This window comes from Muntiacus reevesi, chromosome 7, assembly GCF_963930625.1.
Source record: "Muntiacus reevesi chromosome 7, mMunRee1.1, whole genome shotgun sequence".
NCBI lineage: Eukaryota > Metazoa > Chordata > Mammalia > Artiodactyla > Cervidae > Muntiacus > Muntiacus reevesi.
Genome location: NC_089255.1, coordinates 25,204,264 through 25,326,857, shown reverse-complemented (window position 1 = coordinate 25,326,857; position 122,594 = coordinate 25,204,264). Strand labels below are relative to the sequence as shown.

Genomic DNA, 122,594 nt, shown 5'->3' with positions numbered 1-122,594 from the left:
ATAAATAGCATGTATAATATATATTTTAGAAAACTTATTAATTTTTGCCTAAAAAATTTATGCCATTTTGATTCCACTTGTTTGACTTAGTATGAATAGAATACTAGATCTCTAGTTAAAAGAAATAGATACACATCAAGCAACAACGTTTCACTGTATAGCGCAGAGAGCTATAGTCAGTATCTTGTAATAGCCTATAGTAGAAAATAATCTGAAAATAATGTATGTGTATATGTATAACTGAATCACCTTACTGTGTACCTAAAACATTGTAAGCCAACTGTACTTCAATAAAATATACTGAAGGAGGAAAAAAAGCAAGATAGTTGCAGCCTCAAAGCTTAAAAAAAAAAAAAAAAAAAAGAGGGAGTGGGGAGAATTATGAAAGGCATGTTTGAGGAAAGAAAAAAAACCAACCTGGCTGAGACTGAGGCACTCAGTGGGAGAAAAGTCAAGAGACAAAGTTAGAAAGGTAGGTTTGCCAGAATGTGGCAGACCTTGAGTATCAAGCTAAGGAATTTCTAACTTACTCCATAGACAAATGAGGAACTGGCAGGGGCTGCAGGACAGAGTGATCTGGTGAGGCCTCTCAAGCCCAGACCAGGTTCCCCACGCCTACATCCTGGCTGGTCTAAAGGCACTGGTCTAGGAGCCAAGGATTCCAACCTTCTGTCACTGCTGCCTCCTACAGATCCCAGCTGTTCCAGGAGAGGTCATGAGAATTCAAAGACCCAAAGCAAATCCCACATCTGACCCCAACTTGCTATTTGTTTCACTTTCCTCGTCTGCAAAAATGAGTCCATTACCTTTATTTATCCTAGGAGCAACACAGATTAACAGAACCTGGATCTGCTCCTGCTTGGAGGGAAAGGCTCATGGGCTTTCCGTGGGTCTCCAGAGGCTGTGTAGAGCTCCAGAAGAGAGGGAGCCTGGGCTCTGAAGGGTGGGCACCAATCCAGGTTTGGCCTCCTCTCTCCCAGCCCCCCTCAACCCCTCCCAATGAGGGCTAGAGGAAGTAGCAGCTGTTGTCCTGTGGGGAAGACAGGCAGAGGTCCACCTGGCACTGTTGGGATTTTCACAACACCCACCCCCAACAACTTTAAACACACACACACATACACCATACACCACACACCACACACACACAGCAGTGGCCTGGGGAGAGGTTAGGCCAAGAGCAGAGACTATGGCACTAGAAGGAGAAGGAGGCTACCTTACATCCTTGCAAAGAGGCTTGCTTCCCTCTCATCTTCTCTCCCACCGTTTTGTCTTCTTCTCTCCCCTCTTTAATTTTTCTGTTCTCCCTTCTGCCAGACTTCCCGACCAGTCCTTGGCCTGACGCCTGACTCCTTTTGTTCTCCCTAACCTTATTCCCCTTCCTCCATCCTTCCTCGCCCTGTGAATGCAGTGACAGAAACGTGGCAAAATTATCCACGAGTGCAAAGTGAAGCAGATCTTGGAAACTGTATAGTTTCAGTGAATAAATAAACGAAATCACCTGCCTTATCCAAATAATGGACACAAAGTAAGGGTTTCAGCCCGAACTGTGTAAACAGTCGGTTTAACTGTTCAGTTCTCACGTGCAAATCTAAACGTTGACTCCCTCTTCCCTTTGACCTGAGACAGCGTGGCCGTGTTTACTTTCACAGAGCGCTCAGGTAGACTTTTTTTAGAACCCCACACGATGAAGTTGAAGAGCAAACTGGATAATTATGTTAACAGGAAAACACAAGAGCGGAGGGCAGTGTAAGCTGTGGTGTGGAATCATCTCACTCTAGAATAATAAGAAGTGAGGAGGAGTCCAGCAGGCAAGGAATCCAAATGAGCTCTTGGCCTTTCCACCCCCTCTCTGACCCCAGCCTCCAGTCCAGGGCAGGACTGGCCTGGGCTGATCTGCATTCTGTCCACATTCTGCTTTAACCCTTGGATTTTATCTCCAAACATTTGCATTCCTACAGCAGCAGAGGCATAATTCTCTACCCAGAAGTTCAAACTACAAAGAATCAGGCACCTGAACAAAGCAGTGAAAGCTGTTACCACCGCCAAGTCCTCACCAAGGGGGAACCAGGGGAATCAAGGCCTGTGTCAACCTGCTCCTGGTTCTCTGTTGCCATCTAGTGGTGTTTCTCACTCCGACATCATTTTTTCTTCCAAAGATTCTCCATCCCGACCCACAGCTGTGCTCTCTAGCTACTAAAATGACGTCCCCAACCTCAAAACAAACACCCCACTTCCCTGACTCAAAATCCTAACTTCTGGACCAGAACACAAACTGTATGACTCAGGTTTGTATGACCTGGATGGTTCGTGGGACTTCTCTGCAGTCACATCCACACAACAGCCAGGGGATCTTTAAACAGATAGATCTTCTATTCCTCTGCTTTTTTTTCTTTTTTTGCTATGCAGCTTGCAGAATCTGCTTCCTGACCAGGGATTGAACTCAGGCCATGGCAATGAAAGTCTGGACTCCTAGTCACTAGGCCACCATGGAACTGTCTCTTTTCTTCTGCTTAGAACCCTCCTCGGCTCCCTGCTGTGTACACAGCAAAATGTGTTTGCATGCTCAGCTTCTCAGTCATGTTAGACTCTTTGCAACCCCATGGACTGTAACCTGCCAGGCTCTTCTGTTCATGGAAACTTCCAAGCAAGAATACTGGAGCAGGTTGCCATTTCTGGGGGATCTTCACAGCACAGGAATCGAACCTATGCTTTCTGTGTCTCCTGCATTGGCAGACGACTCTACCACTGAGCCACCACAGTCCTTTCTTTTTTTTCTTTTTTCAGCCCTCCACCACAGTGCTTCCAATGGTCTCTGAGGCTTCCATGATCTGGCCTCTGGACCCCTCTGACCTTATCACTCACCCACTCCAGCCACAAGACTCTTTACTGTTCCTCCAACCCCTCAGACATCCATCTGCTTTAGGGCCTTTGCAGTGCTGTCCCCTCTGCTTTTTCATACTGGAGAGGGGATGGCATCACTATGAACAAGGCTAGTGGAGGTGATGGAATTCCAGTTGAGCTATTTCAAATCCTAAAAGATAATGCTGTTAAAGGGCTGCGCTCAATATGCCAGCAAATTTGGAAAACTCAGCAGTGGCCACAGGACTGGAAAAGGTCAGTTTGCATTCCAATGCCAAAGAAAGGCAATCCCAAAGAATGCTCAAACTACCACACCTTTGTACTCATCTTACAAGCTAGCAAAGTAATGTTCAGAATTCTCCAAGCCAGGCTTCAACAGTATGTGAACCATGAACTTCCAGGTGTTCAAGCTGGTTTAAGAAAAGGTAGAGGAACCAGAGATCAAATTGCCAACATCCTTTGGATCACAGAAAAAGCAAGAGAATTCCAGAAAAACATTTACTTCTGCTTTATTGATTATGCCAAAGCCTTTGTGTGGATCACAACAAACTGTGGAAAATTCTTTAAGAGACGGGAGTACCAGACCACCTGACCTGTCTCCTGAAAAATCTGTATGCAGGTCAAGAAGCAACAGTTAGAACTGGATATGGAATAACAGTTGGGGAAGGGGTACATCAAGCTGTATATTGTCACCCTGCTTATTTAACTTAAATGCAGACTATATCATGCAAAATGCTGGGCTGGAGGAAGCACAAGCTGGAATCAAGATTGCTGGGAGAAATACCAATAACCTCAGATATGCAGATGACACCACCCTTATGGCAGAAAATGAAGAGGAACTAAAGAGAAAGTGAAAGAAGAGAGTGAAAAAGCTGTCTTAAAGGTCGACATTAAAAAAACTAAGATCATGGCATCCAGTCCTATCACTTCATGGCAAATAGATGGGGAAACAATGGAAACAGTGACAGACTTTATTTTGGGGGGCTCCCAAATTGCTGGTGACTGCAGCCATGAAATTAGAAGATGCTTGCTCCTTGGAAGAAAAGCTATGACAAACCTAGACAGCATATTAAAAAGCAGAGACATAATTTTGCCGACAAAGGTCCATCTAGTCAAAGCTATGGTTTTTCCAGTAGTCATGTATGGATGTGAGAGTTGGACTACAAAGAAAGCTGAGCACTGAAGAATTGATGCTTTTGAACTGTGGTGTTGGAGAAGACTCTTGAGAGTCCCTTGGACAGCAAGGAGATCCAACCAGTCTATCCTAAAGGAAATCAGTCCTAAATATTCATTGGAAGGACTCATTCTGAAGCTGAAACTCCAATACTTTGGCCACCTGATGCAAAGAAGTGACTCACTGGGAAAGACCCTGATGCTGGGAAAGATTGAAGGCAGGAGAAGGGGGTGACAGAGGATGAGATGGTTGGATGGCATCACCAACTCAATGGACCTGAGTTTCAACAATGGACAGGGAAGCCTGGCATGCTGCAGTTCATGGGATCGCAAAAAGTTGGATACACTGAGTGACTGAATTGAACTGAATCCCTCTGCTTGGATCCTTCTTCCCCAAACAAGCATAAGTTCACTTTCTCACCTTCAGGTGTTTTTCCAGTCACCTACTTCAATGACCCTGTTTAAAAATCTACCAATCTCCATTTGTTCTTTTTTCCTTAGTAATGATCACTTTGAGCAAAATATGTTTTTTTTTTTTTACTGTTGTTCCTCCAATGTAATATAAAGATTCTATTCCCTCAATGAAATGTAAGCATTCCAAAGGTAAGGATTTTGACTCATTATTCACTGGTATATCCCAAGCTCCTTGGCCCATGTAGATGCTCAATAAATACTGACTGTGTAAATGAACCTGAATCCACTTTTCTGAGATCACTTACTGCTTACAAGTAAATCCTGGAAAGAACACTGTTCATGTCAGTTTTTTAGGCTTTCCCATCCACCTGTAGTGATGCTTCTTTTCCTTGGTATCTCTGTTCTTCTGACTCTCACATACCAAGCTCACTGGAGCCACAGGAGCAGCATTGACTCCAGCCTTCCACACAGCTGTAACTGCCACAAGGAACAGGGAACACAGGTGGAGGAAGGTCTAGTTAGCTGTGGAGCAGCATCACCACCAGCAGCATTCTCAACTTTGGACACTAAGTGCTGAAAATTTTAATAAAGCAGTAAGGAAAAGAGTGAAGGATGAGAGGTGTTGGGCATCATCTCCAGGTAAAGCCAGGTGACCTTGCTTGACCCTGGAACAGGAGGAACCCAGAAAGATGAATCACTGTAGAATGGTTGAGTTGGAATGGTGCTGGGAATAGTGGCTGTGATGATTGGTCCATTTCCCTGTCTCCTCCAAAAGATTAGTAATAAGTCCTGATGACAGGAAGTCTTGCAAAGTAACCTTCTAGGCTATTCCATCTGCATCTCAGATCAGAAAAAAGCAACCCTTACCACCACAGCCATGGGCTCTTCCCAGAATCAGAACCAGAGGTGTATATAGGAGAGGATAAATAACAGCTCTCATTTGGGGTAGACACCTGGGTCAAGTGTTTTATCAGAGTCATCACAATCTTGTGGCTAGAGGCCAGATCTACTCTTTGAGTATGCCGATTCAGACTTCCTCATTGCTAAAGATGTTTAGGCAGGTGTACTAGCTCCACTTAATACACTTGGAATATGTAAGTGGAAAGACATGACCCTGATTCATTTCCTGATCCAGGGCCGCTTCCCAGCCCACACCCAAATAAAGTCACCACAGGCCAGGCCAGCTCTTAAGGAGTTCGTGGTGGGAGAGGAGGCCCTCAGAGATCTGAAGACCAGTGGAGGGAAGGTGTGTCCACTGAGCCGGCGTTGCAACAGGAAGACTCCTTGACAAGGTGAGGCCACAGTAGGACGTGGGTGAGGAGAGAGGACAGGGAAGGGATGGGTTCTGGTCAGATAAGAGTATCCTCAGGTGAGTGACAAGGTGGGCAAAGGAGGGACTCAGTGTGGAGGGATGAGGACACCCAGTGGGGAGAAGAGAGAGATGCTGGGAGCTGGGGGCACAAAATGGGACTTTGGAGGAGATGGGGATGGAGTCGTGGAGGGTACAAAACAGAGAAAAGGATAGAAACAGGGACACAGAAGGAGGGAGGTGAGGGAGAGGAGACGGAGCAAGGAGTAGGAGACATGTGGGATAGAATGAATGAAAGAAGATAGGGACACAAGATGAAGGGGACAGAGCCCTAGGATTATGGGAAGGGGTCATAGCAGCTGTGGGCACACAGAGAAGACAGGAGGAGAAAGACACAGACAGAGGGAGGAGGGAGACAGAGGGGGAGGGAGATGGTGATCCGCTGGAAGGAGCAGGTTCAGGAGGGCTAATTTCCACCTCCTGCTCTCCATCCCCAGAGACCCCAGTCCTCCCTTCCAACTGTGCCCCCTAAGAGAGATGGCACCAGCCAGAGCAGGATTCTGCCCTCTGCTGCTGCTCCTGCTACTGGGGCTGTGGGTGGCTGAGGACCCAGTCAGTGCCAGGCCCGGGAACATGACCCCAGCTCAGTGGTTTGAAATTCAGCATGTGCAGCCCAGGCCTCAAGGCTGCAACGCCGCGATGCGCAAAATCAACAAGTTTTCCAAACGCTGCAAAGACCTCAACACCTTCCTACATGAGTCCTTCTCCAGCGTGGCCACCACTTGTCAGACTCCCAACAAAGCCTGCAAGAATCATAAGAAGAACTGCCACCAGAGCCAGAAGCCTGTATCCCTGACTGACTGTAAACTCACCTCAAAGACATACCCAGACTGCAAGTACAAGGAGAAGAAACGCGTCGCTTCTTACATCGTGGCCTGTGACCCTCCTAAGAAAGGGGACTCTGGGAAATTCAAGCTGGTTCCTGTCCACTTGGAAAAAGTCCTTTAGGTTTCCAGCCTTCCTTGTGCTTGAGCTAATTCCCTCTCCAGGCCTCTGAACCACTCCTCCACCCAGAAGGTTCTCTTCTGACATCTCTTGGGACCCTTCCTGGCTCAAGCTCCTCTGAAAAGATAGAGGCCTGGAGGGCTGAGGTGATGATACCTTAGCAGGCTAAGCTCTGGAAGAGATGGTGATCTCTCTACTTTTTATTGCTGATTTTTCAGAAGTTTATCCCCAATCAGCTTAGGGGTGTGGGTTCCTTGGTCTGTGCCTCACACTTCTCTCCCGTGCCCTATCTTCTTATGGCAGCGTGGCGTGAGGAAGAAAGGACTGGAAAAAGCGTATATGTGATTTACGAAAGAGTTACTCCCGTTCCTAAACTAGGCCTCTTCCCCAGCCCTGATGTGGTGGTGAGGTGGCCTGTGTGCAGGGAGGCGGCCAGAAGGGAAGAGAAGGAAGCCATAGCACATCACAATGATCCGGCATTTCAGGCTCTTTATGGCGTGTCCACGGGCGTCCCTTGTGAGACAGACTTGACAGAGATTACTTACTTCTTTAGGGATGAGGAAATTGAGGTTTCAGACGGCTTTATTAATTAAAGATCTTGTCAGGGAGGTTCGTAGCAGAATTTGGACTTGAAACCGGGTCTCCTGACTCTGCCTGCTGTGCACTTTCTAGTTTATCACCGGGCCCGAAATGGAGAGCTCTGCAGGGACCAGGGGGGTACTAGGTGAGAGTTCACCCGTGAGGCAATGTCGGGGAGCTCCGAAGAGCCAGTTACGCCATGCTGGCTGCAGGAAAGGTCATCACCTCTCTAGCCAAGGGACTGCTGCTGAGGTGTTCCAAGGATCGTAATCCTCTCTCTTCCCTGCACCCCACCCCCGCCCCGCCGCTCTGCCCTCCCGCTTCTCCAGCCCACTACTCTTCTGTCCTGGGCCCTGGGCCTGGCTCTGGATAGCTGGATCGCTTAGCCCTGAAGGCACATTGTGTCAGGGAAGTGTCCCAGCTTCATCCCACTGTTCCAGGATCACATTTCCCTTGACCTCAAGGGACTTCCGTGGCCCAGTGCCTGCTTGTCACAAACAAGCTCGTGGGAGCTGCCAGAGCTTCCTTCCTCCCGATAATGATCTCTCCTGCTTGGTGCTTCCCTGGCTCTCCGCTCTGGCTGTCCGCCCAGGCCAGAGGGGTTGAGATGTGGAAATGCCACCTCCCTGTCCCCCAAGGGCTGCAGACACCAGTTCTCCCTTCCTGGTGAGCAGAACTGGAACAGAAACTATTGGTTTCTGTCGGCTCAGTGCTGATAGCCTCCCACTCATAGCCCCCACCCAGCATTGCCTGCAGCCCTGACCATCACCAGCCCCTTCTCTCTCTCTTAATCTCAGACCCAAACTTCACTATGCCCATGCCCACCCTAGCTGAGCACCTAAAGACTACCTTGTTAGACCTTCCCTTCCCAGCTGCGGAGTCTACTGCCTACCTGTCCCTTCCCAACACTCCAGCGTTCCTTTATGCCTTACCAGAGTCAGGTAAGCTTTGGAGCCAGATACAATTGGGTATAAATCTTGGTTCAGTCCTTTGTGACTACATGTCCTCAAGAAAACCAGCACCTCTTTGCAACTATGTTTCCATGTATATTGGAATAATACCACCTACCCAATAGGATTTCAAGAAGACTTAGAAATGACACTTTTGAAGTCTCAGTCAACCCCTGGCACTGGTAGGCAGTCAAAAATAATAGCTAGTAGCAGGTAATAGTAGCAATAACCCTATCACATCCACTTTTGGCTAGACAGACTGGGTGGTTTGAGATGGTGAGGGAAGGGATGGGAAAACAATGGGGAACAAAACATTGAACACTTCAAGCCAAGTGTGGGGCCAATACATTGATGAGCCTTAAAAGTAGAGGGGCAGTAAGTATATTTTATAGCCAAATGACTGAATGTAAAGTCTACATATCTATGGTCACTGTGCTATACATTTATCACTCTAAATAGATGATTTTCAACTGAGGTATATGGATAACCATGACTGATGGGTAGCTGATTTTTTGCTTTTCACTTTTTTCTTCTTTAACAACTCTTTTTATACTCTTTATTGATGATTTTCCTTATGGATATTATGGTTTTGGAAGACATCCTCCTCATAAACTTCTTAAGTGGCTAAAATTAATGTATTCTCTCAAAATAAAAAGAATTTCCAAATATAATTTTTTTTCTTGAAGGACTCATAATCTCAAGAGTAGCTAAAAATTAAACATAACTCTAAAGCAATCTATGATGATAGTGGTCAGAATAGTGGTAGCCTTAGGGAGTACTAACTGGGAAGGTATAGGAAGTAAGTTGGAAGTGTTTGATTCCTGCTCTGGATATGCTTGCTTTGTGAAAATTTACTGCATTGCACATTTATGATCTGTGTACTTTACTGCATGGAAATTATGCCTCAATTTTAAACTCTTCCCAAAAAGTATAGTTTTTAAAGATTAGTCTATTTAACATGAGAAATGCTAATACATAGATTCACAAATATTATAATAAAATAAAATCACAGAATCATGATCTAATCCATTTCTATCATCCTACTTTGTACTATTTGTTAAATTAAACAGTAGTTGTACTATTTACCCACACCAGGGTATGGCATAATCTCTCTTGGAGGAGATCATCATTAGCCCCATAGAGCCACCAGAACTTACACAGGACTGGGGAAACAGACTCTTGGAGGGCACAAACAAGACCCTGTGTGCATTAGGACCCAGGAGAAAAGAGCACAGACCCCACAAGAGACTGACTCAGACTTGCCTGTGAGTGTCCAGGAGTCTCCGGCAGAAGTGTGGGTCAGCCGTGGCCTGCTGCAGGGTCAGGGGCACTGAGTGTGGCAGTGCATACACGGGACCTTTTGAAGGAGGTCACCATTATCACCAGGTCAGTAGGTGCCCAACATGCTACTGGAGAAGAGTGGAGAAATAACTCCAGAAAGAATGAAGAGACAAAGCCAAAGCAAAAACAATGCCCAGTTGTGGATGTGACTGGTGATGGAAGTAAAGTCCAGTGCTGTAAAGAACAATATTGCATAGGAACCTGGAATGTTAGGTCCATGAATCAAAGCATATGGAAGTGGTCAAACAGGATGGCAAGAGTGAACATCGATATTTTAGGAGTCAGTGAGCTAAAATGGACAGGAATGAGCAAATTTAACTCAGATGACCATTATATCTACTACTGTGGGCAAGAATCCCTTAGAAGAAAGGGAGTAGCCCTCACAGTCAACAGAAGAGTCCAAACTGCAGTACTTGGGTGCAATCTCAAAAATGACAGAATGATCTCTGTTCATTTCCAAGGCAAACCATTCAATATCACGGTAATCCAAGTCTATGCCCCAACCAGTAACACTGAAGAAGCTGAAGTTGAACAGTTCCATGAAGACCTACAAGACCTTCTAGAACTAACACCCTTATCATTTAAGGGGACTGGAAGGCAAAAGTAGGAAGTCAAGAGATACTTGGAGTAACAGGTAAGTTTGGCCTTGGAGTACAAAATGAAGCAGGGCAAACCTGACAGAGTTTTGCCGAGAGAACGCACTGGTCATAGTAAACACCCTCTTCCAACAATACAAGAGAAGACTCTACACATGAACATCACCAAATAGTCAATACCAAAATCGGATTGACTATATTCTTTGCAGCCAAAGATGGAAAAGCTCTATACAGTCAGCAAAAACAAGACCAGGAGCTGACTGTGGCTCAGATCATGAACTCCTTATTCCCAAACTCACACTTAAATTGAAGAAACTAGGGAAAACCACTAGACCATTCAGGTATGACCTAAATCAAATCCCCTACAATTATACAGTGAAAGTGACAAATAGATTCAAGGGATTAGATCTGATAGACAGAGTGCCTGAAGAACTATGGACGGAGATTCATGACATTGTACAGGAGGCAGTGATCAAGACTATCCCCAAGAGAAAGAAATGCAAAAAACCAAAATGGCTGTCTGAGGAAGCCTTACAAATAGCTGAGAATAGAAGAGAAGTAAAAAGCAAAGGAGAAAAAGAAAGATATACCCATTTGAATGCAGAGTTCCAAAGAATAGCAAGGAGAGATAAGAAAGCCTTCCTCAAAGATCAATGCAAAGAAATAGAGAAAAACAGTAGAATGGGAAAGACTAGAGACTGCTTCAAGAAAATTAGAGATACCAAAGGAACATTTCATGCAAAGATGGGCACAATAAAGGACAGAAATGGCATGCACCTAACAGAAGCAGAAGATATTAAGAGGTGGCAAGAATACACAGAAGAACTGTACAAAAAAAGATTTTCACTACCCAGATAACCACAATGGTGTGATTACTCACCTAGAGTCAGACATCCTGGAATGCGAAGTCAAGTGGACCTTAGGAAACTTTGCTACAAATGAAGCAAGTGGAGGAGATGGAATTCCAGTTGAGCTATTTCAAATCCTAAAAGATAATGCTATCAAAGCACTGCACTCAGTATGCCAGCAAAGTTGGAAAACGCAGCAGTGGGCATTGGACTGGAAAAGATTAGTTTTCATTCCAATGCCAAAGAAAGGCAATGCCAAAGAGTGTTCAAACTACCTCATAATTGCACTCATCTCACATGCTACCAAAGTAATGCTTAAAATTATCCAAGCAGGCTTCAACATTACATGAACTGTGAACTTCCAGATGTTCAAGCTGTTAGAAGAGCCAGTGGAACCAGGGATCAAATTCCCAACATCTGTTGGATCATCAAAAAAGCAAAAGAGTTCCAGAAAAACATTTTCTTCCACTTTATTGATTATGCCAATGCCTTTGACCAAGTGGATCACAACAAACTGTGGAAAATTCTTAAAGAGATGGGAATACCAGATCACCTGACCTGCCTCCTGACAACTCTGTATGCAGGTCAAGAAGCAACAGTTAGAACTGGACATGGAACAACTGACTGGCTCCAAATTGGGAAAGGAGTATGTCAAGGCTATATATTGTCACCCTGCTTATTTAACTTATATGCAGAGTACATCATGTGAAATGCCGGGCTGGATGAAGCACAAACTGGAATCAAGATTTCCAGGAGAAATATCAATAACCTCATATATGCAGATGACACCACCGTTATGGCCTAAAATGAAGAACTAAAGAGCCTCTTGATGAACGTGAACAAGGAGAATGGAAAAAGTAGGCTTAAAATTCAACATCCCGAAAACTAAGATCATGGCATCCAGTCTCATCACTTCAAGGCAGATAGATGGGGAAACAATGGAAATGTGACAGACTTTATTTGGAGGGGCTCCAAAATCACTGCAGATGGTGACTGCAGCCATGAAATTAAAAGATGCTCCTAGGAAGAAAAGCTATGACCAACCTAGACAGCATATTAAAAAAGCAGAGACATTACTTTGCCAACAAAGGTCCATCTAGTCAAAGCTATGGTTTTTCCAGTAGTCATGTATGGATGTGGCAGTTGGACTATAAAGAAAGCTAAGCGCCAAAGAATTGATGCTTTTGAACTGTGGTGCTGGAGAAGACTCTTGAGAGTCCCTTGGACTACAAGGAGATCAAACCAATCCATCCTAAAGGAAATCAGACCTGAATGTTCATTGGATGGACTGATTCTGAAGCTGAAACTCCAACACTTTGGCCACCTGATGAGAACTGACTCATTTGAAAAGACCTTGATGTTGGGAAAGATTGAAAGGGGGAGGAGAAGGGGATGAGGATGAGATGGTTGGATGGCATCACTGACTCAATGGACATGAGTTTGAGCAAGTTCTGGGATTTGGTGATGGACAGGGAAGCCTGGCGTACTGCAGTCCATGGGATCACAAAGAGTTGGACATGACTGAGCAACTGAACTGAACTGTACTGTTTATTGAAATATTGTAAATATTTTTGGCTCAAAAAGTATATAAAGTTTTTTTCTAAAGTTATCCTGATAATCTATACTCTTCTACTCTTTATATAACTGTCAACTAATGAAAATAGAAAAATAAAATATAAATAAAAATAAGAAACTATTTTTAAACTGAGAATTCTTAATGAATTTTATATGTAGTATAAGCTTTTGTGCTTGTGCTCGTTCTCAGCTGCTCAGTTGTGTTCAACTCTTTGTGATCCTTTGGACTGTAGCCCGCCAGGCTCCTCTGTGCACACGATTCTTCAGGCAAGAATACTGGAGTGGGTTGCCTGCCTTCTTCAGGGGGTCATCCCTACCCAGGAATCAAACCAACGTCTCCTGCATCTCCTGCACTATAGGCAGATTCTTTACCTCTGAGCTACAGGGGAAGCCAAGTATAAGCTTTTACAATCAATAATTACATTTTCCTTAAAATAATAATCATGTATTTCCACAGACTGATAGAATTTCAACTTTTAAAGTTCAGAAGGAAAATTTCACTTCCAGTTACATTCAGAGTGCTCACCAATATTTGAAAGAGCTTATTCCGATATTAACAACGAACCCAGATGACCTGACTTGTTTTCATACTAATGCATTAACTGATTAGATTTGACAGTCACCCATTCCTTCACATGATCTTGATCACAGCCAAGTTCAGGGATGCCAGGAATTATGTTGAAATAAGCATTGGGCTATTCAGACTTTCAAAGGCCAAAGCTGAGGTCCAAAACGAATAAGAGGTTTGCGCCAATTACCAAGGTTGCGTCTTGACACATTCTTACTTGAAGGCTGAAAAATGGGAAAAGAAGACTGATTAGATGTGAGATTTCTGTTCCTGGGGGTGGCAGCTTGAAGGGAGGAGGGTGTCCAGGGAGGTATTGCCCAGTCTTGGGTAGATGGCTCTAAAGGAAATTGTTTCGCCCTGGATCTATCTAAGGAGCAGAAATGGCATCTCATAAAGAACATAACCCAAAACTGGAGCTAGTGTGAGCTAACTTTCTAGGCATGAGACTATCTGAGGTAGACTAGGTAGGGGAATTTTGACATGACTTTAGTTGCTCCAAAGTCACCAGGCTCTGAAGAAAATGACCCACAGACACTATGAAGAGGGCCAGTTGAGTCAAAGCAGAGAGAAGGGTCCTGATCTCAAGGGCATGTTGTAGGAAGAGGAAATGCCCTTGAGACTGGAAACTTTTTCCTCACATCCACTCGGATGGCCCTCTTCATAGTATCTGTGGCCCTAAGGGGTGACCTCAGAGCTACAGCAGCAGAAAACAAACCAATAACAATATTCAGGGAAGAGCCTTCTTGACAAGAACCTTGCCCGATTTCACATTTCTCCTGTGCTACTGCACAACTGGGCCTCCAAGACTGCTTTGAAAACTTCAGATCCTCATTCTAAAGTCCTCCTTCTACCCTCTATTCCACCTGGAGAGAGAAACAGCAGTCACAGCTCTTACCAGGATGTTTTCCTGTGCAGGATTTCAAAGCCAGTAAGCATGGGAACATCCATGAAGCCATGGGGACATGAGAAAACATTGCTAGTGAGGCTTCATAGGAAGTTCACGAAAGGAGAGGCAAAGAAAGATGTCTACCCGTAATGGAAATGTGCCCATGAAGGAAAGTCCTCTTGACTTAGAGAAACTGGAATTTCCTCATCTGTGTAAAGGTCATCTACTTCAGAGTATTATGCACATTAAATGTGATAACATACACAAAGCACTTAGTACAGTGGCTGGTGTTCAGGAAAAGTTTGAGAAAAGTAATCATATTTATTACTCTGATGTCAAATGTTGAGTGGCCAAATCTCTGATGGAGCAAGCCTGACTTCCGTAACAGAAGAACAGAGGACTCAAACAAAGAAGGCCGAGCTCCTCCTCAGCCTCCTCTTGTCCAAAACAATTCCTAGCAAAGAGGAGATAAGGTAAGGTTCAAGATTAGACAAAAAGGACAATATGCATTAATTGCTCTCTCTGGAGTGAAGTGGGAGCAATGTTTTCAATTAGAGGGGAAAGAAAGCTATTGAACATTTCTATTAAAACTATGTAATGGGTTTTTCTCATCTCTACCATCCATGAATCCAAAGATGTGGAAAGAAGACAAAGGAATTAAGGTCACTAACTTTTGAGAGTATCCTCCTTACCAGCTCCTCTCCAAAGGTTCAATTATCACAGCAGTTGATGGAGAGAAGTTCCTAGTTACATTTCTGCTTCCCTTTCTGAGTCATTTAAACTAGTCCTTAGGTAAGCTTACTGTCTCTTCATTCCATCATGGAAGACCTCTTGTATTTTTCCCAACCTCTGATTCAGCTTCATTTGTTAGTCTGTCTTCCATTACATAAAACTACCACCAAGGGTGGTCCACTGCTTTCCCATGGATTGTTTACAATAGTAAAATAATCACCATTGTTACTTTCTATGATCTTCACCTTGGAAACTTAGTTGAAGTTACACATTTAAAACATAAACTGTACACTTGAAACTAATACAATATTGTAAACCAACCATATTTTCATTATAAATAAATAAACTAGCAAACAAACTGACCTGGTGTGAATCAGTACAAATTCCTGCTTGGGCCATGGCATTCACGTCTGCATAGCTTTAGACTCTTTCAGTAGATATTCACAGAATGATCTCATAAGATGCTGTATCCAGTGACCTCAGAGATCATCTAGTACCGCCCTCCCTATTTTGCAAATGAGAAAAATGAAACCCAGGGAACCTAAGCCCCTGTGATTAGTTTAAGTAAGAACTCATGTTTCTTGAACCAGTACAATGACATTTCTTTCAAAGTGTTATTCCAGTTAAAGCTCCCAAATGGATCTCAGACATCTTCCAAGGTCAAACTCACGATACATGACTGGCAAATCAATCAGCAAATGGGCAGGTTCCCAGGTTGAGACAAAAGCATGTTCATCGAAAACAGAGTGTTCAGTGTCCATGATCCTGAGGTGTTTACCTTTCTGCTGCTCACCTGTGGACTACACCCACTTCACCTGAATGCTTACATTGTATCAATGAGATGGAAAAAACAAAATAGCACCCAAGAACTTGATGGTAAACTCGTCAAGCATATCCCTGGGCCATGCCTGTTGGAGACATAAACAAGGGCACAGAGCAAGAACAAAGGTCTTTACTCTCCATCCGCTGTTTGGGGCCAAGGTGAAAGCATTGCAGAGATCCCGTTGGGTGGATCTACAGATGGGCCTGAAACATCCGACATCTTTTATCTTTGGTAAGGGTTATCACGCTTTACCCTCAAGGTTGGCACGTCCAGGGCTGGGTGTTCATGGTCAACTAGAGCCCCCCAGGACAATGCTTCTCAGACTTTTCCCTGAAGGGCTAGTAATGGCAGAGGAGAATTAATTAAACACTAAGTCATGTCCAGCAGGCGTGAGCTTTCTCTGAAGCCTTTTTCTTTCACTTAATTAATATTTACAAAATAGCCACATGCACAGTTGTTTTATATCTTAGACTTTAATTTGTGGTCATAATGAATCAATGTTAATTTCCGGGTTTTGATGCCTATGATGTGGTCATGCAGGCAGGCACACTTGTAGTTAGGAAATGTTCATTTTGGTATGAAGGGGCAATGAAGCACTTGGTCTGGAACTTAGTCCCAAACAGTTCAGAAATGTTAATAAAAATTAGGAAATATGGGTGAAGTATATAGGGGAGCTCGGTGTCCTATTCTAAACAATTGATTTCAATGTTTCAATAAACCCTATCATAGTTTTATTTTGGGTAAAACAATGCTTCAAATTACTTCCTTTCCCCTCCAAAATACATGTTTTGGTAAAATTGGAAAAAAAGACATTTATCTTATGGCTTTGTGTGCACTTTGTGCATATCTGCATTCAACCTAGACTAGGAATACACTCGCCTTGATGAGGTTTTCTTTAATTCGCTCTCTGTGGACTGTGCCTCTGACCGATACTTCTCTTAAAGAACTGGATAAGGGTTCAGCACACATTTTTCATTTTGGCTTGTTCTTTAACTGCATAATGCAGTTCCGTATTATTTAGAGTGTTACTAATTTATGCCTTTTTTTCCTTAATTTTGTAAATAGAATTGAAAAAAAAAAAACAATTTGTGCTGCTATTTTAAAACTACAAGCCAAAATCCAGAACTTTTTTGAGTAATAGGGAGTGAATGCCCACCTTTCAACTCTTTGCAGCCCCATGGACTGTACAGTCCATGGAATTCTCTAGGCCGGAATACTGGAGTGGGTAGCCTTTCCCTTCTCCAAGGGATCTTCCCAACCCAGGGATCGAACCCAGGTCTCCCGCATTCCGGGCAGATTCTTTACCAGCTGAGCCACCAGGGAAGCCCACCTTTCACTCATTCTCTAAAAGTTTCACTTTAAAAATTTTAAATATAGCCCAAATATAATTTACCAATGTTTATTCATACCTTAAAGGGGAATCATATTTGGTTCTGGTTTGTTTTGCATTCTTCCCCTCAAGGCTTACAATTTTTAGAAATTTCTTTACGTGTGAATCACTATGAAAATGAAAAACAGAAGTCTTATCAGGGAAAAAATAAGAACTGGATGAGGAAGTTATGAGGAAGGTATGAGGAAGAGCTGGCGCAGTAGAAAGGTTCTTCACATCTAAAAATGAGAAAAGAAACATGGAGAACTTGAAACTGTGACCTAGAACCCCCTCAGTAAGTGTTCACTCAGACTGTTTTTATCACTGTCATCATCACCCCTGTGAGGTCTGAATACTGAACACAGGCTTGAAGTAAGTCAAAAGCCACAAAACACATGCAAGGGGAGACACAGACCCCCAGGCTTATTGGATTGAGGACCAACATCCTCTCCTGTTTGAGGACAGATCCTATAAAGAGGAACAAAGGGAGGCAATCCACCCACTGAAGCACAATCATGGTGGACTGGATGCCCTGAAAAGGACCCAGAGAGCTTCACAGTAGAGAAAAATGGAGCTGGTAAGAGAGAGGGTCAGCCACTGGGAACGGAGATTTCCTGTGATTGCACTCTGAGGCTCAAAACTTAAAAACCAGAATCCAGGACATCTTACGGCCATTGGTCTTCCCCTCCAATTCTCTTGGAGGAGAATCCTTCTTAGAGAGATTCCTTGTCAAAGTTTCTGGCAAGCTCCTGCCTCAGCCTGAGACCAATCCAGCTCCTCTATCTAGCCTGGCTGTAGACTCAGTGCCAAGACCACGAGTCCCAGCAAGCAGATCAAGGAGGACGTTCAGAGAATCGCAGACGAGGTAGCCCTATGGTCCTTCAGAGATACCCTGGAGCAGGGCTCTGCCCTTCAGGCTGCTCATCCTTCCAGCGTCCCTCTGGGTTTTTCCAGCCTGAGCTTGTATCTACCCAGCTTCCTGGAGTTTCATTCTATTTGCATTTTTCTCTTTTCTCCCTCTTCCCTCTCTCCTGAGGATATCTTTATATATATTTACAAAGTAATTGAGGAGCTGAATATTCACAGTCTCAGTCTCCTTTCTGAATTAGAAGGGCAATAGTGTTTCACAGCAGAGCTGTGGGGCATCAGGGCATCCATCTTCAGGGCATCCAAGGTCAGGACTTCCATCATTAGGAGTAAGTGCAGCTTCCAGTCACCTGTCCTGGCCCCACGTGGTACTCACGGATGTGTGAGCTGTTTGGCAAAAAGTTAGCTGAGAATCTTCCATACTGTGCCCAGGGAACCTGATCACTATCAGCAGCCACCTGCCTCCTGAAGTTAACGTTATACCTTCATTCAGCTTGCCTCTTGGTGAATTTTACCTCAGGGCATCTGCACCCCAGCCTGCCTCATCCTTGGCACCTACGGAAAACACAGTCAGCAACAGCTCCTCTCATGCATAGTCAGGAGTAACTTAGCCAAGCAAGTGAAGCTTCCCGCTGGTTACTCAAGCTGAACCTGTCCTCGGAGACCTCTATGAACAGATCCCACCAAGGCCCTCTATTGAGGTGCCAAGAATCAGTTCTGGGCAATCTCACACAAGATCCAAGCAGAGGACCAGAAAACGTACATACCGCCCATTCTACACTTAGCCACTTGAGGCCATTTGTAGTGGTCGTGGCCACTCCTACACCAGTCTTGCTCTTCCAGAACCCCCTTCTTCCTGAAGAGGCTGCCCCTTGCCTCCAGGGTAAAGCCTGACAACCATTATGAAGGTGGCATTTGTAGCTCAAAGACTACCTCAGGCCAGCAACAGATAGACTTTTCTGGCCCCCTCCTCACACCTCCTCAGTTCAGTGTAGTTCAGTAGCTCAGTCATGGCCAACTCTTTGTGGCCACATGGACTGCAGTATGCCAAGCCTCCCTGTCCATCACCAACTCCCAACTCCCGGAGCTTACTCAAACTCATGTCCATTGAGCCAGTGATGTCATCCAACCATCTTATCCTCTGTCGTCCCCTTCTCCTCCCGCCTTCAATCATTCCCACCATCAGGATCTTTTCAAATGAGTCAGTTCTTCACACCTCCTAGGCTATCCTGGAAAAACTGGTCTCTACAGAATCAGTGCCTATTCTCCACTCACCCTCTTGGAGCTACCTTTGGGGTCTTCTTGCAGGATCTCTTTTCACATTCTAGTCTGGCCCCTAGCACTTTGATGCTTCCCCTTGTTTCACAGAGTCTTTTAGAAATTATTCTTTTTAGAAAATATTTAGAAATTATTATACTTTTTAGAAATTATTCAACTGAAACTCTTTAGGCTACAAATGATGAGGAGACTAAGAGGACAAGAGTGGTGATTCAGTTCAATACACAGTTACTGAGTATCCTTCTGAGCTATCCCAGCTATATGGAGATTGAGAAGCATGAAAGGACTTGATTTCTGCCCACGAGTTCACAATCTAGTTGGGAATCCTGAAAACACACATCAGAGTCAAATAATAGAACAAGGTAGTACCTGATTGAGCATCCAAGCGAGTGGTACCAGGAGTTCATGCTGAAGGAGGTATGTTCAGGAAAGGGTCACCCCAGGTAGAGTTGCACGGGAAGGTTCGAGTACAAGCTCGGGGGACCAAGCTGAGCTCTGAAGGATGGATGATAGTTGAGGGAGAACCTCTAGGGAAGAGGGGAAAAAAGCAGAAATAAAGTTGAAGAAAACAAAACATGTACAGGAGATGAAAAGAAGCCCAACCTATTAGTCATACGGTAACTGTCAGCCCATAAGCTAACTATCAGAAAGCAGTGCGGGGACTTCCCACACTGGGACAGGAATCTGCCTGCCAATGCAGGGGACAAGGGTTCCAGACCTGGTCCAGGAAGATCCCGAATGCCACAGAGAAGCTAAGTCCGGGTCCACAAGCGCTGCAACTACTGAAGTCCGTGGGCCTAGAGCCTGTGTTCTGCAACGGAAGAAGCCCACACGAAGCAATGAAGACTCAGTGCAACAAAAAATAAAATAAGGAAATAAGAGGAAATAAGTAGCCCTCTGAGCTAGCCACATGCCCAGCTCTGTGGAGACTGAGAAGCAGGAAAGGACCTGATTTCTGTCCCACAAGCTCACCATCTAGTCGGGAAGAATGAATACACATGTGAGAGTCACATAATAGAAAAGGTAGTACCTGATTGAGCATCCAAATGAGTGGTACCAGGAAATGCAGGAAATAATAAGGAAATAATAGATTCGAAAAGCACATTTACAAAATTTAAAAAAGCAGCGTGGTGAGGAGGAAACAACACAACACTGGAGCCAGCACTCCCTCCTTTTCTGTCCTAGGCCTGCCACTTAACACATCTGTGAACCTAGCCTCTCCAAGCCTCAGTTTCCTTTTCTAGAAAATGGAAAAAAATAACATGGAACACATAATACTGTTTTGCAAATTGAATTGTACATAAAGCACAAGGCCTTGGCACACACTGAGCACTTTTTAAAAAAAAATTTGGCCATACACTGCAGCATGCAGAATCTTAGTTCCCCAACCAGGGATCAAACCACCTGCAGTGGAAGTGCAGAGTCTTAACCACTGGACCACCAGGGAAGTCCCCAAGCACTTTTAAATGACAGCTCTAATCCTTAGCAGAGCACCTAGCACTGTGCCAAGCACCGTTAGCCTACACTTTCCTCCTGTTGCTGCAGCACAGCCCTGGGCTGACCTGCCTCTAAGGCAATGTAGTATGTATCATCCAGGCTGCCTTTAGGAAAACAGTAAACAATACACTCAAGGCAACCATCTCTAGAATGTCAAGGGCTCTGTTTAGTACCCCCATACCACACTAGGCATTTTAACATTTCGTCATGCCACATTGAATATATAAAATGTATGTTCCTCATTCAATATCATTCTTGCAGAAATATATCTGAAATGATTTTAAAAGTTTTACTTCTGAAATTCTTTGACTCCAAGTAACTTGGGATTGGCACTTCTCCTTCTCCAATCATGGTATTGAGAATTCCAGTAAAAGGATGGAAAAATAAAATCTAACCTAACACTGTTTTCCAAAGTAATAGACTTCTTATGGGTGCCAAATTCCAAAATAAGTGAAATCAACTTTATGTTACTGTGGTAGCAGGTAAGTAAATATTTTAACTTTGATTTTATAGTTAACTTTTCCTATATTGGAGCCAATATATTTTTTTCCTAGTCTCAAATATTGTAGGCCCTTGAAAACCTCCCAGACCCTGGGCACTGGGCTTTTAGTGCTTAATGGATAAAACAGCCCTGAGACTGTGACCACTGGGAAGACTTGTGATGAATAACTAGGATCAAATATACAATTAAAGGAACCCCTTCCTCAGACCTCCCTGAGTGGGACTGGCCAGTTGCACAGTCAGTACCTACTTGAGGAAAGCATGTTTGCAGCTTAACTGGATTCAGAGCTTGTGAAGTCCATGGTCAGTCACTGGGCTGGCATGAAATGTTCCTGCCAACCCTTGGCTCCTGCTGCCATCCCTACCCTCTCACACAAAAAGCCCAGAGGCTTGGGTCTGCAACAGGTAATGAATGATCACAATGCAATTCAACCATCCCAATGGGAAAGGCTCAGCTGACAACGTGCAAAAGGGAAATATACATATTGGGTTGGCCAAAAAATTAGTTTGAGATTTTCTGTAACATCTTATGGAAAAAACGAATGAAATGAACTTTTTGAACAACTCAATATATTTGCTCTCTGAGGCCCAGATCAACTATTTGCTGGATAATTTGCTTTTTTGATCTACTGGGATCAAAAAGCCGTGTTTCATTAGCTTTGTGGGGAGAAGTGCAGGAAAAGGGTGAGCTCGGTTGATGAACCAGGCTCCACCTTGGAGACAGAAAGGAAAACATCTCCAAAGTTTCCCATCTGGCAATGCAGATCATAGGAGTCTAAGTGTTTTTTGCCACTTTGCAGAGCATTTTATCTCAAAGGCAATGAAGTCACACAGAAGTCAAGGTAGGGCTCTACATGCCAGCACAGGCCTGAGAGGCTATAGCTAAAGCCAGATCCCCCACTTCAGTCATTTGGTCCCTCCCTTGATAATTGTTGTAATACTGCTGGTATTATCATTTACTAAATTTATATTTATATGCATTCAGTTCAAAGAGTTCTTTGAAAATGAAACTGTGTAACATCATATTTCAAAGAATACTAGAGTGTCACTGGATAAATAGAAGTAAAAATAAAGAATGTCATCAAATTGTTTAAAATTCTGGTGATCTTCCCTGGTGGTCCAGTGGTTGAGAATCTGCCTTCCAATGCAGAGAATGTGGGTTCAATCCCTGGTCAGGGAATTAAGATCCCACATGCTATGAGGCAACTAAGCCCACTGCTCCACAAAGAAGGGGCAAGCTGCAACAAACCCAATGCAGCCAAAAAAAAAAAAAAAAAGATTTTAAAGTTCTATCCAGATACTGTTTTCAACTGACGGCTCAGTCTGAGATCTGTTGTCTGTACTGAAAAGTGAGTGGAAACAAAGGCTTTACCTTCTTGTCCTATTGGAGACTTTCTCGTAAATGTCATCAGGAGGATTAGAAAAGAATTATCAAAGGCAATGGTCATGTTTCACTTAAACCACAAACAGACACACTCACTAGGCCCTGTCTCTATGGGAAACACGTTCTCCTTCCCTTTTCAGCCTGGCACTAGACCAAAGGGATGGGTTGAAAGTCAGGAAGCTCCAGTCCCAGCTCTGACACTCACCTGGTGGCCTTGGGAAGGGCACTTGCTCTTTCAGGCCCTCTAGCTCTTTCCTCTGGAAAGCAGAGTTGATTGAGATGATCTTTAAGAAGCTCTTCTGCTCTGATTCTGTCATTCCAAAACTTTCTCCACTTAGGGCGATATCTCAGTCCCAGAAAGAACCCAATTCACAGAATCCTGCCTGGTTGGTTGGAACACTGAGAGTGACTGTTTTTCTAGCTTCAGTGAGAAACTGGACCACAGAGCAAAGAGGAATTAGCCTGACACCACAACCTTAATATTGATTTTCAGGAATGTCTGAGCTAGCCTGGAAGAGCACCGTATGGACCCTTGGCCTACTTTCTTCCAAGACTGGTTTCCTTTTGTGGTCTGACTTCTCAGAGTTTCAAACCAGAAACATGGGGATGTGGAAAGAATAGGGGCTTTGGAAGCTGAGAAGCATCGATTCAAAGCCTGTGACACTCCCTAGCTGTGTGATGATGGGCAATTTCCTTAACTTCTCTGAGCTTCAGTTTGCTTGCCTATTAAAAAAAAAAGAAAGAAAGAGTTCATACCTCATAAAACTCTTATGAAGGAAAAACTGTATATGTATTTATTGGGGGGCATAAAATGTATCAATAAAATAAAATGTATCTGCTGGAACCAAACAATTAAATACCAATAGTATTTTTAAATGTATTTATTGGGGGGCATAAAATGTATCAATAAAATAAAATGTATCTGCTGGAACCAAACAATTAAATACCAATAGTATTTTTAAATACCTGAGGCTGTAGGAGCCCTGCAATAATTGACTTACAGTAGGAAATTTTTACAAGGGCTAGCAGGGCATCCCCATGGTGACCTAGTCACCCACCCCCGCCCCCTGTGCCCCCTGGGGGCAATAGCACCAGCCAGAGCAGGATTCTGCCCTCTGCTTCTGCTCCTGCTGCTGGGGCTGTGGGTGGCCGAGGACCCAGTCAGTGCCAGGCCCGGGAACATGACCCCAGCTCAGTGGTTTGAAACTCAGCATGTGCAGCCCAGACCTCAAGGATGCAACACTGCGATACCCAAAATCAACAAGTTCTCCAAACACTGCAAAGACCTCAACACCTTCCTGCATGAATCCATCTACTGCGTGGCCGCCACTTGTCAGACCCCCAACATAGCCTGCAAGAATGGTCATAAAAACTGCCACCAGAGTCAAAAGCCTACATCCCTGACTACGCGTGAGCTCATCTCAGGAAGATGTCCAGACTGCAGGTACAAGGAGAAGCAACTGGAGGCATTCTTCATCGTAGCCTGTGACCTTCCACAACAGAAGGATGACCTGAGGTACCAGCTGGTCCTATGCTTTTGGATAACGTTGTCTAAGGCCAAGTGTTCCCCTCACCCCAAGCTCTGCAGACTCCCGACACTGCGGCTGCCTTCTCTCCCTTGAGTTCTTCACTAATCCTCGCCCTTTTTGCAAATACCACTTCTCTCCCACGCAGCCAACTTCACATACTCTTAATTCCTTACAGGGTTTTGTGGATGCTCCAAATGATGAGGGAAGAGAGGTGATTCTCCTTAACCCTTCACTGCTGCTTACATTGTTTTCTGAGTGTGGATGCCCTGTGGCTCTTCAGGCACTAAGGCTCTTGGCATGGGTGGATCCAGGTTTTGTGGGGCTTATGGCACATGTGATTTTAGAGACCATCTTAAAGAAGAAGAACACAAAATTACAAATGCAAAGTAGAGTCAGGACCTTGGTAGAGCTGTGGTTGGACCCTCAGAGGGAACCCCAGGGGAGATCATCCAAGGAAGGAGGCCAGGAGAGTCTGTGCCCTGTTCACTGTACTGGGCAAAGGAACATGTCTGATTTTGCTACAATGAAAAACCCTTCTTTTCCTGATCGAGTGTGTGCATTACTATCCAGGGGAAGCATGGAGGTTTGGAAACCCCTCTTTAGCTCTGTGAAGCTTCAGCATCATGTACCCTGCAGGCAGAAGAGATGGCAGCACGCTGAGCAGGCTCAGGTTGGAAGTAGCAGTCAGTCTGAGGGGCTCTGCCTTCTGCCCCCTTAAAAACTGCCTGGTGGTCCCACGTCACATGAAGGGGAAGAAGGCAAGGAAGGGCAGGTTGAGCCCCAGGATGGCAGTCAGACCTAAGGTGGGACCCCTTGTTTATGCTCAAGACCTGACCTCATGCCTCACTGTTATGACCCAGAGCAGGAATCTCGGATTTTTGAAGTCAACTTCCCTCCCTTGGAAATTTCAGAACCAGGACCTTCTAAAAATCTTGATCTGGTTCTAATTAGCGCTTCTCCAACTAACTGCGGTGAAGGATCAGTTTTGTAGGCAAAATCTGCCACAGATCAGCACTTTCATAAAATACAATAAAATGAATTACTGGAAAAATGAAATCGAATATTCAGATATAGAAAACACAAGGTCGAATTTTTTTATAATCAAATTCAGTGAACATAAAAGTGGTGTATCAGATTGGGATAAAAGTTTCTCAGTGCTGCCTTTCAATTTCTATACTTATGATAGATACACAGAGGAAAACACTATATACATACACGTATAAATTAAACACCAGCATAAGACATACACGCCCGTACATATACACATGGGCACGTACTCACACATGTGCACGTCTGTACACAGCACCAACACACACTCAACAGTAAGGCGACACCATCCTTCCCTCTTCTGATTCTGCCTCGCCCATACCACTCCCTTTCCATATTTAGAAAGAGACATTTCTACACTGACTAGAGCTCATAATAAGGAAAGCATGACTGGCGAAACACGAAGTGGCAAGAAACGCAGAAAATCCAAAAATTCTGGCTCCCAGCCCCCTTCCCTGCTACCTAGAAAGAGATCTAAAGCAGAGCTCCTTGCTACCTACCACACCCACACTATCCTACCCAAATATAGCTTTCCCCACAGCACCCAGACAGCCTTCCCACATCACACTCTGCCCATCACTACCACTACTGTACCCACCCGGTGCTTCTGACCAAGGAAGATATACTGGAAACGAGAGGAAAACAACATCCTTCTACTCCTCTGTCTTTGCCTGGGTGTTGTGGGCAGGCTTCGCTTCCTCTGTCTGCACCTTAAATGATGGTGTTTCTCAGGCTCCTATTCTTAGCTCTCTTTTCCTCTCACACTGAACTCTCTTGAGTGACTTGATACAGTCCCATAGCTTCAACTGCCACTTATCTGCTCCCAAAAGCATCTCTCCGGCCCTGTCTCCCAAGTTCCAGGCACATATACTCATCTCAGGATCTTGCAGACATCATTAAAAAAAAACACTCAGAACTGGGCTCAGATCTGCCTGGCTGCCAAACTTGCCCCTCTTCCTGACATCTCTCAGTCTTGGTGAGGGGAAACATCAGGGTCAGTCATTCAAAGTCTTAATCTAAGAGACACCTATGTCTACCCATTCTTTTTCCATTTGCTGGCATCACCAGTAACTCCCCATCTATCCCATGCTTGCATGCTAACTTGTTTCAGTCGTGTCTGACTCTTTGCAACCCCAATGGACTTTAGCCCTCCAGGTTCCTCTGTCCATGGGATTTCCCAGGCAAGAATACTGGCGTGCGTTGCCATTTCCTTCTCCAGAATATCTTCCCCACCTAGGGATCAAACCCACATCTCTCTCTTACATCTCCTGCTTGGCAATTTGGTTCTTTACCACTAGCCACCTGAGACCACCCAGGTAATCCCAGGTATTACCTTAAGAGGTCGGACAAGTTCTTGGATTTTCTTTTTTCCAGATATCACTAAGTTCCTAACATGGGCCCAACAGACATTATGATTTTGCAGGCGGCTGTGATTTGAAGCTAAGCAGATACACCTAAGTGGTTGCAATCAAGGATTTATCTTCTAGCTACAGAGGGAAGAAAAAATAATACCTTTAGAACTCTATTGAACAATAACAGAATAAGGACTTCCCTGGTGGTCCAGTGGTTATGACTCCACCTACCAATGCAGGAGGTACAGGTTCAATCCCGGGTGGTGGAACCCTACACGCCGAGGGATGGGGCCAAAAGGTAAGAAAAAAAAAAAAAAAAGCAGCAATAGAAGAGCATAATGAATCATGTGGATTCTGTAACATTTCTCTCCCACTTCCCCCAGAGTTTCATTCACCCTAACCTACAGGTGAGGTTCTCTGTTCTCTGTTAAATGCTAATATTCCTGATAACATGTCTCTGACATAACATTAGGTCTGTAATTAGAGTCAGGCAACGCCAGGAGAAACCAAACCACTGAATATGTGTAAGAGTTGTGGTTCCAGAAGTTGGCAAGAGTGTGGAACGAACACAGAATAGAATGGATCCTTAAATAGACTAATTATATCCAAACAAGTAATGTAGCAGCTTGGGTAGGAGTGTCTGACTTCCGTGTGTAGGCTGAAGAATTAGATGGAGTGCAACTTGAATCCAGGGGCCTTGGATCATGAACCTGGTCCATTCAGAGACTAATGACACAGAATACAGGGCCCATTGGGGGCAGTTGGGGGCCTGAGAAGAGCCACTCAAAAGCCTTGGGACCAAATCTCTGTTGGTTATATTCTCTGAGAATGAATTTCCAAAAAGTCAACTCGGAAAGGCACTCCCCAGATATTTAGGATGACATAATTATTTCCTGGTAGGTAAGTTTGCTTTACTATCCAGAAAATGGTAAGAACAGAAATAGTTATGCAAATCAAGTACATGGCATTAGTGTGTTTGTATTAAAGACTTCCTGTGTAGTTTGTATTTTAGGTATTTACCGTGCTTATGAGAATTTAGCCTGTTACAGTAACAAATTGGTCTTGCTATTTTAAATGTGTAATTAGTTTAGATGTGTGGTTTGAAATAGAATTTTCCTTTATTTTTTTCTTCAAGTTAAAAAAACAATATTTATATTTATTTATTTATTTGGTTACATTGGGTATTTAGTTGTGGCGTGCAGGATCTTTGTTCCGGTGTGAAGGCTCCTCTAGGTGTGCGAGCTCCAGAGAGCGCAGGCTCAGTAGTTGTGGCACATGGGCTTCTGCATTGGAAAGCGAATTCTTAACCACTGGTCCACCAGAGAAGTCCCCAGTTTTCTTTTACTGAAGTAGTTGATTTACAATGTTGTGCTGATCTCCACTGTACAGCAAAGTAACTTCATTTTATATATGTGTGTGTGTGTGTGTGTGTGTATACACACACACATCCTTTTTATGTATAGAATTTCCCTTTAAAACTAGTTTGGGGACATTTTAAAAACTTAGGAATTTAATCACTATATTCATAAATTGTCAGATTTCTAAGAATTTTTTTAGGTATTCAGGAATGTGTGGTTGGTTAGTTCAGGTAACCAAATTACTCTGTAAGGACATAGAATATGTTAAACTTATAAAGTATACTATTAAGTGTTTAAAGGAGTCATTAATTACATATATAAATGGTACCAAACAGTTCATCGAGTACAATCATTTAAAGTGATTATTACAATATACTTGTTTTCAAGTTGAACATAAAAACTTAAGAACTGAGCTTCTGATTTGCATCTTTAGCATAGGGAACACAAATTTCAAAAAGCCAAAGTAGCCCTCTACATGTTCTTTTCTGGCATGAAAAGGACATTTAAAAAATTCACACTGATACTGCAAGTCCATTTTCTGGACTGCTTGCATCTACGCAGTACAGAGCAGATTGGGTAATTATATTTCCTGCTCTTCCCATGTTTGCTGGTTTTACTAAACCTTCAGAAGGGAGAATGGCTCTACTGATGGAATAGCAGAGGCCAGGCTCAAGGCACAGAGCTGGCAGGGACTGACTCTGAAATTGTCTCTCCTCAGCGCCTCCTTTCTCTCTATTGTGCCACCCCCCAGATGGGTCATCCTGCATTCTGGAGGAACTGCGGAAGGGGAGCAGGGCTTCCCTGAGGCCGCTGCGGTGGTGGAAGATGAATTCAGCTAAACACACTCCAAGAAAAAGTAAAACTCAGAGACTATATAGCTGAGTCTCCATCCTCAATAGGGACTTTTCCTCCCTGGCCAAATTTGGAATTTTGAGACTACATATTTCCAAGTAAGATGGCTTTTTAAAAACAACAGATTGTTAAGCAACTGTTTCCTTCAATAAATCAGGCTGCTTGCCTGGAAATGTGTGTGTGTGTGTGTGTAAACACATGTGTTCATGGTGAGGAGGAGAAGTTATGTTAGTGGGATTAGGAGTGCTGTATTCCATCAGTTACAGATTCTCTGGGGACCAGAATGCCTCGTGTGGAGTACAAATATTTTTTAGTAGAAATAAAAAACAAGATAATGTTGGGCCTTCCCTGGTGGTCCAGTGGTTAAGAATTCACCTTGCAATGCAGGGTATACAGGTTCTATCCCTAGTCTGGGAACTAAGATCCCACATGCCATGGAGTAACTAAGCCTGCTGCAAGCTGCAACTACTGATCCCATGCACCACGGCCGGAGAGCCCATGTGCTGCAACTAAGACCTGATGCAGCCAAATTAGTTAATTAATTAACCAACTAAAAACAGCAACAATATAATGTAACAATTAATTGGAATCAATCACTTAGGTACTGGGTGCATTTGGCTTGGGCTTTGGTTTGTTTATTTATTTTTTTAAATTTTATTGGAGTATAATTGATTTACAGCATTGTGTTAATTTCAGATGTACAGCAGAGTGATTCAGTAATACATATCCATATATTCATTCTTTTCCAGATTCTTTTCCCATATAAGTTATTGCACAGTATTGAGTAGAGTTTCCTGTGCTATTAAGTAGGTCCTTGGTTACTTTATTGATATGTATAGCAGTGTGTGTGTGTGTTAGTCCCATGGCTTGGGAGCTGTTGGATGCATGGCATAGTGTATTGAAAGGCTTGTAACAAAGATCTTAAGAATAGGTGGAATAGAGGCAGAGACGTGGAGGGAGAAAAGGAGCATAGAAAACGAGAAGTCAAGGAACTGGAGACAAATTTGTGCCCACCGGCTTAGCAGTTCTGTAGACTGAGGGGTTGGGAGATAGGATTTCATGGTGCTATAATTCCCAGGTTGCCTGCCCCTGGAGGCTCAGCTGGGAGTCTGCCAATGAGCTCTCCAGCTGCCACTGGATATACCTGGCACATTGAAGCCTTAATAAATGTTCATTGAACACAATTTGTTTTCAGAGCAAAGGAATGGGGCTAGGGAAATATACAGATCACAACTCTGGAAAGCTTATAAAACAATTTATTTTAAAACTCTCTTATTATGCTTCAAAATGTCCAGAGAGGGGGAATTTACTACCTATCGAGACAATCTGTCCCATTTTCTGGCAGCTCTAAATATTTAAAAATTTTCCTATAGAGAAACTAATCTATATCTCTGTCACTGCAGCAATTTGCTGATGCCCTATCACTTTGAGCCATTCAGAGTAAATCCAATTCCTCATCACACCCAACTTTGTAAATATTTTCAGTGTTTCGTGCCCCCTAACCTCCAAAATTGCCTCAACAGACAATAACACGAGCTATAAAGTGGCTTCTAAAGTTTGACCCAATAATTTTCAGTTGGCAAAATATGCTAAATGGAAATCAGTCAAAGTGAGAAGGAGTAAATTTGTGCAACCTGTTTATATTTGTCTTTGTGTGGCAAAAAAAAAAAATAGAAATTGTAGAAATAATACAAATTTCCCCAAATTGAGAATGACCATACAAATGATGGGGCAGCTATTTATAATGCATTAATTGAAGCATCAAGTTATCACTTTATGATAACTTGAAGACAAATTGAAGTTATGATAATTGAAGACAAATATACAAAAATTATATTGATACATAGAAATTTGTGTGGGGAATGATAAATGAAGAAAAGAGAACATTGAGACTTCCCTGCTGGTCCAGTGGTTAAGAATCTGCCTTCCAATGCAGGGGGCACGGGTTTGATCCTTTGTCAGAGAACTAAGATCCTGCATGCCATGTACCACCACCCCAACCAAAAAAACAAAACACCTGTATTTGCAAATGGACTACAGCTATGTAAAAGAGGACCTGCTTTTGGACACCAAAAAAGTCCACAAGTGAATTTGGAGCCTTTCCAGAACTCTGTCTCCAAACCAGTGCTTCCTTCAGATTCATCTAGTCCAGTGAACTTCGCCTGACTCAGAAGACATTCCACGTGTGTTGCTGTTTTTCAATTAAAGTATAATTGAATATAACATCATACCAGCTTCAGGTATAGGACACCATAGTTCAATATTTGTATGTGATGCAAAATGATGACCAGAATAAGTCTACATCTATCACCACACATAGTTACAAAAAACTTTTTCTTGTGATAAGAACTTTTAAGAACTACTCCCTAGGCAACTTTCAAATATGTAATACAGTATTATAAATTATTGTCATCAGTAATTACAATATTACTTCAGTTCAGTCACTCAGTCGTGTCGGACTCTCTGCAACCCCATGAACCACAGCACGCCAGGCCTCCCTGTCCATCACCAACTCCCGGAGTTTACTCAAACTCATGTCCATCGAGTCGGTGATGCCATCCAGCCATCTCATCCTCTGTCGTCCCCTTCTCTTCCTGCCTCCAATCCCTCCCAGTATCGGGGTCTTTTCCAATGAGTCAGCTCTTTGCATCAGGTGACCAAAGTATTGGAGTTTCAGTTTCAACACCAGTCCTTCCAATGAACACCCAGGACTGATCTCTTTTAGGATGGACTGGTTGGATCTCCTTGCAGACCAAGGGACTCTCAAGAGTCTTCTCCAACACTACAGTTCAAAAGTATCAGTTCTTCCGTGCTCAGTTTTCTTTATAGTTCACCTCTCACATCCATACATAACTACCGAAAAAACCATAGCCTTGACTAGATGGACCTTTGTGGACAAAGTAATGTCTCTGCTTTTTAATATGCTATCTAGGTTGGTCATAACTTTCCTTCCAAGGAGTAAGCGTCTTTTAATTTCATGGCTGCAATCACCATCTGCAGTGATTTTGGAGCCCCCAAAAATAAAGTCAGCCACTGTTTCCACTGTTTCCCCATCTATTTGCCATGAAGTGGTGGGACTGGATGCCATGATCTTAGTTTTCTGAATCTTGAGCTTTAAGCCAGTTTTTTCACTCTCCTCTTTCACTTTCAAGGGGCTTTTTAGTTCCTCTTCACTTTCTGCCATAAGGGTGGTGTTATCTGCATATCTGAGGTCATTGATATTTCTCCTGGCAATCTTGATTCCAGCTTGTGCTTCCTCCAGCCCAGCATTTCTCATGATGTCCTCTGCACATAAGTTAAATAAGCAGGATGACAATATACAGCTTTGACATACTCCTTTTCCTATTTGGAAACAGTCTGTTGCTCCATGTCCAGTTCTAACTCTTGCTTCCTGACCTGCATACAGGTTTCTCAAGAGGCAAGTCAGGTGGTCTGGTATTCCCATCTCTTTCAGAATTTTCCACAATTTATTGTGATCCACACAGTTAAAGGCTTCAGCATAGTCAATAAAGCAGAAATAGATGTTTTTCTGGAACTCTCTTGCTTTTTCGATGATGCAGCGCATGTTGGCAATTTGATCTCTGGTTCCTCTGCCTTTTCTAAAACCAGCTTGAACATCTGGAAGTTCACAGTTCACGTATTGCTGAAGCCTGGCTTGGAGAATGTTGAGCATTACTTTACTAGTGTGTGAGATGATGTCACCAATAATGTACATTGCATACTCATGACTTTTTTGTAAGTTTATATCTTTTGATCCCCCTCATCCATTTCACCCACCTACCAACCCACCTCTTGCAAGGCAACCAGCAATCTGTACTCTGTATCTATAAGATTTTTTAAGAAGTGAGATCACATAGTGTCTTTCTCGTACTTATTTTACTTAGCATAATGCCCTTTCCTGGTGGCTCAGATGATAAAGAATCCGCCTGCCCTGTGGGAAACCTGGTTCGATCCCTGGGTTGGGAAGATCCCCCGGAGAAGGGCAAGGCAACCCACTCCAGTATTCTTGCCTGGAGAATTCCCATGTACAAAGAAGCCTGGCAGACTACAGTCCATGGGGTTGCAAAGAGATGGACACAACTGAGCAACTAAGTACACATACACACACACACTCTCACACACACACACACACACACACACACACACACACTCACACACTTGCACACACTCACACACACACACACACATACCATATTTCCTTTGTCCATCTATCAACAGAAGGTTGGGCAGTTTCTATGTCTTGGCTATTGTAAGTACTACAGCAATGAACACAGACATTCACATATCTTTTCTTCAGGAAGAAACAAAAGCTAAGCAGTGGACTCCACGCCTTGGCCTACTCACTTGTTCCTGGTTTCTATCTCTCACCTGTTCCCACCGCCATTCCTATTATGTGGGGATTTTTGCTCTCTTTACAGTCTTCGGAGCTTCCCTGACAGCTCAGCTGGTAAAGTATCTGCCTGCAATTCAGGAGACCCTGGTTCGGTTCCTGGGTTGGGAAGATCTGTTGGAGAAGGGCTAGGCTACCCACTCCAGTATTCTTGGATTTCCTTGGTGTCTCAGCTGGTAAAGAATCTGCCTGCAACGCAGGAGACCTAGGTTCAGTCCCTGGGTTGGGAAGATCCCCTGGAGAAGGGAACAGCTACCCACTCCAATATTCTGGCCTGGAGAATTCCATAGACTGTATAGTCCATGGGGTTGCAAAGAGTTGGACACGACTGAATGACTTTCACTTTACAGTCTTCACCTAGTTTGGTGACATCTTTTGGACACTAGCTAGGATACGGCAGTGACAAAACAGACAAGATCCTTGACTTTCATGAAGCTTAATTTCAAATGATATGTGGTGGTAGAAGTGGGTTTATTGAGAAACAGGAAATAATCAAAGAAATAATCAAAGAAATAATCAGATAGAGACAAATGCTGGGAGGAGAACAAACAGAAAACATACATTATTTGGAGGGACAACAGATGAGAGACCAGTTTAGTCCACTTTAGCTTGGGGAAGACATTTGAGAATGCAACATTTTAGTTAGAATCGAAGGATGAGAGCCAGACCCTAGAACTGTGAAAAGAAGCCTCCAGGCAGAAGGAATATTCCAAATTAGGGATAAGCAAGGCCTGTGTGAAGAACTGAAAGGCTGCCATGACTGGAGGCCCACTAGTGGCTTCCAACATCAGTGGAGTGGTAAGAGATGAGGCTGGAGAGAGGAGAAAAGCAGTCATGATACAAAGGGGAGGCCATGAGAAGAGGCTGATGGGATCTGATTGGAGTATTATTTTTTAACTGAAAGATAACTGCTTTACAATGTGTTGATTTCTGCTGTACATCAGTGAGGATCAGCCATAATTATATATGTATATCCCCTCCTTCTTGAGCCTCTCTCCCTCCATCCTCCCATCCCACCTCTCTAGGTCACTACAGAGCACCAGGCTAGGCTCCCTGTGTTTACATCAGCTTCCCACTGTCTGTTTTACACATGATAGTGTATATATGTCAGGGCTACTTTCTCAGTTTGTCCTTCTCCACCTGGGTCCACAAGTCCATTCTCTACATGTGCAACCCCATTTCATCTGCACAAACAGGTTCATCAGTATTGCTTTTCTAGATTCCATACACATGCATTAATATACAATATGTGTTTTTCTCTTTCTGACCTTACTTCACTCTGTATAATAGGTTCTAGGTTCATCCACCTCGTACAACTGACTCAAATTTGTTCTTCTATGACTTAGTAATATTCTATTATATATTGTAGCACAATTTCTTTGATCCATGGTGGTGGCAGTTTAGTCTCTAAGTCGTGTCCAATTCTCGTGACCCTATGGTAGCCTTCCAATTGCCTCTGTCCACAGGATTTCCCAGGCAAGAATACTGGAGTGGGTTGCCATTTCCTTCTCCAGGGGATCTTCCTGACCCGGGGATCAAACCCAGGTCTCCTGCATTGTAGGCAGTCTCCTGCCTTACAAGTGGGTTCTTTACCAACTGAGCCACCAAGGAAGCTTCTTTATCCATATACCCCGAGAAAACCACAATTTAAAAAGACACATGTGCCCCAATGCTCATTGCAGCATTATTTACCATAGTCAGGACATGGAAGCAACCGAGATGTCCAGTGACAGATGACTGGATAATGATCAGGTTTTTTAAAAGATCACTCTGGTGAGGGTGCAGAGAACAGCCTTTTAGGTGGCGAGAGTGAAGCAGGTAGACCAGTATGGAAATGAACGCATTAGTACAGGCAAGATGGTGGCCGTGTGGGCTTTGGTGGCACCTAGTTCAAAGCAGACAAACAATAAATGTTTAAAGGAATATTACCAATAAAATAAAACCAAACCTAAGGGAAAATTAAACAAAAAATAGAATCAGCTCATATATACTACAGAGATTTCTTATCCTGAAATACCTAAGATTTGGCCCCCAGTTTCCTTGGAAAGCACGAGTAACAAGAATATGTTCTCTCAAGTCTGTCCCTTCCTGTCCCCCAAATTCCCCCTTGTGGTCCTTCACTAATTCCCCTTTACCTTGAGGATGCAGCTCAAGCAGAGCCCTAGTCTCTTCTAATCTCCAAGTGGACAAACCCTGAGCAGCCTAAAGTCCCAACCCTATGTAGAATGGCCATTAGGTCTCTTGGTGCACACAAGCCAGGTAATAAACACTACAGACACAAATGTTTCTTTCACCATCTCCCATGTTTGCATAACAGTACTTCCCAAAAGAACCATACTGTAAATTTCCTGGCAATTATTTTAACTATTATTTATTCTAGAACGAGACTAGTGGGGGAAATGGTTTCAATGCCTGACCACAGTGATATATTTATCACTTTTAGAAACTCTTTCCAGCACTGGTAACTACAAAAACAAAGTTAACACTTTTTAATATCCTTTTTTAAAAATGTACCTGTCTGTACCAGGTCTTAGTTGCAGCACATGGGATCTAGTTCCCTGATCAGGGATCAAACCCAGGCCCTCTTCATTGGCAGTGCGGAGTCTTAACCACTGGACCACCAGGGAAGTCCCAAAGTTAACCCTTTTTAACATGATGGTTCAGTTCAGTTCAGTTGCTCAGTCATATCTGACTTTGCAACCCCATAGACTGCAGCACACCACGCTTCCCTGTCCTAACCTAACATGTTAACCTAACATGATGGTTAGGTGGTAGAAAAGGTGATGTAGTGTTCAAAGCACTTTCTATATGGACTCATGCTTGACAGCTTGGATGAAACCCTATGACAGTGGTTGAGAATGAAGGCTCTGTTGTCAGGCTGCTGGGGTTCAAATTCTGCTTCTCCACTTACTGTATAGCTTACAGCTTGTTTTTTAATTTTAAATATGCCAGAATTTCATCTGTAAAATGCAAGTTTGTTACACTCCAAAGAATCTGAAATTGGTGAAATATAGTGAGAACTTTTAGTGAATGCTGGAGAGAGTTTCTAAGTCTGGCCTATTGCCAGTCTCTATTTCCTCCATTTTAATCTTTCTACTTCACCATCTCCCCAAAACGTTCACATCAACACACATACTATCGCACAGATGCACAGGTATTAGGTAAGAGCCTGCATCCTTGGAGAAAGTGGCATTTAACCACTACATGCATATCTGTCTCCTTATTTACTTAAATAAACCTTTCTAATTTAGCACGGATTAAAACTCCTGGAAAGGAATAACTTGATTTCAGAGCCTGCATCCAAAACCCCTCACCCATAGACTCAAACACTTTCAATAACTCCCTTTTTTCCATGGGTGGGGGGGGGGGAATATCCTCTCGTTTTTTTCCCCCAGGAGATCACAGACTAAAAGAGCCAGCTTTGTGGGAAACTCGGATTCTACCAACTGTTCCCCAAACAATTTGTTTGAGTATAAAGAATGTTAAGATCTAATGATGAAAACTTTAGACTCTGTCAACACTGGGAATGGGTGAGCTGGGTTTGAAACAAATGAATAAGGTTCATAATAAACCCCCTAAGAAATTCTCCTAAATTCTGGCTGTGTAATCAGCCACTGGGTCGCATTTACAGAGTGGACACCAGGGGGTAGCAAAATCTCACTCTCCCAGTTCTCAGCACTAATTATAAGGAGACCGGGGAGGCTAGATGTCTAGAGAACTCATAACCCATTGATGCACAAGAGCTCCAGCTCCCTGCCTCTGACTGTGCTGGAAAGATGGGCACTGAGGTTTGCTGCCCTAGATTTTTTTTTTTTTTTTTTTTTTTTGACTCTATGGAGCAGAGGGATCTTCTTGCCTCCAAAAGAATGAATATTTTCTCTCCTCTTTTTCAGACCCGGCGGAGAGGAGAAAAGGGCGGAGATTAGCGTTCAGAGGAGGTGAGAGAAGAGCCCATCACCTAAGCGACGCCCCCTCCATCCCCACCCTTCCGCCTGCCTCGGTTCCAAAGACTGGCCTCAGGCTCCAGCCTCCTGGCTTCGTCGGAGCTGCATCCCAGGCAGGATGTTTTCCAAACGTCACCCCCTCCCCAGTCGCAGTGGTACCTGCGTTCACGTCCGTCTCTGGGGTCTATTTGGCTCTCCTATCTTCTCAAATTCCCACTCTTTAGAAGTGCCCCTGCCCACCCCTGCACGGCTTCCAGGTGCCTGCTCAGAGGAGGGGCAGAGCATCTTCCTGCTTTGCCTAAGCCTCCTCTGGCCCTCCTGGGGGACCCTCGCCAGGGCTTCATTTGCCATCCAGACAAGGTGGAGGATGGGCGAGACTAGAACTTTCTTAACTAGCCTACCCCCTTTGTCTACTGCGTCAGATTACCATCCCGCCACCAAGAGCTCTAGCGACCCCAGGAGACTCTCTTTCGCCACCCCCCAAAGAAGGAAGGGTCTGGAATCCGGAGGTGGGGCTGCTGAACGGGGTCTGGTGCCTTCCCTCCGCTAGCTAAGGGAGAGGATGAGGTATTCAGAGGGGAAGGGGCAGCGAGGAAAGAACTCAGAAAACGTCCGCCTCGGCAGGAGGAGCCTGATCCCGGGACTCCGCGCATTCAGCCTCGACGTCCAACCCCCCTCCCCAAGCCTTCTCGGCTCCCTGATTCCCCCACGCCCCCGCCCTCCCCAGGCCGCACAGAGGAGCCCATTGTCGGAGCCCGAAGGCTCGAGGCCGGAGAAGATGGGAGGGGAAGGAGGAGGGCAGGCAAGCCCCTGGAGAGTGGGAGGAATCCCCCGATTTTCCTGTCCCCAGCAGGGGCTGTGTGTGTGTGTGTGTGTGTGTGTGTGTGTGTGTTGGGGGGGTCTCTGAGCTCCAGGTGCTGCTAGTGCAGGGGCTGTGTGTGTGTGTGTGTGTGTGTGTGTGTGTGTGTGTGTGTGTGTGTGTGTGTGTGTTGGGGGGGGGGGGTCTCTTCTGAGCTCCAGGTGCTGTTAGTGCTGCCAAAGTCTGGCAACCGAGGGGAGAAGAGGTTCCCAGGCGAGTTAAGATTCAGGAGGCTTCCGGCCATCAAATGACTCCAGTCCTAGGCTGGGGACCCCAGGGAATCCACGCACGCCCCAGTTTCTGGACAGTCCCTTGCGGAGACTAAACTGATCGCCTGGGAGCTAGGCGGAGGCGGGAAAAGAGGGGCATCTTCGGCGGGACGGGCCTCCGAGGGTCAGGGTCGGGGCGACGGGCTGGAGGGCTGGGCGGAGGAGGAAGAGGGTTGCGGGAGAGCCGGGCAGATCCGCTGGGGGCGTCGGGGGGAGTGGCCCGAGGCCCGGCGCGGGAGCTGGCGTCCCGGCAGGGGGTCGGACGCGGAGGCGGAGGCGGGCACTGCAGGGCGGGGCGAGGAGGGGCGGCCGTCTCGACCCTCCCTGGTGGGGCCCCGCGGCCTGGGAGCCCGAGCGGGCCGAGCCGCCACCGCGGCCGGAGCTGTCCCCTAGCCAGACCCGGCGAGACGCGAGCGGCGGGAGGGAGGCGGCGGCGCGCCCGGCCCCGCCCGCCGGCCCGAGCGTCGGACGCGGCCGCGAGCCGAGCCATGGTGAGTCCCGCGTCGCCACCCGGTGTCCCCTCCGCTTTCGCGCCGTCCTCTGCGGATCGCCAGCCCCCAGCTGGGTGCCTCCTGCTCCAGCTTGGAACTCTTGAGCGCTCCTGGGATTCTCCTTCCTCCCATCCCCCCCTTCTTTTCTTTGATCTGCCTGTCTGCCCCACTGACTCTGACCCCGCTGGGTACTGCCCTCACTCCTTTCTTCCCCTCTTCCTCGCGCCCTCCGCCAACCTCCCTTAGGTCTGTCCCCCCAATCCACAGACCTCCCCTCGCCCTCCTCCGTCCTGACTTGTGCTTTCCTTTGCAGGATCTTCCCTCCCCCTCCCGGTCCCAACTCCTTACCCGCGGGAGACCCCTGCGGGTTCGTGCTGCGGCGTCCCTGGAGGGGGGCCCGGCCTCGGGTCCTGAGAAATGACCTGCCTGGAACCACCATTTTCCATCCCGGTCCCCACCCCGGGCCCACCCATCCGGCCCTGGGGGACCGGCCACAGCTGCGGCTGGGTTGGGGCCAGGGACCTCGCCAAAAAGGGAAATTCCCGCGGAGAAAGAGATGCTGCCTCAGAGTAGTGGACAGAGTGGGGAGGGGGCCCACAGTGCCAGGGGGCGTAACGATGCCAGAGCCGACCCGAGATGCGATGGGGGGAGGAGTACCCCGGAGCTCCCGCTGCAGGGAAGCGAAGCACTGTCTCGGAGCATTCCCGCTGCAGCGGGTCGGGGACCCTGGCAGCAACAACTCGAGGGCACAGGAAACCGGAGGGCGCTGCTAGGGGACGGCCGTGCCTGTAGGAGTGGACATGGTCCTGTGAACTTTCACTCCAAAAGTACTCTCTAAAGGGTCATTGCAGGTGTGGGCACTGCCAGGGAGAGCGCCCACTGCGGAGGGGTGGGAGGGGGGCACGGCCGTGGGGGCGCTCACAGCAGGGGGTGGAGGAGGGGGAGAGGCCCTGCCAGGGGGCGCTCACAGCAGGGAGTGGAGGAGGGGTAGGAGCACCACCGGGGTTGTTCCTCCACAGAAGGAAGGGCAGCCCCTGGCAGGGAGACTGGAACAAAAAGAAAGAGGAACTGGGCCAGGGAGAGCTGACTCAGTCTCTCTGCTCTCCTCTTTGGTCCGCGCCGGCTGGAGGCCGGGTCGCTGAGCTCCTGCCCGGCCTTTCCCACCCCCGACCCCTCCTCCCCTCCTGCCGCTGCCGTTTCCTGTGGCTGAGACTCTCACTCAGCCATGAGCTCACCGCCCCTAATGGGTTGCAGCTGCCTCGCAGCTCCAGCTCTAGCTCCCCCTTCCAGGCCTCCGAGGGGACGGCCCACTCTACCTCACCCCGCCCATCCCCACCCTCCCCCACCCACGCTCCCGGAGCTGGCCGGGTCCCCGGAACACTGGGGGGTCTGTCTGCTCGCCCACACACCTTGGGGCCGGGTCTCGGTGCTGACGCACTGACTGTGGGTCTCTGGAGTGGCTGCCTCGCTTCTCTGACTGTCGGGACAGGCTTGTAACACTCAGGCTGGAAGGACTCAAAGTAAAATATGCAGTTTTATCCTCAGGGCAGAGCCGGCGGAGTAGGGGGTGGGGAGGGCAGTTCGGAGTAGAGAACTAAGTAAACACTTTGAGCATCACCCTTGCCCAATTACAGCAAAGAAATCTGATAAAAGGAATTTCAAAGCCACCTTGAAAGAGAAGTAAGTTTATAAAGGAATAGCCTGAGGGGTGGTTGTTTAGGTTCTGAGATGGAGAAAGATATCCAATTGATTCACTTAGGGAGGTGAGTCTAGAGGAAACGGGGCTGAGAACTTTTGAGCTAGTGGCCCATGATGGAGGTTGTCAGGCCCTACAGAAATCAGAAAATATTTTAGCTCCAATACATACCAGCAAGGCCTCCTCCTTCCTTCCCTACACGTTCCTTTTGTGACTTTTCGCTCTTTCAGCTGTCACCACCCAAGTCTTTGTAACCTAATCCTGCATACTCTGGGAATGGGTGATTGCTTGAGAGCCACTGGAGAGGATGAGGGGTGCTAGAAAGACTCAAGACAGATAGCCCTTCAGTCCTTCTTCTTCCCGCCCAGTGACCATTAGCATATGACTGCTCATGGGTGGTGGCACCGCTACTTAAGCAGGGGGTCTCTGGTTGGTAGGCCCTGTGAGGAGGGACTAGTAGGATGGCTGTGTCAAAAGGCTCCACCCTGCAGAACTCCCAGCCACCTGTGACTTTCCTGAGGGCCCAGGGGCCCATCTCTTCTTGAGGAAGAGGGCCCATGCAATTATCCCAATGTACAAGAACCAGGTTCAGCCCTGATCAAAGACATTCACAGAAAAGTCTCCCCAGATCTCCAAAACCAAGGCCTCAGAGTGCACTCTGACTGGCCCAACCCCACTCCCATCTCATTCAGCCAGCATTTCCTGAATGCCATCTCTCTACACACACTTTGTACATGATGGGGCCCCTGGGGGACAACGCCAGCCTTTAAGGAACCATGCTTGGGTGATCTCTAGGGATCCACTGTCTGATCTTGTCTCTCCCAGGAGCCTGAGCCAGTAGAGGACTGTGTGCAGAGTACTCTAGCGGCCCTTTACCCACCTTTCGAGGCAACAGCCCCCACACTGTTGGGCCAAGTGTTCCAGGTGGTGGAGAGGACTTATCGGGAGGATGCGCTGAGATACACACTGGACTTCCTGGTGCCTGCCAAGCACCTGCTTGCCAAGATCCAGCAGGAAGCCTGTGTAAGTGAACACGTTCCTGTTCTGTCTCCCCTAAGATCCACTGCCTCACCCCAGACACCAGTCAGACTAATTTCCCCCCACCCGGAGACACTGCCTCCCCAATCCTGATGCCCCCAGAGACACTTACCACTCAGATACTAACACATAGACACTCATCTTCCCATATTGACCCCTGAGGAACATCAACTCCCAAAGACGCTGACCCTCCAGACCAAATTCTAGACATTTCCCTCCTCATATCAATTTTTTCGAGATACTGACTCCCCCAAGAATGACTCAACAAAGTCACTTCTACAGCTCTCTTTAGAGTCTCCAACTCCTCCAAAACAATGGCATCTGCTGACCACATCTTTATAATGACTCAGTTCTTCCCCTCCTACTCATGGAACCAGCTTCCTAGAGAAGCTTCCTACTGCTAGAAAACCGATCAGTCCCAATCCTTTCCTCTGTCACTTGCACATGGCAAAATATCTCCTCCTGCTCCCCTGGAGTCATAACCCACCAGGCGTAAGGCCACTCCTGCCTAGGCTAGTCCCATTCTAACTAGCCCCTCCTGCTGGCTTCATCAGCAGAGGGCTGAGCACAGCCTGCCCCCTATCTCCCCAGGCCCAGTACAGCGGTTTCCTCTTCTTCCACGAGGGCTGGCCCCTCTGCCTGCATGAGCAGGTAGTGGTGCAGCTAGCCGCCCTCCCCTGGCAGCTGCTGCGCCCGGGAGACTTCTACCTGCAAGTGGTACCCTCAGCAGCCCAAGCACCCCGCCTGGCACTCAAGTGCCTGGCCCCAGGGGGTGGGCGAGTGCAGGAGCTGCCTGTGCCTAATGAGGCTTGTGCATACCTGTTCACACCTGAGTGGCTACAAGGCATCAATAAGGACAGGCCCACAGGTCGCCTCAGCACCTGCCTCCTGTCTGCGCCCTCTGGGATTCAGCGACTGCCCTGGGCTGAGCTCATCTGCCCTCGATTTGTGCACAAAGGAGGCCTCATGGTTGGACATCGGCCAAGCACACTACCCCCAGAACTGCCCTCTGGGCCCCCGGGGCTCCCCAGCCCCCCACTCCCTGAGGAAGCCTTGGGCACCCGGAGTCCCGGGGACGGGCACAATGCCCCCGCTGAAGGACCTGAGGGCGAGTATGTGGAGCTGCTGGAGGTGACACTGCCTGTGAGGGGGAGCCCCATGGATGCTGAAGGCTCCCCCGGCCTCTCCCGGACCCGAACAGTACCCACACGCAAGGGTGCTGGAGGGAAGGGCCGACATCGGAGACACCGGGCGTGGATGCACCAGAAGGGTCTGGGGCCTCGGGACCAGGATGGAGCCCGGCCGCCTGGTGAGGGGAGCAGCACTGGAGCCTCCCCTGGGTCTCCCCTGGGAGCTGAGGTTGAGGCTCTCCCAGAGGCAGCAGCCTTGGAGGTAACTGAGCCCCCGGCAGAGGCACTGGGAGAAGCCTCTGAGTCTTGCCTTCTGAGGCCAGGGGAGGTTGGCGCAGGACCAGGCCAGGGGGCTGAAGGGCTGCCTGGTACCCCTCGGAGAACAGGCAAAGGAAACAGGAGAAAGAAGCGAGCTGCGGGCAGAGGGGCTCTTAACCGAGGAGGGGACAGTGTCCCATTGAGCCCTGGAGACAAGGAAGAGACCAGCCACCAGGAAACCCTTGTCAGCCTGCCCCCACCAAATGAACACGAGCTTCCAGGATGCAGCCCAGTTAAGGAGGAACATGAAGGCTCCGGGAAGCCAGAACATGAACCGAGAGAGGAGCTCAAGCCAGCAGACGAAAAAGAGCCTCGGTCCCAACAAGTCTGCGGGCCTGTAGAAGAAAGCACCAGAGAAGGAGAACAGGAGGGGCTAAGCCTGGTGTGCATGGCAGGTGAGACAACATTGAGGCCAGTCGGGCAAGGGCCGGGCTCGGTGGGGCCTAGGGAAGGGGGCTGGAGGAAAAGCGGAGGTGAGGCTGGGAGCAGAACAGCCAGACCTGTCCTCTGCCCTGTGTCTGCAGCGCCCGACGATCCAGAAGGGCTCCTCTCCGACCCACTAAAACCATCCCCAGAGACTGTGCAAGAAGTGAAAGGGGAGAGCATTCCGGAAGAAGGCCCCCCAGTCTCCATCTCTGATGACCCTGGTGTAGCTTGGGACTTAATGGCATCTGGATTCCTCGTCCTGACTGGTCAGTGGGCAGCAGTGGCTGAAGGGAAGGGGTTGAGGCAGGAAAAGCCTCCAAGGTGGGCTGCAGAGGGAGGCGGGGTAGACGGGAGGTAGACAAAGCCTGCCCCCAGCCAGGACAGCCTGGCCATTTTGTGTCCTCAGGAGGGGTGGACCAGAGTGGGCGAGCTCTGCTGACCATTACCCCACCGTGCCCTCCCGAGGAGCCCCCACCCTCCCAAGACGTGCTGAGCACTGCTCTTCATTACCTTCACTCACTGCTCAGGTAACTGAGGCCCAGGCTGACACCCTGCACAGTAACCTCCTGGGTCATAAGGACCCTGCCCTCTTCTCTCCACAGGATGCTGACCTTCTAGGACACCTACTTCTACAACCCTCAGGTTGTTCAAATCATTGACGTCTGACCTTCCTGACCCCTGACTTGCAGAATGTCTTCATCAATCCTCAGAATCAACCCTGCTGACTTTCAGTCTCATAAGATGCTACCTAGATTATAAAAATGTTTATTCACTCATCCAACAACTATTTCTTGAGCCCCAGAACCTATTAGGCAGTAGGCTAGGTGCTGGCATTGAAGTCATATCTTTCTGGAGCACAGAATTCCTAACTTTTTAAACTCTGATCCCATGACCCAGTGGTCGTATGACTATAGACTCCTAATTGCTAGTCATCACTATCTCTTGGACACACACCCCAGGCTTTGTTTGATCCTTTGCCCATTGCTAGGATCTAACTTCTCCTGAGGATGAGTGACACTCACACACACACACACATTCTCTCTCTGTCTCCTTGGCTCTTCTGCCCCCACAGACCTGATCTACAGATATTGGGGCTGTCTGCCCTGCTGGATCTTCGCAAGGCACCCCCACTGCCTCCAGCTCTCATTCCTGTCCTGAGTCAACTTCAGGTAACCAATCCATTGAGATGATTACTTCTTCTGAGCCCTAACTCTTCCCTAGTGGTCATCCAGGCCACCTAGTCGGCTGTAGTTTAGGGTTATTCTTCTCTGCCTTCAGGACTCGGGAGACCCTCCCCTCATTCAGCGGCTCTTGCTTCTCACTCTTGATGAGCCTCCAGCTGAACTCCATGGACTTCAGGTTTGAGCTCCTCATTCCCACCTAATTCCCATCAATGATGGAGACAGAAGAGGCTAGCTGGAGCCCCTGGTCAATCCCTGAGTCCCTAGGTGCCCAGGCCTAAAACCCCCTGTCTTCATGTGTCTACAGGGTGCTGAGTTGCTATCAGAGGGTGATCTGAAAAGAGTGGCCAAGCCAGAGGAGCTGCAGTGGGACTTGGGAGGTCACAGGGAGCCCTCTCCCAGTCACTGGGTAGAGACACACCAGGTAAGCTTCCTCACCCCCACCCAGGACACTGGGAGCCAGGAGTGACCCAGCAGAGGACATTTCTAGGAAAAAATGGCAAATCTGAGACTTGACCAAGGAGCTGGGAAAGAATGGTTTCCCTTCCATTTAGTTCAATAAGTAGTTATGGTTCACAATTCAACACGTGTTTATTAGCAAACTCAATAAGTATTTATGAGCAAAAGATTGTGTGTGTACCCTGGGCTGCTGGGAAGATGGGAGGAGTATGTTAAATAAATTCTTTTTTTCCTTCTAGTTTTGAGATATAGTTGACATACAGCACTGAACAAGTTTGAGGTGTACAACACAGTGATTTACATACAATCATGAAGTGACTACAATACTAATGAATATTCATCATCTCATATAGATACAAAATAAAAGAAATAGGAAAATTGTTTTCCTTGTGATGAAACCTCTTAGGATTTACTCTTAACAACTTCCATATTTAACATACAGCAGTGTTAATTATATTGTTTTGTACATCACTTCCCTAGTACACATCACATCTTGTAACTGGAAGTTTTACCTTTTGATTGAAAGAGTGAGTGAAAATCGCTCAGTTGTCCAACTCTTTGCAACCCCGTGGACTGTACAATCCATGGAGTTCTCCAGGCCAGAATACTGGAGTGGGTAGCCTTTCCCTTCTCCAGGTGATCTTCCCAACCCAGGGATAGAACCCAGGTCTCCCACATTGCAGGAGGATTCTTTACCAGCTGAGCCACCAGGGAAGCCCAAGAATACTGGAGTGGGTAGCCTATCCCTTCTCCAGGGGAACTTCCCGACCCAGGAAATGAACCAGGGTCTCTTGCATTGCAGGCGGATTCTTTACCAGCTGAGCTACCAGAGAAGTCCTGGTCGTCTTTGGCCAATTCCCCCTCCCCCTCATTTATACCTTTTAAAAAACAAAAATCTGACCTCTTTTTCTGTGAGTTGTTTTGTTTATTTGTTTCTGAAGTATAATTGACCAACAACACTATTTTAGTTCCTGGTATACAAGAGTAGACTCAATATTTCCATACATTTCATAATGATCATCATGATGTCTAATTAACCTCTGTCACCATACAAAGATATTACATAATTATTGACTATATTCCCCACACTGTACATTTCATACTTGTGGCTGATTTCCTTTGCAACTGCAAGTTTGTACCTCTTAATCTCCCCCACCTATTTCTCTCCTCTCCTCCCCCTCCCCTTTGGCAACCACCTGTTTGTTCCCTGTATCTATAACTTTGCTTCTGTTTTGTTATGTTTGTTCATTTGTTTTGTTTTTTAGATTCCACATATAAGTGAAATTGTTCAGTACTTGTCTTTGTCTGTCTGACTTATTTCAGTTAGCATAATACCCTCTAGGTCCATCCATGTTGTCACAAATGGCAAGATTTCATCCTTTTTATGGCTGAGTAATATTCCTGTGTGTGTGTGTGTGTGTGTGTACCACATCTTCTTTAGCCATTCATCTACTGATGGGAACTTAAATTGGTTCCATATGTTGGCTATTGTAATAATGCCACAATTAACATAGAGGTACATATATATTTTCTAATTACTGTTTCCACTTTCTTTGCATTAAATACTCAGGAGTGGAATTGCTGGATCGTATGGTAGTTCCATTTTTAATATTTTGAGGAATATCCATACTACTGTTGTCCATAGTGCTTATACAGTTTACATTCCCACCAATAGTGCATGAGGGTTCCCTTTTCTGCATATCCTCACCTATACTTATTCTGACAGGTGTGAGGTGATATCTCATGGTGGTTTTGATTTGCACATTCCTGTTTATTAGCAATGTTGAGCATTGTTTCATGTGCCTATTGGCCATTAAACAATGTCTGTATGTCTTCTTTGGAAAAATGTTTATTCAGATCCTCTGCCCGTTTTTTAATTGGGTTGCTTGCTTTTTTGATATGAGTTCTTCATATATTTTGGATATTAACCCCTTATAGGATATATTGTTTGCAAATATCTTCTCCCCTTCAGTAGGGAGTTTTTTCATTTTGTTGATGGTTTCCTTCACTGCGCAAAGTCGATGTAGTTTGATGTAATCCCATTTGTTTATTTTTGCTTTTGTTTCCCTTCCCTAAAGAGATGTATCCAAAAATATAATACTAAGATGTCAAGAAGCATATTACTTATATTTTCTTCTAGAAGTTTTGTTATTTCAGGATTTACATTCAAGTGTTTAATCGATTTAGAATTTATCTTTGTGCGTGGTGTGAAAGAGTAGTCCAGTTTGATGCTTTTGCAGGTAGCTGTCCAGTACTCCCAACACCATTTATTGCAGAGATGGTCTTTTTCCATTTTATATTCTTGCCTCATTTGTCATAGATTAATTGGCCATATGTGTGTAGATTCATTTCTGGGTTCTCTATTCTGTTCCATTGATCTGTGTGTCTATTTCTGTGCCAGTATCATACTGTTTTGATTACTGTAACTTTGTAGTTACAGTTTGAAATCAGGGAGCATGATACCTCCAACTTTGTTCTTTTTTCTCAAGATTGTTTTGGCTATTCAGAGTCTTTTGTATTTTCATATAAATTTTAGAATTATTTGTTCTGGTTCTGTGAAAAATGCCATTGATATTTTGATAGGGATTGCCTTGAATCTGTAGATTGTCTTGGGAAGTATGGACATTTTAACAATATTAATTCCGCCAATCCATGAGCATGGTATATCTTTCAATCTGTTTGTGTCATCTTTAGTTTCTTTCATCGATGTGTTATACCAAGTACAAATCTTTTACCTTCTTAGTTAGGTGTATTCCTAGGCATTTTATTTGTTTTGATATTATTATAAATGGAATTGTTTTCTTCATTTCTCTTTCTGATAGTTCATTGTTAGCGTATAAAAATGCAACCGATTTCTATATGTTAATTCAGTATCCAGTAATTTTATTGAATTCATTGGTGAGTTACAGTAGTTTTTTGGTGGCTTCTCTAGAATTTTTTATGTATAGTATCATATCATCTGCAAACAGTGACCGTTTTACTTCTTCCTTTTCAGTTTTGATGCCTTTTTATTTCTTTTTCTTCTCTGATTGCTGTGGCTAGGACTTCCAAAACTATGTTGTATAAAACTGATGTGAATGGATGTCCTTGTCTTGTTCCTCATCTTAGAAGAAATGCTTTCAGCTTTTCATCATTGAGTATGATGTTCGTTGTAGGTTTGTCATAAGTGGCTTTTATGATGTTGAAGTGTTCCCCTCTTTACCCATTTTATTGAGGTTTTTTTTATCATAAGTGGATATTGAATTTTGTGAAAAAGTTTTTCCACATCTATCAAGATGATCGTGTGATATTTAGCCTTCATTTTGTTAATGTGGTGTTTCATGTTGATTAATTTGCAGATGTTGAACCATCCTTGCATATCTGGAATAAATCCCACTTAATCATGATGCATGGTCCTTTTAATGTATTGTTGGATTTGGTTTACTAATGTTCTGTTGAGTGTTTTTGCATCTATGTTCGTTAGTGATATTGGCCCTATAATCTTCTCTTTTTGTGATTCTTAACATGACATTAAATAACATATCATTTTTGGCGGAAGATAGAAACTACAGGAGAAACATGCAGAATGTCACTGGGGTTCTAGGAAAAGCTGACTCAGAGGGGCTGATTCTGGTTCCATATGACCTGTAACAAGTTACTTACTTCTGGAGATGGTGCCTTCCTGTACCTGCTCCCTGCACCAACATTCAAGCCTCAAGATTTTTGCCCACAAAGTACACCAATTGGGACATCTCTGATTTTATGAATCTGAATGCTGTCTTCAAGAAAAGAGGTCTGAATATGATATGAGCTGAGTATTAAAGGGGGTCTGTAACATGGTCTCTAAGCTGTGGATCAAAGGGGAAGTGCATCTGAATAGGCAGAGAGGGGGGTTTTATAGTGTGAAGAGGCAGTGCAGATGAGGGAAAGGAGATTCCTGTTTACTAAGCTGTAAAACGTGTCAGCCCTATGCTAACTGCTTATGTAGGGTCATCTCTTTAAACCTTTAAATCTGGTATGTCTTTACAGTTGAGAACACTGAGGTTCAGGGAATTTTCTGGACCTGCCTAAAGTCATATAGTTAGTAAGCAACAACCTACTTACTAACTGAATCCAGCATTGCCTCATAAAAGTCTCTAGGGTTGCCCCACCTCCACCCTCGGGCTTAGGCCCCTTATCCTAGACTCTGTCCCTGGACTCCATCCCCGTGTGTTTGTTTCAGCAAGTGGCAAGGCTGTGCCGCCTGTGCCGAGGCGTGCTGGGCTCTATACGGCAAGCCATTGAGGAGCTAGAGAGAGCAGCAGAGTCAGAGGGAGAGGTATGAAATGAGATGGGACAAAAGGGCATGAGGTGGAGGTGGGGTGGGGCTGAGCTGAGCTGAGGACCTTCTGGTGGAACCCTAACTGTCAATTTCTCCCTGCCTACCAGGAGGTGATAGGAATGCCTGAGCCCCTACAGAAGGTACTGGCAGATCCCCGGCTGACGGAACTGCAGAGGGATGGAGGAGCCATCCTGATGAAGCTGCGCTCCACCCACAGCAGCAAGTACGGGGGATGGGTGCACGGGGGCAGGTGGACATGCATGATGGAGACACAGCAGAGAACTGCCAATTCAACTTAGCTGCCAGAAAATTCTTACTAAGCATGGTATCTGGACTGGATATCATGCTTCTCCATTTACAACCCTCATAACATCCTCAGGTGCTAGTCGTGATTATCAGTGGAGATTTGGAGGATCAGAAATGTTTAATGTCTTGGCCAAAGTCAGTCAGTAAATGGAAGAGTCAGGATTCAGATACCGGCCCATCTGCTGACTAGGATGCTGTGTCACCCCTCACGTTGGAATGCAAGGATGCGATGGGGTTGCAGGGGAGCTTGACAGGGGCAGTGGTTAATTCTGCCCCCCTTCCTCCCCAGGCTGGAAGGCCCAGGTCCAGCTGCACTGTATCAAGAGGTAGATGAAGCCATTCACCAGCTCGTGCGCCTCTCCAATCTGCACGTGCAGCAGCAGGAGCAGCGGCAACGCTCGCACCGACTGCAGCAGGTGACCCAGCACCCCCTCCCCCGTGTCTCCTTCCACCCGAGGGCCTGGCCTCCAGCAACACTTTTCCCACTGATACTTACAGTTGATGGTGTTCTCTTAACCTGGCTTGAACAACTCTCCCTCCCTCCTCATCTCCTTGGAAGTTGATCATGGTCAGTGTGAGATTCAGCAAGAGGGAGATGGCATTTCAGCACCAGCAAGGAAGAGAAGCCAGAACTCCCCTTCCCATCATTGATATTTGATCAAGGATCCTTAGAAATTGTGAGATGCTCGGGTGCCCTCAGGGACTGTAGGAAGAGTCTATTGATTCTGATAGCCTACCTCCTTAGCTCAGAAATAACAAATGTCCATTGACACCAGCTCTGTCCACCCCTTAGGCAATATCATCCCCAAACCTGAGGCTGGAAAGGTCCCACCTCCCTCCACCTTAGAAAGAGAAGATGATGGAAGCTGCTAAATGCCTTAGAAACTGAAGTCTCTTTATGATAAGGCTTGCTTTTTTGAACCTTAATTCTTTTCTCCTGGGGTTAAGAGCACCAGAGAGATTTGCTCTCCACCCTATCTTGTAGGGTAAAGGGAGATTTGAAATCTTATTGCTCCTCCATAACTCCTAAGTGTACTGAGTGATCACCTCATGGACTGCATGTGGCCTCAGGGGAAGGGTCATCTCAGGGTCAATGACAAAGGAGAGTAGGGGCAGGGCTGCCTTTTTCTGAGATTTCTGCATATTTAGCTTCCTCCATTGCAGCATCTGGGTTTCCCTGGTGGCTCAGACAGTGAAGAATCTGCCTGCAATGCAGGAGACTTGGATTCGAGACCTGGGTTCAATCCCTGGGTTGGAAAGATCTCCTGGAGGAGGGCATAGCCACTCACTCCAGGATTCTTGAGCGACTAAGCACACACACACATTCCAGCATCCAGGTCTGTGAACCAGTGAAGTCACTCAGTCGTGTCCAACTCTTTGCGATCCCATGGACTTTAACCTACTAGGCTTCTCCATCCATGAAATTTTCCAGGCAAGAGTACTGGAGTGGGTTGCCATTTCCTTCTCCAGGGGATCTTCCTGACACAGGGATAGAACCCAGGTCTCCCGCATTGCAGGCAGACGCTTTACCATCTGAGCCACCAGGGTAATCTGATGGAGTCCTCTTCCAGGCACTCTGCTTCACATAAAACCTAACCCCCTGCTTCCCCTACCGTTTGCTTGCTTGCTTATTAGCTGTTTTCCTCCTGCTTAAAAACTGTTAGCACACAGGATTTGGAGTCTAAGGTGCTCAGTTTGAGTTGTGCCCTGCTAAGAGTGAGAAGTTGGACAAGCCGTGAAACATCTCTGAATTCCCACGTCCTCGTCTGCAGAATGGGGGTGACAGTAAGGCCTACCTCACGAGGGCATTAGAATGATCAAATGATTTCAGCAGAGGACTGCAGAAGTGTTTATTGTTGGCACAGGTTATTGGGAACATTCTCAGACTTCTTGTCCTCAGGCTGTCTTGCCCCAGCTTCCAGCCTTTCTTCAGAGGAAGGAATTACCATCCCTTTTTGGTCAAACATCCCAGAACCAACATGAGAGTTCCTAGAGCCCCATAATAGGCAACCAGAGCTACACACACACACACACACACAAACCTGAGTTGTCTCTCCAGGCCCAGTCCCTGGAACTCCTGCCCCCGTCACTAGGCTCTGTAAATGTGAAATTTCTTCTGGCCCTCATGCCTCCAGTTCACACTAGTTTTATCTATTTCACCTCCAGGCATAGCCCTGGAACCCTAGCACAGGTCTCTCAGTGCTTCCTAACAGCCCAGCCTCCCTTTCAACTTGTGTTTTACAAAGATCTCTTCCTCACTTTCTCGCTTGACCCTTGTGGAAGTTATCACCACTCACTGTTATTTCCACTTGACAGCTGAGATGATGTGGTTTTCCCCCAACTTCTGCAAGTTAGGGTGGTGAGGCAGGAGCTGGACCTCAGCTCTCCTTCGCCCTGCCATTCTCCCTCATGGCCCTGCTCTCCCACCGTCTGCCCCAGGCACTGCAGTGGCTCTCGGGCCCCGGGGAGGAGCAGCTGGCGAGCTTTGCCGTGCCCGGGGACTCCCTGCCTGCCCTGCAGGAGACAGAGCTACGGTTCCGGGCTTTCAGTGCTGAGGTTCAGGTGAGAAGGGGGAGCGGGGAGGAAGGGGAGACTGCCGGACTGAGGGCCGGGCCTCAGAGCAGCCTTGCTTCTCCAGGAGCGCCTGGCTCAGGCAAGGGAGACTCTGGCCCTGGAAGAGGATGCTGCCTCCCAGAAGCTTCTGGATGTCTTTGAACAGCGCTTGGAGCAGGTGGAGAGTGGCCTCCATCGGGCTCTGCGGCTACAGCGCTTCTTCCAGCAGGTATGTGCCAAGCCTTTTCTTCCGGTGCCCACCGCCACCTTTCTTCTGCCCGGAGAACCTGATCAGGGAGCTGTTAGAAGCCAGGACTTAGGAGGCCTCCCCTGGGCTTTGGCTCTGGGCTCTATCACCCACCTGATGAATGACCTGGGACAGGAGACTAAACCCAAGTGTGCCTCATGGCACCTACCTCACAGGGCTGCGTGAGGATTATATAAGTGGTATGTAATAAGCACTCAGTACAGAGTCTGCCACTTGTAAATTCTGTGTATTGGCCATCTTCATCTAGGCTCCTCTGTCTCCACACCAGCTCAGAATAACACAGTAGGCAGTGATGCAGGACAGTGAGGGGAGGTGTTCTGAGAGGAGGTGGTGGTGCTGGGCCTTGGGAAGCCATCAGGTGAAGGAGGACAGGAGCTGCCATGGGGCAGCTCGCGGGAGTGGCCCGGGACCTCACCCTTTCCTGTCCCCACTCCCCATCCCTTTGGCCTTGCAGGCACACGAATGGGTGGACGAAGGTTCTGCGAGGCTGGCAGGAGCGGGACCAGGGCGGGAGGCGGTGCTGGCAGCCTTGGCCCTGCGGCGCGCCCCAGAGCCCAGCGCTGGCACCTTCCAGGAGATGCGGGCCCTGGCCCTGGACCTGGGCAGCCCGGCAGCCCTGCGAGAATGGGGCCGCTGCCGGGCCCGCTGCCAAGAGCTTGAGAGGAGGATTCAGCAACAGCTGGGGGAGGAGGCGAGTCCCCGGGGCCAACGGCGACGACGGGCAGACAGTGCCAGCAGCGGAGGGGCCCCGCGGGGCCCCCACAGCCCTTCACCCAGCCTCAGCTCCCTGCTTCTCCCCAGCAGCCCCGGGCCACGGGCAGCCCCGTCCCACTGCTCCCTGGCCCCCTGTGGGGAGGACTATGAGGAGGAGGGTGCTGAGCTGGGTCCAGAAGCAGAAGGCAGACCACCAAGGACTGTGCTGATCCGAGGCCTGGAGGTCACCAGTACAGAGGTGGTAGACAGGACGTGCTCACCCCGGGAACACGTGCTGCTGGGCCGAGTCGGGGGACCAGAAGGGCCCTGGGGCGTGGGCACCCCCCGGATGGAGCGCAAGAGGAGCATCAGGTGAGAGCCCAAGCTGCCCCGCAGGAAAAGAACGTGACATTGTCGGGGTGGCGACTGCCTCCCATGCCACAGCCTCCCGTCTCTCCCTATGGTACCTGCAGCGCCCAGCAGCGTCTGGTGTCTGAGCTGATTACCTGTGAGCAAGAATATGTGGCGGCCTTGAGTGAGCCAGTGCCACTTCCGGGGCCTGAGCTGACCCCAGAATTGCGGGGCACCTGGGCCGCTGCCCTGAGCGCCCGGGAGAGGCTCCGCAGTTTCCACCGGACACACTTTCTGCGGGAACTTCAGGGCTGCACCGCCCACCCCCTGCGCATTGGGGCCTGCTTCCTTCGCCATGTGAGTCAGCCTCTAAATTTCTTCCAGGGCTTCTCCCTTCACATGTCTCAGCCCCATCCAGGGTCCCTCCTTCTCAGTACCTCTCTCCTCCCCATCCCCCTACTGGCATGTGCAGTCCCAGGTCCTGGGGCCTAGTGCTGTTTGCTGGGCTCCTGCATCTACTCCGCCTCTTGTGTCCCCCCCAACTTCAGGGCTGCCTGGCCTTTGCTGTCTCTACCGGAGCCTGTCATTCCCCAGGCAGACTGAGTGCTCCCCGGGGGCCGGGCCCTCCTTCCGGCCTCACAGGATGTGGAGGAGGAGAGGGAGAGGCTGGTCTGCAGAGCCTCATGGAGATGACTTACTGCTTCCCTATTGGCACAGGGGGACCAATTCAGCCTTTATGCCCAGTACGTGAAGCACCGGCACAAACTGGAGACCGGTCTGGCTGCCCTCAGCCCCCCAACCAAGGTAACTTTTTCTCCTCCTCTTATGAGGAGGGGAAAAGCCAGGAAGATGTAAAATTCAGCCAACCTCAAAATCTCTCAGGGGAAAAAAAACGCTTTCCTAGACGTGCCATGGAGCATCAGCTACCAGTAATCTCCCAGAATTGCTGAGGATGGGGCACGCACTGGTCTGGGAACCAGGTGAAGCTGGGATCACATCCGGTCCACCTGAGGACTTTGGGCAAGGGTCTTGATTCCTCCGGGCCACTGTTTCTGTATCCAGTAAAAGTGGGCAGTATTCACTACATCTAACTAATGGACTGCTCGGAGGGTCAAAAGACCTCACATCAAAAGACGTGAAAGTGACTTCAAAAGTTAAAAGCTGGAGAATACAAGGGATTATTTATATTCCTCTTCCATTCTCCTTTAAGATATAGAGGATGTCTGGGTCTCATGCAGGCCTCCTACCTCCTTTCTTTCTGCAGAAAGTTTTCTCACCTTACCTTTGGGCGTATCTGGGCTTGTGGGTGCGTGCTAAGTTGCTTTAGTCATGTCCGACTCTGTGTGACCCTATGGACCGTAGCCTGCCAGGCACCTCTGTCCATGGGATTCTCCAGGCAATACTGGAGTGGGTTGCCATGTCCTCCTTCAGGGGATCTTCCTGACCCAGGGATCAAACTTGAGTCTTTCAAGTTTCCTGTATTGGCAGGTGGGTTCTAGAACCACCTGGGAAGCCCATCTGGACTTGATCTACCCCTAAAAACCCAGAGTACTGCCCATCTTCCCCAAAGGTCTTAGCACCTCCCCTCATTCCTGTTTCCTCCCCATACTAGGGTACCTCGGAGGGGGGTCCTCACCTGCCCCGGGCCTTGCAGCAGCCCTTGGAGCAGCTCGCCAGGTATGGGAGGTTCTTAGAGGAGCTCCTGAGGGAAGCTGGGCCTGAGCCAAGTTCTGAGCGCCAGGCCCTGGGGGCCGCTGTGCAGCTGCTCCAGGAACAAGAGATCCGTGGCAGAGACCTGCTGGCTGCAGAGGCGGTGCGTGGCTGTGAGGTAAGGGCATGACTCCAGATGCACCAGCCCAGGCCGCCCTGTGACCTCAGAAGCAGTGTGGGCTGGTGACCAGGGAGCTAAACTCAATGTCAGAGGGCCCCAGGCTCTCATTTCTAACAACGTGGATAGCTTTGGTCAAGTCACTGCACTTCACTGGCCCTCAATTTTCCTCATCTACTAATAAAGAAGCTGTGTTCTGCCCGACATCCCATCTGTTTTCCTATTCCTTTGCTAATTCTTACCTACATCTACCATGCAGTTCATTCTGTATCTCAACACTCAACACATAACTACTCTCCTCTCCTTAGTCTCTTTCCAGCCCTATTCCAGAACAGCTTGGAAACCTACTTCCACTGGGTTACACCTCTTTTTCCTTCAGGTCTTGACTGATTTGATTCTCTTCCTGGGGCAAAATGGTGCTTTGGTTCCCAACATGCAAAGGCTTACCCACTGGAGGCTCTAAACCCTACTGTGTGATACATCTTCTGTCTTCAGAGGCAGGGCTGTGCTACCATGACAGATGTGCCGTGCCTGGTGACCAGTAGATGGATTCTAGGCCAGGGGCTTCCCTGATTTCCTCGCTCTGCCTGAGAACCAGTGCATTAGGCCCCTTGCCCTATAAAGCCCATTTTTACATCCCATAAAATATATATAAAGGGCCCCAGGGCCAATGACTTTTCCTTTTGCTTTCCCCAGATAGATCTGAAGGAGCAGGGACAACTCCTGCACCGGGACCCTTTCACAGTCATCTGTGGCCGAAAAAAGTGCTTTCGTCATGTCTTTCTCTTTGAGCACCTCCTCCTGTTCAGCAAGCTCAAGGGCCCTGAGGGGGGATCAGAGACCTTCGTTTACAAGCAGGCCTTTAAGGTACAACGCCTGTGGGCAGGGTGGTGGTGGGAAGCCACAGGGACACGACGGGAAATCATGCTGTTCTTGAGAACTCAGGAGGATGTCCTAGAAAACGCAATCCCAACCCATGTTCAGAATCTGTATCATGGAGAACAGGCTTTGGCCTGTAATCAAACTCAGGTTAGAGTGTCAAGGTGACAGAAGTCCTTGTCATTGATCTACTGCAGGGGGTTCTTATTCACACAGGAGATTCATGGGGCATTCCAAACCAGAAGGGAGGAGGACCTTTCCCATTAAGGACACACATGCTTTCTGAGTTAGGGATGGTCCCTGGGGGATGAATGAAGAGAGGACACTATAAATATAGCTTAACTTATGGACCTGAAGAAACCAAGAGGAGGGAGGAGGCCTTTGCTTTAGGGAAACAGCCTTGATATCCAAATAAACATCAATAGCAGCCTAGTCCCAGATCAGGCAATGTGGCATGATTCTAAGAGTTTTTCTGACTTAGTCCTCCTATACTAGTTCCAACAGAGTCCAGTATAGAGAAAAAAGCTTAGGTTTAGAATAACAGAGCCATGGGCTTGAACTTTCTCTAATAAGCTATGATAAGCCTTTGGACAAGATGCTTTGGGTATTACACAGCCCCCCTTCTGTAAATCGCGGTTGTTATGAAGGCTAAATGTAGAGCACTTGGCACGGGGTAGGTGTTGAGCAAACATTTACTGAGCATCTCCCAGATGCCAAGCTAAGTGTAGTGCTTTTCCACATGGTACCATCTAGCCAGGACGCACTTCATTTTCACCCACACTCCTCTGCTCTTTCTCAGACTGCCGACATGGGGCTAACAGAAAACATCGGGGACAGTGGGCTCTGCTTTGAGTTGTGGTTTCGGCGGCGGCGTGCACGAGAGGCGTACACCCTGCAGGCAGCCTCACCAGAGATCAAACTCAAGTGGACAAGTTCTATTGCCCAGTTGCTGTGGAGACAGGCAGCCCACAACAAGGGTACCGGGCAGAACCAGGAGAGGGTGTGCTTGGGATCAAGGTTATGGCAGGAGGTTAGATGGAGAGGGCCTGGGGAAAAGAGGGTATAAGATGGAGAAGGATGTATGAGAAGATTCAAGATCTGACATGAAAGAGACTGCTGAGATAGAAATTAATCTAAGGTGTACCAAAAGAAAAGAGGAAGCCACTAAATTTCAGGAAGGTGAGCACAAATGGCTGGGCAAAAGAGAGTCAGCGGGTGCTCAGTGCACCTGCCTTACCTTCCAGAACTTAATTTCTGTGTTAGCAGGCCTAGGTTGTTTGTTTTGTTTTGAGCAGTGTTTTGCTAGTTTTTGTTTTTCATTTTTAATTCTCTTTAATTCTCATTCCACTCATCTGAAAAGTGGAAAGTAACATCTACGTCTTGATATGATAGGAAGGATTAAATAAGGTGATATATACGGAAACACTTGATAAACCATAAAGGTATGTAAAAATGGGAATTTTGCTCTTAATGCCCAAGATAAAAGGAAGGAGGTGAGTATTAGAAGAGAAGTTGGGTAGCAGAAACGCCAAATGGGCAGGATGCAACAGGTAGGAGAGAAGAGACAGGTGTCTGAGCGGGAAGTCCAGGACCACCATCATCACCCAGGTCGTAACAGTCAACAGGAGAGTAACAAGAGACGCCAAGGGAATGAGAATGAGGAATGAAGAGCTGGGAAGGTTGGTAACATGGTCTCTGTTCCTAGAGCTCCGAGTGCAGCAGATGGTCTCCATGGGCATTGGGAATAAACCCTTCCTGGACATCAAAGCACTTGGGGAGCGGACACTGAGCGCCCTGCTCACTGGAAGAGGTGAGGGCCAGAGTGCTGGGGGCGGCCCCCAGAAGTCAAGACCTTGAGAGTGAATGCACAGTGAGGAGGTGCGGTGGAAAGAGAGGAAGGGTCACAGGTGGATGTATCTTCTCAGAAACTGTGGGACTGACTGGGAGGCCCTCTAGGAGATGAGGGTCCTTTCAGGGAGCCAGGAGGGCTTTCCCACACCAGCGCCCCACCCCTCCACCTCCCCCACTCTCTGCAGCCGCCCGCACCCGGGCCTCGGTGGCCGTGTCATCCTTTGAGCATGCCGGCCCCTCCCTTCCCGGTCTCTCCCCGGGAGCCTGTTCCCTGCCTGCCCGCGTCGAGGAGGAGGCCTGGGATCTGGACGTCAAGCAAATTGCCCTGGGTGAGGCACCTCTCAAGGGGTGGCTCCCAACAGCTGGGTCATCATGGTGATGTTCAGGCTGCTTGCTGCTGAGCAATTCCTTTCTCTTAGCCAAGTGGCCCGGTTGCCATGACAACTATGTACAGCTTCCCCATTGCTAAAAGAGCCTTCCATCTGGTTGCTAGGGTAATGCTTACAGCAGCCTGTTGCTAAGAAGCACTTCCTCTGTACCTCTCTCTCTAGCGCTCCTTGGGTTTCTATGGAAACTGCTTCAGCTTCCTGTTGTACCCTCCTGGTTCACCACGGCAATCCTTATAGTTTCCTGTCGCTTCTTCCCTGGTTGCTCTAATGATGCCGCTGACAATTTCCTGCCTCTTGGTAGGGGGGTTCTCTTGCAACTGGATTGCTATGGTGACTTACAGCTTCCTGTTGCTATGGAGCTTTTTCTTCCCTGATGGAGCAGCTTGGTTGCTTAAGGTAATCTAGAGGGGTTCTGTACTCTGCTCTCACCCTAGCTTCCCCTCCAGCCCCAGAAACACTTGACTCTTCTGGAGATGTGTCCCCAGGACCGAGAAACAGCCCCAGCCTGCAACCCCCACACCCTGGGAGCAGCACTCCCATTCTGTCCAGTGGAGGGATCTTAGGGCTATCCCGTCAGGTAAGTCCTTGCAGTAGTGCTGAGAATGGGGTGGGCTCTTCTGATCGTTCAGCTCATGAGGGGCAAAGGAACCAGTGAGCCTGTGTTCCCACAAGGCCACAGGTTAGATGGATGTATTGTCCAGTCTGCGTTTCTCCTCTCCTCCAGGCCTGGCTGAGAGGGATGAAGGTCAGAAGTGAAAAAGAATCTTTAATAAGGAGTGTAGGGCAAGAGTAAGAGAAAAGGGAGAATTCTAACACACTGATTTGAACTTGGACTCAATCAGCAAAATTCAGGAGTGATGAGGAGGAAAAAAGGGTGAACTAATTGACAGACTTGGGAGAGAGGGGGGGGTTATATAACCTCTCTATACAAGAGATAATTTTTTATGCTTTAAACTCACTTTAGTTTCTCTTCCTTCAGAGCCATACCCGGGCCCTGAGCGACCCCACCACGCCTCTGTGACTGGGTGAGTTGGTACCCCCTTTCTACCACATCCTACATCCTTCCCCCTTCCCTTCCCCAGCTGTGTGGGAGTCAGCTTCTTCCCTTTCCCAACCCATCTTCCCTCTTCTTTCCTGGCTTCCAGAGAAGATCCGGAGCTTGGCTACCGTCCCTCCTCTCAGCACACTTTGGGCTGGGATGCTGAGGGCACATAGTGGAGGACTGGAAGAGCACTGAAGTCCTTCCCTCTGCTTCCTGGACAGAGAGGAGGTCAAAGGACTAGTATGTTTCCCTGCTACCACTGTCTCTAACTCTTCCCAGCCAGGTGCCTTCCTCCAAGAACCAGAGTGTCCACACTTGCTTGCCTTTATACCCTGGAGGTGGGGAAATTTTCCCCTGTCCAGTCCTTCCCCATCCGGGGCCAGTGCATACTCCCAGGACACCGCTCCGTGTCAGCCCTGCCTCCATAGCCTGTGTTCTCCCCTCATGCCGCCCCTGACTCTTCCTGAGAAGACTCATCTCTGCCAGTTCCTGGCAACTCCGTTCTTAGAGGGGTGGGGCGGGGGTCATAGGACACGGAGCTATGTAAACCATTTACAGAAGAGTGGGGCAGGGAACTGCAAACTTTACATATGTAATTACTGTTATTATAATACTATTGTTATATTAAATATATTTACTCACACTTTGTCTCCGAACAGCTAGAGCAGACCTCAGGGTTGAAGTGATACCACTAACTTGAGCACTTCCGCTCACCCGATCGTTAACTAGAACACAGAAAATAAAGCCAAGGCTGCAAGGTACACTGTACCCCCTTACTGGCAGAAAGCTGGGCCTGGGTGAACGTGCACCCTCCCAGAGGAATGGCCTCCAGAGGCTTGAAATTCCTCCTCTCATTCTGCATGCACTTCCTGAGGCTGAGCTGGTCACAGTCAAGCTGTGGTCTAGCACCATCCAGCAGCTTCTCAAGATGACATTCTCAGATCACAGTACAGGAGAACAATAGGCTACTTGTTAAAATACTAATTCATGGGCCCCACCCCAGAGCTACTGAAGCCAAAGCCTGAGGGTAAAGCCCAAGCTTCTTACCAAGCTCTTTGGGTGGTAAAAAGTGCCTGAAGAAACGACTCTTTTCTGGATGCAGTGGCCCAAGGAGGACAGGACATAGGCAGGCAGACACAGTGGCCTGTGTCTCAAGACACCTGTTTATTGGGGACACAACTCTGCGACAGGGATGACAGGAATCGTACCAAAAATAGCGACGTCTACAGGGCCCCTGAAGGGGCTAGAAGGGTGCAGTGCCCCCCACCCCCACCCATTGTACAAAAATAAACTCTCAGGCCTATGGACCAGCAAAGACTGGCAGAGCTGCCCCTCCGCAGGAACACCCCTCTCTGCCAGCCCTGGGACCCCGTTCTTTGATCCTCACCCCTGCCACTGCTAAGGCACTGTGACTCTCCCCTGGGCTGGGTGGGTGTCGCCCGCCCACCGTCCTCACGCTCTCTGCCCCTCCACCTCTGGTCCGCCCGGGGCTGGGATATGGGTCCCACGCTGCCCGCTGCTGGCTGCTCTACCCAACTACCTCTACCGCTGCCCCGCTCCGGCGGGGGAAACTAAGCTACCGGCCCCCTAAGAGGGCTCCCTACCTTTCTTGGCCCCCTAGCCCAGCCTCTCCGGATCTCAACAGCCCGGGGCCCTCCTCCCCTTCCTGCGGAGGAGTGGGAGGGGTCTCTCGTGACGGTGCTCGGGCATAGGGCGGGGATGCATCGGCCTGGGGCGGCCTGCGGCCCCGAGCCCTGCGGCTGTGGTGCACTTGTAGGTGCAAGGCCATGAGCTCGGGGGCTCCAGTGGCGAAGGGACAGAAGAGGCATCGGTGGAGGGCACCCCCTGGCCCAGCCTCACCTCCCGGCCCTGCCCGCAGGGACAGGTCCAGGGGCTCGGCCTCACCGCCTCGCCCGTTGCGCAGGGTCCTCCCGGGGCTGGCGGGCTTCCGACGGGACCCCGGCGCGCCGCCACTCGCGGGAGGCCGGGGGCTCGCTCTGCCCTCTACCCAGGTCGCAGGCTGCGGAGCCGGCTTGGCTGCGGACGACTGGCCCGAACCCCGCTGGGAAGGGGGCGGCGGCTCTGGGGGTGGCCCGGGGCCGGCTCCGCTCTTCTGCTCCCGATGGTGGCGCTGCAGGTGATACTTGAGCGAGCCGGACTGGGTGCCCGCGTAGTCGCAGTGCGGACACTTGTAGGGGCGCTCGCCTGGAGAGGAGGGGTGCGATGATGCCAGAGTCACGATCACTGCCCGCCCCTACCCGCATTTCACTCCACGTACAGGCCTTTGGGCCAGGCCAAAAAAACCCACTGCCTCACCCACCCTTCGGATTTGAATTAAGAGGTGTCTCTCGTAGCTCTCACCCGCACGCCTCCCCCGCTTCCTGACCTCAGCCCGCTCCCCGTCCCGGAGGTTGCCCCCTCACCTGTGTGCACTCGCAGGTGCACTTTGAGGTGATGCGCTGAGCGGAAGGATTTTCCACAAAAGGGGCAATCCTTGCCGGTGGCCCCCCGGCCCGCTTCAGGCCGGGCCCCTCCAACTAACAGCCCATTCTCTTCTGCAATACACACATTACAAGAAGTCAGAGGGACCCGTTGCCCTAACTCTAGTAGGTCCATGCGCCCCCATACCCACCCACAGGACTGCTTCCCCTCCTAGCCCAGGAGGAAACCAAATGTTTGCGGGAACCTGAGAGGTTCGAACTAGCTCTGAGTTGGACTGTGCCCTCAAAGGGTCGTAAAGCCTCTACGGGAGGAAAACCGAGAAATGAGAGGCAGGTGCTTTGTAAAAGGAGGGGGCAGGAGGGCAGTGGCGGCGTCAGAGCGGGCCACAAGGTGGAACCCCTTAGAGGAGATCCTTACGTACCCTGCGTGGCGGTGGACCTCGCCTGGGCCCCCGCGGCAGGCGCAGAGTGCCCCGGGGCCTCGCCTGGGCGCGAGGGCAGGGAAGCCAGAGGGCCCACCGCCCTGCTCCGGGCCCAGGTCTCTTCTTCTGCCTCCACCACCTCCTCTTCCTCGTCTGGCTCCTCGGCGCGGTGCCGGCGAGCCCGGGCTGGGAGAGCAGAGGGCAGGGGGCGGAAGCTTCCAAAGCTGCGGCCAGCCCCGGGCTCAGCGCCCTCACCGTTGGGCCGCGCCTCGCCGGCTCGCAGGCTCAGGTAGCCCAGGAGGCTCGGAGGCTCACGGCGCTCAGCCGGGGTGGGCGCCGGGGCCAAGAGGAGCGCAGGGCCCAGAGGCTCATAGGCAAGTAGACCCAGGTCAGGAGGCTGGGGGGGCCGGGCAGGCCCGGAACCAGGCCCCGGAGCACGCAGTGGGCCCAGCTTGCTGGCGTGCACTTTCATGTGGTTCTTCAGGAACCAGGGCTCCTTGAAGCAGCGGCCACAAACAGGACATGCATGATCGAAGGAGGCCTTGTGCTTGCGCATGTGACCCTTGAGAAACCAGGACTGCGTGAAGCTCTGGCCACATACTTGACAGCGGAACTCCGGAGGCGCGGGGGGCTCCTCGGGAGCAGCAGGAGCGGGGGCGGGGGTTGCCTCACTTTCAGGCTCCGGCTCTGGCTCGGGGACCGATCTAGGTTCAGGCTGGGGTGGAGGCTGAGGCTGGGGTGCAGCCGAGGCGGCCGCCAGGGGGCGTTCGGGAGCTCCGTGGGCCGTCAGGCTGTGGTGCAGCAGCTCCTCCTCCTGGCTGGAGCCGAAACTACACAGGCCGCACTTCCAGGGCCTGTGCAGAATGTGCAGGTGGCGTTCGCGCTCCGCCGCGGTGCGAAATTTGCCTTTGCAGAAGGGGCAACGGAAGGCGGACGACGAAGGAGCCTGGGGCCGCGCCAGGCCCTCGGTGGCTGGGGTGGCCTGCAGGCCCCCTGAGCTTCGCGGTCTCCCCAGCCGGGCCTCCCGCAGTAGAGCGCGCTCCTCCAACTCCAGCAACAGGCGCGCCGCGGGGCTTCGCGGGCGCTCGGGCTGGTGCGTGCGCAGGTGTGAGCGCAGCAGCGCCCGCTGCGCCGCACGGTGGCCGCAGTGTGGGCACTGGAAGGCCTGGGCGCCTGGGTGCGCCCGCAGGTGCAAAGCCAGGATAGAGTTGAAGCGGAAGCGCTTCCCGCAAACAGGGCAGGGGAAGCGCCGTTCGCCTGCGCGACTTTCAGACCAGCCCACTGCTCCCATCCCTGGAGACCCGGCGCTCACGCCTGGCCCGTTGGAGTAGCGCTGCAGATCCAGTTCGCCGTCGAAAGCCGGGGGCGACGGCGCTAGGTGGCCGACTGGAGCGCGGGGACGTGAGCCCTGTGGAGAAAGATGTGAACAGAGCGAAGGGTGGAGAAGGGAGAGCTGTGGGGCAGACATGGACATGGAGAGCCAGAGGAACCCAAGAGAGGGTGGATCGGGGCCTGAACCAAGAACACCGGGGGCCCCTCCCACTCACCTCGAGGAAGCTGGGGGATGAATGGGAACTGAGCTTTTGGGACCACGGAAATAATAATGGGAGGCCAGAGAGACAGAAAGAGAGGTAAGGAGGGGAGGAAGTGTAGTTGCAGGTACTTGTAGGTACAGGCCAGAGCCTCACTCACCTCCATGGACCCCCTTCACATTCTTTGGTTCTGAGGAGTGTACGGAAGAGGAGGGGGGAAAGCTGCTAGTGAAGGCAACAGGTGCTGAAGAGCTAAAGCAAGAGAGACAGATTTGGAGCAAAGGATGAGCCCTGATTTTCAGCAGTGGGAAAAGTCACCCCAACCCCAGCCTCTTCCGAAGAGCCCCAAGCTCTTAGCACCCTGGAATCTATCCCTTCTCCTCCCTTACATCCTGAGACAGGAGGAGGCTGCTGTCTTCAAAACTTGTACTACTTTATTTGTCCACAAGGCTCCCTGATAACCCAGATTTCTTCCCCCCAAATTATTCATTTTAAATGCCTTATCCAGAACAACCATCACCACCACCACCACCACCACGCCCCCCACCCAAGTCTCCGCCACCCTGGTGGTGGAAGAGACCATCACAGTATACTTTTCTCTCATTTAAACTGGGCTGTGCAGTGGGAAAAGCAAATGGGGTCGGCTTGCCATGCTCCTCAGCTATCCAAGTGGGACCAGTTGCTCTCAGACCCCTAACTGACCAGCCAGCCAAACATTCTTGCAGGCTCCATAGTTCTTCCTTCTGCCTTTATCCTGTCTTTCTGTCTTTCCCCCTTATTCTTCCTCCCTCCGCCTGGATTCCTGATCCATTCATTTCCATTCATTACAGAGACTCATTCATGCATGGGAGAGAAACACCTCCCAGCAGCAGAGTCTGGAGACAGACAGAGGGGGAGGGGCATGAAGGGGGAGAGAGCCAGAGGGAAAGGGAATGAAGAGAGAGTTGGGGGAGGAGTGGAAGTTAAGAGGCGCTGCTGGTCTCGGGAAGGGGTTAAAAACTGCAAATACCGGATAGAATTCATCCCCTCGTTTCAAACCTTGGAGCCTGCAGTTTGACGGGGCACCTCAGGCCCTTTGTCCAGGGCTGTTCCGAGGTAGGCTTTCCTCCTCTCTGCAGGGGAGAGGCTCCCTCACACAAGAGGAGGATTACACTGGCTCTGAGCTCAAGAGGCTGGAGTGAGGGACGGGGGGCGGGGCTGGGCCATCTGCACAGATAGGGGCTCAGCACATGCTCTGAGCTGAAAAGGGTTAAAATTCTCCAGGCTACAATTCCCTGGGCCTGGGATGTGCAGAGCTCCAGTTCTGAGAAAGGAGAAGAGCACCGAGAGGAAGAGGACTTGGGGGTGGGGGTGGGGGGCGAGGATCTCCTGATTCTAAGCTGCAGAGGTTAGCATTAGGACTTAGAAGCAACCCCAGAATTAAGATTCATGGAAATAGGCCTAGAAGAATGACCAGAAGTCATCTAGTCTGTCTTTCTTGCTTACATATAGAACTGTATGTAGTCAAAGCTAGACAAATGTGGACCTTACCTGAATTTTTTTCTTTTTTTTTTTTTGGCTTGAGACAGAATGTTTGAGGTATAAAGAACCTCCTTACAATAGGCATTGTGAAACTGAAATTGGTTACAGAGAAAGAAAAGGATTCAGCATTATTTTGCTCAAGGAATTGTAACAGAAGAGAACTGAGCTAGGGCCAGCCCTGCAAAAAAAAAGGCTCTGGAGACCCAAGGATGCTTTAATTTTTGACGTTTAGTAGATGGGATAAGACTCTATGAAGGGTCAGGTACCTGTTACATGTGGAATCTGGGTGATGGGAATTTTATTAATGGGAGATTAATTAACAAAATGTCTTTGTCCAAGGTCACTAAACAACCTCCACCACAACTTTTAATATCTTTATTTCTGCAGGTCCAAATTAAGGCATCCACTCTCATCTTCTGGATCCTCCAAATAAGCCCCTTTCCTGAGACCAAGAGCCTTGTTGAGTTCATTAAGTAATATAATGAAAGATGAATTAGTGTAGGACTGAGGGGGTACACAAGACTATTGTGGGCCCAGTCAGATCATTAATAGCCCTGCAACCTTCAGTAAATCACTTAACTTCCCAGTTTACTCATCTGTAAAATAAGGGGGTTAGACTAATTTATACTGATGGTCCCCTCCAGTTCAAAAGTTTTGTGGTTCTGAGTCATAGGACTCTTCTGGACCCCAGAGAGATGTTGAAACAAATGGTCATTCCTTCAGTACCATGGAGAGTGCAGTGGGCTACCAGAGGAGCCTCTTTGGCCACCTCCATACCATAGAGCAATCAAGTGCTAGAGGGGCCACATTTGCCATTTTAGCACCTCACATAAGGCAAAGAGAAAAGCCAGAGGATTTTTAAAAATTCTTATCTGGAAACCGTAGAGGGGGAAAAAGAAACCAGTGGTACCAGAGGGATTATTTTGGCCTTTTGGATGTCACTGAAAATAGACAGATGTAACAGAAAATAGATGTAACTAGAAGAATTTTAATTAGCTATAAGGAGTGTTCTGACAGTTACAGTTCGTACATCCTGGAATGAGTTACTGAGGCATCATATTTGGGTCCATCACATTCTGTTGCTCTCCTGGGGATTCCCGGAACATCCTGGTGTACAGCCAATCTGGTATATTCAGAGGAACCAGATGGTGGGGGAGGAGGGGGAGGAGGCTGGGAATACTGCATGGTCATAGCTGACTAACCTATGGGCACATACTCTGATTCTGAGAAGATTCTAGGGCCCTTAAAACTGCCTATAGGATAGTAAACAAAATACCTCATGGGAGGCTGATCTCATACCAAGGCAAGTAGAGTAGGAATCGGGCAAAGCTTCCTCCCAAAAACAAAACAAAAACACTGCTTTGCACATAGCAGTTTTCCAGGACGGAAATGCAGTGATATACAAGAAGGCTCAAAGTGAAGCTGAATTCCCCAAGCAGAAAGTTTCCCCAGAGGGTAGCCTCAAATCAACGAAACCCACTAAGAGACCCTCCTAGGCTCAGTCAAGATCTCCAGAATCATCTCCTCACCAAAGAGGTCCCAAGAACCTGATCCCACAAGTTTTTCTCAGTAGGAGAAAGTACTGACTGAGCCCCAGAGCCCCAGATTTTATGAACTGACCTGGAACCCAGATCATACATGCATTGCCCGTGGGCAATAATCAGAGTTTTCTATAGTCAGGCCCTAAACACCAACCATGAGCCAAGCAGTAGCACTGACCTACTTCCCACCCTCAGTGGGAATCAAGGGTTATTTTGCCCTTATTTGGGTTCTACAGGGAGGTAGGGCCAGGGATAGGGATCCAAAATCTTTCCAAAGCAATAGGCCAACTCCTTTTATGTGCTAGGAGACCTGGTGGGAAAGGGGGTGTGGATCATCAAACCTTACTGAGTAGGGAAGGACGGAAGGGTTTGTGAGAAGACTCTTAGAAACAACAGGGCCAAGTACATAGATGCATCTGCTGTCTGGAGGACCATGAAGATTCTCTCTCAAACTTTGTGTTTCAAAAGCTTTTAGGGTCAAAGTGTAAGGGGCAATGGTTCAGGACTTGAAGTATAGGGCCTGAAGGACAGAGACTAGGTCTCTGTCTCTGGTCATCTCTAATACTCGATGTTTTTCCCTCCGAGAATTTTTACACCTTCCAAATCCTCTAACAATTATGATTAATGCTGTACTAGATGGAGTTGAAAGGGAACTCCTTAGGGGGTCTAGAGTCAAGACCACCTTTATCACACGGACACGCCACTAGTTCACTTTCATGGCCTCCTTTCCATGGTCCTCTGAACTGCACCGCTCAGATGGCACCCCCAAAACTGACCTCATAGCACAGCCTGCCCACCTTTTAGACTGCGTTCTTGGTAAAGCCTCCTTCCTTCCATCCTCACTACCCTGAGTGGGGGGTTACAGACCTCAGCTGTGGGTTTCAAATGGATAGCAAGAGGTGAGAGGGAGGTACACCTGCTCACCTACAGCCACCCCACCATGGTGAATCTTATCCCAGAGGCATGTCCCAAGTTGACCCCTCTTCTGAAAGTTCTGAAGGAACTGCATCTGGGGGAGGGGCATGCAGCCCGCCCTAAGCCCCCTTAGCTGGAGCTGACCCTAGAAAGGTCAGAGTCTCAGCACCCATATGAACCTCAGTTCTCAGATTAGGGGGTGGGGAGCGGGTAGGAAAGACTCTGGGAAAATCTCCCTCCCAGAAGCAGGTTGGCAAGTAGGGCAAGACCTTTGATCTTGCACAAGAGGTTCTTCTAGCAGCACCCCGGGCCCCTCCCGGGGAAGATAAACCAGAAGGATGATGGGGGACAGGGTTGGGAGACTGGGAGGCCAAGGCTCAGCTACCCGGGCCCGGAGAACAAAAGCTGAGTTGCAGCCGCCTCCGCCGCTGCCGCCGGCCGAGCTCTTTGTGACACTTTGTTTGGGACGCAGAGAGGGAAGCACCCCCCCATCCTCTCCCCTCCCCCATCCCCCGCTCCCGGAGAGTTTGGGTCCCTTCCCCCTCCTCCTCCATCAGCCCTACCTGGGCCGGGGGGCACTCATCCACTCTGGTTCCCAGTTCGGCCGCCCGGCACCCCCAGGCCCCTCGCGCCCTGCCTTCGGGCCCCTACAAAGACGACCGCCCCCCCCACCCCCGCTGGCCTTTCCCCTTTGGCGTCCGCTTTCCCGACTCCCCCACCTGCCCCCCCTCCTTCGAGGCCCCCCTAGCTCTCCGGGCTTCCGTGGCCGCCGCCCCCAGCCCGCCCCCCCAGGAGCTCTGGGCGAAGTTTGCTTGGGGCCGAGCCGGCGCCCCTCCCCCGCCCCCGCCCCCTGCACCTGCTCCGAGCCGGGCGCGCGGAGCGGGGCCCCCCCTCCGGGAGGGGGGGCGGGGGCCGGGGGCGGGGGCCGGGTGGCGGAGGGGGGGCCGGGAGTGGGGGGAGCGGCTACTCACGAGCCCCGGGCGGGCGGCGGCGGAGCGGGCGGCGGCGGCGGCGGCGGGCGGCGGGCCGGCGGCGCGGGCGTCAGCGTTACGTGGGGCCGGGGGAGATGCGCCGGGCCCCGGCCCCCCCGCCCCCGGCCCGGCCCCCGCCCCCTCCCCGGTCCCCCGCCCCCGGCCCCGGCCCGCATTGTGTGCGGCGGGAGGCGGCCCGGCCATTAGCATGCGGGGGGCGGCGCGGCGGGGCTGGGAGCCGCACGGGAGCGGGAGCGGGAGCGGGGCTCTGGCTCCGGGGACTAGGAGCAGGGGACCCCGGGAGCCGCGAGAGGCGGCCGCCAGGGGCGGGGTGCGGGCCGTTTGGAGACTGGGGGCGCTGTCGGAGGAGGGGGGGGGAACGGGGGTGGGGCGCACGGATGATTCCAACAGGAGACTGGAAGAGATTTTGAAAGGTCATCTCGTCCTTCCCCCAGCCTCCAAGCAGGACTGCCCCTCCCACCCTAAACCCGGACATACCAGGGAAGGAGCTGGCTCTGCCGCTCTTTCTGCCCCAACATGCACAGACTCGGGAAGTTCTTCCTGGGGTTTTATCTCAAAGCCTCTCCCTTACAATTTCTGTCTCTCTTTTGGGGGAGGAGGAGGGGCGATTATAGAGATAGTTAATGTCGGCCGTGTAAGAAACATTAAAGTTACTCTTCGGTCCTTTTTGTTCTTGATAAACAATTCCTGCTCCTTCCTCTCGAATTCTGTTTTTCCATTCCTTAAGTCACTTTAATGGCTCTTCAATACAACAAATATTTACTGAGTGCTTACTAAGTACCAAGCACTACGCTCAGTGCCGTGGGGGATGAACACAGCAGGGGAATGTGGTACTCTCCCTCGAGGAGATTGTAATCTACACAGGGACTACAAATTTGTAAACTGGATACTTAGATTCGATCAATATTTCACTGAATGCCGGATCACATATTTAATAGTATACAATCCTTCCAATAACACTTCTGTAATTAGTCTGCATTTACAGGTAAGGAAAATGAGGCTAGTCTCTTTCCACTGGCCTACCAGTTAAGGGATACTCAGTGCAAGCCCAACATTTCACATTCTGTCAGGCCATCGCCATAAAATAAAATTAATGTACATAAGGATAGAGGAGAGAGTAGACAGAACAGTTCTCAGGATCCCTTTAAATGTGCTTCTCACTGCCCAGGAAAGAAGAGTAGGCACAGTGTTCCAGTGAGTTGGCGCAGCACTGAACAGGGCAGAAGTGGCTCACACAGAAAGCCACTTGCCTCCCAGGACCCTGCCTCCTAGTTCTAACTCCTGGGGTCTTCTGGCTCAGTCTTCGGTCATTAATTAATAATAGCCACTCATATTTATTGAGCATGTATGTGCCAGGTGCTGGACTGAATTGGTTCACATGCATTTTCTCTTTTAATACTTAAGGCAACCCCTTGAGATTGGTATTAATTTGCCTTTAATGATAAGAAAACAGAGATTAAGTAACTTGCCCAAGGTCACCTGGGTTGCTCTGGGATTTCAACATAGATCTGGTTGCCTCAAGAAGTCAGGCTCGCATCAAGGTGGGTTTTTCCTATTTTTGATCTACAGAATACATATTTGGGCCCAGGTGATTCTGCTTCTTTATTGCTGTTCAGTAGCTAAGTTGTGTCCGACTCTTTGCGACCCCAGGAACTGCAGCACACCAGGCCTCCCTGGCATGTAGAAATAAATGACCCTAGTTTAGCTTCTGAATAAGTGCTGAATATGGGCATCAGGTACATCAGTATAAACTAATCAGCATCATTAATGGTTATTATGTACCCACTCTGAGTCAACAACCCTTCCCAGTCGTATTACTGTCTGCCTTTTAATCACTCAGTTTCAATAAACTGAGGTTCAAATTGGTAGAATAATGTATCCAAGGCCACACAGCTGGGAAAGTGTCAGAGCTTGCCTGGCTGCAAGGCAACATCTGTCCCTCAAAAATATTAATTGTTGCAATAGTGTCCTTTCCAAGACTGACCATTTAAGGACCATCTTCTAACATGTCTAACTACAGGTTATCACTGAGTCAAAAACAATCCCTACTATAAATAGAGCTCTCCATCCACTTAGTCAGTGCCCAATCCAGAGTAAATCCTTCAAGAAAGGAATGGGAGAGGAGAAGTTGTCCAGAAAGTGAGAGATAAGAAGCCAGGTCTTGGCTGGTGTTGGGACAAACCTTCAAGTGGTAATGATGGGACTAATCCAGAGAGTGAGGTGGGATTTCCCTACAGAATGGCAAGTAATTTAAGGAGGAAGCCCCCTAAAAAAGGAAAAAGATTAGATGGAAGGGGACATTGGAGCCCAGGGTGATAGTATCCATGTGGATAAGGTGAGTGATCAGAAGAGGCACCAAGGATGGGCAGAGACGGGGTCAACAGGAAATGGGAACAGAATGAGATAGGACGAGGTATCTTGTAGAGTGAACTGAGGCTGGTGTCTACCCACTGCCACTCCCTGGATCCATAGGCCCTCATAGGGACCTTTGCCCCACCACACCTAAGCCCTGAGAGCCTGTCTCTGCCAAGACAAGTTTGTCGTCTGCTCTGAGCTACCAGGGGCCCCGCCAGGAGCTCCAGACCCGATTGGGACCCATCCCTTTGGAGCAACTGCTTCAGACTAGGTAGGTATAAGGACTCTAAGTCTCAACTTCCTGGATATTGAAAGCGGGCAGAGGGGCAGCTGAAAGAGATGTTGCTGGATGTCCCGTCTTCTGATGAGTATCATAATGTATTTTCCCCAGGTAGAAATCACGGAGCTCTAGTGATCAAGGGAACCATGGAGGACAGAGCTGATCAGCAAGAGAGACCTAGCCTTCGTCTGGAAAAGCTACAGCACTGGGCCAGGCACAGGCAGAGTGGGCGCCTCCTGGTGCTGGCGGTGAGACCAAGCTGCCCCACCCCGCCCCTCAGCATGTTCACTTGTCCCCCCAGTTCAGTCCTACACATGTTTTGTAAGCACCTATCACGTGCCTGAAACTGTGCTAGGCTCTGAGTGGGAGGAGGGTGAAGGAAATATAAAACAAACAAGGCAAGACCCTTAATCTCCAAGTAGATTCTCCATATGGGGAAAACACATAGGCAAGTAACTGAACTACAGCATGAGGCAGAAAAAATTAAAAGATATCTCCTTCTCCTTATGGCCCTTGGTTGACTACTCTCTGGCACTATGCATTCCTCCCAATTGCTGATTTCTGGAAGAGCCAAGGATTGGGAGGAAGGGAGTTTCTGAGTTTCCCTTCAACTACACTGCATCTGGCCTCCAGGTGAGCCAGCTGTGGCTGGCAGTGGCTGTGCTGCCCTTTGCTGTCTCAGTAGCCTGCCTGAACTCTGCTTGTCACATGACCACAGCACTGCCACTTGGGCCTGGCATACTGGTAAGAACTACCCCGTGGGAGGGTAGAAAGAAGGGCCCCTCCCTAACAAGTCAGACCTCACCACTTGCCTTTCTCATCCAGGGTCTCCTCACTGGGATTGTTACCCTTGAGCTGCGCAGAGCACCCCGTCTCTGGAAGGTGAGAAGGGAAAAGAATGTAGTACTATTCTCCCACCCACTAAAACACACACACACACACACACACACACACCCCTCAGTCTAGGAAGTGAATTTCTGTTGACTAATTGTGTCAGCTGTCTGCCTGTGACTGGCCTAAAACCCTGAGGGAGGAAAATAAGAAAGTTAAAGGGCTGATGGTCTTGTTTGGAGGTGGAGGAATAGGAGCTGAGTTTTGTTTTCAGTTAGGCTACAAGTGGGGCTTGAGGTTCCATTGAGTCCCCTAGGCTGGCAGGACTCAACTGGCTCACTGGCAGGTGCGCGCCATGATGATATTCAACACCTTTAATCTGATCTCGGGCTTCATCGCATTGGTGGTCGAGGTGATGAAGACAGCCTTGATGTCTGCCCCAAATGTCTCCTCCCAGGTACAAGTGAATAAAGGAGAATGTGGGAGGATGCGGAGGCAAGAGGAGGGGAAAGGACAAGGGCAGATAGGTGCAGGGTCCCCTGCAGCACACCCTCAGCCCCATCTACCTACAGCTAGCCGGCTTGCTGATGCTGGAGCTCAGCGCTGAGGCCTTCACCCTAGGGGGAGTGCTGGTCTCAGCATACGCGCTGTTCCTGCTGAGCCAGAGGAAGCCAAGATGCTGCAGAAGCCAGAGTCTGCGCTACCAGGAGCTACAGGAGGTATTGAGGGCAGGGAGGAAGCAGAGAGCTAGAAGCTCATTTTTTCACTGGCTATCCTGGTCAACGGTACGTAAGAGAAAATGGGGCGGGGCAGGCAGGGTTGTTAAACTGAGACTTATTAGTTTTCTGGCTTTGGACATGTCTCTCCTAGTGATGGCTAGGAGACTCAGATGGTAAAGTGTCTGCCTGCAGTGCAGGAGACCGGGGTTGGATCCCTGGGTTGGGAAGATCCCCTGGAGAAGGAAATGGCAACCCATTCCAGTACTCTTGCCTGGAAAATTCCATGGACTGAGGAGCCTGGTAGGCTACAGTCCATGGGGTGAAAAGAGTCAGACAGGACTGATTGACTTCACTTTCACTTTCTCCTGTTGATGGGTAAGAGGAAACTGAGTATCTAAATGGTTGGGGCTAGAACTGTGGGAGAGCTTTAGGAATGTGACTAAATATTGGAAGGACTATGGGAACATGAGGAAAAAATGGGAGATAAGGAAGCTGCATCTCTCTGGGATTCCTCCTTTCTCACACTTTAAGTTTGCTCACCTCACAACTGTCTGGTTTCCAGGGCCTCTCAGAGTTGGAGGAAGTTCCTGAGTTGGAGACTGGTCCCACAGTGGCTAGCACAGCAAAGAGAACAAATGAGTGAGCTGGCAAGTGGAAGCAGATATGTGCTGCTCTCCTACCCGACGGGAACATTCTCCAGACTCTCCTGCACCGCATCCCCCTGAACTTAAATTAGATGGAGTCCCCTGAGACATACATGAAGTCCAGTGGAGTGCCTTCAATTTTCACTCTGACTAGGCCCCTTGCTTTACCCTTCCCTGCTGGGGAAAGCAATACCTAGACTGAGTCTTCATCACCTCACAGCCCTGAGAATCTGACTGCCTGCAAGATAAGATATCTTTAAACTAACTTTCAGCTAGATCCATTTCCTCCCTTTCATTCTTACCCACACTCTCCCCAGCTTCACATCTGCCTCATCTCACTGTTTCCAAGATTTCCACCTTTCACAATCCCATTCACTCCAAACCCGGGTTCCCGTACACGCCCACTCTGAAATCAATTCACTACTGGTACTTTCGTTCTCTCGCTTCGATCTGGTGCCTTTCTACTCTAGCGGAAACTACAAATCCCAGGATGCCTCGCCTCCCCGTGGCCTGCTGGGAAATAAAGAGCCTTCCCTTCCGTGGTGGGGGCGCTGTGCATCTGCTGAATGACGCGAGGCGCTGGAAATCTGGGCCTAGACGAGCGTTTCCTCGGACGCGACCACTGGCCCCGCGTGCAGGGAGGAGCTGGGCGGGCAGTTCTACGCGGGGGCGCCACCACCCCAACCTCGGTAACTGAGAACTGACTGGGTTCTACATTCGTCCATCTGGTAGCTTTGGAGACCGGCTGGGGTTGAGGGCTGCCCCTCGGCAGAACTGGCGTTTCCCAGATGCTGTGGCCGCGCCCCCTCCCACAGTGCCCAGGTCCAAAGTCCTGAGACTTGGAGCGCGCGCGAGAAAGGGGTTGGAGATGATGAGTCAGAAGCCCAGGGCCCTTCTCATCCCCCTCCCCCGGGGCCTAGGCGCCTGAGGAGGATGGACTGGCTGGGCAGACGGGGTGGACAGGGCAGGAAGAGGGAGGGACACGGCGACCCAGCCTAAGGTTTTCCCGCCTCTTGTGAGCTAGCCGGTGTAACGATCCCGCGTTGCCGCCACCCTTTCTCTCCAAGGCGGGAGCGGGACTGCGCAGGCTCAGCCTCTCGGCAACCCTGCCGACCTTTGATCCCAGCTGCGGCGCGCTTGCTGAAGCTCTGGTTGTGCTCAGCCCCCACCGTTTATAACCTTTGCAAGTGTGCAAAGATGGCAAGTTCAGGTGGGCTTGAGAAAAACCCAGGAAAACGAGGGCACCCAGTAGCACCAACCGGACAGCTTGCTAGCCGCTAGAGAAACTAGAAATTGACCAGAGCTGCAGTACTAAGAAAACTCACCCCAAATTCACATAGTGCCGGGATGGGTGTGCGCCTCACACTCATTTTTGTTCCCACTTGAGAAGGCTGCTTCTCCAGGCTTAACCAAGCCCAGGCACCAGTGAGGAAAGAGCGCAGCCTGGCTGCATTGCCCTGACATTGCCGTGGCGCCAGCTGTTTGTGACACCTTGGGAGTGGTAATAGTTGCCCTATGACAAGATTGTGTGAGTGTTAGTGGGTGGGGACAGTTCTGGGATTAGGCTCTGGAATGAGAAAACAAAATCTCCCCCACCCCCACTCCCAGTCTAAACGCTGGAATAATGGAGAGCTCATCTGTGAAGCACTCACAATAATTTTCCTCAAAATCAGAAGGTGGTGGTAGCTGAAGGAGTTAGGAATAAAAGTCAACAATTCATTCTTAACTGTCTTCCACGTAGGAGCAACAAGTTTTAGTGATATGATCAGATATCTAGGAATTGCATTTTTGTTCTTGGAAAAGTTCAGTTACCATGCAGATGAACCTTGTATCAGGTTAGGCTAGGTTATGCTGTGGTAACAATGCCAAAATCTCAATGGCCTAAAACCTTGAAGGTTTACTCTGGCAGAGTACTCTGCTGCTTGTAAATTGTTCAGGTACCCAAGTCCATGGAGCACCACCATTTTGAGATCCTACCATGTCACCATGAGACTAATCCCCCCTCCCCCCATCTTCAGCCCCTTCCCAAGCTGGGAAGTAAACATGAAGAATTGTTCAGGTTCTTAAATGCTTCTGTGTCAAAGGGATACATATCGCTTTCACACACACTTCATTGACAAAAACAAGCCATATAGCCACATCCAACTTCAGGATGGTTAGAAGGGCAATCTTCATATGCCTGAAAGGGGAGGAGGTAATCATTTGCAAGGATTCTTATACAGCTAAACAGTGGGAATTCATCCATTCCAGCAGTTATACCTGTATCTACTTCTCTGGTTTTGATACATGAACCACTAAAATGAAGTTCTCTCTTTTGGTCCATGTCAGATGCCTCACAGGATTTTAGTTCCTTGACCAGGGATGGAACCCATGCCCCCTACAGGTTGGAGACATGAAGTCCCAACCACTAGACTGCCAGGGAAGTCCATAAAATGAAGTTCTTAATAGAAACTTTATAGTTCCCCCTGCCCAGAATAATAAGATTGGGAGTCAGGAACTCTAGACTCTGGTTTTGATGTGTAAGTTTGGGCAAATCAGACCTCTCTGAAATGCATTTTGCTTAAATAGAGATTATAATATTTACCCTCTCTACCTTACTGGAGTACTAAGGCTCAAATAAATCACACATGAGAAAAAGAAAAAAAAAAAACTTTAAAACTATAAAGCACTTCAGAGGTTGAAAATAAATTGCCTATAGAGATGAGAAATAGTGTAAATGAGTGAAGCACATTAAGCATGAGTTAATACGGAGAGGTGGGAACTATGGCAAACTAGAGAGCCCACATTCTGTTTAAAGACTAACCTTACTCAACTCTACCCAATTATTGCCATGTGGGACTGTGGGCTTAGTATTGCCATTGTTCCAATTTTTCTATAATAGTCAGAAATTTTGACTTTTTAAATGTAAAATCTTCTGATTTTAAAATGTTAACAATTGATTTTCTTAAAACTGAGTACCAGATTTGGTCCATAGTCCTTCAATTATTATGTCTCCTTTATATACACATATGGTAGAAATTTAGAGTTTAGATGTGCAATATGGTTCTTGTAGGCCATCAAAGCCTTTTATAAAATTCTAGAGTCCTGTAGAGATTTAACATTAGGTTCTCAAAGCCATTTTTAAAGAATCATATCCCTCTCATATTGGTTTTCTGGGAGGGATATTTTGCCCCACAGGGATTATTTGGCAATTTTTGGGATTGACAGCTTCAGGGGTGGCAAAGAGTATGTAACCAAAAGAGAATAAGGAGGATAAATTGGAAGATCAGAGATTTAGTCCCAGTGCTACTGTTGCCCCTTTCCCATGCATTGTCCTCTGCCAGCTGCAAGTGAAGACTGTGAGACTTGTCCTGTGGTCCTCATTATCTCCCCACCCCTTCTCGGCCTACTGCTTACTGAGTTCCTAGCTGCTCCGTGAAAGAATTCTGCTTTGCTGCAATGCTTCTCAGCAACCATTGTATCTGTCCCTTCATCAGTTTGGCAGCTGCTATAGAAGTCACTCATGTTTTACTTGAATTGCTGCCCATTGGAACTTCACAGAAAGAAGTGACTATGATAAGGTTCCTGCTGACGTCAGTTTTAAAGGCCTTGACCCCATCCTCTACTTTAAGCATTTAAGAAATATGTGGCTTCATATGCAGCTAAATTCTGAGGTGGTTGGGAAATTCTCCATGTTGATGAATTTTACCCTGATTTTTTTGAAATTCAGTCATTTATTCTGACCTCAAATACATGATTGCAGACAACAGATATTTCCCAAATGAGGTATCAGCTTTTGCAGATGGCTCAGGTTTTGTGTCTTGGGCTGTGTCCTCTGCTGCCATCTTGTGGCCTCTTTGCTGCCCGGGGTCGAGGTCTCACAAAGGGCCTTCCCTCCAGGTAATGGCGTGTGTCAGTGGCTTGTGGCTTAGTTGGAGAAGGAGTCTCTGCTCACTGTGGGGTATGTGCCAAATCCCTCCCCTGCTATGAGTCCACCTGGCGTGACGCACGCCAAGCGCGTAGCAAGTAGGTTGGAGGCACAGGGCCCTTCTGGGTCATTCCCAGCCCTTGGGCCTCCATGTGTTATGCAATCCTGGACTCAAGCCAGAAAATCAGTAAACTCAACTACCCAGGAGTAATCGGAGCTGACCTCGCTTGCTTGGACCAGTGAATGCCCTGCAGCCTCTCTCTACTCACCGTCAGGGCTGAGATATCCTTTCTCTTAGTGAGAAGAGATGATTACCCCATCAGGATTTTGTTTTACTGTCCAGGCCCATTTTGGTTTGCTCTGTGTACACACTTTTCCTTCTTGGCTTGTCCAGCCAGTGCTGCTTCAAGTTCGATGTTTAATTGCTGGATTGAGCAGGACAGTGGCAGTGGGTGTCACTGTTAAGCAGTGTTTCCTATAAGGATGACAGGATCTGAGCACTGTAGTGATCAGAGGTCCATGTCCAGGGCACAGGGAATCTAGGAGACTGCCCTTGTAGCTGGGCTTTTGGTGACTGAGCGGCAAGTGACTCGTTCTGGAGGAAAGGCAGGAAAACTTCTAGTTGGTGCTATTTTCTTTCATTATAATAGTGTGTTTAAAACCTTCCAAGAGTTAAAGTATTAATAAATGTACAGAACTGTCCCCTAGCTGTTTGCCCTTCCTGTATATTTTACACATGTTTGGCTTTTTATGGAGAGCCCAGACTCTACCGGGCCCTCCTTATCCCTAACTGCAGAATTGGAGGAGGAGACAAAGGAGGAGGGGGGTGAAAAACAGTTGCCTGTAGTTCGTTTTAATATGCTTTCCCATGTATAAAAATTTAGGGGAGTCTGGTGCTCTGTGATGACCTGGAGGAATAGGATGGGGGAAGGGGAGGAAGGCTGGGGAGGGAAGGGCTGTATCTATAATTGCAGCTGATTTGCATTGCTGTATGACAGAAGCTAACACAACACTGTAAAAACCTTTTTAAAATTAAATTTAAAAATAGAAAAAAAAGAAAATTTCAGGGGAAGGGCCTCCTGTATAATTTCCTAGGCTATTAAACCAGCATGTGTTGCTTTATAATTCAGATGCTGTTTACTTAATGGGAGTCGTCTTCTGTTTCTTTTGGTTTTCCTTCTTTGCCTACATTTTTTCAGCTTATTTTACTTATATTTTGTGGTTCATGTTATTCCTTTTTATTTTGATAAAATTTTTAAAAAACTTATTATTTCTGGCTGCTCTGGGTCTTCATTGGTGCACATGGGCTTTCTCTAGTGTGGCTAACGAGGCTACTCTTTAGTTATGTTGTGCAGGCTTCTCATTGCCATGGCTTCTCTTGTTGCAGAGATGGGTTCTAGGGTACGCAGGCTTCAGTCGTTGTGGTCCATGGGCTTCGTTGCCCCGTGGCATGTGGGATCTTCTCAGACCAGAGATTGAACAGTGTCCCCAGGTTTGGCAGGCAGATTCTTAAGCACTGGACCATCTGTTAAGTCCTATATGTTATTCTTGATTCTAATTATGATCTGAATCTTTGGTTTATTTTTCTTCTCAGAAACTTTTCCTGTTTTCAATCCAGAGTGAATGAGTTGTTTTTGTTGACTCTTGTCTATTTTTCCTTGCCTTTTAAAGTTTTGTTTATAAAGTATTTTTCTACAAGTCCAAGCTCCTCAGATAGAGGAGCTTTGCTTCTTTATAATTCTATGCTCACTTTATGTATAAAGAAACTGCTCTGTATCCACTCTTGTGCTTCAGACAAAATGAGAGGACTCAACGACATGGCATAAGAGAAACAGGACTGATGTCTTTGTAAATCTCACAGATAATTATGAGGAAGAGAAACTATTGTTAGTGAGCCCAAGATGTGAAGCTGGGTCCAATGGTGTCCTATTATAGAGAGGCAGAGAGGCTGGTTTTCAACCAAAAGAGAGAAATGGAACACCTTTCTAAAGATGAGCTGCTTTGAAGTTAGTCTCTCAACCTCTGGGTAATGTTCGAGGTGTTTTGTGCAATGCACTTCTGTACAGTTAAGTTGTTGAAGTGAGTTTACAAGTATCAACCAAATGGTTGGAATGTTGTTGTTCAGTTCCTGAGTCATGTCCAACTGTTTGTGACCCCATGGACTGTAGCACACGAGGCTTCTCTGTCCTTCACCATCTCCGGGAGCTTGCTCAAACTAATGTCCATTGAGTCAGTGATGCCATCCAACCTTCTCATCCTCTCCTCCTGCCTTCAATCTTTCCTAGCATCAGGGTCTTTTCTAATGAGTCGGCTCTTTGCATCAGATAGCCAAAGTATTGGAGCTTCAGTTTCAGCATGAATCCTTCCAATGAATATTAAGGACTGATTTCCTTTAGGATTGACTGGTTGGATTTCCTTGCTGTTCAAGGGACTCTCAACAGACTTCTCCAACACCACAACATCAGACTTTTTCACCACCAGACACATCCACAACTGGGCATTGTTTCTGCTTTGGCTCAGCCTCTTCATTCCTTCTGGAGCTATTTCTCTGCTCTTTTCCAGTAGCATATTGGACACCTACCGACCTGGGGAGTTCATCTTTCAGTGTCATATCTTTTTGCATTTTTGTACTGTTCATGGGGTTCTCAAGGCAAGAATGCTGAAGTGGTTTGCCATTCTCTTCTCCAGTAATGGTTGGAATAGATGACCTTTAATTTATTCTCCAACATTAAGATTTGGTTTCTCAGCAGTGATGGTTTTGTTTTTTGTTTTGTTTTTTGACTGCTCTGCGTCTTCATTGCTGCACATGGGCTTTCTCTGCTTGCGGAGAGTGGGGGCTACTCTGTAGTTATGGTGTGTGGGCTTCTCATTGAGATGGCTTCCCTTGTGAAACACAGGCTCTAGGTGCTCAGGCTTCAGTAGTTGCAGCTTGCAAGCTCCAGAGCACAGTCTCAATACTTGTGGTGCATGGGCTTAATTGCCCCATGGCCTGTGGGATCTTCCTGGACCAAGGATTGAACTAATGTCCCCTACATTGCAGGACAGATTCTTAACCACTGGACTAGCAGGGAAACCTCAGTGGTGGTGTTTTTTAAATGGACCCACCCATTATCTGGTGGCTCAGGTAGTAAAGAATCTGCCTGCATTGCAGGAGATGCAGGTTCAATCCCTGGGTTGGGAAGATTCCCTGGAAAAGGGAAAGGCTACCCACTCCAGTATTCTTGCCTGGAGAATTCCATGGACTGTATAGACCATGGCGGGGGCGGGGGTCTCAAAGAGTCAGACGTGACTGAGTGACTTTCTCTTTCAAGGGTGATGATGGTGACAGCAGTGACTCAGTGATGGGCAAGGTGGGAGTCAGGACTGTTTTTTGCACACATTGGTGAAAAGTCAGAACAATCAAAACTCCAGTGAGAAGTTAAAGCCATGTCATGTCAAAATAGCTAAGTCAAAACATCTCACTTTGGCACATATGTTTCTTATATGCCTTATTCAAGCAGTGGTAAGTAGTCCTAGCTCCAAATTGCTAACTGGTACTGATTCTTCAAGACTCAGTTTAGTCTTCACCTACTTTGGGAAGCTTCCCTGACTTCTCTCCTCACTACCAAGTACTTTTACAGTGCTCTACACATAATTCTATACTTATTATGAAGGGGATCAGAAGGCATCACACCAAAATGTGTCACATTGGCATGGAGGTTGTCTTGATTAGAAGGCAAATAAGCAGCACACTCAGAAAGAACTCTTTGCCCTCCCTCTAATAAAAGTGGAATATAAATTTCCCTTTGTAAAGGTCATCCCCTCCTATCTCTCATAGTGGGAGGAAGAAAAGCAACTATTACACGGCAGACAGAGTCAGCACCATCATGAATGTACACAAATAACCTCACTAAAATCACCATTATCTTTTATCAGTTTTCCCCGTTTATTTAGTTTCCTGAAATCTACCACTCCTAGAGCCCTAAAATGCTTTTCCTTTGTCTTGTCACTTCTCCACAGTTTATCACCCTTTGTTAAAATACTATATAATCCCCTGTGTCTAAGCACCTCTTTGAGCCATCATTTCTTTCTATGAAGAGCCTCTGTATATATAAAAATTGAAACATTAACAAGTGAAATGTATATGCCTTTTTTCCTGTTAATTTGACTTTTATCAATTTAATTTGCCAGCTCCGCTACTAAACCAAGAAAGTAGAGAAGTTTTTTCTTCCCCCACAAATGAAATTATCTTTACGTGCCCACCTTTGAAGCAGGAACTATGTTTTCTTCCTCTTTATAAGCCCAGAACCTAGCTAAGGGAATGGCATATAGGAGACATTCAATACATGTTGACTGCATGAATAAATAAATACACTAAGTCCGAGGGAACTTCAACATAGAAACTCCTATGCAACATTCTGACAGTCATTCAGTCTCTGTTAAAGAATTAACAGTAATGGTCACTGGAGAAAGTCACTCAATTATGGCAGCTGGTTCCACAACAAATTCGTGATCCCAAACTGCAGCTAGATCCTAAAGGCAACCCCATAATAGTAATACTACTATTGGCAGTTCTCAGTGTCTACAGCTGCTACTTCAAGTTTTTTGTCTTGTTTTGTTTTCAATAGTTATTCTAAGCATCTGGAAGAATAAACAGATGATAATGAAAGAACAAGAAGGCAGGAAAGAAGAAAAAGAACAAAGAAAGGGTTTCTAACAAGAGTAACAAGGTGAGACTTGGTCTATCAGCCATTAATGTGTAAGATGAAAAATTAAAACACTATGGTATTGACATCAGAATAGATAGATAGATGAATGGAATAAAATAGAGTCAAAAGAAGAGTTCCAGTATAAGATTTAATAACTTCTAGTAGTACTATTTCTTATCAGTTAGTTAATCATAAACTAAAATCAGTTTATGATATTGGAATAACTGCATAACTGTACTAAGTTACACTTCTATCATATACCATATACCAAAATAAATTCTAGACATAAATGGAAAAATCAAAATCATAAAAATATGAGAGGAAATATAGGTAATTATTTATATAGCCCAGGTCAAATGAGAGCTTTTAGATATAACATTAATAGCAGAAACTGCAAACAAAGCTAGTGGAGGTGATGAACAAAGCTAGTGGAGATGATAGCATTCCAGCAGAGCTATTTCAAATCCTAAAAGATGATGCTGTTATGGGGCTGCACTGAATATGCCAGCAAATTTGGAAAACTCAGCAGTGGCCACAGGATTGGAAAAGGTCAATTTTCATTCCAATCCTAAAGAAGGGCGATGCTAAAGAATGTTCAAACTACCACACAACTGCACTCATTTCACATGCTAGCAAAGTAATGCTCAAAAATCCTTCAAACTATACTTCAACAGTATGTGAACCAAGAACTTCCAGATGTATAACCTGCATACAGAAAAAAAAGAGGAACCTGAGATCAAATTGCCAACATCCTTTGGATCATAGAAAATACTAGAGAATTCCAGAAAAACATCTACTTCCACTTCATTGACTATGTGCTAAAGACTTTGACTGTGTGGATCACAACAAACTGTGGAAAATTCTTAAAGAGATAGGAATACCAGACCACCTTACCTCCTTCTGAAAAATCTGTATGCAGATCAAGAAGCAACAACTAGAACCGGACATGGAACAATGGAGTGGTTCAAAATTGGAAAATGAGTATGTCAAGGCTGTATTTTGTCGCCCTGCTTATTTAACTTATATGCAGAGTACATCATGCAAAATGCCAGGCTGGATGAAGCACAGCTGAAATCAAGATTGTGGGAGAAATATCCATAACCTCAGATATGCAGATGATACCACCCTTATGGCAGAAGAAGAACTAAAGAGTTTCTTGATGAAGGTGAAAGAGGAGAGTGAAAAAGCTGGCTTAAAACTCAACATTTAAAAAAAAAAAAACTCAACATTTAAAAAACTAAGATCATGGCATCTGGTCCCATCACTTCATGGCAAATAGATGGGGAAACAATGGAAACAGTGAGAGACTTTATTTTTTTGGGCTCCAAAATCACTGCAGTTGGTGACTGTAGCCATGAAATCACAAGATGCTTGCTCCTCGGAAGAAAAGCAGTGAAAAACCTAGACAGTGTATTAAAAAGCAGGGATATTACTTTACCTACAAAGGTCTGTATAATCAAAGCTATGGTTTTTCCAGTAGTCATGTACGGATATGAGAGCTGGACGATAAAACAGACTGAGTGCCGAAGGATTGATGCCTTCAAGTTGTGGTGTTGGAGAAGACTTTTGAGAGCCTCTTGAACAGCAAGGAAATCAAACCAGTCAATCCTAAAGGAAATCAACCCTGAATATTCACTGGAAGGATTGATCTGAACCTGAAGCTCCAGTATTTTGGCCACCTGATGCAAAGAGCTGACTCATTGGAAAAGACCCTGGTACTGGGCAAGATTGAAGGCAGGAGGAGAAGAGGACAACAGAGGATGAGATGGTTGGATGGCATCACCAACTCAATGGACATGAGTTTGAGCAAACTCCCAGAGATGGTGAAGGACAGGGAAGCCTGGTGTGTTGCTGCTTATGGGGTCATAAAGAGTTGGACACTACTGAGCAACTGAACAACAAAGTAGAAACTGAAAGGAAAAAGATTGATTTTACATTAAAAATTTTAAGTTTTCTATCAAAAAAATTACAATAAATAAAGGTAAAGTTCAAATGTAAAGTTAAAAGATGACAGAATAACATAAAACTAAAAGATGGTTAGTATCAGTACTGAATCTTTTCTTTTTTAATATTTATTTTTATTTATTATTTGGCTGCTTTGGGTCTTAGATGTGACATGTGGGATCTAGATCCCTCACCAGGGTTTGAACCCCGGTGCATTGTGAGCATGGAGTCTTAGCCACTGGGCCATCAGGGAAGTCTCTGAAACTTTTCTTACAGAGAAATTAATAAAGACAAAACAGCCAATTTACCAATTAAAGAAATACAGTAAAGAAACTTAAATGGCCAATAAATCTATGAAAGGTGATTTGTAATCATAGTAGTTAAATAAATTCAGTTTATTTATTTATCTATTTTTTGGCTGCACTGCTCAGCATGTGAGATCTTAGTTCCCCAACCAGGGATGGAACCTGTGCCCCCTGCAATGGAAGTGAAGAATCTTAACCACTGGACTGCCAGAGAAGGCCCTAAATAAATGCAATTTAAAACAATAAGATGCTATTTTGTGTCAATCATATTGTTACTTTTAAATGCATAAAACCCATCATTGATGAGTATGCAAGGAAATAGGGATTTTCTTATTCCTCTAATAGGACTGTAAATTGGTAAACTGTAATGGAAAGCAACTTAACATCTTGTACATACAGATTAAAAATTACCTACCCTTGGGAATTCTCTGGTGGTCCAGTGGTTAGGGCTCTGCACTTTTACTGCAGGAAGCACAGGTTTGAGCCCTGGTCAAGAAGCTAAAATCCTGCATGCTGCATGGCTTGGCCACAAAAAAAATTGCCTACCCTTGACCCAGCAATTCCACATCTAGGAATTTCTTACAGGAATACTTTTGGATATATGCAAGGAGTTACCTACTGAAATGTCAGTATATCATTAATTTTAAAAGTGCAAGCAGTTTTAAATATCTTAAATATAAATATATCTAAATATAATATATTTAGATTAAATATTATATTTATATAATATCTGATATTATAACAATATTCTAAATAAAATATCTAAGTATAACACACAGTTCGGTGTGTGTGTTAGTTGCTCAGTCGTGTCCAACCCTTTGTAACCCCATGGACTGTAGCCTGCCAGGCTCCTCCATCCATGGGATTTCCCAGGTAAGAACGCTGAAGTGGGTTGCCATTTCCTTCTCCAGGGGATCTTCCCAACCCAGGGATTGAACCCAGGTCTCCAGCATTGTAAGCAGACTCTTTACTGTCTGAGCCACCAAAGAAACAATGTAGTTGTTGATTTTTATTTTATTATTATTATTTTAAAATTTTACTCCACACCCATGCCCCCTGCAGTGGAAGCGCAGAGTCCTAGCCATCAGACTGCCAGGGAAGTCCTAGTTGATTTTTAAAGTATAATAAACCTAGAGATTGAAATGTTATACTATATTATACTGGTATAAGAAGAGTAAAAGATGCCCATGGTATATTCCTAAGTAAAAAATTTTTCTCATCATTGCATCCAATTAAAAAATGGAAAAAGACTTGAATAAAAAAGCCTTTTGCCATTTTTCTCCAAAAAATTTGCAAATGGCCAATAATCACATGAAAATGATGTCAAGCATCATTAGTCATTAGGGAAATACAATTCAAAACCACAATGAGATACTACTCTACTGCCTCACACCTACTAGGAGAGCTATAAGAACAATAGCAACAAACGGAAAATAACAATTGTTGGCAAGGATGTGGAGGAATTGGACCTCTCATGTATTGCCGGTAGGAGCATAAATGCTGCTTTGGAAAATAGCTTGGCATTTCTTCAATAGGTGAGACATAGAATTACTATGTGAGCCAGCAATTCTGCTCTTATGCATTTACTAAACAGGTGTTCAAACAAAGATTTAGATATAAATATTTATAGAGAAAAGATGGAAACAACTCAAATGACCATCAACTGATAAATGAATGCATAAGATGTGGTATATCCATATAATGGAAAACTTCTTATCCCACTAAGCTACAACATGGATGAACCCTGCAAATACTGTGCTAAGTGAAAGAAGCCAGACACAAAAGGCCACATATTGTGTGATTCCATTTATCTGAAATATCTGGAATAGACAAACCCACGGAAACAAAAGGCATATTAATGGTTGCCATGGGCTAGGAAGAAAGAATGGGCTAAGACTGCGTAATGGCCATGGGGTTTCCTTTTGTGACACTGAAAGTGTTCTGGAATTAGATAGTGGTAATGATTGCAGAACACTGTGAATGTATTAAGTGCCACTGAATTGTATACTTTAAAATAGTTAAAATAGTGAAATGTATATTATGTGAATTTTACCACAATTAAAAAAAGCACATTACAAAACAGTAGGTATAGTTGGTTTTGTTTTTCTGAAGTATATGCATAGGGAAAAGTGTGTAGAAAGATAGGGACTCCTCTGGTGGTCCAGTGGTTAAGAATCGCCTTCCAGTGCAGGGGATGCAGGTCTGATCCCTAAACAGTTTCTGATCAGTCTCTCTCAAGCTTGTCTAACTCTTTGTGACTCCCTGGAGCCTGCCAGGCTCCTCTGTCCTTCACTATCTCCCTGAGATTGCTCAAACTTATGTCCATTGAGTCTGTAATGCCATCCAACCATCTCATCTTCTGTCACCCTCTTCCCCTCTTGCCCTCAATCTTTCCCAGCATCAAGGTCTTTTCCAATGAGTCAGCTCTTCACATCAGATGGCCAAAGTGTTGGAGCTTCAGCTTCAGCATCAGTCCTCCCAAGGAATATTCAGGGTTGATTTCCTTTGGGATTGGCTGGTTTGATCTCCTTATAGTCCAAGGGACTCTTAAGAGTCTTCTCCAGCCCTACGGTTCAAAAACATCAATTCTTCAGCACTCAGCCTTCCTTGTTATCTGCCTCTCATATCCATACATGACTACTGGAAAAACCGTAGCTTATACACACACACACACACACACACACACACATATATATATAACACCTCCATAATCTGGGTTTTAAATATTATTTTAAAGTTTTCCTGGAGGATCGTGTAATGTGAGAAGCTCCCTTTGTTTCACACCTTCAATTTACAACTAGTAAAACATCTCTGACTCAAGAAAAGCTCCCTACCCCACACACCAGGATGCTAGAGAGATCCATACATCTGTACATGTGAAGGTGGGTGGAAGGTGGGGAGACAGCAGAGGCAGTGCCCAGGATCCCAGCCCCTTGGTCACAGCAGTGAGCCTCGCACACAGTGTAGCAGGAGGAGGGGCAGCAGACACAACTTCAGCATCTCTGCTGCACAGGAAACAGCCGCGGCACTGGTGGGGCCAAGACAGTCCTTCCAACTGTGGTGATGCCTACAACGCTCCGTGCCCCCCTGCCCTTGCCTACTGCAGCAGTTACTGCAAACCAAACAACCCCAGACATGGTGGAGGTGTGCCTGACCCTGGCTCCCCCAGCTCTTCCCCTCCTCTCTCATCGCGGTGGCAATGCTTGCAACCCAGACAACTTTGGACAAAACAAAGGTTCCCGCCATCCCAGTGCCCCTGGTGGTGACACCAGCAACACCAGTGTTACCAGCAGCAGCAAGGCACTAGGAACCCCAGAGGCCCAGGCAGCCATTACAAGGGCAGCAGTGACACCTTTGGCAAAAGTCGTGGAAGATGGAAAGTGCTGATTCTCAAATATAGGCAGCAGGGCTGGTAAGAGACACCAAAAACTTGTGCTATAGCACCACCTACTGATCAACAAAAGAAAGGCCTTCTAGTGAGTAGTCTGTTAAATTGTTAAAAGGAAACAAAACTACTTAAATAACAAAAGTGTTCACTATTTCAAATGCGCTGGCAGAGGATCTGTTCATCAAGCATCATAAAAAACATGGTAACACAGTATCAAAAAAAAGAAAATGACAAGTCCATAGGACTGAAACAAAATTACAGAAGATTTCTAATCCAACAGTTAGAATTCAAAAATAGCTGTCATGAAGAAATTAAATGAGCTACAAGAAAATACAGAAGACAACTCAATGAGCTCAGAAATAGAATCAATTAACAGAAGGGATATTTTACCGAAGAGAATGAAACTGTAAAAAAGAACCAAGTAGAAACTGTGGAGATGAAGAGCTCAATAGATGAGATGAAGAATGCATTAGAAAGCATTGAAAACAGAGAAGACCATATAGAAGAGATAATTCACAGACTCAAAGATGGAAATCTAGAAATGATTCATGTAGAAAAGGAGATAATAAAACTAAGTTTTGTTTTGTTTTCAATGAAGAAGCTATGAGAACTATCTACATCAGGAAAGGCAACATAAAGATAATGGGTATCCCAGAAGAAAGGAAGAAGAGGGAGAAAAGAACTTTTAAAGAAATAATAACTGAGAATTTTCCAAACCTGGGGAAGGAAATGGATGTATACATTCGTGAAACTAGTACAACATCTAATTATATCAGTGCAGAAGGACCTTTTCCAAGACATATTATATTAAAACTGTCAAAAGTCAGTGACAAAAAAAGAATTTAAAAGACATCAAGGGAAAAAAGAGTAACCTACAAAGGTACCTCAATAGGCTATCAGCATATTTCTCAGTAAAACCTTTAGAGGCCGGAAGACAGAAAAATGACATACTCAAAATACTGAAAGATAGGGACTTCCCTGGTGGTCCAGCGGCTAAGACTCTGTGCTCCCAATGCAGGGGGCCGGGGTTCAATCCCTGGTCAGGGAACTTGATCCCACATGCTATAGCTAAGGCCGGGAACAGCCAAATAAATAAATAAAATAAATAAATATAAAAAAAAATACTGAAAGATAAAAACTTTCAGCGAGTAATACTCTATCCAGCAAAGTTATTATTCAGATATGAAGGAGGAATAAAGGCTTTCCCAGACCAACAAAAGCTAAGAGAGTTCATCACCACTAGATCTATTTACAAGAAATGTTGAAGGGAGCTTTTAAACCTGAAGCAAAAAGACAAAAGTACACAAAACTTTGAGTAAGGTGATGAATAGACAGAATCAGAAAAATTAGAACTCTATATCAGAATACTGTTAAACAATATAGTATAAAGTTTAAAGGGAGAAAACTATTTAAAATAACTATAGCTTCTTCAATTTGGTAATGAACTCATGATATAAAGAAGGATAATTTGTGACAATAAGAACATGGAAGGGAAGAGGAAAAGGACAAACCTATATAGACACATGAAGACAAGATGCTATCAGCAGAAAAAGAAACTATAGTCCTAAAAAGGACTACTTTATCTATGAGATATTTTATTCAAACCTCACACACAATTGGAGCAGAGACATGAAACATGAACAAGAGGAAACAGAAAAACATCATAGAAAACCACCAAACCAAAATAATAGACAGAAACACAAGGAAAAAGAAACAATGGAGATAAAGAGGAACTAGAAAACAGAAGATTAAGTGGCAGGACTAAGTCCTCATCTATCAATACTCACCTTAAATGCAAATGGATTGAATTCACTAAGTAAAGGATACAGAGTGGCTGGATGGATTAAAAAACAAGACCCAACTATACGCTGCCTTTGTGAGACTTAGCTCTAAAGAACAACATAGGCTCAAAGTGAAGAGATGGAAGGTGATACACCAATCAAATGGCAGCCAAAATAAAGCAGGTACAACCACTACTCATATCAGATAAAATAGACTTTAAGAAAATAAAGTAACAAGAGACAAAGATGTACCTAATGACAAAGGGGACAGTCCTTCAAGAAGATGTAACATTTATTAATACAGATGGAACTAATATATATGAATCAATTATTAATAGACCTATAAAGAGAAATTGACAGCAGCAGAAATTGACCAATAGTAGTTGGGAAATTTAACATCCCAGTACATCAATGGATAGATTATCCAGACAGTAATTCAACGAGAAAATATCAGTCTTAAATCAGGTGGACTTAATAGATTTATGCAGAAAACCCCATTCAAAAGCAATAGAATAAACATTCTTCTCAAGTGCACATAAAATGTTTTCAAGGATATAGACTAGGTCCTGGGACACGAAACAGCTTTCAGTAAGTTTAAGAAGATTGAAATCACATCAAACATTTTTTCCATACATAACAATGTGAAACTAGAAATCCATTACAAGAAAAAAAGCTGGGAAAAATAGGTGGAGACTGAACAACATGTTACTGAAAAACGATTGAATTAATGAAGAAATCAAAGGAGAAGTATAAAAAATACCTGAAGACAAAAATGATGACATGCCAAAATCTATGGGATGCAGCAAAAGGAGTACTCGAAGGAAAGTTTATGGCAACATAAGCCTTCCTCAAGAAACAGGAAAAACCTCAAATAAACAACTTAACTTCATATTTAAAGGAACTAGAAAAGAACAAATGAAGTCCAAAGAAGGAAATAATAAAAATCAGAGTGGAATTAAATGAAATAGAGACTAAAAATATATCAGAAAAGATCAATGAAGCTAAGAGTTGGTTCTTTGTAAAGATAAAAAATAAAGACAAAATCAGAAATGAGAGAAGAGGAATTATAACAAACGACAGAAATACAAAGGATTATAAGAGAATGCTATGAGCAGCTATACAACAACAAATTGGACAACCTAAAAAATAGGTAAATTCTTTGAGTCATAAAATCATACAACCAAGACTGAATCATCAAGAAATAAAAAATCTGAATAGACTGATCTCTAGTAATGAGATTGAAACAGTAATAAAAACCTCCCTCAAAACTAAAGTCCAAGACAAGATGGCTTCCCTGGTGAATTCTACCAACCATTCAAAGGATATTTAATACCAATCCTCTAAACTATTCCAAAAAAATTGAAGAGGAGGCAATGCTTCCTAACTTGTTTTACGAAATGATTATGCCGATACCAAAACCAGGCAAGGGCACCACAAAAAAAGAAAATTACAGGTCAATATTACTGATGAATATAGATTCAAAAATCCTCAACAAAATATTAGCTAACCAAATACAACAGTACATTTAAGTTATCACACACCATGATCATGCTTCCCTGGTGGATCAGCTGGTAAAAAATCCTCCTGCAATGCAGGAGACCTTGGTTCAATCCCTAGGTCAGGAAGATCCCTTGGAGAAGGGGTAGGCTACCCACTCCAGTCTTCTTGGGCTTCCTTGGTGGCTCAGATGGTAAAGAATCTGTCTGCAATGCGGGAGACCTGGCTTTGTTCCCTGGGTTGGGACAACCCCCTGGAGGAGGGTGTGGCAACCCACTCCAGTATTCTTGCCTGGAGAATCCCCATGGACCGAGGAGCCTGACCGACTGCAGTCCATGGGGTCACAGAGAGCTGGACACGACAGTGACTAAGCACAGCAGCACAGCACACCATGATCTGGTAAGATACATTCCAGGTATGCAAGGGTGTTTCAACATCTGCAAGTCGGTCACCATGATACTCCGCGTTAGTAAATGAAGGATGAAGATCATGCGATTATCTCAATAGAGTAGAAAAAGCATTTGACAAGATCCAACATTCACTTATCTGGGTCATGAAGATCTTTTTTGTACAGTTCTTCTGTGTATTCCTGCCACTTCTTAGTATCTTCTGCTTCTGTTAGGTCCATACCATTTCTGTCCTTTATTGCACTCATCTTTGCATGAAATGTTCCCTTGGTATCTCAAATTTTCTTGTAGAGATCACTAATCTTTCCCATTCGATTGTTTTCCTCTGTTTTTTTTGCACTCATCAATGAGGAAGGCTTTCTTCTCTTTCCTTGCTATTCTTTGGAACTCTGCATTCAAATGGGTTTATCTTTCCTTTTCTCCTTTGCCTTTTACTTCTCTTCTTTTCTCAGCTATTTATAGGGCCTTTTCAGACAACCATTTTGCCTTTTTCATTTCTTTTTCTTGAGGATGATCTTTTTTTTTTTTTTTCTTGAGGATGATCTTGATCACTGCCTCCTGTACAATGTCATGAACCTCCATTCATAGTTCTTCAGGCACTTTGTCTATCAGATCTAATCCCTTGAATCTATTCATCACTTCCACTGTATAACTGTAAGGGATTTGATTTATGTCATACCTGAATGATCTAGTGGTTTTCCCTGGTTTCTTCAATTTAAGTCTGAATTTAGGAATAAGGAGTTCGTGATCTGAGCCACAGTCAGCTCCTGGTCTTGTTTTTGCTGACTGTATAGAGCTTCTCCATCTTTGGCTGCCAAGAATATAATCAATCTGATTTTGGTATTGACCATCTGGTGATGTTCATGTGTAGAGTCTTCTCTTGTGTTGTTGGAAGAGGGTGTTTGCTATGACCAGCACATTCTCTTGGCCAAACTCTGTTAGCCTTTGACCTGCTTTGTTTCGTACTCCAAGGCCAAATTTGCCTGTTACTCCAGGTAGCTCTTGACTTCCTACTTCTGCATTCCAGTCTCCTATAATGAAAAGGACATCTTTTTTGGGTGTTAGTTCTAGAGGTCTTGTAAGTCTTCATAGAACTGTTCAACTTCAGCTTCTTCAGCATTACTGGTTGGGGCATGGACTTGAATTACTGTGATATTGAATGGTTTGCCTTGGAAATGAACAGAGATCATTCTGTCATTTTTAAGATTGCATCAAGTACTGTATTTTGGACTCTTTTGTTGACTATGATGGCTACTCCATTTCTTCTAAGGGATTCTTGCCCACAGTAGTAGATATAATGGTCATCTGAGTTAAACTCACCCATCCCAGTCCATTTTAGTTCACTGATTCCTAAAATGTCACTCACCTAAGTTGGCCTTAGGAATCATCACTATGAACAAAGCTAGTGGAGGTGATGGAATTCCAGTTGAGCTATTTCAAATCCTAAAAGATGATGCTGTGAAAGTGCTACACTCAATAGCCAGCAAATCTGGAAAACTCAGCAGTGGCCACAGGACAGGAAAAGGTCAGTTTGCATTCCAATACCAAAGAAAGGGAATGCCAAAGAATCTTCAAACTACCACACAACTGCACTCATCTCACACGCTAGCAAAATATTTCTCAAAATTCTCCAAGCCAGGTTTCAACAGTACATGAACTGTTAACTTCCATTGTTCAAGCTGGATTTAGAAAAGGCAGAGGAACCAGAAATCAAATTGCCAACATCTGCTGGATCATTGAAAAAGCAAGAGAGTTCCAGAAAAACATCTACTTTTGCTTTATTGACTATGCCAAAGCCTTTGACTGTGCGGATCACAACAAACTGTAGAAAATCCTTAAAGAGATGGGAACACCAGACCACCTGACCTGCCTCCTGACAAATCTGTATGCAGGTCAAGAAGCAACAATTAGAACTGGACATGGAAAAACAGACTGGTTTCAAATCGGGAAAGGAGTTATGTCAAGGCTGTATATTGTCACCCTGCTTATTTAACCTATGCAGAGTATATCATGCGAAATGTCGGGCTGGATGAAGCATAATCTGAAATCAAGATTGCCAGAGAAAATATCAATAACTTCAGATATGCAGGTGACACCACCCTTATGGCAGAAAGTGAAGAAAAACTAAAGAGCCTCTTGATGAGAGTGAAAAAGTTGACAAAGTTCAACATTCAGAAAACTAAGATTATGGCATCCGGTCCCATCACTTCATGGCAAACAGATCGGGAAACAATGGGAACAGTGAAAGACTTTATTTTGGGGGGCTCCAAAATCACTGCAAATGGTGACTGCAGCCATGAAATTAAAAGACACTTGCTCCTTGGAAGAAAAGCTATGACCAACCTAGACAGCATATTAAAAAGCAGGGACATTATTTTACCAACAAAGGTCCATCTAGTCAAAGCTATGGTTTTTCCAGTAGTCATGTGTGGATGTGAGAGATGAACCATAAAGAAAGCTAAGTAGCGAAGAATTGATGCTTTTGAACTGTGGTGCTGGAGAAGACTCTTGAGAGTCCCTTGGACTGCAAGGAGATCCAACCAGTCCATCCTAAAGGAAGTCAGTCCTGAATATTCATTGGAAGGACTGATGCTGAAGCTGAAACTCCAATACTTTGACCACCTGATTCGAAGATCTGGCTCATTGAAAAAGACCCTGTTGCCGGAAAAGATTGAAGGCAGGAGGAGAAGGGGACAACAGAGGATGAGACAGTTGGATGGCATCACTGATGTGATGGACGAGTTTGAGTAGGCTCTGGGAGTTGGTGATGGACAGGAAAGCCTGGTATGCTGCAGTCCATGGGGTCGCAAAGAGTTAGACATGACTGAGTGACTGAACTGAACTGAATGTCCACTTAACGATAAAAACTCTCAATAAGGTGGATACAGAGGGAACAAACCTCAACATGATAAAGGCCATTTATCATAAGCCCACAACTAATATTATACTCAGGGTAAAAAACTGAAAACTATCAGCCTAAGATCAGGAAAAAGACAGGGATGCCCACTCTCACCATTTTTATTCAACATAGCGTCGGAAGTCCTAGTCAGAGAAATTATACAAGAAACAGAAATAAAAAGCATCCAAACTGGAAAGCAAGAAATAAAACTGTCACTATTTGCAGATGACAAGATCTTATGTATAGGAAACTCTAAAGATTCCACTAAAAACTATTATAAACAATAAATGAATACAGGAAAGTTGCAGCATATAAAATCAACATATAAGAATCGGTTCCATTTCTATATACTAACTATAAACTATCAGAAAGAAATTAAGAAAGCAATCATGTTTACAGTTGCAATGAAAAGAACAATATACACAGGAAAAATTAAACCAAGGAGGTGAAAACCCTATACACTGAAAACTATAGGACATTGTTGAAACAAGTTGCAAAAGACACAAAGAAATGGAAAGGTATTTTGTACTTATGAATTGAAGAACTAACATTGTGTAAATATTCATATTACCTAAAGTTATCTACAGATTCAGTGTAATTCCTTTCCAAATCCCAATTAAATTTTTCACAGAAATAGAAAAGAAAAATCTAAAATTTATATGGAACCACCAAAAAACTCAAAAAGCCACGGCAATCTTGAGTAAAAAAGAACAAACCTGGAAATATCACACTCCCTGATTCCAAATTATACTACAATGTTAGAGTAATCAAAACAGCATGGTATTGGCAGAAAATCAGACATACAGATCAATGAAATAGAATTGAGAGCCCAGAAACAAACCCACACATTTATGGATAACTAATTTATTATTTCAATTTGTGACAAATGAGTCAAGACCATACAATGGAGAACAGCAAATCTCTTCAATAAATGGTGTTGAGAAAATTGCACAGTCACATAAAAAAGAGTGAAGCTAGACCACCATCTTACACCATACACAAAATCAACTCAAAATGGATTTTAAAAAAAAGAAAGAAAAACTTGAAGACCTGAAATCATAAAATTCCTAGAAGAAAACATAGGCAATATACTCTTTAACATTGCCCTTAGTAATATCATTTTGCATATGTTTTCTCAGGCAAGGGAAATAACCTCAAAAATAAACAAATGTGTGGGAATTCCCTGATGGTCTAGTGGTTAGGACTCCATGCTTTCCTTGTTGAAGATTTGATTTCGGTCTCTGGTCAGTGCATTAAGATCCCACAAGCAACATGGTGTGACCAAAAAATAAAAGATAAATAAATGGGACTACATCAAACTAAAAGCTTTTGCCCAACAAAGGAAACCACCAACAAAACAAAGACAAATCTATTGGATGGAGGAAGACATTTGCAAATCATATATCCAATTAGGGGTTAACATTCAAAATATATAAAGAATACATACAACTCAACAAAAACAAAAAAAAAAATGCAATTGAAAAATGGGCAGAGGCTATGAATAGACATTTTCCCAAAGAAGACATGGAGATGGCCAACAGACAAATGGAAATATGTTCAACACCACTAATTATTAGGGAAATACAAATCAAAACAATGGTAGGTTATCACCTCACACTTATTAGAATGGCTATTATCAAAAATACAATAAATATCAAATGTTGGAGAGGATGTAGAGGAAAGGGAATTCTCATACACTATTGGTGGAACTGTAAATTTGTGTACCCATAATGGAGATTCCTCAAAAAATTAAGAATAGATCTACTATACAGTTCAGGTATTCCACTCCTGAGTATTCAAAGCGAACAAAAACACTAATTTGAAAAGATATACACACCTCTATGTTCATTGCAACGTTATTTACAATAACCAAGATACGGAAACAACCTATGATCTTTTCAGTGGATGAATGGATCAAGATGTGACACACGCACACACATACACACACATATATATATACATATATGTGTGTATATATATATACAGTATATAATTCATATATATATATATATATACTGTATATACAGTGTATATATATGGTGTATATATATACACCATTCAGTCATAAAAAGGTGAAATCTTGCCATTTGTGACAATCTGGATGGATCTTGAGGGTATTATGCTAAGTGAAATAAGACAAATGGAGAAAGACAAATATACGATTTCACTCATGTGGAATGTAAAATATAAATAAATAAATGAACAAACAAAACACATAGACATGGAGAACAGATTGGTTCTAGACAGGAAGGAGGTTGAGAGGGAAGGTGAAATAAGTAAAGGAGATCAACTATAGTGATGGGTGGAAGCTAGACTTTTGGTGGAAAGCACACTATTGTGTATTTAAAAGTGAAATTATAATGTTATACACATGAAACTAATATGTTACAAATCAATGTTGCCTCAATTTAAAAAATAAAATTTTAAAAAGTATGCCATTTCCCAATCAACTGAAAAGAGAAAGTTAAATCAACTTGGAAGTGGGGAAAAAAGTTTTTCTTATACTGAGCCAAAAACTCTTTACTTGTTAAATGAAACCTTTAGTTGGGGAAAAATTAATAGGGTTTTAAAGGTAAATAGCACCAAGGAATCTGGAAGCTACTAAAATGATGATGGAAGAGAACATTCAGAGAAACAAGTAAACATGTACTTAGAAAAAAATCTCTTTCATAGCTAACTGAGTCAAAGATGTTACTATAGGGGAGAAGTACCTTTCAAAACGGGTAAGGCAAGCAAATAAAAGGGAATAAGGATGCAACAGAATCATACTAAGAGGTACAGAAGTTCCTTTTGCAATTGACTGTTACAAATACTGCTAGGGAATTAAAAAAGAACTCGGGAAAAATTAGAAAACTATTTTCCAAATCTGTTATCTCTGACTATAGCTGCCAACTGGGTTGTAAGGACGTATGGGCTGTAAATATGGTTTGTGTTCATGAAAAAACTTTCAGAAGGGACCAGAGAAAATAACAGATATGTGCAGTCATGTAGCATTTATTATAATAATGATGATGACATCTTCATTTCTAATAATAGTATTTATATGTACTTTGTCATGCTTACTCTGTGCTTCACCCTATCTTAAGCACTTCTAGTGTCTTAATTCGATTAATTCTTACAACATCCCTAAAAAGCAGGCACTAACATCCTTGTTTTACAGTTAAGAAAAATAAAACCCAGAAAAGTTAATGTCACACAGCAGCTAGTCAGTGAAGAGTTGACTCATATCCAGGAGTCCTTGCTCTAGAGTACATGCACCTTAATCCCAGTAACACTGCCTGTATGACCAGAACATTCCCTCCAGCTGTGATTCCCAACGGGTAGTCCTTCTGGGAAGTCCAGGGGGTCAAAACTATTTTCAAAATAATACTAAGATTTTTTTTCTTCTTTCATTCTCATGTGTTTACGAGTACACAGAGGAAATTTCCAGAGGCTACAGGAAGTATAATGACATCATCACTTTAATGGCTAATAGACAATGGATTTGTATAGTCTTGTGTTTTCTGGGGTTTTCTTTTTATTTATTTATTTATTTGGCTGTGCCAAGTCTTTGTTGCAGTACCTGGGATATTTAATTGCAGCATGCTAACTCTCAATTTCGGCATGTGGGATCTAGTTCCCCTGACCAGGGATCGAACCCAGGACCCCTATGTTAGGAATGCAGAGTCTTAGCCAATGGGCCACCAGGGAAATCCCTGGGGTTTTCTTTTTATGAACTTTTATTGGAATATAGCTGTTTTACAATGTTGTGTTAGGTTTTTCCTGTGCAGCAAAGTGAATCAGTTACACATATATCCACTCTTCTAAAGATTTCCTTCCCATTTAGGTCACCACAGAGCATTGAGTAGACTTCCCTGTGCTATACAGTAGATTCTCCTCTATTTTATACATAGTAGGGTATATACCTGGGATTTTCTAAGGTTAAGCTGTTTTGGATCCTGAAACCAAAAAGTTTGAGAACCATTGCCCTAAGGTTAAGTGTTCTCTGGTTTCTGAAGGAATAATCATGACTGATTGCCGTAATTTATTCATTCCTTCATTCAATAATTACTGAATTATTATGCCAGGTATAGGGATTACATTGGTGGATAAGAGTGGCATGGTCCCTTGAGTTTGGTGTGATGGTTCTAAAACATTAGGGTGCATAGGAGTCCCTTGGAAAGTTAATTAAAAGTACAAATTAAATGCAGGTTAATTTTTTAGGGGATGGGGCTCAGGAGTTTTTATATATATCCACGAACTATACATTGGAAAATGCTGGTCTAGTAGTTGTTTAGCATGAAGAGAAAAGTTGGAGAAATGAAAGTCATCACCACAGACTTTGAGTCTGCTAAAGAGCCATACCATAAACATTGTCATAAAAATGCTTACATTCTTGACCTGCATACAGATTTGTCAGGAGGCAGGTCAGGTGGTCTGATATTTCCATCTCTTTAATAATTTTCCACAGTTTGTTGTGATCCATACAGTCAAAGACTTTGATGTAGTCAATAAAGCAGAAGTAGATGTTTTTCTGGAACTCTCTTGCTTTTTCAGTGATCCAGCGGATGTTGGCAATTTGATCTCTGGTTCCTCTGAGATGAGAGATACTATAACATACTTGTATAGTGGAAGAAATTGATGGTGCAGAAGAGAGAGGGTATAAGTGTAGGAGCAAAGCCTGTGAATAAGGAAAAGGGATTGGAATTTAGCACCCAGATGAGGGGATTGGCCTTAAATGTTAATGAGAATAGTTCATCCATTGTCACAGGAGAGAAAGCAGACAGGTATAGGCTTAGGTGTTTCAGTAGTTTGGTGAAAAAGTTTTTGCAGCAAGATGATGGAGTAGAAGGACGTGCACTCATCTTCTTCTGCAAGAACTCCAAAATTACAACTCGCTGCTGAATAACCATCGACAGGAGAATGTTGAATCCCATCAAAAAAGATACCCCACGTCCAAGGGCAAAGGAGAAGCCCCAGCAAGATGATAGGAGGGGTGAAGTCGCATTTAGACTCAAACCCCACACCCACCAGAGACCCTCGTAGGACTCACACAAACCCTGTGCACACCCGGATCCAGAGACCCCACGGAGACTGAGCCAGAGATTTCAGTACCGTACAGCAAGCCTAGCCGCGTCCTGTATGCTATACGTGGCCTGCTCTTGAAAGCAGACACTGTCATCCCCATTTTAGAGATGAACTAGAATTAGTTTTGTAACTCACTTCATATTTCACTGAGAAAATAGAGAAATGCGATTGAAAACTACTTTAACTTTTTCACCAAGCTACTGAACTACCTAGGCCTATACCTGTCTGCCTTCTCTCCTGTGACAATGGATGAACTATTCTCTTTAATATTTAAGGTCAGTCCCCTCATCTGTGTGCTAGATTCCAATCCCTTTTCCTTACTCACAGGCTTTGCTCCTATAACTATATCCTCTCTCTTCTATACCATCAATTCCTTCCTCTATAAAATATGTTATAGTATCTCCCATCTTTGGAGAAAAACAAAATTTTGTTTCTATCATTGCCTATTTTCTCTGCTCTCCTATGTCAATGGCAGTGTAAATTATGCTTAGTCACATATAACATAAAATGCAAAATCTATAAGACGGGGTCTGTTTTCTTTTATATAAAGGAAGCTCAGAGGTAGAGATTATGGGTTCATACTGTCCCCAGGGACTCAAACTCCTCTGTCTTCCTGCTAGGCCATTCTTTGCATAGAACTTCCAGGCTCAAGGTCACCTTCTGACTCAATATACCTACTGTACTTCAGACATCTTATCTATGTTCCAGTTTTCAGCATACCAAAATCTAAAAAAGATATGACCTATGACTAAGCACTTCCTGGAAGGTAAAGCAAGAACAATTTCTAGTGGATTAGTAATATTGCCTCTTTAGCTGGATAGTAAATGATTGCATTTTATTTTTAATCACTATATAATAAATAGACATGACTATGTTTAAAATATTCTCTTGTAGATTTTCAGTGTTTAAAAACAATCACTTGACAAAAGAAAAACAAAGTAAATGAAGAGAAAGAAGGAATTAATAAAGAACAATCTGACATTAATAAAATGGGAAACTGATACTTTGTAGAAATAAGAAAACCGCAAAACAGAATGTTTTCAAAGGTTGATAAAAATCCTCTGCTAAGTGTTATTAAGGAAAATAAAACAAATATATAAATAATGTGTAAGGCAATATAACCACAGAAACACACAAAAGAAGTGAGCAGCTAATACAAATTTATGAAAGAGTTACTATGGGTCAGACACTGTTTTAGATATTGTATCATTAAAATTTCACAAGTGTAAGTATTATGTAATTTAATTTTCACAACACTTTTATACATAAAATAGATTTTACTGTTATCCCTATTTCCCAAATGAGACATACTTAGCGGAGAGAGGTAAAAGAACTTCCCCAAATTTACATTGCTAGTGAGTGACAGAGCTAGATTAGAATTAGGCAGTATATGTGTTTAATCCTTCCTCAACATTGCCTTTCTTCAAATGTTTATCTCATGGAGTGTTGTTGTCCAGAAGATCCTTTCAGACCACTTAATTCTTTTCTCATTTTATGGTAGAGGATCTTTTTTTGGATTGTCCTAAAAAATGGAACAAACTATCTGGAGAGATTTAGAAGAGGAAGTGTAGATGTTGTTGATCTAAAGAACAAATACAAAATTTATAAGAAAATATTATGTACAACTCATGGCAATGAATTTGAAAATCTAGAAGAAGGAAATAATTTTTGAGCAAAATATAAATGATGAAATTGACCCAATAAGCAGAGAAAAACCTAAAATGAAATTAATAACTATATAAAAAATTGGAAGTATAATTAAAGGTCTACCTTTTAAAGACACACCAGTCTCAGGTGGTTTTACAGCAGAGCAGGTATCATTTTTAATGAACAAATATTCCTATGTTATTTAAATTATTCCACACTATTGGGAAAAAAGGGGCTTTCTTGCTGACTCAGTGGTAAAGAATTCACCCGCCAATTCAGGAGCTGTAGGCTCCATCCTTGGGCGGAGAAGACCCCCTAGAGGAGGACATGGTAATCCACTCCAATATTCTTGCCGGGAAAATCCCATGGGCAGTGGAGTCTAGCAGGCTACAGCCCATGGAATCGCAAAGAATCAGATACAATTGAAGCAAGTGAGCATGCACAGGAGCTGACAGAAAGGAAAGGTGGGGCATGAGACATGCAGGGTCTTAGTTTCTCAACCAGGGATCAAACTTGTGCACCCTGCAGTGGAAGCATGGAGACTTAACCACGGGGCCACCAGGGAAGTCCAGGAATGCCTATCATGTAGGAAATGATTTACCTGTAATATCTAACTGAATACTTAAAACTCACACCAATTAAAAGATGAGATATCTGTGGCTCAGAAAAACTAAGTAACTTGCCCAAGTTCACCCATTTTGGAAGCAACTAAGTAGTTACTTGTCCAGGAAAAAAGTCAATAAAGACAATAGAATATCATCTGAGCTTCTGAAATTGTTACAGTATTACTCAAATAATTAGACAATTAAAAAATGTTAAAGTCAAGGAGTCAGTTTTTTTACAAACAGGCAATTATAAATAAGGAAGGCTTTCCCTCAAGCAGTACAGGTTATTTAAGGGAGAACTTCATTGTGAAGAAGATAAATGTCAGGTTGTAATAAAAAAAATATTCACACACATGGAAACATGAAAGAAGCATCTGAATAAAGGCATGCCTAAATATTTCCAGTGGGTCCAATTATGCAACTAGCAGACATTCCTTACTTCTTTTTAGTCTCTATGACATGATCAGTTCTTTCTGTGGCAGTAGATGCAGAAGCCCCTGAAGACCAGAGAGTGCCTCCTATGAATAGAGCTGAACATGGGATAAAGTTCCCTTAGCTTTCTCAAGATATATGGTGATGAATTGAGAAGATCATTCCATTATTTTTCTTTCCCAAACTTTTCTTAAAGCTTCTTTCACATCCTTGTTTCTCAAAGAGTAGATAAGGGGGTTGAGCAGTGGGATCACCACTGTGTAGATCACAGCAACTGTGCGGTCTTGGGTCAGAGAGTAGCTGAACCTGGGGCGCAGGTACATGAAAAGTGTTGTGCCATAGAAGAGGCACACAGCAGTGAAGTGGGAAGCACAGGTGGAAAAGGCCTTGAACCTGCCCTGGGCTGAGTTCATTCTCAGGATGGTGATGAGAATTAAGAGGTAGGAGACCAAGATGGTGAGGGTACAGCTCAAAAGGTTGAAACCAGCAAAAATGAAGAGCAAGATTTCACACAGTGAGGTGTCCACACAAGACAGAGACAGGATGGGTGGTCCATCACAGAAGAAGTGAGTGACCACGTGAGTACCACAGAATTTCAGACTAAAGATACAGCTTGTGTGGATCAGAGAATTAAGAAATCCCACACCATAGGATCCCACAATCAGAGAGGCACAGACCGTAGGAGACATGGCAATTGGGTAGAGCAGGGGGTTACAAACAGCCGCATAGCGGTCATAGGCCATGGCAGCAATGAGATAACATTCACTGGTGGCAAAACCCGCATAGAAAAACATCTGAACCATGCAGCCTAGATAGGTGATCACCTTCCTCTTGGCCAAGAAGTTCACCAGAGTCTGGGGGACAACCGTGGAGGAGTAGCAGAAATCCAAGGAGGAGAGGCTCTTCAGGAGGGAGTACATGGGTGTGTGCAGCGTGGCACTTACATGGATCAGAAGAAACATGACTAGATTCCCCAGCAGCGTGATAGTGTACATGCCCAGGAACACCACAAAGAGCAGCTTCTGGAGCCAGGGGTCACTGGTGAGCCCCAAAAGCTCAAACTCAGTCCCTTGGCTCAGGTTGGTCCCTTCCATATTTCTTCAGTGCTCTGCGACGTGGAAAGAGAGGGCCACCAGAAAGAAGTGGAACACCCAGGGGCTCTCACTGGTTTAATTCTGCCCTAAGGACAGCCTTCTGAAGATTGCTGTCACCGAGGAAGTCTGGCTTCGTCAGTGGAGTTCTGTCATAGAGAAATTCTCCTCAACTTGGCTGATTAGTCAGTGAGGAAGCATTACTTGAGCAGCAATGGAAAATAGAAAAGAAATATACACAATTTGATTTCTTAGGGATCTTAAAAAATTCTAAATAATGAAACAATTACTTACCAAAAATTTATTGACCATCTTCTATAAACTTAAATCTATGTTATTCCTGTCAGGAATTCAAGTATGTCTGACTTCAGGAAGCCTATATTCTAGAGATTATGTATTTTGTGTTTAAGCACACAAGTTTTGGCATCCGACTGGCAAGGTTCCAAACTGAGACCTCACCATTAGCCAGCTGTGTAACCTTGGGAATGTTACTTAACCTTTCTTCTGATTTTCAGTTTTCTGTAAAACAGGGATAACAACACTAATCTCCAAAGATTACTGTAAAAATTCAATGAGTTAATTTATGTAAAGCCCTTGAACAAAGCCTGGCACTTTGAGAAAGAATGTTAGCTTTGATTATTCTTGTTGGAGAGAGAGATCTAACACAAAACTAAACAACAATAAAAATAAATAAATGAAACAGTGACAAGATTTAGCAAACAACCTACCACCAAACAAAACAGAAGAGAAACGTGTACTAAGTGAGGGTGACTAAACAAGCCTTCAGAGGATCCGGAGAATTCTAGAGGAGTGGTGGGTGGTTCGTAGGCTCAGCTATAAAATTGCCTCTCAGAACTTGGCACAAGTCAAGCATTATTGTGGACTCTAAAGGTGATGGGGGTTGGGATGTGGAGAAATAGGGGTGGTAAAAGGCTGCAGGGTGTACAGTGAGACCTTGCACTCCAGAGTATCAGCCAAGGAGAAAATGTCACCCTTCCTTCATGAAGGCACCATCATTTCCAGTGAATAGAATCACCTTGTTCTCAAGGGGTGTTGGGGCCAGCAGGGAAGGAATAGCCCCTCCCCAGGACTAGGGCTTTGTAAAAATGCCTTTTACATGCAGAAAATGAATAAAGTCATGATGTACTCTTGAGAGTCCCTTGGACTGCAAGGAGATCCAACCAGTCCATCCTAAAGCAAATCAGTCCTGAATATTCATTGGAAGAGCTGATGCTGAAGCTGAAACTCCAATACTTTGGTCACCTGCTGCGAAGAACTGACTCATATGAAAAGACCCTGATGCTGGGAAAGATTGAAGGCAGGAGGAGAAGGGGACGACAGAGGATAAGATGGTTGGATGGTATCACCGACTCAATGGACATAAGTTTGTGTAAACTACAGGAGGTGAAGATGGACATGGAGGCCTGGCATGCTGCAGTCCATGGGGTCACAAAGAGTCAAACACGACGGAGCAACTGAACTGAACTGAACTGAACCACCTGAACCCCACACTCTCTCCTGCTCCACTGGCTGCTCTGTTCCTGAATCACCTTGGGCTCTGGGGTCAGATGAGTACCCTGTGCTCTTTGGTGAGGATCCTCAGTTGTGAAGACTTTGAAACCAGCAGATGTGATTGCAGAGGCTAGAAAGGAAAAAAACTGAGCCCCCTCCTCCTGCCCTGAGGAGTAAATAATGGAGCTATGAAGGATGTTGAGAAGATTGCAGAGAGGAAAGAGCTGTCATGAACAGGCAAAAGATTCTAGTTTGTCCCATTGGCAAACTTTCCAGAATCAGCAAAGTGCCAGAGCAGGGGAAGACTCTGGAATATGGATAACTAAGTTTATCCATAAATTTGTTGAGGGACGTCCCTGGTGGTCCAGTGGTTAAGATCCTCTGGTTAAGGATCCAGTGATTAAGACTCTGTGCTCCCAATTCAGGGGGCCTGGTTTTGATCTCTAGGCAAGGAACTAGACCCCACATGCTGCAACTAATAGCTCACAAGCTGCAACTAAAGATCCTACATGCCACAACTAAGACTTGGCACAGCCAAATCAATAAATGAAATTTTTAAAAAATATTAGCTATCAAGTAGATACTGAAGGCACTATGGCTATTGATGGAACGTTGTGAGCGGTGACTGGAAGAAATCATTGTAATGCCCAAAGAGATAAGATGCTCTAATAAAGTTGCAATACAAAATCCAAGAGGACAAATTTGAACACAGGGTACTGACAACATCTTTTAGAGCACATGGAGCATAACTGACTTATTTGCTGTCACTGAGATGTAACATTTCAGCCATTCTGAACCCAACAGTTTCTAGTTTATAATAAACCCTATTATTGCAGGATTGCAGACAGCCCCAGATTTGGGTTGCAAATGTCATTGACCCTATTGGTGTCAAAAGCCAACTCAGCTTCAAGGCAAATTACAAGAACTTTAAAGAATTAACTGTATAAATCTCAGGATGAAATAACTTACAGGAACTTCAAGAAATTGAGAAATGGTTATTATGAGTGAAGTAGAACTTAAGACCCAAGTTCACACCTTCTTCAATAGGTGGTTTCAGTGTAGGTAACAGGTCTGCAAGTACTTCTCTGATTAAAAGAGTAGACAAAAGCTGGGAAGAGTAGGGATGCAGCCAACACTCAGGCCGGGAGGTGGGATAGAGAAGAGTAGGGTAGGGGGTAATGCAGTGGTAGCTGAACAGAGCCTCTGATTTATTACTTGCTTTATATCTACTCACTTTCTCTTCTTCTCCCCTCTCCTCTGTCATCCCTCTTCTCCAGTCTGCACTAAATTCAAAACTATTCAGAGTATAGAGAGTTAGTCAAGCAAGGGATTGTGGACAAACTGACATTTCTGACAGTCTTTCAAAGGATGCTGGAGTGGGGTCTCCATGACAGTCCAGTGGTTAGGATTCCTTGCTTCTAATTCAGGGGGCACAGGTTTGATCCCTGGTCGGGGAACTAGGATCCCACATGTTATACAACATGGCCAAAATAATAATAAATAAATGGAAGCAGTTCATCTTGGCGGGGGGAAAGGATGCTGGAGTAACCACTATTTCTATTGGCTGTAGTTTATACCTGTGAATGGAAACTAGGAAGAAAACTTGAGTGGTCTAGTCTAGTCATGGTGGGTGGAGTGTTTAGGAGTGAGAGCAGGTGCCAGGGGCCTGTAGATGAGGGAGGAATAAGCAAGGGGTTTTATTATACCTGTTTCTTTGCCTTCCTCCTTAGGATAACAGAGTGGGAGTACAACGGAGAGCAGGCTGCCAGAGGGAGCAGCAATGACCCCAAACAATGGTTCTGAAGCGTTAAGGCGCTCTGCCCATTGTTCCCTGGAGAAGTTTGCTGCATGTGCAGATTCTAGGTACCAGCCTCAGAAAATGTGATCTAGTAAATCTAAAGCCAGGCCCCCAAATCCGGTGAATCTGAAATAGGTGATCACTGACCACACTTTGAGAAACACTAAACCATGGAATATCTTCCCTTGAGCCACATATAAATATCCTTTTCTGAGTTGCTAGAATTCTCCATGTTCTAGAAAATCAGATCAGCCTGTAGGAAAAGGTGGTTGTCCTGGACATTCCCTTCCTTCCAGAAGACATATCAGTAGTTAACAATTCCCAGAAATCTGAATATTACTTGGTGATAGTAAAGTACCAATGAATTTCCTCCTTCAAGTTTGCTTTAGATGTTCATAAGAAAACCATTTAATTCCAACAGAGCATGTGACTTGGTGGCAGAGTTGTTGCTCTGGAGGTCAGAACACAATCTTTCATTAGAAAAACAGTGATGACAAAGCCAGACTCATTGGGTCCATAGACTGAGCCTGGGGATCAGAGCCTGCTACCGACTTTAACCTCTCACGTGGTGAGGGGAGGGAGGCAGTCCCCACCCTGAGAGGCACTCACAGCTGGTCCCGTACACCCCAGAGCCATCTTTTCCCATGGGTGGCCCATGAGTTCATAGCTGGGGAGGATGTTGCTTTCATTAATTAGGGCTTAGCAGGCAAGTGAAGAAGTAAGAATAATTGGCCCCATATAGATCTATTAATGCATTTGCAAAGTTACTGAGTTTCTACCCTTGAGATATCTGGTGACTGGGACACTGGGAATAAAGGGAACAGATCCATACCAGATCCCTGCCAATACACTGATCAGTAGCCCCAAAGGACCTGTCTACCTCAACCCTGAATTGAACTCTTATGTAATTATTATCTGTATTTCTTCTATGCAGGAGAAACAAGTTTTTATAGTTTTTCTTTCCTTTATTCCAGTTTCCCAGTGTACACAGTGACCTAGACTACAGTGTAGGATGACCTCTCTGTCCATCAAGATCATAATAAAATTAGAGGTATGTGATTTACTTAACACATACTTGGGATTTTCTAGAGATAGTTCTGTTATCAATTTCTAATTTAATAGCATGTCATCAGAGGACATGCTTTGTATGACTTGAATACTTTTGCATTTATTGAGACTTGTTTATGGCCCAGAATATGGTGTATTTTGATGAATATTCCATGACCACTTGAAAAGAATTATATTCTGCTAGGTCAAGTGGTCTATCATTTCCAATTACCTCATGTTGCTTAATAGTGTTGTTCAAGTCTACTATATCCTTTCTAATTTTCTGCCTACTTTTTCTACCAAGAATTGAAAGGGGAGTACACTGAAATCTCTAACTATAATTGTAAATTTTTTTTCTTGCAGTTTTTCAGTTTTGCTATCATGTATCTTGAAGTTTTGTTATGAGGTACATAAACATTTAAGATTGTTATGTCCTCTTGATAAATTTTCCCACATACATTATAAAAATGACCAGGAGCTGAGAATCCCTGGGGCCATCTTGAAGGCTGGCTATCATAGTCCTCCCTCTGGCCCTCACTGATTCTTGTTCAACTTATACATGAATATATGCTCAAAATATACTCACACCTCCCCAAAATCATGTTCCATTACAGTATCAGCTCAAAGTCCACAGTCACATCATCTCAATCAGGTATAACTGAAGTATGGTCCCTCTGTAAGAGTATCTTGGCTACAGTTCCTCTCAGTCTTAAGACTGGTGAGCTAAACACAGAAGTTACATCTGGCTTCTATACACATAAAACATATACTGGCAGGACAGGTATGGGATAACCTCTGTAGGAAAAAATGGGGGGTGGGGAAAGGTAGGCACACAAGAGTCACTGAGTCACAAAAATTCTAAAATCCAGTAAGACACTTGTTGGCAAGTCCTTGATTAGGACTCAAATCCTAAAAATAATTGTCTGTGGCTCTTGGTTCCACTTGGAGATTATAGTTTTCCTCACTAAATTATCCTTCACTTTATATGAAAGCTAGCCTATGTTTGTAAGCTGAGTAGTTTTCTTAGCTTGCTTCCTCACTGAAGGGGTTTGGGGATTGAAAGGCTTCTCTTCATTTTTTTCTTACAGTTCAGTCTGGTGGTGGTTCTGTCATTGTGACATTCTTAAAAAATTGGGAGTCTTCTCTGACTCTTATTAACAAATCTCTCTTAACACAGCCGTCTGCCTTGAACCTCTGCTGTGACTGTTGAGGACTTGTGCTCTGAAACTTTTTGGAAGTCCTATCATTTAACTGAACCATTCTCTGAGGCACTACCTTAGATCTTTCTAAAGTCTTTTTGGTTGTTGTTATACTTCAATTTTTTTTTCTTTTCTTTACATGAATCAGCCATGGATTTACATGTATTCCCCATCCCGATCCCCCCTCCCACCTCCCTCCCCATCCCATCCCTCTGGGTCTTCCCAGTGCACCAGCCCTGAGCACTTGTCTCATGCATCCAACCTGGGCTGGTGATCTGTTTCTGACCCTCAGTTTCATCTTTGTTATTTATTTGGCCATGAGACACTTGAGGGATCTTAGTTTCCTGACCAGGGATTGAACCTGGGCCCCCATCAGTGAGAACATTCAGTCCTAACCACTGGACAGCCAGGGAATTCCCAGATTGCCAATTTCATTAGGCAATTCATATTTTCTACCATCTACATTACTGAAGGCACCAGTGTTGCTAAACTCTCTGCAACTGCATAACAGAGATTTTTTTCCCTCTCAGTTTCCAATAACATTTTCCTCATAGTCATCTAAGTTGCATGTTTATCTTTATTGGCAGTCTTCTCAAAGATTATCAGAATTTTGCTAACAGTCTCTTCAAGGCATTTTAGACTTTCAGTGATCCTCTCCTCAAAGTTCTTTCAGCTTCCTCCCACCGTACTGTCAAAGATGCTTATAATTTTTTAGGGTTTTGTTAAATCCACGTCTCATTTCCATTTACCAAAGTCTGTTTTATTATCTATTGCTTTGTAATAAACTGTCCTAAAATTTAGCAGCTTAAAAAAAACAATAAACACTTAGTATTTCACATAATTTCTATGGGTCAAAAATTTGAGAGACCTTGTCTTTCTCACTGAGTTGCAGTTAAGATGTCGATTGGAGCTTTTGTCAGTTGAATCACTGGAGGATCTGCTTACAAGATAATTCACTCACTTGACTGTGTTGATGCTGTTAGCAGGAGACCTTAGTTCTACACATGGATATCCCCACAAGACTCTGTCTCCACCTGACATGATGGCTGCCTCCCTGCAGAGGAGGTGAACAAAAGAGTGCAAGGAGAAAGCCACAGTGTGTTATAAGACCTTGGAAGCCTCAGAAAGCACACACTATTACTTTCACAATATTCTGATGGTTACTCAGGTCAGGTCTACTAAGGACTGGTAAGGGCCAAGAGGGCCGGCTATCATATTTGGAAATTAAGAGGGAATCAATTCAGTGTCTTGAAAACTATGATTTAAAGGGAAAGAATCAAACATTTATTCTGCATTTCCTATGTGAACTACCGCATCTAAAATATAAAGACAATGAAAACTCAAAAGTAAAAAACTGAAAAATATATATACCATGCATATTTCAACAAAAAAATCTAATTTAACTATGCTAATGTAAGTTAAAGTAGACATTAAAGGAAAGAGCTTTAGGAGAGACTAAGGGCATTTCATAATAACGAAAGGGCCAATCCAACAGGAAGATGTAATAATCCTAAAATTAATATGCATTTAATAACACAACCTCAAATATATATAAAGCAAACTGATAGAACATAGGGTGAAACAGATTAAATTACAATCATAGTTGGAGATTTTAACACATCTCTGTCACTAAATGATGGGACAAACTGACAGAAAATCATAAAGGATATGAATGAACAACTAATGAAATTGATATACATAAAACAGTGCACCTACAAATCACAGAATGCACATTCTTCTAAAGCAATATATGCTTTGGATATTTACCAAAATGGAACATACACCTGGCAATACAGTAACTCTTAACACATTTCAAAGCAATGAAATTATAAAGAGTATGTTCTCTGAATGAAGTGGAATTAAACTATAAATTTAAAAGATAGTTACAAAATCCTGCTGAGAAATTAAATAATAGATTTAAGAAATTAAGCAATAGACTGACTTCTACATAACCAGAATTAAAAGAGAAATCACACTGTTAATGAGATACAACAAAGATTTAAAAGATACAAGAATATTATGAGTAATCATCCCAGTAAATTTAAATTTAAATAAAATAGAAAAAAAATCCTTAAAGAGCATAACTTATCAAAACAAAGAGGAAATAATCAGAATAGTCCTAAAGCTAATACAAACTTTAATCCATTATTAAAAATTCCCTATAAAGAAAACTCTAGGCCCAGATGGCTTTATCAGTAAAATTTCCCAAATATTTAAAGAATAAATAACATCTATATTACACAGAAAATTCCAGGGGATAGGAAAAGAGGAAATTCTGTTTAATTTATTGTAAGAGACCCATATGACCTTGACAACCAACACCTGGAAACAACACTAAGAAAGCAACCCCAGGTCAATTTCTCTCATGAACACAGGGACAAAAACCCTACATAAAATATTTGTGTGTGTGTGCTCAGTCATGTCTTTCTGTCTGTGGCCCCATGGACTGCAGCACACCAGGCTGCTTTGTCCATGGAATTTTCCAGGCAAGACATCTGAAGTGAGTTGCCATTTCCTCCTCCAGGGGATCTTCCCAACCCAGGAATCAAACCTGTGTCTCTTACGTCTCCTGCATTGGCAGGTGGATTCTTTACCACTAGTGCTACCTGGGAAGCCCCAAATAAAATATTAGCAAAACAAATATAGTAATATATAAAAAGGGTACATATTACATCAAATTGATTTTATCCTAGGACTGCAAAGTTGATTTAACATTCAAAATAGAATCTAAACAAGGGGTACAAATGAACTCATTTACAAAACATAAGTAGAGTCACAGATGTAGAAAACAAACTCATGGTTATCAGAGTGTAACGGGGGAAGGGATAAATTGGGAGACTGGTATTGACATATATACATTACTATATATAAAATTGATACTGAGACCTACAGTAAGAACCTATGGCACGGGGACTTAATGCACAGGGAAATCTACTCAACACCCTGATGGCCTAAATGGGAAAATAATCTTTAAAAAGAATAGATATACGTGTATGTAAAACTGATTCACTCTTCTGTACACCTGAAACTAATACAACATTGTAAATCAACTATACTCCAATAAAAATTTTAAGAAAACATTTAAAATAAAGGCTAAAATACATAATTGTCACAATTAATGGAGAGTAAGCGTTTGATAAAACTTCATATTCACTCATGATTTTTAAAAATCTTTGCAAACTAGTGATAAAAAAGAATATCCTTAATCTAACAAAACATAAATACAAAAACTTTACAGCAAGCATCATGTTTATTGGTTTTATTAAAATCTAATAAATAGTAAAAACTTTCTCCCTGAGATCAGGAATGAGACAGGGTTATCCTCTATCACAATTTTGATTCAACAATGAACTGGACAAATTCTATCAGTAGTGTGTAATAGGCAAGAGCATGAAATAAGTTTTGGAAAAGAAGAAACAAAACTTATTATTCACAGACAGCGTGATTGAATACATAGAAAGTCCAAAATGAATCTACAGAATTCAAAAGTTAATTTAGCAAAAACCTGAATCCAAAGTTATAAAAATAAATTATTGGAAAAAGTTATTATAAAATAAAACATCTTAAATGATAGCATTTACCTTGGTATCCAAAATTAATTCTAATGAAAGTGCAAGTAGATGGGGAAACAGTGACAGACTTTATTTTTGGGGGCTCCAAAATCTCTGCAGATGGTGACTGCAGCCATGAAATTAAAAGACGCTTACTTCTTGGAAAAAAAGTTATAATCAACCTAGACAGCTATTAGAAAGCAGAGACATTACTTTACTAACAAAGGTCCATCTAGTCAAAGCTATGGTTTTTCCAGTAGTCATGTATGGAAATGAGAGTTGGACTATAAAGAAAACTGATTTCCTTGTTGGTGGTGGTTGTTGCTCAGTCATTAAGTTGTATCCAACTCTATGACCCTGTGGACTGCAGCACTCCAGGCTCCTCTGTCCTCCACTATCTCCCAGAATTTGCTCAAATCCATTAGAAGTTGAAGCTGACTTTTACTTTTCATCCTAAAACTTTTATAATATTTTTTTGCTGTAGTAAAGTCTAATTTTAAAAATAAAATTGCTTGAAATTTTAAAGAGAAAAAAAAAAAGAAAGAAAACTGAGTGGCGAAGAATTGATGCTTTTGAACTGTGGTGTTGGAGAAGACTCTTGAGAGTTCCTTGAACTGCAAGGAGATCCAACCAGTCCATCCTAAAGGAAATCAGTCTGGAATATTCATGGAAGGACTGATGCAGAAGCTGAAACTCCAATACTTTGGCCACCTGATGCAAAGAACTGACTCATTTGAAAAGACCCTGATGCTGGGAAAGATCGAAGGCGGGAGGAGAAGGGGACGACAGAGGATGAGATGGTTGGATGGGGATGGCAGTGGATGAGATCGTTGGATGGCATCACTGACTCAATGGACTTGAGTTTGGGTAAACTCTGGGAGTTGGTAATGGACAGGGAAGCCTAGCGTGCTGCAGTCCATGGGGTCACAAAGAGTCAGACATGACTGAGCGACTGAACTGAACTGAAATAATGAAGTACATGAAAGCTACTAAATAATATTAAAAGAACTAAAGAAGACTCAAAATTATAAAAATTCATTCCATTTGATCTATAGATTACATTCAACCCCATTCAAAATTCCAACAGTTCATCTTTAGAAATTGCAAGCTGATTTTAAAATTATTACAGGTTTTTAAAAAGGCCTTCCTTGATTCCTTAAAAATCTGGAAATAGAACAGCCATATGACCCAGCAATCCCACTCCTGGGCACACACACTGAGGAAACCAGAACTGAAAGAGACATGTGTACCCCAATGTTCATCGCAGCACTGTTTATAATAGCCAGGACATGGAAGCAACCTAGATGCCAATCAGCAGACAAATGGATAAGAAAGCTATGGTACATATACACAATGGAATATTACTCAACCACTAAAAAGAATACATTTGAATCAGTTCTAATGAGATGGATAAAACTGGAGCCCATTATACAGAGTGAAGTAAGCCAGAAAGATAAACACCAATATAGTATACTAATGCATATACATGGAATTTAGAAAGATGGTAACAATAACCCTATATGCAAGACAGAAAAAGAGACACAGATGTATAGAACAGACTTTTGGACTCTGTGGGAGAAGGCTAGGGTGGGATGATCTGAGAGAATAACATCGAAACATGTATATTATCAAGTGTGAAACAGATCACCAGTCCAGGTTAGATGCATGAGACAAGTGCTCGGGGCTGGTGCACTGGGATGACCCAGAGGGATGGGATGAGAGGGAGGTGGGAGAGGGGTTCAGGATGGGGAACACATGTAAATCCATGACTGATTCATGTCAATGTATGGCAAAAACCACTACAATATTGTAAAGTAATTAGCCTCCAACTAATAAAAATAAATGGAAAAAATAAATAAATAAAAAGGCCCTCCTCAAATCCTGTCTTTATCCAAAGGACTGGTAAAGGGGTGGCCTAGGAGAATAGAAAATCTTTTTGCAATATTCACACTACTCCAGTCACCAAAGCAAAAAATGCAGTCAGCAATCCTGAATAAGGAATGTAGAATTCCACCTCATTCAGTAGTAGTGAGGCACCATTCTCTCTGCAGAAGCTGAATGGAGGGTCTAGACTTCCATTCCTGCCTGACAGTAACAAAGTGCCCCTCTGAAGACTCATGATGTCAGTAGCGGCTTAATCAAAAGTCTAAATTTCTACCCCTACCCAGCAGTAATAAAGCATTTCTCCCCGTGTCAGCAGAGGCTGAATGGAGAGCATGAATTTTCACTCCCACCCAGTGAAAAAAAGAGGTGCCTTCCTTACTCCCAACCAGGAAAGGTGTCATTGGAGGCCTGCTAAAATACAAGATGTAAATAAGATTTAGAAAATCATAAAATAATACCTAGTCAGTCCAGAGTACAACAGAAAAACCACTTGTCATACCAAGAACCAAATGAATGCCAAAATAACTAACCAGATGAACACCAAAATAACACTGATGTTGGAATTATCTGAAAAAGATTTTAAAGCAACTATCATAAAAATGCTTCAATGAGAAATTATAAATAAGCTTAAAACAAGTGAAAGAACAGAAAATTTCAACAAAGAAATAGAAAATACAAATTAGAACAAAATTGTATTTCCGTTGGCAATCTAAATTTCCAACTTAGAACTTAAAAATAAAATAACTGAAATTTAAAACTAACTGAATGGGCTAAAATAGTACAAACAGAGATGACAGAGGAAAGAATATGTGAATGTGAAGACAGAACAATAGAAGCTACCCTATCTAAACAACAAACAGGAAGAAAAGAGATAAAACAAACACAAACAAAAAAAACTCTCAGGTACTTGTGGGACAATAACAAGAGATCTAGCATTTGTATGATCACAGTCCCAGAAGAACAGAAAGAGAATGAGAATGTCTTAATTAAAAAAAAAAAAAAAAAAGGCTACATTTCCCCCAAATTAGGTGACAGGCATAAACCTACAGATTCAAAAAGCCTAGCATATAATTCCTAACAAGATGAACCCAAAGAAAAATCATACCCAGAACATCATAATCAAACTTCTGTAAACCAATAAAGAAGAAAACATCCTGAAAGCACCCAGAGAGAAAAAATGCATTACCTACAGGGGAATAAGAATTCAAATGTTATATTTCTCATGAGAAATCATGGAGGCCAGAAAGAAGTGGTACACTTCAAGTGCTGGAAGAATGGTGAAACTTGAATTCTTTATCCAGAGAAAATACCCTTCAAGAAGGAAAATTAAATAGACATTTTCAAATGAAAGAAAACTAAGAATTTTTGTCAACCAACCTAAGCACAAAGCAAGATCTTTGAAAAAGGATCTTGATCTTGGAACATTTGTAATGAAGAAAAAGACAATGAAAAAAGTAAAAATATGACTAAACATAATACAATATCCTCTTCTTGAATTAAAAAAAAATTCTGTTTGATGGTTGAAGCAAAAACAAAATTGTCTGTTGTGGTTCTCTATGTAGGTAAAGGAAATATTTAAGACAACTGTATGATGAAGGAGCATGGTAAAGGGATCTAAATAAGGTAGTTTTCAAAATTTTGCTCAAAATGGTAAAGTAAAAATAGTAGACTGTGATCAGTCTTTTATGTATAATGTAATATCTCAGCAATATCTAAAACACTACACTTAGAGGAAAACATAGGTAGAACACTTGATGACATAAATCAAAGCAGGATCTTCTATGACTCACCTCCTAGAGTAATGGAAATAAAAACAAAAATAAACAAGTGGGACCTAATTAAACTTAAGAGCTTTTGCACAGCAAAGGAAATTATAAGCAAGGTGAGAAGACAACCCTCAGAATGGGAGAAAATAGCAAATGAAACAACTGACAAAGGATTAATCTCTAAAATATACAAGCAACTCATGCAAGTTAATACCAGAAAAACAAACAACCCAGTCAAAAAGTGGGGAAAAGACCCAAATGGACATTTCTCCAAAGAAGACATACAGATGGCTAACAAACACATGAAAAGATGCTCAACATCGCTCATTATTAGAGAAATACAAATCAAAACTGCAATGAGATAGCACCTCATACCAGTCAGAATAGCCATCATCAAAAAATCTACAAACAATAAATGCTGGAGAGGGTGAGGAGAAAGGGAACCGTCTTACACTGTTGATGGGAATGTAAATTAATACAGTCACTATGGAAGACTGTATGGGGAGTCCTTAAAAAACTAGGAATAAAACCACCATATGACCCAGAAATCCCACTCCTTGGAATATATCCTGAGAAAACCAAAATTGAAAAAGATACATGTAACCCATTGTTCAATGTAGCGCTATTTACAATAGCTAGAACATGGAAGCAACCTAGATGTCCATCAACAGATGAATGGATAAAGAAGTTGTGGTACCTATACACAATGGAATATTACTCAGTCATAAAAAGGAATGCATTTGAGTCAGTTCTAATGAGGTGGATGAACCTAGAGCCTATTATACAGAGTGAAGTTTCAATCAGAAAGAGAAAGATAAATATCATATACTAATGCATATATGTGGAATCTAGAAGAATGGTATCAATGAATTTATTTGCCAGGCAACAATGGAGAAACAGACATAGAGAACAAACTTATGGACATGGGGGAGAGGGGAGGAGAGGGTTGGAATGTATGGAGAGAGTAACATGGAAACTTACATTACCATGTGTAAAATAGATAGCCAATGGGAATTTGCTATATGACTCAAGAAACTCAAACAGGGGCTCTGTATCAACCTAGACGAGTGGGGTGCGGAGGGAGATGGGAGGGAGCTTCAGGAGGGAGGGGACATATGTATAACTATGGCTGATTCAGGTTGATGTTTGACAGAAAACAACAAAATTTTGTAAAGCAATTATCCTTCAACTGAACAATAAATAAATTTTTAAAAAAAGACACTCTAGAAAATTAGGACTTCCCTTGTAGCTCATCTGGTAAAGAATCCACCTGCAATGTGGGAGACCAGGTTCCATCCCTGGCTTGGGAATATCCCCTGGAGAAGGGAAAGGCTACCCACCCCAGTATTCTGGCCTGGAGAATTTCATGGATTGTATAGTCCCTGGGGTTACAAAAAGTCAGACATAGCTGAGCAACTTTCACTTTCATAGAAAATTAACAGAATGAAAACACAGCCCACAGAATGAAAGGAAATATTTGAATACCATGTAATTCGTGAGGAACTGATATCCAGAATTCATAAAGGACTTCTTTAACCCAACAAAAATGAAACAACTGGATTAAAAAATGGGCAAAAGGGACTTCCCTGGTGGTCCAGTATTAAAGAATCCGCCTGCCAGTGCAGGGGACATGAGTTCAATCCCTGGTCCAGGAAGATCCCACATGCCATGAGGCAACTAAGCTCGTGCACCAGAACTTCTGAGCCCAAGTCAGCTACTGAAGCCTGCGCACCTAGAGCCTGTGCCCTGGAACAGGAGAAGCCACTACAATGAGAAGCCCACATACCACATCAAAGAGTAGCCCCCACTCGCGACAAGTGAAGACCCAGCACAGCCATACATAAATAATGGATGTGAATAGGCATTACTCCAAGGAACATATAATATTGGGTCATAAACACAGCCAAAATGTTTACCATCATTAGTCATTAGGGAAATGCAAATCAAAACCACATTGAAATACCACTTCACATTTACTAGGATGGCTATTATCAAAAAAAGAAAAAAATTACAAGTATTGGGGAGGATGTGGAGAAATTTGAACATTTGCCATTGCTGGTAGGACTTTAAAATGGTGCAGCCAAGATAAGTCCCTGGCAGTTAAGTGGTTAGAATTCGGTGCTCTCACTGCCAGGGGCCTGGGTTTGATCTCTGGTTGGGGAACTAAGATCCCACAAGCCATGTGGTGTGACCAGAAAATTAATGGTGTGACCACTGTAGAAAATGGTGTGACAAACACCTCAGAAAATTAAATAGAATTTGCATATGATCCAGAAATTCTACTTGAAAGTACATAGCCAAAAAGTGAAAGCAGAAACTTGAATAGATATTTGTACATTGTGTTCATAGCAGCAATATTCACAACAGTCAATAGGTAGAAGCAAATCAGTGTCCATTAAGTAGATGGATAAACAAAAGTTTATCCATTATACATAGGAATAAGTCTACATAAGGAGGCAGGAGACTTGTACTCTGAAAACTTTAAAATGGTGATGAAAGAAAATAAAGATGACACAAACAGATGGAAAGATAGACCATGTTCTTGGATTGGAAGGATCAATATTTTTTAAATGACCGTATTACCAGGAATTCTCTGGTGACCCAGTGGTTGGGATTTCATGCTTCCACTCCATGGGGCACAAGTCAGTCCTTGGCCAGGAAACTAAATAAAGTTGTGTGGCACAGCCGAAAAAAAAAAAAGACCATACTACCCAAGGAAATCTACAGACAAAATTCAATGCTCATTCATGAAAAAATATTCTAAGTTAGGAATAAACAGAAGTTATCTCAACCAGATAAAGAGTATGTGTGAAAAATCTACAGCTAACATCATACTTATGGTAAAAGAGTGAGTATTTCCCCCCCAAAGCTGGGAACAAAGCAAGGATGTCTGGTCTTACCACCCTTATGCATCATAGTACTAGAAATTCTAGCCAGTACAAGAATGAAAGAAAACAAAAATCATACGTATTGGAAAGGAAGAAAATTCATATTTGCAGATGGCATGGCTATCTTGGAGATGAATCTACAAAATTCTCAATGCACTAGAAAATTCATTTCCCAATGAATCTATTAAAAACCTGAAACTACTAAAATAAGAGTTCAATAAGGTTACAAGATGATGCAAGATCAAGATAACACTACAAAACCCTGATGAAAAGACCTAAACAAAGGGAAAGTCATACCATGTTCATGGATTAAAGGACTCAACATTGATTAAAGCCATCGATTCTCCTAAATTGATCTATAGATTTAGTACATTTCCTATCATAATCCAAGTAAGATTTTTAACATACAAACGTATTCTAAAATGCATATGGAAAAAAATAAAAATAAAAAAAAATAAATAAAATGCATATGGAAATGCAAAGGAAATAACTAAAACAAGTTTGAAAACATAAAATAGTAAAGTGGAAAGAAACATTCTACCCAATTTTAAGACTTGCCATATAGCTGCAGTTAAAAAAGTATGATATGGACAAATGGATTAACACACTGAACAATGGAACAAAAGAGAGAACCTAGAAATAGACCCATACAACTATGCTCAATTCATTTTTGCCAAAAGTGCAGGAGCATTTCAGTGGAGGAAGGTATTCTTTTCAACAAACGGTGTTGGAATAATTGAATAGCCATAGTTGTAAAAAAAAAAAAAAACAAGAACATCCTTCAGTTTAAATCTCTCATCTTATACAAAAAATAACCTTAAATGAATCATAGATTTAATATAAAAGCTAAAACTCTTAAAATTTTTAAGAGAAAAACATAGAAAATTGGCAGGGACCAAGTCCTGGTAAAGAATTCTTAGAAATGACACTAAAAGCATGATCATAAAAGAAAAAGAACTGATTACTGGACTTCCCCAAAATTTAAAACTTTTGTTCCACGAAGTCTCTGTTAAGAAGATGAAAAACCAAGCAACAGACTGGGGGAAAACATTTGCAAGCCATCTAAATGAAGGACATGTAGCTAGAAAATATAAAGAACTCTCAAAACTTAGCAGTTTAAAAAATCCAGTGATAAAATTGATAAAAACATGAACGGCTATTTTGCCAAAGAGGGATGTATGGATAACAGATAAGCACATGAAAAGATGATCAACACCATTAGCTACTAGGGAAATACAAACAAGCAAACAAAACCAGAAAACCACTACAAACCTTTTAGAAAAGTGAAAATATAAGTGACAATCCCAAATCCTGGCAAGAATGTGGAGAAACTGGAGGTCTCACACATTGTCCATGGGAATGTAAAATAATACAGCATCTCTGGTAAATAGTTTGGCAGTTTTTAATAAAAATAAACATGCACATACTACTCACCAATCACCACAAAATGTCCACAAAAACTGATACACAGTTATTCATAGCAGCTCTGTTTGTAATAGCTCCAAACTGGAAACATCCCAGATGTCCTTGGCCAGATGAACAATTAACAAACTTGAATACCCACAGCAATGAAAAGGAACAAACTATCAATACAGGTACCAACTCAGTTGAAATTCAAGGGCATCTTGCAGTTGGGGTGGGGAGGAGCCATAGTCAAAAATCTACATACTGTCTGATGCTATTTATATAACTTCTTGAAACTTTAAAATTATGGTGATGAACAGGTTAGTGGTTTCCACAGGTTAGGGATGGTAGTGGGAGGATGGGGGAGCACACAATGAAGTAATAAATAGTACAGGTGTTCCTTTGTGGTAATGGGACAGCTCTTTATAATACTGATTGTGGTGGTGGTTACGTGAACTTATGCATGTGACAAAACTGTGCAGAAACACACACATATACAGGGAAGAACTGGTAAAATCTGAATAAGGTCTGGAGTTTAACAGTAATATGCCAGTATTGGCTTCTTATTTTTGACAAATGTGCATTGGTAGTGTTAAGATATTAACATTAAGAGAAACTTAATTAGGGATGAGAGATACACAAGGAGTTCTCTGTACATCTTTGCAACTTTCCTGTTAATCAAACATTGAAGTCTTATTTTTTATAAAAGAAAAACTTAATGTGATGCCACTAGGCATCTTTAAAATTAGAAAGAGAATATAGCAGGTAGGCAAGGGTATGGAGAATACTTTTTTTTTTCATTTATTTTTATTAGTTGGAGGCTAATTACAATATTGTAGTGGGTTTTGTCATATATTGACATGAATCAGTCGGAGAATACTCTTTATCCCAGTAACTTCATTCTTAGTTTCATAGCCAGAAGAAATAGATACATGTGTTCAAGAAGACATGCTCTAGAATGTTCATAGCAGCTTTATTCATAACATCCAAAATCAAAAACAGTACAAATACCTACTCACAGAATGAATAAATTGCAGTATATTTTTACAGCATAATAGTCTACAACAGTGTGAACATGCAACAATAGAGATGAATTGCACATGATGTTGAATCAAAAAGCCAGACACAAAAAACTACATATTATATCATTTGTTTGCAGTTCAAAATCAGGCAGAAACAATCTATGGTGTCAGGATAGTATGCTCCTGGGATGGTGGTATAGTGATGAGAAGCGGGCATGCATGCATGGGGCTATAATGCTGGTGATTTTCCAGTTCTTGACTTCTAGCTATTGTGTGTATTCAGTGTGAGAAAAGTTAACAGCTACACATGATTTGTGCACTTTTCTGTTAATTATACAATAAAAAGTTTACCAAAAGGAAACACAAAGTGAGATACCACTACATACTCATTAAAAAACCTAAAATTAAGAGGACTAACAATATCAAGTGTTGGCAAGGATGTGGACAATTGAAAATTTCATTTACAGTTAGTAAGAATATATATTAGTATAACAACTTTGGGAAAAGTGTTTTGCATTATCTACTAAAGCTAAATATACACATATTATATAACCCCCAAATTCCATCCAATTATATATCCTACAGAAATGTGTACATATGTGTTCTCCAAAGACAGGTTTAGGAATATTCATAACAGTACCATCTCAAACTGAAAATAATTCAAATGTCCTTCAATGCTGCTGGAGCCTATTAAGATTGATTATAGCCCAGAATCATATAAGTTAATGGGGAACAGGAGTCAGCGTATTCCAGCCTCTATTTTCCCACTTCTCAGACAATTCTGGAAAGCATTACAATGTTGTCTCAATAACACACCTTTATATTGGCTTTTCCTTAACTAACTCTCCCCACTTCATTACTCCTGTCTCCCAGGATCAATCCCTCAATAAACTACTGCATCCAAGTGTTTTCTTGGGGAAGCCCAAACTTCCACAATACTATTCCATCCATACATTCTTCAAAAACAGACAAAACCTATCTAATGGTGACAGAAGTCAGAATAGTGGTTACCTAGTGGTGTAATGACTGGAGGGGGCATGAAGGTTTCTGGGGTACTGATATCATTCCATATCCTGATCAGGGTGGTATTTAAACAGGCATGTTCACTTTACCAACAGTCAAGCTATATGCTTAAAATGCATGCACCTTATAGTGTGTGTATGTGTATATACACTTTAACTTAAAAAATTAAAGAATGCAGGTGTTGAAGAGTAGGAGAGCTGCTTACTAAGGTGAGAGTGGGCCATGTAAGAAAAACTGGACTTTATTGAAAGACAGGTTAATTGCAATGGGTACATCCATCTTTCTGGATAATGTCC

At 44.7% G+C, this 122,594-nt stretch overlaps 5 protein-coding genes, 2 long non-coding RNA genes and 1 pseudogene across 18 annotated transcripts; 4 read left to right on the top strand and 4 right to left on the bottom strand.

Moving 5' to 3' along the window:
• The first annotated feature begins 5,630 nt into the window (after positions 1-5,630).
• On the top strand, positions 5,631-6,791 carry LOC136172220 (ribonuclease 7-like). The gene is made up of 2 exons (XM_065941410.1): positions 5,631-5,738; positions 6,253-6,791. The coding sequence occupies exon 2, from the start codon at positions 6,293-6,295 to the stop codon at positions 6,761-6,763; it is 471 nt and encodes a 156-aa protein (XP_065797482.1). The 5' UTR covers positions 5,631-5,738; positions 6,253-6,292; the 3' UTR covers positions 6,764-6,791.
• A 6,281-nt stretch (positions 6,792-13,072) lies between these two features.
• On the bottom strand, positions 13,073-39,376 carry LOC136171833 (uncharacterized). Of its 3 annotated transcripts, XR_010663921.1 has the most exons (5): positions 38,994-39,376; positions 22,760-22,988; positions 19,891-19,983; positions 19,542-19,699; positions 13,073-13,441 (listed from the first exon to the last, which is right to left on the bottom strand). It is a non-coding gene; the product is annotated as an uncharacterized lncRNA (long non-coding RNA). The 3 variants fall into 3 exon arrangements; XR_010663922.1 differs by lacking the exon at positions 19,891-19,983; XR_010663920.1 differs by lacking the exons at positions 19,891-19,983; positions 22,760-22,988.
• LOC136172050 (ribonuclease 7-like) lies at positions 23,155-24,109 on the top strand (annotated as a pseudogene).
• Positions 29,320-36,979, bottom strand: LOC136171834 (uncharacterized). The gene is made up of 3 exons (XR_010663923.1): positions 36,939-36,979; positions 34,775-34,967; positions 29,320-32,342 (listed from the first exon to the last, which is right to left on the bottom strand). It is a non-coding gene; the product is annotated as an uncharacterized lncRNA (long non-coding RNA).
• On the top strand, positions 38,477-59,996 carry ARHGEF40 (Rho guanine nucleotide exchange factor 40). 4 transcript variants are annotated; one of them, XM_065940845.1, is made up of 24 exons: positions 38,477-38,645; positions 41,167-41,364; positions 41,971-43,222; positions 43,352-43,519; positions 43,660-43,780; positions 44,326-44,422; positions 44,532-44,612; positions 44,742-44,858; positions 49,095-49,190; positions 49,301-49,416; positions 49,789-49,915; positions 51,939-52,061; positions 52,138-52,281; positions 52,775-53,385; positions 53,487-53,721; positions 54,082-54,168; positions 54,977-55,192; positions 55,889-56,059; positions 56,871-57,048; positions 57,777-57,881; positions 58,108-58,251; positions 58,758-58,888; positions 59,291-59,336; positions 59,457-59,996. In XM_065940845.1, exons 1-23 carry the CDS (start codon positions 38,643-38,645, stop codon positions 59,330-59,332), a joined length of 4,563 nt encoding a protein of 1,520 aa, XP_065796917.1. In that variant the 5' UTR covers positions 38,477-38,642; the 3' UTR covers positions 59,333-59,336; positions 59,457-59,996. The 4 variants fall into 4 exon arrangements, with proteins under 4 accessions (XP_065796917.1, XP_065796916.1, XP_065796919.1 ...); XM_065940844.1 differs by having other exon boundaries at positions 58,746-58,888; XM_065940847.1 differs by lacking the exon at positions 58,108-58,251.
• On the bottom strand, positions 58,995-69,031 carry ZNF219 (zinc finger protein 219). Of its 6 annotated transcripts, XM_065940849.1 has the most exons (6): positions 68,697-69,031; positions 62,217-63,624; positions 61,777-61,908; positions 60,401-61,558; positions 59,996-60,078; positions 58,995-59,041 (listed from the first exon to the last, which is right to left on the bottom strand). In XM_065940849.1, exons 1-4 carry the CDS (start codon positions 68,904-68,906, stop codon positions 60,954-60,956), a joined length of 2,355 nt encoding a protein of 784 aa, XP_065796921.1. In that variant the 5' UTR covers positions 68,907-69,031; the 3' UTR covers positions 58,995-59,041; positions 59,996-60,078; positions 60,401-60,953. The 6 variants fall into 6 exon arrangements, with proteins under 6 accessions (XP_065796921.1, XP_065796920.1, XP_065796924.1 ...); XM_065940848.1 differs by having other exon boundaries at positions 59,004-59,041; positions 59,996-61,558; XM_065940852.1 differs by lacking the exons at positions 58,995-59,041; positions 59,996-60,078 and adding an exon at positions 63,909-64,000 and having other exon boundaries at positions 60,119-61,558; positions 68,697-68,825.
• Positions 69,032-71,498: 2,467 nt separating this feature from the next.
• Positions 71,499-73,914, top strand: TMEM253 (transmembrane protein 253). Of its 2 annotated transcripts, XM_065941746.1 has the most exons (6): positions 71,499-71,600; positions 71,986-72,096; positions 72,178-72,234; positions 72,530-72,640; positions 72,756-72,902; positions 73,465-73,914. In XM_065941746.1, exons 1-6 carry the CDS (start codon positions 71,499-71,501, stop codon positions 73,543-73,545), a joined length of 609 nt encoding a protein of 202 aa, XP_065797818.1. In that variant the 3' UTR covers positions 73,546-73,914. The 2 variants fall into 2 exon arrangements, with proteins under 2 accessions (XP_065797818.1, XP_065797819.1); XM_065941747.1 differs by lacking the exon at positions 71,986-72,096.
• Positions 73,915-102,271: 28,357 nt separating this feature from the next.
• On the bottom strand, positions 102,272-103,360 carry OR5AU1 (olfactory receptor family 5 subfamily AU member 1). Its single transcript, XM_065940125.1, has one exon. The coding sequence runs from the start codon at positions 103,205-103,207 to the stop codon at positions 102,272-102,274; it is 936 nt and encodes a 311-aa protein (XP_065796197.1). The 5' UTR covers positions 103,208-103,360.
• Between the last annotated feature and the right edge of the window lie 19,234 nt (positions 103,361-122,594).

Coding starts and splice junctions, on each gene's coding strand:
- ZNF219 (XM_065940849.1), bottom strand. CDS start 68,906: ATGCTAATGGCCGGGCCGCCTCCCGCCGCACACAATGCGGGCCGGGGC. Junction 63,625..68,696: donor CCGCCGCCCGCCCGGGGCTC/GTGAGTAGCCGC, acceptor CTTTCTCCACAG/GGCTCACGTCCCCGCGCTCC. Junction 61,909..62,216: donor GAGGTCCACCGCCACGCAGG/GTACGTAAGGAT, acceptor TGTGTATTGCAG/AAGAGAATGGGCTGTTAGTT.
- OR5AU1 (XM_065940125.1), bottom strand. CDS start 103,207: ATGGAAGGGACCAACCTGAGCCAAGGGACTGAGTTTGAGCTTTTGGGG.
- LOC136172220 (XM_065941410.1), top strand. CDS start 6,293: ATGGCACCAGCCAGAGCAGGATTCTGCCCTCTGCTGCTGCTCCTGCTA.
- ARHGEF40 (XM_065940844.1), top strand. Junction 52,062..52,137: donor CTTTCAGTGCTGAGGTTCAG/GTGAGAAGGGGG, acceptor TTGCTTCTCCAG/GAGCGCCTGGCTCAGGCAAG. Junction 55,193..55,888: donor AGGCGGTGCGTGGCTGTGAG/GTAAGGGCATGA, acceptor TGCTTTCCCCAG/ATAGATCTGAAGGAGCAGGG.
- TMEM253 (XM_065941746.1), top strand. CDS start 71,499: ATGGAGGACAGAGCTGATCAGCAAGAGAGACCTAGCCTTCGTCTGGAA. Junction 72,097..72,177: donor CACTTGGGCCTGGCATACTG/GTAAGAACTACC, acceptor TTTCTCATCCAG/GGTCTCCTCACTGGGATTGT. Junction 72,903..73,464: donor GCTACCAGGAGCTACAGGAG/GTATTGAGGGCA, acceptor TCTGGTTTCCAG/GGCCTCTCAGAGTTGGAGGA.